We start from the raw sequence: 144,179 nt of genomic DNA, 5'->3' as shown, positions 1-144,179 counted from the left end.
TGCGAGACGATTTGAGTTTAGGAGCAAGATGGTCCTACTGCAGTTGTACAGGGCCCTGGTGAGACCGCACCTGGAGTATTGAGTGCAATTTAGGTCACCTAATTTGAGGAAGGACATTATTGCTATTGAGGGAGCGCAGCACAGGTTCACCAGTTATTTCCTGGGATGGCGGAACTGTCGTATGACGAAAGAATGGGTCAACTGGGCTTGTATTCGCTGGAATTTAGAAAGATGGGACGGGATCTTATAGAAACATATAAAATTCTTGAGGGAGTGGACAGGCTAGATGCAGGAAAAATGTTGGGGAGTCCAGTTTAAGAATAAGGGGTTGGCCATTTAGGACTGAGATGAGGAAAAACTTTTTCACCCAAAGAGTTGCGAATCTGTGGAATTCTCTGCCACAGAAGGCAGTGGCCAATTCACAGGATGTTTTCAAGAGAGAGTTAGATTTAGCTCTTAGGGCTAAGGGAATCAAGGGATACGAGGAAAAAGCCAGAACGGGGTACTGATTTTGGATGATCAGCCTATGATTATATTGAATGGCGGTGCTGACTCGAAGGGTTGAATGGCCTACTCCTGCACCTATTTTCTATGTTATGATAAACATGCAGCTAGAGATCGTGGAGCTGCATAATCTGAGTATGATTGCACATTATTCTGAGTTTGATTGATCTTTATCAAAGGCCAGCTATATTCTTTGGATTCAGTGCGGTTAGAATGCGTGATTGCAGATCCACCTCTGTGCCTGGCACACAGTCGTCGGGGTTGGGCGCCATCTTGGATCTAGTCTGGATAAATACTGGGAGATTAGTTGGCTTTGCCCAAGTTGTCTCTATGATTTCCATTACAAACATTGGAATCCGTAACGCATATTCAGGTTGTAAAATTGCACCAGTAGCATGGTTATTGATGGCAGGGGGTAATTATAGATTGATTTGTGCAACGACCAACAGAATTTAGAATGGAAAAGTTATAGATAGGGGTTAGTTATAGATTTACATATATGTTAAGTTCTAGGGCATAGTTGTGTTCCGTTTAAAAATGTTTAAACAATTCTTGTTGAAGTAACCTGTTGTGCGGTGTTATCATGTTGCTATCTCACACGGAATAAAATTCTGACCTCTTGCGTTCTGTGTTGCTGTAGGAGATGACTCATTCCTGGCCACCACCCCTGACAGCCATTCACACACCATGCAAGGCTGAGCCATCAAAATTTCCATTTCCAACAAAGGTAGGTATCTATTTGCCTCCACGGAAATGGAATATGTGAATCTGGAATCAAATGAAGGTTGTATGATGCAAGAAGAGAGGTTGTATGATGTAGGAGAGGAAAGAAATAATGTAGATGTGGATCTATGCTGTGGAAAAAGAAGAAAAAGGAGAAATATCAAAGGAACCGCATATTGTAGGTGATAAGAAAAGCATTGCAGAGGAATTCACAATGACACTGAACTTGAGTATGTTCGTATCCTTTTTTTAGTGGTTAATTCTTTGCATGCAACCTGTCAAACCGTAAACTTAACGTGAACTTTCAAATCTAATATGTTTAGATTTAACCTTGAGTAATTTTGAACAGCTTTTGACTAAAGATAGTCGTATCCAAGTTGAGTATCAATATATCTACCATTCTGAATATTTCTACTAATTCATGACTGAAGGAAACATCAATTTTTAAATGTTGTGTACATATCCATTTATATTTAAGATGCTAAGAGTACAAAACTATCTCGGTAATCAGCTTGAAGAAATTCTGCTACTTTCCATCTTGGTTGAAAATGACTGCAGCTTAGAATTAACCGGTGTGTGTTTCTTCTCTCCGTTTTCCTTTGTTTCCATGCTGCATCTGATCCTTTTTTTGACCTGTAGCTGCTCTTCCCCGCCCACTGACAAGATTCTAGTCTGCATCCAAAGTTCATTGTAACTCTTTTAGGATTTTAAAGTTTCAGAATTGACAAATTTTGGTGAGTGGAAAGCTCATGTTGCCGAGTTTAGAAATGTTGTTCACCAAAGTTGTGACATTTTAAATGAAACGTTGCCGTGCCTCTAGCGTTCTTTCATGGTCTTTATGAAAAAAATCCCAGCCTTAGGGATGATCTCGACAGTAAAGTGCATTCTGAAAGTCTCCTGAATGACAGTAGATTGCAGGGTATGTATTAAAGTTTGGTCAAAGAGGAGTCTGTTCCGTTTCCGGCCCATTATTGTTGCAGTACATTTCACATTTTATGTTGTCTTTTATTTTTTAGGAACCTCAGCATGTTAACTACAGTGTACAAGGGCAGAGTAAGTATTTCAAGCTATTTTAAATTAAATGCTCTCATTACATGGTGTGACCCACCCATCAGTAGAATATTTTATCTGGCTTGGATCAATGGGATGGGTGAAGCTTTTTTTTCCATACCCAAGTTGACATCAAATACTGAATTCTGATTTCATGTTTTGAGAAGCACGAAAGATAATCAGACATTGTGCTTATTCTTTGTAACAACCGAAAAGTATTAGAGAAACATACTTTTCATAACTGAACTGCATATAGACTCAGCCTCCATCTCTTTAATCATTTTGAAAGAGATGCCCACACGTCAACAAGATAATGGTCAATTTGTGTTCAATAAAGCCACGTTATAGGAGATGCATATCTACGGAGCCAAGCGTGTCGTGATTTAGTGATGAGGGTGATTGATCCTCAATGTGTGGGACGTGATTATAACCATATAACAATTACAGCACGGAAACAGGCCATCTCGACCCTTCTAGTCCGTGCCAAACACATAATCTCCCTAGTCCCATATACCTGCGCTCAGACCATAACCCTCCATTCCCTTCCCATCCATATAACTATCCAATTTATTTTTAAATGATAAAAACGAACCTGCCTCCACCACCTTCACTGGAAGCTCATTCCACACAGCTACCACTCTCTGAGTAAAGAAGTTCCCCCTCATGTTACCCCTAAACTTCAGTCCCTTAATTCTCAAGTCATGTCCCCTTGTTTGAATCTTCCCTACTCTCAGTGGGAAAAGCTTTTCCACGTCAACTCTGTCTATCCCTCTCATCATTTTAAAAACCTCTATCAAGTCCCCCCTTAACCTTCTGTGCTCCAAAGAATAAAGCCCTAACTTGTTCAACCTTTCTCTGTAACTTAGTTGCTGAAACCCAGGCAACATTCTAGTAACTCTTCTCTGTAATCTCTCTATTTTGTTGACAATTTCTCATCATAACTACTAAAGTATCAGTTAGAAGACTGCAGTGGTAAAGGTTGAAAATACAAAATCGTAGACCCCATTCAAAATATTTTCAGCTGGCCCTACTCTTTTAATAGAATTCATCTTTATTTAGTTGCCAAAAATGTTTCTTGAATCGGTGACATTCTGACTCCATAAGCAATACTACTTATTGGCCATTTGGTTTTTGAATGATCTTCATTACCAAGCTGCTCGCTGCTCGTTTGATTATAATTATTGCTAGTCGATAGCCTATTCTACCAAAGATAAATTGGGACTACCAAAGGAACTACCATTCCCCCTCTTATAGTTACCGGCGTCTTCCCTACCTCTGCCATTCCTGATTCCACACATGCTTCTTTCTACCTAAACCAGATTCCACAGCATCTGCATGCTGTTAGATTCTGAGCTGAACAGCTAAAAGCATGTCATCTATATTGAGAACTTTCACCTCCTTAATTTAACTTGAGTGAGCAGCTTTTGAACCACAGAGAACAAGGCTGCACCAGATCACACAGTGGCTGCAAAGCAAAAGTCATTAGATAGTGATAATGAGAACTATGAGGTGAAAAGTACTTTCCAAGTTATTGAGACCAGTTTTATTACCTCTAATATCAATGCAGCTGAGTCAAATTAATTAAATACAGATCATAGAAACATAGAAATTAGGTGCAGAAGTAGGCCATTCGGCCCTTCGAGCCTGCACCGCCATTCAACATGATCATGGCTGATCATCCAACTCAGTATCCTGTACCTGCCTTCTCTCCATACCCCCTGATCCCTTTAGCCACAAACATCTAACTCCCTCTTAAATATAGCCAATGAACAGGCCTTAACTACCTTCTGTGGCAGAGAATTCCAGAGATTCACCACTCTCTGTGAAAAATGTTTTTCTCATCTTGGTAGTAAAAGATTTCCACCTTCTCCTTAAACTGTGACCCCTTGTCCTGAACTTCCCCAACATCGGGAACAATCTTCCTGCATCTAGCCTGTTCAACCCCTTAAGAATTTTGTAAGTTTCTATAAGATCCCCCCTCGGTCTTCTAAATTCTAGTGAGTATAAACCGAGTCTATCCAGTCTTTCTTCAGGCATTGAAACTGGAGCCTGTAGTCTGTGGCTCATCCACTGCCTGGTATATTCACTAAGACTAATGGAGCCACAGTCTGGCATCTTTCAATTGTGTGCAAATTTATTGCGCATAATAGGCTTTGAATTTTATGGTGGTGATTAAACAAATATATATTTTAATCGAGGTTTTAATTGCAGAGAGGTACAATTCAGCACCAAAGTCAACCTCCAGCCATCCTCAAACAAAATGGTAAGTCATTTTCATTTCTCTGCTCATTGGGGGAAACTTTTTGTATGCATTCTGGAAAAAGAAAATGGTGTCCTGTTATAAGCATAAAGGGCTTGTCCCACTTGTGCCATTTTTTTGTCCCGGGGCCTTGCCCGGCACCCGTCATAGTCGCAGCAGGTCAGCGAAAATGGTCAAAATGTTGAAAATCCAGTGGTGACCAGAAAAAGGTACGACTCTTTGGGCGACTACTCACAATCATACAGGCGACGTGCCGCGGGGTGAAGCATGTATGGTCGTGAGTAGTCAAGTCAAGTCCATTTTATTTCTATAGCACATTTAAAAACAACTCTCCTTGACCAAAGTGCTTCACATCAGTGCAGGTACTAACGTGCTACATACAGTGGTACATAGATCAACATTACACACATACATAAATACATACATACAGCGCTCCCTCAGAGGACCTCAAGGAAGGCTTGTGAGGTGAAAAAAGTTTAGAAGAGTTGATGGAGAGGGCAGTTCTGATGGGAAGGGGGATGCTGTTCCATAGTCTAGGTGCTGCATAGTCTGAGTGAGTAGTACCTTTTTCTGGTCGCCGCTGGATTTTGACAATTTTCGGCGACCTGCTGCTGCGACTATGACTGGGTGCCGGCAAGTCGCCGGAAAAAAAATCACGCAAGTGGGACAGGCCCTTTAGGTTTACAAGTTCAACACACACACAGGGGGCAGAGAGGGTAGGGTATTGCTTGTCATTTAGCTTTTGTTACCAGGCGGAAGGATAGAGTTTAACAACGTGCAATTTGCAGAAGGCCTTGATCTGTGAAGCTGTATTTGTTGCAAACTCAACAATACAAATCCAGTTGGTGCTTGCTTGCAGAACTTGACGTTGTGCTAATTGTTTTTAGAGCATGTGGTTAGGGAAGGGGGCAAATAATGACGTGGTATCAGATGGAAATTTTATTTATTCCTACTCTTTCCCCCCCCCCCCTCAAAGTAGTTTTATTTGGTTATTGTCTCAGGATTTAGACAAGTACCATTTTTAAGGAGCAACAAGGAACTGCAGATGTTGGTTTACAGAATATGCACTGTGCTGGAGTTACTCCCCTGTCCCACTTAGGAAACCTGAACGGAAACCTCTGGAGACTTTGAGCCCCACACAAGGTTTTGTGCGGTTCCCGGAGGTTGCAGGTGGTCGCCGGAGGTTGCAGGTAGGGAGACTAACAAACCCCTCCGGGAACCGTACGGAAACCTTGGGTGGGGCGCAAAGTCTCCAGAGGTTTCCGTTCAGGTTTCCCAAGTGGGACAGGGGCATAACTCAGCGGGTCAGGCAGCAACTCTGGAGGACAGGGACGGGGGCAGTTTTCGGACTGATTGCAATCTGTAGGAAGGAACTGCAGATGCTGGTTTAAACCGAAAATAGACGCAAAAAGCTAGAGTAACTCGGAGGGACGGACAGCTTCTCTGGAGAGAAGGAATGGGTGATGTTTCCATTCTTCTTCAGAAAGGTCTCGAGCCGAAACGTCACCCATTCCTACTCTCCAGAGATGCTGCCTGTCTCACTGAGCTACTTCAGCTTTTTGTGTCTCTCTTGACCATTGCAATCCCCCATTTGGAAGGACAGTCAAAGGAGACGCTGATAAAGAAAAGCCTTTGGATTGCTGCAGTAAATAGAAAGTCAAGGAAGATGGGTTCAATGTTTAGGGTAGTGTTTCGTTTTATCTGGCTGGATATAAACAAGACACTTCCTTTCGCAAAGGCCTCATTAACTGGGGACTTTGTTTTTACTTTAACGTGTGGGCAGATTTGACAGGAGTTGCGAAATTAATTTATCAAAATTCAAGATTCAATTTATTTGTCATTCAGTGAATGCCTGAAGGAGTGATTGGAGCAAAAATTGTAGAACCACCTGGGCGAGCTTTTTGAAGATTAATAACTTGCAAAACTAGGGACAATAATCCGAAAGTGGAATTAAACTAAAAGCCATTTTTGGCCAGCATCGACCGAATGCCGTGTGTTTCAACGATGATGAAATGTAGCTTTTGGATGCTTGAATTGCACTCCTCCAGGTTAATCGAGTAATTTGACACCCCTTGTATGGATGGTGTAACGATATGAGGAGTCATGAGATGAGTCATTCATGGCAGACGATTCAGACTTTTAACCTTTTGTAGCCATGGTCTCATGGCTGGTCTTTTATGTTTTGAATCAGTGGTGATTTCCCACCACCCTCTTTCCCCAGAGGAGATGATACTGATAATGTATGGGGGGGGAGGTTACTCGACTGAGTTGAACAAGGGATTTGAATGCAACTCAAATATCCAAATGCAGTGTCTGGGGTTAGTTAAGGGCAATAGCCTAACTTTATACTTAACGATTATAGTTTAATTCCTTTAGACAGGTAAGACCGGTTGTAAACATGTTGCAGCTGGAGTCAATATTAGCTGATGGAAGCCATTGAGATCCCTGGTGACCACATCTACAGTAAGCATCCACAGGCCAAAGAACTTTGGTGTAGGATTCCCAAGAGAGCAATTTGCAAGTTGAATCAATAGTAAGGAAGGCGAATGCAATGTTAGCAATTATTTCGAGAGGACTAGAATATAAAGACAGGAATGTAATGCTAATGCTTTAAGGCACTGGTCTGACTGCATTTAGAGTATTGTGAGCCATTTTGGGCCCCATATCTGAGGAGGAATGTGGAGAAGGTTTACGCGAATAATCCCGGGGATGTTTGGGTCAACGTATGATGAGCGTTTGACGGGAGGACCGCATTCAAACTTACTGAATAGTGAAAGACCTGGATAGAGTGGACGTGGAGAGGACGTTTCCACTGGTGGAAGAGTCTAGAACCAGGCGGCACAGTTTCAGTATAAAAGGGCATTCCTTTAGAAAGGAGATGAGGAGGAATTTCTTTAGTCAGAGGGTGGTGATTCTGTGGAATTAATTGCCACAGACTGTGTAGGCCAGGTCATTGGGTATTTTAAAGCAGAGATGAATAGATTATTGATTAATAAGGGTGTCAAAGGTTATGGGGAGAAGGCAAAAGAATGGGCTTGAGAAGGAATGATAGACCAGCCATGATTGAATGGCAATGTAGACTCGATAGGCCGAATGGCCTGATTCTGCTCCTGTGACTTATGAACATAGGATTTGTCATCATGAAGCCTGGATTTTGACATCATTAAGCTTTGGTGTTATTTCACACACTCTGCAACATGCTGTTCACCAGTCTAGGTTTGTAAATGTCGATAATGCTACTGTTGTTGCTGGGTAAGATCGCTTTTAAAATTTACGAGGCCAAAAATCCTTTGCAGTTTATTCATTTGTTTATACTCTAGATTTTAAATACTCTTAAGCTTTAAAAAATCTATCTCGTAATGTGATTTCTAAGTTGCATAACTTAGTGCCTTCTTTCTTTTTTAAATAGCTCAGAAAGTGACCAGACTCCTTCAAGGTAAGTCGACGACAAATGGAATTGTTACACGAAACGGGCTTTGTATGCCTCGATCCCTGTGTTTTCGTTGCATATTGTGATGTGGCTTGGACCAAACTTGATGTCTTCACTATTCAGTTTTGACCCATTGTTGGTCTGGGAGATCCGTCATCGCTGCCTTAGTGCCTGCTCTGAACTGCTGGTTACTGGAAACTTAATGACGCGTAGGGTAACCAGACTTCCACTGTGATGTCATGGGGCAGTCCCACACCATGTAACTCTTAATAATCCACTACTCAATTCAGAAATTCCAATGGTTCAGCATCTGACTCATAGGGTGGTTGCTCATCATGCTCCTAGTACCTGCACAGCTAAGTTCACTGGAGAATTTATAATAATACTATAACATTTTTAAAAAGCAACACAGAGATAGAATAATGCAGTGTGGAAACGGGCCCTTTGGCCCAACTTGCCCATACTGGCCAACGTGTCCCAAGCTACACTAGCCCCACCTGCCTGTGCTTGGTCCATATCCCTCCAAACTTGTCCTATCCATGTACCTATCTTAACTGTTTCTTAAATGTTGGGATAGTCCCAGCCTCAACTACCTCCTCTGGCAGCTTGTTCCATACACCCACCACCGGTTGTGTGAAAAAGTTACCCCTCAGATTCCTATTAAATCTTTTCCCCTTCACCTTGAATCCATGTCCTCTGGTTCTCGATTCCCCCACTCTGGGCAAGAGACTCTGTGCATCTCCCCGATTAATTCCTCTCATGATTTTATACACGAGTTGGGGTATTAAGAGGGATCGCATCAAATAGCCTGGCCAATCCTGCACACCATTCTTCTCACGTTTCCCTGTCGAGCCGTGACTTTTCCAACTTGGGGTGTGAGTATTCAAATGCTATCTAGAGCAAATGCTGGTTGGATACATAGGTAATGTGGACCGTGCAGTGGTCATAATGCAGATAGACCGATCTGTTTCTTTTTGGAATTAACATTTACATTGGTAACTCTTTGCATGAATTCTGTCGCGAGACAGTGTCATTCCAAAATACTTTGAGGGCCTAAACTGAAGGAAATCAATTGCCTGCTACTTATCTGTCCACTTATCTGTGGTGTTTTCCCGTTCTAACTAAAGTCGATGTTAAAAAAAAGCATCCGAAGTATGAGCTTGCAGAAAGCAGCAGCGTGGACTTTCACATGTTGCAAAGAGCCTTTATACCCAACGAAATACTAAAAATATTATCACCTCTATTGATGACAAAGGTTGGTATTACTGGCAACGCTCATTCTGAGTTGTCCTAGAAGATGGTGGAAAGCCTTGGGTCTTTCCGACATGCCCTGATTGAGAACCAATGAATATGAAAGTACATTGTATTGGAGGGGGATCTGCAGGAAGGGGGATCTTTCTATGGCCTTGTCCTTGACAGTAGAGTTCTAGGTTTGGGAAAGTGTACCGAAAGTGAGTAACTGCAGTCTGATTTGCAGATGTGTACATATTGGTCACAATTGCCAGTGGTAGATACAGTTGGTGCAATGCCAATTGAATAGACAAGTTTGTCTTCAACTGTCCTCAGTCTGAAGAAGGGTTTCAGCCCGAAACGTTGCCTATTTCCATCGCTCCATAGATGCTACTGCACCCGCTGAGTTTCTCCAGCACTTTAGTCTACCATGGATTGTGTTTGTTGAGTGTTGCTGTAGCAGCATCTATCCAGACATGTGGAGGATGTTCCTGTCCAGTCACCCATTCCCCTACCACTTCCAGTTGCTACAAGGCCACAGGAATGCAATAGTAACCATCTTCCATTCAAGATAAAAGGCCACCACCCAAATTATCCCCATTCAAATCAGACCAGGAAATGACGGGAACACAATAAATACGCTGAGCTAGGATTATGCATGTCAGACAACCCCTGTTCAGACTCCTGTCTGAAGAAGGGTTTCGGCCGAAACGTTGCCTAGAACAAGGGGTCACCGTTTAAGGATAAATCTTTTAGGACCGAGATGAGAAAATCGTTTTTCACACAGAGAGTGGTGAATCTGTGGAATTCTCTGCCACAGAAGGTAGTTGAGGCCAGTTCATTGGCTATATTTAAGAGGGAGTTAGATGTGGCCCTTGTGGCTAAAGGGATCAGGGGGTATAGAGAGAAGGCAGGTACGGGATACTGAGTTGGATGATCAGCCATGATCATATTGAATGGCGGTGCAGGCTCGAAGGGCTGAATAGCCTACTCCTGCACCTCATTTCTATGTTTCTATTTCCTTTGTTCCATACATGCTGCTGCACCCACTGAGTTTCTCCAGCAATTTTGTCTACCTGTTCAAATTTTGTCATCTCCTTTGATAGAATAGTCTATATTCTATTTGCGTTCGTTTTGTTACTGTAGTTGCTGTGACTGCCTCTATAAAGCTTATCTTTTTCCATAGGATGTTATTTCTTTCAACAAAATCTACAAATCTGCAGGGGATCACCTAATTTCACAAGAACCCCCTCCTGACAACGACTATCATAGAATATAAACAGAGGCATGGTGTATTTTAGTAAATATTACCATATTTTCTAATTTTTCCCTCATAATGAATTTTAAATGTGTTAATTTTGGTATTAATTGATGATAGTTCAAGGGGAAAAGAACAGATTTCTAAATAGAATCTGATCAATGCAACTGACTAGTTTAATTTAATTAATGGTTTAGTATTCAGTACCATTTAGCTTTTGCTGTGTGGTTATCAGCCGTACAAACATAGTTTAAAATAATCCTGTTTACTCAGTCGAGCCCACTTCTGCCTTTTGTCTTTGAGAATGAAATGCAGCCTTGGGTATTTCATGGATTGTGACTGATCCTTGTCTACCTTCTATCCTCTTTGAATGGATGTTTAATTGGTTTCTGATTTTTTTGATGCCGGACAAAAAGTCAGAACATTAGGTCAACTTATCAACAAATATATTTTTGTGTTCTCTTGTATTCCACTATAGTATACTATATTTCAGGGGGTTGGATCTGAAATCAAACCTGAATGAATGCTATTTTATTGTCACATGTGGCAAGTCACAGTGACATTCTTTGTTTTGCACACCCAAGGTATGGAAAGTGTTACCACATAAAGGGCGCCGACAATGTTACAATGTATTCTATTTTGATGCTATGTTACACTATAATGATGCTATGTTACACTATAATGATGCTATGTTAAACTATAATGATGCTTTGGGAGTAATCCAAGCTAATTGAATCTACATTGCAAGTGCACAAATCTGACTGAATTTAACGATGCCTCGACAGAATTGACTTCCTCCATTTGTGCCCTCCCCTTAGTTCTCAGCGGCCCCCCACACTGGGTCCTCCTTTGTTCTCCCTCACGGCGGTTCCCCTATGTCAGGTCTCCCTTTGTTCGTGGCGACGTGTCCAACCTCAGTCACCTACCGCCGACCCGACTTGCTCTTCTGAGTTTGGAAGTAAAATGAATCTGAAACATTGTCCATAGAGATCAGTTTCAGTCTACACGACTTGCTATATACTCTGGTGCTGATGGGAATTCTGTTTTTATTTTGTGTAGAGTGTTGGAAGAGGACCTCAAACTTAGCAGCAGTGAAGACAGCGATGCAGACCAGGTTTGCCTTCACTCCAGCATTTGTTGTGTGCGAGAACTGACGTTGATATAACATCACATTTTTAGATGAACTTGCCAGAAAATATATAATATAACTTGTGACTGGCTCCTGGAGCACGTTTTGTTTTTCCGTTAAATTTCCCTGAATGGTCTTTTCACTCACCAAAAGCTCGATAGATTTAATGGGTGAAAATGTTGTCATTGTAACAAAAGATATAAAGAGTTAATGGAAGCAAGGGCAACAATGTGTAAAGGATCACTTGCAGCGGACAGCAAAGAAAGGAGGAACAAACTACAGGAAATTGAAAATGTGTACCAATCGTATGTGATTTTATGTTGTTAGGTCCAACCTAGCAGATTATCAAACTAATGATGCTTTGTTACACTATAATGATGCTATGTTACACTATAATGATGCTATGTTATACTATAATGATGCGATGTTAAACTATAATGATGCTTTGGGAGTAATCCAAGCTAATTGAATCTACATTGCAAGTGCACAAATCTGACTGAATTTAACGATGCCTCTAAAGAATTGACTTCCTCTTTTGCAAAAGAGTTTAAGAATGTGTTAAAAGAAATTATAGTATAGATCTATCGTCATTTTATAAGTATCTTTGTACTTTATTTTTAGGACTCGGGGAAACAACCTGCAAGGGTTACTCCAGAAGGGTAAGTAGTGCTTATCTGCATTAATGTCAATCATCACAAGCTTTGGATTAATTGAATCCATGCCACTTTACAATGTGTGATTAAACCATCTGCTAATAGATTTAGTCAAACTATGATAACATCAGAAGCATAAGATAAAGAAGAGCGAGCATTAGCAAATAAATCCACATTTTTGTACTGATACCTAATCACGCCTTCAGTTATGGTTTTCTGACAGTTTCAGGCGATTTTACATAGAAAATATGCGGAACATTGATAAATTTGTCCAGCAAATTGTTGTTTAGGCAGCAGAATGTTTGCACAATCTATTCATTATTGTGATATAAACATGGCTCCTTTGAAGTTTGCTTTCTTTAATGATAATTTTGTAAAATATGTTCAATCATGCATGGCATATTTGCTATTCATTTTTTATATTTTTTGCAGTACGTGGACTTTTATGCAGAGAACATTATATCAACTTTGTGAAGTTTCTGCCTTCCTGAATGGTTTTCTTTTTTTTTTTGTTTTTCCAGTAGTTCTGAACCTGCCCAGCAAAACAATGAGTGTTTGGAGCCTCCGAGGGCTGACTCGAGCAGCCACAGTGGGTCTGAGAGTAGTTCTGGATCTGATTCAGAAAGTGAGAGTAGCTCGAGTGACAGTGAAGCTAATGAGCCAGCACCTAGTTCTCCAGACGTAAGTCGTGAGTTTGATTTTCGACGATCTTTTAAACACGTAAAGAAGAACCCTGTTTGTGTAATGAAAAATGCTGGTTGTAATTTTCATGTACCTTGCAAAGATATTCAAAGGCTTTCCATGAGCATTACTTCACTTAAAACAGAAAATGCTCAAAACATCTAGTGGGCCGGGTAGCGCTTGTGGATGGAGGCACTGAATTAATGTCTCAAACACAGCTTTTAACAGAATGGTCCACTTTCTAAATAAAGGGGGGTAGAAGGGTCCTTGGCGTTAGATCTCCCCTAAAGGATGAAACGTTATTGACCTGAAAAAAATGAGTCTCTGTTTCCAAGGGTGCTGCCTGACTCGGTTTCTTCGCGAGAATTTTGTTGAGCATCGAAAAACGGTTTGCTGTGTCACACTGCCTGTCTAATTTGTATGGATGCACTGTTATGGATGCGGTGAATCCGTATCAATGACTAAGCACATGCAAACTCCACACAGACACAACACCCGAGGTCAGGATCGAACCTGTGCCATCGTGGAATTATAACCATCCAGTGGCACTGTCATGCTTTCCCTTTCCTTCAACCTGGTGCATGGCAGCCGCAAGCTTTCCACAACGTGAGCAGGGTTGTTATTTCCAACTATAAATTAGCTGTGGCTCATTTAAAACCATTTTAGCCTTCATGTAAGGGATTGCAGCCTCCAGTCAAACTTGTGAGATTGTATTGTGTTTAAGAAGGAACTTAAGAAGGGATTGTATTGTGTTTAAGAAGGGTACGGGATACTGAGTTGGATGATCAGCCATGATCATATTGAATGACGGTGCAGGCTCGAAGGGCCGAATGGCCTACTCCTGCACCTAATTTCTATGTTTCTATGAACTGCAGATGCTGGAAAATCGAAGGTACACAAAAATGCTGGAGAAACTCAGCGGGTGCAGCAGCATCTATGCAGCGAAGGAAATAGGCAACGTTTCGGGCCGAAACGGTGCCTATTTCCTTCGCTCCATAGATGCTGCTGCACCTGCTGAGTTTCTCCAGCATTTTTGTGTATCTGTGAGATTGTAATACGGACTGCGGTTAGATATGCAGTCTGTCATATTTTAAACCGAAGACTTAACGGTGTAGGTGATCCTTTTGAAATGTCAATGTTCTGAATTGTAAAATGGTGTCAATTTTCCACCACTGCTGACTGACCTGAGTATTTCCAACATTTGTTGTATCTATCTTGTAGCTAGTGTCTTGGTTTCCCCATAAACTTTTTTTTTTAACTATTTCCAGTTTAGATTAAATTGGCATTGCCCTAGTCAGTTGGCTAACACAATATGTCTGGAAAGAATAGCTTCATTTTGGACAAGGATTGTACAAAGGTAGTGGGTATATGGGGGCCAGCTGCTGTTGGGGGGTACTTGAGGCAGGTACTCTTAAGAACTTTTAAAAGATATTTGGGCAGCTTTCAAGGAACAGAGGCAAAAGCTAGGCAGGCGGATCTAGCGTAAATGGGGATACTTGATCCGCATGAGCAAGTTGGGCCGATAGGTCTCATTCCTTGCTGTGTGATTCTATGGAGCTATGATCATTATGAATACGAGGTCATAGGGAATAGGAATAGAATTAGGCCCTTCGGCCCATCAAGTCTACGCCATTCAATCGTGGTCGATCTATCTCTCCCTCCTAACCCCATTCTCCTGCCTTCTCCCCATAACCTCTGATGCCTGTACTAATCAAGAATCTATCTCTGCCTTAAAAAATATCCACCCTGCAAATAATTCCACAGATTCACCACTCTCCGACTAAAGAAATTTCTCCTCATCTCCTTCCCAAAAGAACGTCCTTTAATTCTGAGCCTATGACCTCTAGTCCTAGACTCTCCCACTAGTGGAAACATCCTCTCCACATCCACTCTATCCAAGTCTTTCACTATTCTGAATGTTTCAATGAGGTGCCCCCCTCGTTCTTCTAAACTCTAGCGAGTACAGGCCCAGTCCGGACAAACGCTCATCATGAATTAACCCACTCATTCCTGGGATCATTCGTGTAAACCTCCTCTGGACCCTCTCCAGAGCCAGCACATCCTTCCTCAGTTACGGTGCCCAAAATTGCTCACAATATTCCAAAAGCGGCCTGTCCAGCCCCTATAGAGCCTTAGCATTACATCCCTGTTTTTGTACACAAGCCCTCTTGAAATAAATGCTGCCATTGAGCTTGCTTTCTTTACTACCGATTCAACTTGCAGATTTACTTTTTGGGATCCTGCACCAGTTCTCCCAAGTCCTTTTGCATCTCTGATTTCTGGATTGCCGACCCATTTAGAAAATAGTCTATGCCTTTATTCCTACTACCAAAATGCACGACTGACTCCACACTTTGCTACACTATATTCCATCTGCCACTTCTCTGCCCACTCTCCCAACCTGTCCAAGTCCTTCTGCAGAGTCCCTGCTTTCTTTCTACACTACCTGCCCCTCCACCTATTTTTGTATCATCCACAAACTTTGCCACAGAACCTTCAATCCCCTCATCCAAATCATATATTGCACTCTTTATTGCTCTCATTCCATTATCTATATAAAAAGGTAACAGCGATACCTTGTGGCCTTGTTAGATAAGGGAAAAAAATGTTTGGCAGTATTTGACAAAAGAATATCATGGTATCTTGAGTTAAAAAAGAATGCTTTAAAGCCCTGTCCCACTGTACGAGTTCATTCCAAGAGTTCTCCCGAGTTTGCCCTGATTTGAACTTGGAGATTTACGGTAATGGCGGCTCGTCGTTACACAGGGCTCTCGTGGACATGTTTCAACATGTTGAAAAAATGTTCCCGAGCTTACCACGTTTCCCAAATACCTGCCGTTAGCGTTACGAGCTGCTAAGAGATGTCCCCGAGCTCCGAAGTACCCGCTACGCTCATTCTCCGTGCTTACCACGAGTTTGATTTTTTTTTTTTTTTTTTGACTCGGTTTGCACAGGCACAGTGGGACAGGGCCTATAGGTGTTCACATGTTTGTGAATCAAAGGCTACAAATGTTTTTTAAGTTTTTTGGTTTTTTTCTGTTCCAGCCCGATCCTCCACCTTCTTCAAGTAAGTGGCAGCTAGACAACTGGCTCAACAAAGTGAGTTCGCACAAAGTTTCACCAGCTTCGTCTGTGGACAGTCACATTCAATCATCACAGGGTCGCAGTTACAAGAAGGAGAGTCGAGATCAGGGCGCCGCGTACGAGGATCCCGGTGGGTCCAAGGACGCGACTGCAGTCACGCCCGGGCGAGATTCGAGGAATACACAGAAAGGGTCGGAGACCAGAGGTCGCCAGAAGTCGCCGGCTCAGAGTGATGGCAGCACGCAGAGGAAAACGGTCGGTAAAAAACAGCCCAAGAAAGCAGAGAGACCAACGGTGACTGAGGAGCCAAGGGGCGGGTTGAAAGTTGAGAGTGAGCCGACTTCCAACCGGACAACCCTTAACCCTGCCAACCATCACAAAGCTGCTACGAAAGGTTCACGAAAGCCCAGCACTAAGCGAGAATCCAAGTTGTCCGCAAGGGCGATGACTGAAAGGAAACACAAGAATGTCACCAAAACAGCCCAGAAATCAAAAGAGCATGTTCAAACAGACTTGTCGTCCTCTGACTCTGAGCAAAGTGAAACACTTCCACCTGTGTCCCAAACTCCAAAGTATTCTGAGAATAACAGGACTCCTGTCCATAAACCCTGCATTGACGGGGAAGATACCATTTTCCAGCAAAGGCTTTTCTCTCCTATGGAAGAGAAAGAACTGCTTTCACCACTGAGTGATGTCGACGACAAGTATCGCAACATTACTTCACTCATTGTCAGAATTGATTTAAGTCTGTTATCTAGGAAACCGGAATCACCTCACAAGGAGACAAAGCAGCCCCAAATGGACAAGGAGATCTCTTCAGACAAACGCATGCATGACACTCCAAAGCAATCCGCTGAGAGAAAGTCCAACAAAGTCAAACGGAAACACAAAGTAAGTTACATTTTTTTGTTTTTCAACCTGACAGAGGGAATAGTAGAGAACCATAGTCGACCATGGTTCTTGCAAAACCAAAATGCTGACATTGAGTCTGAAGGAAGGTCGCTGATCCAATTCCTCCAGAGATGCTCTGTGTTTTTCACACAGAGGCAGTGGTGAATCTCTGGAACTCTCTGCCACAGAGGGTAATTGAGGCCAGTTCATTGGCTATATTTAACAGGGAGTTAGATGTGGCCCTTGTGGCTAAGGGGGGCGTCAGGGGGTATGGAGAGAAGGCAATGGTACGGGATACTGAGTTGGATGATCAGCCATGATCATATATGAATGGCGGTGCAAAATGGCTCGAAGGGCCGAATGGCCTACTCCTGCACCTATTTTTCTATGTTTCTATGTTTCTATGCTGCCTGACCGGCTGAGATCCTCCGGCACTTTGTGGTTTATTTTTTTGGTGATTCCGATGAAACTATTCCGCAAGCCAGGCAGCACTAGTGGTGCGGTGATTATATCACGTTGATAGTCTTTCATCAGAACCAGAAAAATGAGAAACAAAATAGGTGAAAAGGGGGGCGTTTTGTGGCAGGAAGAACGGGAGAGGTTGACTGAAGTAAAGGGCCTGTCCCACTTTCACGACCTGATTCACGACAAGTTTGCCCTTGACTCATACTCGCAGCATGGTCGTCACGAGGTCGTAGCAGGTCGTGATGCTAGTCGTAGGTACTCGTGGCATCAAGTAGGTCGGGGCATTTTTTCTAGCATGATGAAAAATGCCCACGAGTAAAATAGGTCGTGAAAGTGGGACGGGCCCTTTAATGGTACAACTGTTTGAAAGAGGTTGGTGAAAGTCTCTGGAAAAGAGTATACATGGGAGGCGATTAATGAGATCTGAAAATCACTAAGGAGAAACATTAACGCTGGAAGTATGAAGTGCAATGCTGGGTGCAAAATGCTGGAGTACCTCACTCAGCAAGTCGGGCAGCATCTCTGGGGAACATGGATAGTTGACGCTGCTGGTCAGGACCCTTCAGACTGTATTATTCAGATTCAATTTTAATTGTCATTGTCAGTGTACAGTACAGAGACAACGAAATGCATTTAGCATCTCCCTGGAAGAGCGACATAGCAAATTATTTGAATAAATAATAATAAGTGTCCGGGGGGGGTGGTGATTGGCAGTCACCGAGGTACGTTGTTGAGTAGAGTGACAGCCGCCGGGAAGAAGCTGTTCCTCGACCTGCCCCATCATAGACCTTTCCTCGTTTTCTCTCCAGACCTCCTTATATATATTTTTCATTTCTAGCTTCTCTCCAACCTCATCCTCTGTATCCACTGTTCCAGGTGTGGGCTCAAATATATCGGCGAGACCAAGAGCTGGATCAGCGATCGTTTTGCTGAACACCTCCGCTCAGTCCGCCTAGAGCTACCTGATTTCCCTGTTGCTAAACACCTTACCTCCCCCCCATTCCCACACTGACCTTTCTGTCCTGGGCCTCCTCCATTGTCAGAGAGAAGCCCAGCGCAAATTGGAGGAACAGCACCTCATATTCGCTTGGGCAGTTTACACCCCAGCAGTATGAACATTGACTTCTCTAACTTCAAGTAACCCTTGCTTTCCCTCTCGCTCTCAATTCCCCTTCCCAGTTCTCCAACCACTCTGACTTTCTCTGACTACATTTTAGCTTTGTTGTTGACTTATCCCAGCTAACAATGATCTATTCTACATTTTTCCTTGATCTCCATTTGCTTTGTGCAGTTTTCACATCTTACACTACCTTATCTATGTATCTCTCTCCCCTGACATCAATCTGAAGAAGGGTCTCAACCCGAAATGTCACCCATTCCTTCTCTCCGGAGATGTATCCTGTCCCACAGAGTTACTCCAGTATTTTGTGTCTATCTTTGGTTCAAACCAGCATCTGCAGTTCCTACGCATAACTTGTGATTAATCCATTCTTGTCTTTCTCTCTCAATGTTCTTCCTAATTAAAATCGTTAATCTTGCAATCAATAAAGAAAACTAGGTTTTTAAAAAAAATGTTTATAATGACAAGTAGTTGAAGCCGAAGTAAAACTTGATCAAGGTGAGAAAAATATTTTCGCTGAATAGCTTTTTTTTTTTTTTTTTTTAATTTCTTACCTTCAATTTTAGTACAAGTCCACCATTGATTTTCCGGCAACTGGTAGCCCTCCATCTTTAATATCCTTCCCCTCCACCCCGGAAGTCCCCCTGACAATGTGCTGCGTAGGTCGGGTGAGGCAGCTGATCGCAACCTCATCGGACTTTTGTGCCGATCAACGGGTGGAATTTGCCGGCTGCATCCAGGACTGGCAGATCCATTCCCATATCCAACTCTATGGGCCAGTATCTCAGCCCCCTGGCGGACCGCTCCGGCAAAATGGATAATCCAGAAAGGCTCTTCAACCAAGGGTGCTGCTGGACAATTGGTGGTGGGCCTGCACCATTTGAAGGCTCTGGGTTGGTAACCCATAGTTGGCGGACGTCTGCTGTTTTGGGGCCTTGGTGTTTTCCGTTCTAGACTTTCAATTTTCTTTATTTTTCCTTCCCTCTAAATCCATTTCATTTTAGGCCACCGTTCACCCATTGACCTGCCACATAACATTGCTACAAATGGCAGCCATTATAATGTCAGTAAAGCAACTGTAGTGTTTTCCCTTGTGAGTTGCCCGGAAATCATATCTACTGGGTGCTTTCAGTCCCCATGGCATAATTATTCTTAGACACGTCATGGATTATGTACACATTCTGATGGCAGCTGAGGTGTACCATGTAGCACAAATCAGTGACCCCCACCTCACAAGGGGTTGCTTCTGCCCTCGGGGCTGAACTAATTACGCTCACATGCTACCTAAATGAACAATGGATGTGTCTTAACCTGGTGACTCGAGATTTCGAGCTGGAAAGTGAGGCTGCTTTCAAACCTTGTTAACCAGCATGATGTTACGGGTTCATTACTGACCTTATGTGCTGCCCTGTTTCCCTGGTTTATCCTGGTAAGCCAAATCTGAGGAAGGACATTATTGCCATAGAGGGAATGCAGAGACGGTTCACCAGACTGATTCCTGGGATGTCAGGACTGTCTTATGAAGAAAGACTGAATAGACTTGGTTTATACTCTCTAGAATTTAGGAGATTGAGAGGGGATCTTATAGAAACTTACAAAATTCTTAAGGGGTTGGACAGGCTAGATGCAGGAAGATTGTTCCCGATGTTAGGGAAGTCCAGGACAAGAGGTCACAGCTTAAGGATAAGGGGGGAAATCCTTTAAAACCGAGATGAGAAGAACTTTTTTCACACAGAGAGTGGTGAATCTCTGGAACTCTCTGCCACAGAGGGTAGTTGAGGCCAGTTCATTGGCTATATTTAAGAGGGAGTTAGATGTGACCCTTGTGGCTAAGGAGATCAGGGGGTATGGAGAGAAGGCAGGTACGGGATACTGAGTTGGATGATCAGCCATGATCATATTGAATGGCGGTGCAGGCTCGAAGGGCCGAATGGCCTACTACTGCACCTAATTTCTATGTTTCTATCATCTTAAACCATTCTTCCACTGGAAATGTGGTGAAACTGCAATCACCAATTATTTTTAAATGGCTTTTAACCATTAAGCGATTTGCTTGTGAACAGTGACATTTTTGATGAGCCCAGAGATACATCCCCGTACACCAGCAATGTCCTTCACACTGGGGACAATTTACAATCTTTACCGAAGCCAATGAATCTACAAAGCTGTACATCTTTGGAGTGTGAAAGGAAACCGGAGCACCCGGAGAAAACCCACATAGTCACAGGGAGAACGCACAAACTCCGTACAGACAAACACCTGTGGTCAGGATCGAACCCGGGTCTCTGACGCTGTAAGGCTGCAACTCTACCGCTGTGCCGCCGTGCTGCTCCGATATGAATTCTCTTGTGTAACTTTCAGCCATTTCTCTAGTGTAATGGGCCTGTCCCATGAGCATGCGACTGCATGCGGCAAGCGCTTGAGCAGTACGGACTCGCGGGGCCGGTCCCACTCGATCGCCGGTTGTGCAGAGCTGGTCCCGCGGGGCTCTGGAAAACTGACAGTGTTCAAAGTTTCCACCTGGGAGCGGCCTGCCAGGCCCGCAGCCACATTGAGGCTGTACGCACCGCCTCGACAGACATACGCAGCGCCTCAACGCCGTACATCACGCGTGAACTTCCCACGGACTTCGCTCGAACTTCACGTCACTCACTCGACCTCCGCGCGGCCCCCCGCTTCCGGTTTGGTCGCGCTCGTCACATGCTCGTGGGACAGGCCCTTAAGAAATCAGAGTTACAGCACAGTGCTATTTCAGCAGTTTCATTGGCACATTTAGTTCCAGTCTGAATACGTTTGGCAACTTGCCAAAACTATTTTGTAGGTTATTTGGTCTCTATAATTGCCCCGAAAGGAATGCATGACAAAGTGGGGTCGCATGGAACTAGTATTAATGGGTGATCGATAGTCATTGTGGACTCGAAGGGCCTGTTTCCATGCTGTATTTCTAAACTAAAACTAAATTACCAGATACATAGCAAGCTTCGTTTTGAAACGGTAATGTTTTGAATTGAAGAATGTATAAAGTTCCAACCACTGCATTTAGTTATGTGAAGCCTTGACCTGATCATGTTACTGAAATAGAAGTGAAATGCAACAAATGATCTCCAAATTTGGGATGATATTATTATTGGAATTTAAATGTAATTCGTGAAAATATGCCATTTGTGAAAGGTTGAGATTTTGACAACTGTTTTGAATCTTTGTTCAGAACGATGCTGAAAATGAGAGCAGTGACAGCAAGAAATCTAAGATGGAAGAAAGGACAAATTCTAACCACAAACCATCCATTAGCAGAGAGTGAGTATATTTCTGTCCTGAAACTATCAAAGCGATTTAACAGGTGACATTTAAAAAATCTATATGCAGATACATTTTGAGTTGAATTTATTTATTTTTAATTCATCTTTTCCAGTGTTTTATTTTGTTTATTTTGCATTTGTCCTCATCTGAGCACAGCATGCAATGGTGTGGCACCATCCTACAGGTAGTTTAACTCCTCTGATGTCCCTTCCAACTGTGCCTGAGAGTCCACACTGTGTACTTCACCACTACACATGATTGTTAACCTGCTCCCACTCCATCTGATGGAAAGCAGGAACGGGGTACTGATTTTGAACAATCAACCATGATCATATTGCATGGCGGTGCTGGCTCGAAGGGCCGAATGGCCTACTCCTGCACCTATTTTCTATGTTTCTATGAAACTACTTAGGAAAGCTTTTGGAACACCATTGTACAAGCTTAGATGTGACTATTGGTGATTTCATTTCATCAGTTTTATTGCCGTAAGATAAAATGGTAGGAATTTAACATCCTGACACTTTGTTTTGAAGGGGTTCTTCAAAACCAGTTGGCGAAAGAGAAAAGCTGCCTCCGCCATCTCCATCTGCAAGCGTTGGACAAAAAACACCCAAAACCGAGCATAAACACCCAAGTCGTCGAAGAACTGCCAATCCAACCTCCACCTCAAAGAGCAAGAATGGTAACCCAAAGCAGACTAGTAGCAGCAGTAATAGCAGCAAAAGTAACTCCTCGTCTTCCAAGCATAAAAAAACAGATGACAAAACATCCTCGCGTCCAAAGGAAAACCGAGTGAGTCATTGTATTTTCAGCTTCAGAGTTTATGTGCACATCACTGCCGCAAGGTTCTACATTATGGCAATGGTGCTATTCCCAAAAGGCAATGGTGCTATTTTCCACTCCATTCTGTTCATTTTCCACTCCATTTTCCATGTTTCACTGGAGCTCTGGAGCTCTTTTCCACTCCGTGATTGAGGTGTTTTCAGTCTATCCAGTGTTCTGCATTCACAGTAACTCCATGCCATCATTCAACCCGAGTGGTGAAAATAATTGTCTTTATCTTATGTTAACCCCCATTTCCTTACAACTTGCCATAGAGGGAGTACAGAGAAGGTTCACCAGACTGATTCCTGGGATGTCAGGACTTTCATATGAAGAAAGACTGGATAGACTCGGCTTGTACTCGCTAGAATTTAGAAGATTGAGGGGGGATCTTATAGAAACGTACAAAATTCTTAAGGGATTGGACAGGCTAGATGCAGGAAGATTGTTCCCGATGTTGGGGAAGTCCAGAACAAGGGGTCACAGTTTAAGGATAAGGGGGAAATCTTTTAGGACTGAGATGAGAAAAACATTTTTCACAAAGAGTGGTGAATCTCTGGAATTCTCTGCCACAGAAGGTAGTTAAGGCCAGTTCATTGGCTATATTTAAGAGGGAGTTGGATGTGGCCCTTGTGGCTAAAGGTTTCAGGGGGTATGGAGAGAAGGCAGGTACATGATACTGAGTTGGATGATCAGCCATGATCATATTGAATGGCAGTGCAGGCTCAAAGGGCCAAATGGCCTACTCCTGCACCTATTTTCTATGTCTCTGTTTCTAATGAGGTTGCGTACTCAAGTTGACGAAAGCAAAATTTAGATCTATGAAAGGGCAAAAAATAGGTAATTAGGTTCATCAGATCCACTTTTGACTCCAGCAACATGGCACCATACGATTGTACAACTATCAATTTATCAAACATTAATGAATGAATTAATAAGTTTATTGGCCAAGTATTCACATACAAGGAATTTGCCTTGGTGCTCCGCCCTGCAAGTGACAACATGACATACAGTGACAGTTAGGAACGACACATAAAACATTAAACATTAGTAATAAAACATTATTGATTAAACATTAATCAAACTAATTTTGATTTTAATATTTAATCTTAGAAAATAGATGCGGATGGATTTCCTTGGTCAGAGGGTGGTGAATCAGTGGAATTCATTGCCACAGATGACTGAGGAAGCCAAATTTTTAAAGCGGAGAATGATGGGTTCTAGACTGGTAACGGTATCAAAGGATCTGGGGAGATGGCGGCAGGAGAATGGGATTGAGAGGGAAAAATGGATCAGCCATGATCGAATGGCGGAGCAAACTCAATGCACCAAAAAGCCTAATTCTGCTCCTCAGTCTAATTTTGCAAAACTTGTCCCTGCCATTGTTCTCTGTTGAATTCCATTGGTAACATATAGCTGCAGAGTACACAGCAACAGAAAAAAAGTAATTTCAACAGTTCTCGCCTGCAAATAACATTATGAAAGGCAAGAGCAGTTATGTTACAGGAACTTAATCCTTAAGGTTCTCAATGTCAATGGCAAGAAGCCAAAAGTTCCTCTTAAAGCAACAGAGCATCTGACTTGGGACATGTGAAAGAATAAAACAGACCAAATTTTGTAGCAATTGTTCTGGGAATTTTGGTCACCTCTGGCACGGGAATGGTGTGACCTGAAAGAGCAGGCGTTACTGGATCCTTTGCAATCTTTTATTTTGATTTCTAATGCAGAGAAGGCGGCTGAGGTCCTGTGCTGCCACTTGGCTGTAGGACTAGTTATTTCCATAGAAAACATTTATGTAAATCCTTTGAGAGAGAAATTAGTAAATACAAAATCTAGGTTATCTTGATTAAAACCCACCCTGCACAGATCCTTCCACACTGATAATGAATGGCTGTCAAATAACTTGTGTGAAATCATCATCTGGAGTGACAATAAATTAAAGTTAGACACATTAGCAGGTGTAGAAATATAGTTTTCTGCCTAACCTGCTAATGTTACAGAGTCATTGGGTCGTACATCATGGAAACGGGCCCTTTGGCCCAACTAGCCCATGCTACCAACATGCCCCATCGACACTAAGTCCCACCTACCTGCATTTGGCCCATATCCCTCTATCCCATTCCTATCCATGTACCTGTCTAAATGTTTCTTAAGTTGTGATAGTGTCAAAGTTTGTTTCTTAAAAAGCAGATAGCAACAAAAACTGTTAAAGGTAAACCGTGGCAATCTTTAATTGATTCGTCAGACGGGAGTGGCGAGATCTACAATGAGCACAAACGTTGCTCAGTGCTTCTCGGGCTCCCACTCACAGAACAAAGGAAAGTTAGCACAATTATACATTTTTCTTATCAGTAAAACACTCCTACCAAGTCTGAATACGCCATGACTGAAAGACTTCTGTAGCCTTTCAGAATATAAGAAAGCTGTCCAAACCAAGCTCATCCAATAACAAGTTATTACTTTTCAATCTTGGCTTCTTTATGGCCTTGAATGAAGCACGTGTTATTACTGCAGGCTGCCATCTTAATGTCTTTATTGAAAAGACAATCAGTCCACCATATTGTGTTCCATATGATTTACAAAGTTATTAAGACTTGGCACCGGGCCGGTCTTTTGTTTTACTAGATCATGTTTTTGTAGAAGAACGACTGGATTTTAGATTTGACTATTAGCTCTTTCAATAGCACCTGCCTCAACGACCTCCTCCGGCAGCTAGTCCCGTGCATATGTGGTGAAAAGATTCATCAACGCTAAAATTCTTGAAGTCCATCTGTTCAACAAAGTAGAACTTAATCTTCTAATCAGATTTCAAAACATCTCGCAGCAGTAGTGATATTATTGAGATTTAGTGTTCAATTGGTATTGTTTTATCCAGTCACAGGAAAAAATTCAAGTGAGCTCCTCGAGTGCTTTGCAGTCATCTGCACCATCGGGAGATGGTTTGAAGTCAAGGCGGCCCAAGCTGAGCTTTGATGATCGGTAAGTACACTGGTCACCTCCCCTGGTAATCTACAGATTTAAATTGAAATATTATAAAACACTTGCAAAAAGGGCACTTTCATAACATTGAAAACAGATTGGCTTTACTTAAAATGAAAGTACAAACTTAATCCACTCAGTTTATGTTTAAGAAGGAACTGCAGATGCTGGAAAACCTAAGGTAGACAAAAAATGCTGGAGGAACTCAGCGGATGCAGCAGCATCTATGGAGCGAAGGAAATGGGCAACGTTTCCCGAAACGTTGCCTATTTCCTTCGCTCCATAGATGCTGCTGCACCCGCTGAGTTTGTCCAGCATTTTTGTCTACCTTCCATTCAGTTTATGTTTGGTATAGTAACTGCGTTCCAAGCAACGCACCGCATCACCGGTAATAACCATCCCGTCTCCATCCGCAGTGACATTTTTCATGGCTGCTTGTGAGCAAATATTTAAGCAAATTCAAAGCAAATTTCAAATTTGTTCTGCTCGTCCTTGTTTGCATCCCTCCGATCAGAATCCTGGCTTCTCCAGAGTACTGAAATATATGCAGTGATGGTCTCCGACAAGATCCTTTCTGATTGATGGCAAAACCTTTCCTTGTGGGCTAACTTGTAACCCCAATTTTGCTGACCACACCATAGCCTCTTCGGGCTCCAGGGAGCATGATTGCACCTGTATGTATCCAGTCACAATGATAGAATTGCCCCGCCACCAGCTGCCCCTCTCCTGTACCCGTCACCTCAGCTTTCCCCAGTGCATCAAGCCTTGATGCTCTATTTCTCATTCACAAGTTGCTCCGTTAGACTTAGAAAATAGGTGCAGGAAAATAGGCCAGCACCACCATTCAATATGATCACGGCTGATCATCCAAAATCAGTACCCCGTTCCTGCTTTCTCCCCATATCCCTTGATTCCGTTAGCCCTAAAAGCCAAATCTAACTCTCTTGAATACTTCCAGTCAATCGGCCTCCACTGCCTTCTGTGCCAGAGAATTCCACAGATTCTCAACTCTCTGGGTGATTCACAACTCTCCTGGGTGATACACAACTCTCTGGGTAAAAGGGCATTTGTAAACGGTTTTAGTTTCTCCACATACCCTGCCAAATCCCAAGCACTTCCTTAGGCCCCCTTCGGTCGTGGATGACCATGGGTGTCTCCAGGGTGCTGCTCCCTATGTGGAGGACGCCTGTGCGTGACTTTGTTTAACGTGGGGAGACTGGTGGACAGACAGCCACCCCACGGTGCTTGACAGACCCGGGTCGAGATCCAGTGGCATGGAATCCAAGACGACCGGAGACCCTTTTCTGCCGCAGCCTTCATCCGCCTTCCCAGCCGTTGTGACGCTCCACTAAGGTCAGCCATCGTCCTCCGCTTGTTCCACCGTTGAGGTCTTGGTTGGATTGGCTCTTTGTCAGAGACCTCCCACACGACCTTACCGACATGGGTGGCCCTGCAAGTAGCATAGCTCCAGACGGCATCGCTCTCAGGATCTCCGGTCCACACAAGCTTCTCCACCTCTTCGATATTATCATTAACTCTGCTACTGTCCACAGTTGTTTAAACCATTTGTCTGACATTCAGTACCAGACAGGCAGAAATGTTATGCTCCTGAATGATGGAAAAATTACAATGCTGTATATCAAAAAATGCCTTTTTGGCATTTCTGCCTCTTCCTCTCATTTATCTGGCCCCGAGCCAGGTTTATGTTTGGTTTTGCATGTCAAAAACAAAATAGTGGGGAGCTTCAAACCAGGTCTGCAACGTGGCCAATTCAGGCCCTTCCATCGTGCATTTCCTGCTCAGACCTCAACCGTGACTTTTCCCCTGGAACTCAAAAAGAAAACCCCATCATCTTTACGACTTCTACCAATTTGTCACCCTGCTCTCGCTATCCCGTGGTCCATCTCTGACTCTTCTCTGAATGTAGACACAAAGTGCTGGAGTAACTGGGTGGGTCAGGCAGCATCTCTGGAGCAAAAGGATGGGTGACGTTTCGGGTCGGGAGCCTTCTTCTGACTATTCTCTTTCTTGGATTTCTCCATTTCTATCACGAGATAGGCTAACCATAAACGTCCATTACAAGCTCTAGATTGCCACCGTTATCTTGACTATACTTCCTCCGACAAGGAATCCATTCCATTCCCCAAAGTCACCCATCTCTGACATAATTGCTCCAATGATGAGACTTTCCGCACTTGGACCTCTTGAAATGTCTTTACTGAACCATGGTTCCCGTGGCCATAGTGGTCAGATCCTTTGACCGCATCTGATCTACTTGCTGCAGCTCTGCTCTCACCTTCCCATCCTATGGGTTGTATCGTGAGAATTAAGGGCCTGTCCCACTTTCACGACTTAATTCACGACCTCTGCCGAGTTTGCCCTTGACTCGTACTCGTAGCATGGTCGTAGGTAGGTCTTGATGCTAGTCGTAGGTACTCGTGGCATCAAGTAGGTCGGGGCGTTTTTCTAGCCTGATGAAAAATGTCCACGAGTAAAAAAGGTCGTGAAAGTGGGACAGGGCCCTTTACTATTGATTGGGGGGGGGGAAGGTGCATGAGGCCTGACCTGTACTTTTTTTTTCCTTTTTAGATTGGCAATAACAGCAGCAAGATGAGTGTTTTTGCTAAATGATTAACAATAGTCTCAGGCTGTAAAAAGCGTTAATGGTGAATTGCTCTTGGGCAACTGTCTGGTGACCATCTTAATGTAGAACAGAACTCTAACTTGCAATTCCACCCATGAATAGTGGGAGTTGTGGAAATATAATGAAAATGGATAGGAGGATATGTACTCCTTCAAAATTAGCTTGCTTAATTGTATTTGTTTTTACATATATCATTCAAATCTACAATTATTTTCATTTCAATTTTAATTTATTCGCTGAGTATATTGAGTTGGTGTGGTGACGGTAAATGTATCATTTCTAAATCAACTTTTACTGTTAGCATTAACCAACAACAATAAATATGTTCAATGACTTTTGTAAGAATTGAATGATTCTGGATGACCAGCCTGGTTCATAGCCAAAGAATTTGAGTTTACGAGCAAGGTGGTCCTACTGCAGTTGTACAGGCCCCTGCTGAGACCGCGCCTGGAGTATTGTGTGCAGTTTTGGTCCCCTAGTTTGAGGAAGGACGTTCTTGCTATTGGGGGAGTGGAACGTAGGTTCACCAGGTTAATTCCCGGGATGGCGTATGAGGACTGACATATGATGAAAGAATGGATCGACAGGTCTTATATTCACTGGAATTTAGAAGGATGAGAGGGAATCTTATAGAAACATATAAAATTCTTAAGGGATTGGACAGGCAAAATGCAGGAAAAATGTTCCCGATGTTGGGAGTCCAGAAATAAGGGTCACAGTTTAAGAATAAGGGGTAGGCCATTTAGGACTGAGATAGGAAAAAAAAAGTTCACCCAGAGAGTTGTGAATCTGAGCGATTCTCGGCCACAGAGGGCAGTTGAGGCCGATTCACTGTATGTTTTCAGGAGAGAGTTGGATATAGCTCTTAGGGCTAATGGAATCAAGGGATATGGGGAGAAAACAGGAACGGGGTACTGATTTTGGATGATCAGCCTTGATCATATTGATGTCGGTGCTGGCTCGTAGAGCCAAATGGCCTACTCCTGCACTTATTGTCTATGAATGTTCTTCATCAAGCTCCAAGGTGGTGCCATTGCTGCCTCAAAAGGCTGGCAGCATCATCAAGGACCCACACCATCCTGGCCACTCATCTCCCTTAGGTAGAAGGTACAGGATCCTGAAATCTGCAACATCCAGGTTCAGGAATAGCTACTTCCCCACAGCCATCAGGCTATTAAACTCAACATACAAAACTATGAACATTAATAGCCCATTGTATATAAATATATATATTCAATGGTATATGGACACACTGTTCTGTATTTATGCCTACTATATTCTGTTGTGCTGAAGCAAAGCAAGAATTTCATTGTCCTATCTGGGACAGATGACAATAAACTCTCTTGAATCTTGAATCTTGGGAACTGAATATCAAAAAAAATTACTTGTCTTCAACGTTTTCAGGTTACATTCAGCAGATCATTACCTTCAGGAAGCAAAGAAACTTAAGCACAATGCAGATGCACTGGTGAGTACTGCACAATGAGTTTTAAATAAAAATATATTTGTTCTATTTATTGCCTTGCTCTCCCTGCCCACCAACGTTTTAACAAACTGAATTTGGCTGACAGCCAGCTAATCCCTTCCTATCCATATGCCTTGTATCTTCATCTACGCCTTCATCCTTAATGTAACTCCGTTCTTTTTCGTGACTGTTTTCTTCCTAAAGTAAGGTGCACTTTTTTTTTTTTTTTAATGTAGGTGTTGCATTCTCTGTTTTAGTGTGGTATGAATTAAACATTTGCACCTTCCCCGCATCATGGCGGCTTTTTTTGGTTTATTTTTTTGATCCGTTTATTGAACCCCGCTCTGTTTTTGCAGTCTGACAGGTTTGAAAAAGCAGTGTATTATCTTGATGCTGTGGTATCTTTCATTGAGTGCGGCAATGCTTTGGAACGCAATTCTCAGAAAGCCAAATCTCCTTTCCCAATGTATGCTGAGACTGTAGAACTTATCAAGTGAGTAAATGCTGAATAACAGAGTGACACGCACAGTCGTGCAAAACCAAGTAACATCAAGGTTTAATTTTAATTGTCACGTGTACCGATTAAGGTACAGTGACATTTGAGTTGTGGGCGCCTTCAGTGAATTATTTCAACACGTTTTTTATTTTTATTTTTCAGATACACTATGAAGTTAAAGAATCATATGGCACCTGATGCAACAGCTGCAGACAAGAAGCTGGCTGTTTTGTGGTAGGTGTAATCTAGCAGAATTATCATTCTTGCTATCGTGCAAATTTTATCTTGTCACAATCTTGCCCGCAATCAGCAAAAATAAAATGACGTCGTTTGAATTAACAACGCTTATTTTTAAAACCTTCTACCTAGCCATTTTCATCTTTGGTCATTTCCCCGTGCCTTGACTCATTTGGCCTTTTGCCATTTAATGCTATCTCCTCCACTCGCCCCCTAAATAAGATAATGCCAAAGCATTCTGATCACAAGCCAGGAGATTGTGCTGGATGTCCAGCTTACATAAGTTGCAAAATAGGGGATGATGTTCATATTTACAATTGATTGATTATTATTGTAACCGAAATACAGCAAGAAATGTGCGTGTGCTATCCAGTCAAGTCCGATAATACTATGCATGAATTCAATCAAGCCGAACACAGCAACATCAACAACGGGTTGAGAAATGAGAGAAGTACCAGGGTGCAGAATATAGTTTTTTCAGTGTCCGAAAGAACTGGTTTAAATCGAAGGTAGACACAAAATGCTGGAGTAACTCAGCGGGCCAGGCAGCATCTCTGGAGAGAAGGAATGGGTGGCGTTTCGGGTAGAGTCCCTTCTTCTGAAGAAGGGTCTCGACCCGAAACGTCGCCCGTTCCTTCATATAGTTTTTCAGGATTAGAGAAAGGATCTAAAGTCCAGAATGAGTTCAGTTGGAAGATCAGGACTGTATCCTAACATGGAATGGCCGTTCAGGTATCTGATAACAGAGGGGAGAGGCTATCTTTGATTGGAAAAAACACAAGGATAATATCTGTACTGAGACCATACAGTCAGCCATACATGCCCAGGCCATAACACCCCCACAACTGTGTTTCACAGATGAGGTGGTATGCTTTGAATCTTGGGCAGTTTCCATACTTTGCTCTTGCCATCACTTCAATATAAGTTAATATTCGTCTCATCTGACCACAAGACCTTTTTCCAGAACTGTGGTTGCTCTTTTAAGTACTTCTTGGCAAACTGTAACCTCGCCATCCTATTTTTGCAGCTAACCAGTGGTTTGCATCTTGCAGTGCAGCCTCTGTATTTCTGTTCATGAAGTCTTCTGCGGACAGTGGTCATTGACAAATCCTCACCCGACTCCTGAAGAGTGTTTCTGATCTGTCGGACAGGTGTTTGGGGATTTTTCTTTATTGTAGAGATAATTCTTCTGTCATCAGCTGTGGAGGTCTTCCTCGGCCTGCCAGTCCCTTTGCGATTGGTAAGCTCACCAGTGCTCTCTTTCGTCTGAATGATGTTCCAAACCGTTGATTTTGGTAAGCTTAAGGTTTGGCTGATGTCTCTAACAGTTTTATTCTTGTTTCTCAGTCTCATAATGGCTTCTTTGACTTTCATTGCCACAACTTTGGTCCTCATGTTGATAAACAGCAATAAAAGTTTCCAAAGGTGGAGGAAAGACTAGGTGCTGAGAGCTCTCTTATACCTGTATTATGGAGGCATTTAAACACACCTGAACAATTACAAACACCTGTGAAGCCATGTGTCCCAAACATTATGGTGCCCTGAAATGGGGGACTATGTATAAACACAGCTGTAATTTCTACATGGTGAAACCAAAATGTATAAAAATGGCCTTTATTAAAATCTGACAATGTGCACTTTAACCACATGTGATTTTTTTTCTATTACAAATCTCAAATTGTGGAGTACAGAGGCAAATAAATAAATGATGGGTCTTTGTCCCAAACATTATGAATGGCACTGTATTTTGCATGAATACAATCAAGCCATGCACAACAACAGGTTGAGAAATGAGAGAAGGTACCAGAGTGCAGAATATAGTTTTTCAGTGTCGGAAAGAAAGAGTGCAGATGCTGGTTTAAACCGAAGGTAGACACAAAATGCTGGAGTAACTCAGCGGGACAGGCAGCATATCTGGAGAGAAGGAATGGGTGACGTCCTTTCTTCTTCTGAAGAGGGTCTCGACCCGAAACGTCACCCATTCCTTCATATAGTTTTTCATGATTGCTGAGTAACAGTTTTAGAGATAAGATCTTTAAGTCCAGAATGAGTTCAGTTGGAAGATCAGGACTATATCCTAACTTATGGAATGGCTGTTTAGAAATCTGATAACAGAGGGGAGAGGCTATTTTTTGATTGGAAAAAACACATGGATAATATCTGTACTGAGACCACGCACTTATTTGAAAAGGCTAAACTATGTGAGGCAGGAGAGAGGCGATGACTCGATAAGCCTAAATTGGAGGCCACAATATGATCGGCATCACCTCATCTAATAGGAAAATGTGTGTACCCAGGAAGCAGACAGAAGGTCACACACAGGTTGAAGTGAATAACATGGATACATATGAGGAGAAGGATGATAAGCATGAGAATACTTATATATTAAAGAATACTTTATTAAAGAACATTTTAGACGATTGATGCAACCTTAGAATATTCACTCCAGTTTTGGCTGATCAAACTGAAATCAATGTTTACAAAAGTATATTCTCTTATTAATAATGAAATTAAAGTCAATATCACTGTTTTCCAGTCTCCGATGCCAGTCGCTTTTGTACATGAGGTTGTTCAAATTAAAGAAAGATAGTGCACTAAAATATTCCAAAACATTGACTGAACACCTTAAGGTAAGTCGCAATGCTGCCTTTTTTAAAAAGCAAATTTATTTTTATTTTAGACATTTCCATGTGTTGTTATATTATTTTATTTTCTAGAATTCGTACAGCAGCACTCAAGCTCAATCACCTGGTGTTGGAAGGTAATTTACCACTTGCCCTTCGATTGTCGATGTGTTTTGCTGTTTAACCTTGAGTTCACTTCATACTCTGTCTTGGGGTCATTTTCAACATTTTAATGATAAATTTCCAAAGACAACATTGATGCAAAAAAAAAAAAAAAATTAGCTGTTGCGATGAAAATGTAATGCATTTTAAACATATATTCTCCAAATGGAAAGCTTCTATTTCCACAATACTTCTCGGAGTTCCTGAGTTAACCTGGATTAAAACTTGGCTTTACTGAGTGGAAAGGTCAACAAACATGCACATCCTCAACAACAGGACTGGGCATCAAAATGCTCAAGCATTGGCAACCATGTTCACCCACGTGCCAGTGGACGATCCACCTTGGCTTACTCTCGAGATCCCTGCCATAACGAAGCCAGTCTGATTAATTACATGTAGTAAGGCAGTAAAGAAAGCGAATGGTATGTTAGCTTTCATTGCAAAAGGATTTGAGTATAGGAGCAGGGAGGTACTACTGCAGTTGTACAGGGTCTTGGTGAGACCACACCTGGAGTATTGCGTACAGTTTTGGTCTCCAAATCTGAGGAAGGACATTATTGCCATAGAGGGAGTGCAGAGACGGTTCACCAGACTGATTCCTGGGATGGCAGGACTGTCTTATGAAGAAAGACTGGATAGACTTGGTTTATACTCTCTAGAATTTAGAAGATTGAGAGGTGATCTTATAGAAACTTACAAAATTCTTAAGGGGTTGGACAGGCTAGATGCAGGAAGATTGTTCCCGATGTTGGGGAAGTCCAGGACAAGGGGTCACAGCTTAAAGATAAGGGGGAAATTCTTTAAAACCGAGATGAGAAGAACTTTTTTCACAGAGTGGTGAATCTCTGGAACTCTCTGCCACAGAGGGTAGTTGAGGCCACAGTTCATTGGCTATATTTAAGAGGGAGTTAGATGTGGCCCTTGTGGCTAAGGGGATCAGAGGGTATGGAGAGAAGGCAGGTACGGGATACTGAGTTGGATGATCAGCCATGATCATATTGAATGGCGGTGCAGGCTCGAAGGGCCGAATGGCCTACTCCTGCACCTAATTTCTATGTTTCTATGTAAAAGCAATAAGGTGCGGAACAGCGGCACCGTGGCACAACGGTATAGTTGCTGCCTTGCATCACCAGAGATCCGGGTTCGATCCTGACTGTACGGAGATGACTGTACGGAGTTTGTACGTTCTCCCTGTGACCATGTGGGAATTCCTTTCCTCACTGTTTCTCTCCCACATTCCAAAGACGTACAAGTATGTAGGCTTATTGGCTTTGGTAACATTTTAAGTTGTCCCCAGTGTGGAGGACAGTGCGAGTGCGTGCAGTTATCGCTGGTGGGCCGACGGTTTCTTTCCACTCAGTTTCTGCGCTGTATCCCCAAAGTCTAAAGGGTTACGGGGGGGAAGGCTATGGGACTTTGTCCGTCTCTATTGAACAGCAGGATGGGGCTACGTCCAAACCAGCAGCAGTGAGAGGGGACTCGATAGTCAGGAGCACAGAGAAACGTTTCTGTAGCAATAAGCGAGACTAGAGAGTGGAGTGTTACCTCTCTGGTGCTGGTGTCAAGGCTGTCTCTAATCTAGCACAGGACATTCAGAAAGGAGAGGGTGAGCAGCCATAAATCGTAGTCCATATTGGTACCAATGGCAGCGGCAGGGCGTTGAGGTCCAACAAAGGGAATTTACGGAGTCGGAAAGTAGGTTTTAAGCAAAAACAGTACTTGCGGGGTTCTGACTGACTCCATCCTGAAGAAGAATCCACCCGAAACGTCACCTATCCATATTCTCCAGCGATGCTGCCTGACCCGCAGAGTTACTCCAGCACTTTGTGTCCATTTGTGAGTTGCTGAGAAGTTGTTCCCTTTTCAAGTGAGCTGCTGATAATTTCTATCCTTCATGGCCACAAATGACAGCAATTAATTTAATTTTTTTAATTAAATTCAAAATAAAACCTGCGTAGTCAACAGGATCAGGAAGGCGAGTTGAAGCAGAGGAAAATACAATTAGTGTATTTAAAAAAATCCTTGAAGCATTTGAACATGAAAGTATGTTGTGTTTTATGGTGGTGTATAAATCTTTTTTAATCATTATTTTTTTTTCTCTTATTATCATTACGTAGCAAAGCTGCTGGCACGCCATCCCCAGTGTCTCCCAAGCTTTCTCCGGGGAATACCGGGACCTATTCCTCCGGAAGTAGCACTTCTTCCAGCAGTTCCTCTGCCTCCGTCACAATTCCGCAGAGAATCCACCAGATGGCAGCCAGTTACGTTCAAGTTACGTCCAATTTCCTCTTCGCCACCGAAGTGTGGGATCAAGCTGACCAGCTGGGTAAAGAGAACAAAGGTAGAGTCAAAGACAGCGCATTTCTATGCATTAGATCTTCATGCTTTCTCCATGAACTATCCTGAAATAGGCCTGGATAGAGTGAATGCGGAGAGGATGTTTCCACTAGTGGGAGAGTCGAGGACCAAAGGCCATAGCCTCAGAATACAATGTACTTTTAGAAAGGAGATAAGAAGGAATTTCTTTGTGGGGCTGTAGTCCCGCTGTACGAGCTAATTCAAGTTTCCCCTGATTCGAACTCGGAGAATTATGGCAATAGCCGCTCGTGGGTACTCAGGGCTCTCGTGGACATTTTTCAACATGTTGAAAAAACTTTCACGAGTCTTCCCGAGCTTACCGCGTTTCCTGAGTACCTGCCGTTAGCGTTACGAGCCGCTAAGAAACGTCCCGAGCTCCGACGTACCCGCAATGCACATTCTACATGCTTAACACGAGTTTGATTTTTTTTTTTTGAAACTCGAGAGATCTCTTGCATTAGCTCGTACAGTGGGACAGGCCCTTCAGTCAGAGGGTGGTCAGCCTTGATTGAATGGTAGAGTAGACTTGGATGGGCCGAATGGCCTAATTCTGCTCCTATGAAACATACTTTTTTTCAGGTCAAATTTATGCAGATTGAAAAGGTTTAGTTTTGAATGAAACAAACTTTGTTTTAACGCGATGGGCCGAGTAGCCTAATTCTAAGCTCCTGTATCTTAAATCGTATCGCGTTCGACACGGACATTATAGCCGAAGGGCTTGTTACTACGCTGCATTGGTCTGTTCTGTACTACGCCCTGAATATACTTAGAACATAAATGTTGCTTAATGAAGTCAGTGAACAGATTTTTGTTTGTTTGTCCGCAGACTTTTTTGTGGAGCTGGACAAAGCGATGCACCCGCTGGTGTTCAACAGCAGCAGTATGACTGACCTTGTTCGCTACAGTCGCCAGGGGTTACACTGGCTCCGCCTAGATGCTAATCTATTACCGTGAGCTCGGGGAGGGGGAAAAAAAGTTGGACAGAAGACCGGAAAAATCTGCCTTTTTCTTACTGTCACAGAATTACGTCATGTCACTCTTTCCACGTTTTTTCTAATTGTAAATAGGCTCCTGACCTTTTACAGAACAAAAAAAATTATGATATATTACCAATGAAACTATTTTTGAACCTAGTAACATAACTTTCTGATTTAAAAAAAAAAAAAGCAAATAGCATTTTTTTAACATTACTGTTACATTTCCTCACAGATACCTTAGAACTTTGGGAATTTTGTTCCTATTATGCAGGATCATTTAATTTTTGTTAGAGTCGAGAGTCTCGTAATCATGCATACCGTGACTTGCGCCTTTTACATTTCACTAATCAAGCAATCACTGCTTTGAAAGAAAAACCCAGGTTAACTTGCATGGATTCTACAATGGGTGCATTATATTTTATATTGATTCTCTATTCTGTTTGATGTTACCAAATAAGTTCATAGCTATTCTAAGGAGTTTCACCAACCTTTAAATACTGTTCAGTTCCTTGGCTGAATCAGGAATTATCACAGGGTATATTAAAAAAGAAATATTAATTGTGAGACTGTTTGCATGTTTAAAGCCAGATCTTGTTTCTGGATCAAATAGTATGACCTTATTGGGACATGTACTACTTTCGATGAAGAGGAGAATCATGCTGCTGTATCTATGGTACACAGTTCTACGAACAGCATCAATTTTCCAGCACAGTTAATATAGCGTAACGATGAATGGATCTTTTGTCAGACAAACATTTTAAGATATTAGGTGGGATTTTTTTTTTTTTTTTTTTACTGCATTCATTTTTGAATGTTGAGTGTTGGCTGACTGAATTGTCCAAAATGATCAAGTGTAACATTTGTATAGAAGGCATGCTGTCGTGTACAGAGGTTGTACAGCGTTCGCAAGGTTCACAGTCACCAGTCTGACAAATGAATAGCAGCTCCTGGCCTCACCAACGTAAACTTCTGCTCATCACCCTCACTGGGAAGGCATCTGATTCCACCTTGTGTACATAGTACGAGAGTGCACGAAAAACGTGCATTGTCCCAAAAGAAAATGAATTGACACCTTTTCACAGCGAGATTTGTATTTGCTTTGCATTTAACTGGATTAGTTTCACGACCTGCCACGGAGTGGAAAACTACTTTTTAAAAATGTCATTGAATTCCTATGTGTTAGGTTCAAGAGATGGAAAAACCGCAAGCTACCAGTATGCCGAATGTGCTTCAGAGCAGCACGATTTCTGTTCAAATCTAATTGATTAACATTGCATTTCTTTCAAACTGAAACCGTATATAGCAATCTCCATTTTGTGTATGGTTTTTGTCCTGATCTCTTTTGGGAGATTTGAATCTGCCGCTTCAAACACACTGAGTGTGCCTGATACATTTCTTGTCTTTTCCCCCCCTGATTTTAAGCATACATTTTCAGTTAGATTACAAGGTGCTGCATCAGACACTAAATCCGTGTAAAATGTGTAATTTTGAAGAGTTGTGTTGTTTTTCCAGCTTGGCTCTTGCTGTGTTGTTGTATGTTGCTACAATTAGTGACCACGTCTGCCCCGGAATCCATGCCTCCTTCCGTCTTTCAAAATGACTACACTGCTTTGTGAACCAGAGGTGGGATCTCTTTCTGTGAGAGTAAACACAAAACAAAACCAACATTTGGGAAAAGGTGCAAGCATTTTTAAGTAGACTTAAGGTGCAGCCAGGTGACCTAAGGAAATATAGTGTCCTGTATTTCTTTGTCCTAAATAGAGAATCTATTTTAATGCAATAATTATTTAAAATCCAATGTCGGCCTGCATGTCTTTATTTTAAAACTATTCCCATCCTGCCAATTTAAAAAAAAACAAAACCTCACACTTGCCGTATTCTTAACATTATGTTGGCTAGATTAGTCAATAAATGTATAAGTAACTTAAACAGGCAAAAATGGATTTATTTGGGGAGGGGGTTATTTTGGGGATATTTGTTTTTTGCTAAATTGGGCCATTTTATTTATGTATTTATTTTATTTTGAGGACACATTCTGTAAATGTGTCCCGTCTGCTGCTTTGTAATGTTCTGCAATGGATTCCCTGCTGCAAATCCACATGACGTACTTGAAGTGGCTTCAGTATTGAGAGCGCATGGATGCGACAGAGTGTGGGGTGGGACAGCATGAACAAGGGCTTTAGTTTTTTCCCTTCTCCCAGGAAGACTTTAATTGTTCTGTAATACCCCCATCTCCGTGGAAAGGTGGGCTGGATTGTGAGGTCACGCCTAATTAACAGTATCCCTTTCAACACTATTGACTTAATCTTGCGTATAGGGCTTGTCAGAAGTATATTTTTAAAAGAAATGGCAACTTTTAAGATTCGTAGAGGTTCCAATCAAATGGAGCGACGAGGAACGGCTCTGCAATCTGCTTTTCCTCGCATCTGTTACTGCCGAAATGCCTTTGTGTTTTCTGGCACACATCGGAGAAGTCAAACAAATGATATTTTGTGTATTTAACAAAAAAAAAAAATGAGTGCCACTTGTTATAGCCTAATACTTGCAAAGTGAATCTGTTTTTTGTAATGTGTTCTCCTTTTGTGCGTTCTGTGGAAACCGCTAATATATTGCCCCACAGTGCGAAACATCCTTTAAAACGGGGACGAGCAGCGTCTTCCGGAACAGTGGTATATGGAGAGATCGTCAAACACACACGCACGCACGCACACACACACACACACACACACACACACACACACACACACGCTCAGCCAAACTCCCTAATGGTCGCAACCGTTTGCCGTTGTCTCGAACTGCGTATTTGATGTTAATACTGAAGGTGTGTAATAGGCTTGTGTCTGTTATGATGTCTGCCATGGAATATCAAGTTTTTAAATGTATGTGTATTTCTAATTATAAATGTTTATTTGATAGAAATAACTGACCTTATAATATTTTATAGTATTTATTACTGTAGATATCCGGGTCATCTCGACCTTTTTTAGCACATCGTTCCCATTCTAATGCTTCCCTATCACTTGTTTTTGATTTTTTTTTTTTTTTTTTTTTTTTTTCGGACAAACAGATTTCAATTGCTCATTCGTCACCTGATTTGTTTTAATTTCAGACTTGAGCTACAAATGAATTGCTGGCTTATACGTTGAGCATTTGGGTTTTTAAAGTATGATAGCAAACAGTAGTATCAGTAAATAAAAAGGGAAATGAGATAACTATGACCATGCGAGTATGCACCTGACTTTTCTATCTTCCTGTAAAGACGTTGTGGAAATCAGTCCCGATCAGTGTTTTTAATCTCACCAAATCATTGTTCTCGATTTGCCTGTGGGCTTTTTTTTTTTTTGCTTTTAAATTCAAAGTCATTTCACACCAAGTTAAATTGATTCATGTTTGTACCTAGTCACCACCCCCAACTTACCTCCAATCATCATGTTAGCCCCACCCTCATTAAACTTACCTGTCATGGACAGGTTACTTGGGAGGGGGGAGGGGGAGGGGGGGGGGGGAGGAATAATGTAGTCACACAATTACTAACATATTGTTTTTGAGGCCCTGCTTTATGTGAATGATACATGTTCATGGAGTGTTAATCCTATCAAATAAATGTATTATGAAATAAAGGTAGTGTAATTTAGGGTATATATCTTGCAAAAACATGCCTTTGAATTAATGGGAAATTGTCTATTTTTCATTCTAATGTTCTTTTTAAGCTCCAAATTGCCGTGTTTACATATGATTTATAACACTTGAAAATGTTGGATACGGTAGTTAAATCAGTAAGTGAGAGCTCTTTTATAGCTGCGGACAATGTTCTCTAACATGGTGCCATCTTTAGCAGTATGCAGTACCTTGTCCCTTTAGAAAGTGCTGCAGAGATTGCCTCGGTCGTGGGTGAGGCATTTGCATTGGGAAGTATTTGTAAGATAATGTTTAAGGCAAGTAAAGCATTGTATAACCTGAACTTTTGGCTTCTGTAAAAATTATATATTTTCCATCATAATGGAAAAGGGTTTTTAGTAAATCTAGATTGTTGCAGCTCAGCTCTGTATTTTTCAACCTTAGTCACAAGTTGCATATTTTTAAGTAAAATGGAATTCGCATATTTACAATGTATAAAGAAAACCTCAGATTCTTATTATTCTGTCAGGAAAAGTAGATTTGCTTTGTATAATGCAGACTGTTAACTTTAGTGAATTTCCGGTGAGATTTTTCTTTAATAAATTTTTCAAATGCTGACCAGCTTGTGTGTTTGTTGTAACAGGGGCACCCAGCTTGCAGGGACCTTCTGGTAAATAAAGGGGGAAATCTTAGAAGTGCTGTTTAAATGGATCACTGTTCTCCACAATGTATTTAAGTAAAGTAAAGTAAGCTTTGTTGTCATTCAGACCTTTCAGTCTGAACGAAATTTCGTGCCTTGCAGACGTAACATATAATAAAAATGACAAAAACACACAAAAAACACAAATTTAACATCCACCACAGTGAGTTCACCAGGCACCTCCTCACTGTGATGGAGGCAAAAGTCTTTGTCTCTTCCCTCCTTGTTCTCCCTCTGCGCCGAGGCGATCCAGGATTCGGATGTTGGGACCCCGTTGGGTGATGGTAGGTAAGTCAGTCCCGCGGCTGAATTCGAGCTCCGCGGGCCGGTTCAAACTCCGCGGCTCGGGGTGGTCGAAGCTGCTGAAGCAGCCGCCCTCCAGTCCAGTGGACGAAACTGTTGTTGCGGGAGCTCCGGAAAAACAGGTCACCAACCTGTGACCTGCGAGCTCCCGACGATGTCGTCCACTGGACCCGCGGCCGAGCCCCCAAAGTAGGGTCCGCTGCCGTCGCAACACCGCCACAGCTCCGGGGTCGGGTCGCTGCTTATTTAATCACGATGTCTATCTTCGCCCGAACATCCTACGATCATGTTTGCATAATGTAGAACCCACTGGCTCGAAGGGCCGAATGGCCTACTCCTGCACCTATTGTATCTTGTCTATTGTCATTGTGTCGAAATTAAGGGCGGCACGGTGGCACAGCAATAGGGTTGCTGCTTTACAACGCTAGAGTCCCGGGTTCGATCCTGACTACGGGTGCTTGTCCCTACGGAGTTTGTACGTTCTCCCCGTGAACCAGGGTGGGTTTTCTCTGAGATCTTCGGTTTCCTCCCACACTCCACAGACGTACAGGTTTGTAGGTTAGTTTGCTTGGTATACATGTATAAATGTCTTGTGTGTGTAGGATAGTGTTAGTGTGCGGGGATCCCTGGTGGACCGAATGGCCTGTTTCCATGCTGTATCTCTAAACTAAACTAAAGCAACTTGTTATTCCATCGTTTTGGCTTAAACTGTACCTTCTGGCACTCCAGAATGTTTGTTACCTGTCATCTTTAATATCTAAAAATATTGTCTTTGTAAGTTCATTGAGTCAAGTCAAGTCAAGTTTATTTGTCACATACACATACGTCCAGCAGGAAGGGGAGTGCAGCGAAGGTTCACAAGGTTAATTCCCGGGATGGCGGGACTGTCATATCGAACAACTGGGTTTGTATTCACTGGAATTTAGATGAGAGGCGTACGAACGGCACCAACTGGACAGGATTGTGAAGACCACAAGCAGGATTATTGGTGCTCCACTCCCCTTCCTGCTGGACATATACAGGAAGAGATGTATCAACAGAGCCATCTCCATCATCAAAGACCCTTACCACCCATCGCATGACATTTTCTCCATCCTCCCATCTGGGAAGAGGTACAGGAGCATTAGCTGCAAAACCAGCAGGATGCTCCTCAGCTTCTTCCCACAGGCTATAAGACTGTTAAATGGACTTTGCCCCCTGCCAAGTATCGCGCACAAACCCCCACACTGCAGCAGAGCCACTGTTGTGCCGCTGCCGGTCGGAACGGCTGTTGAATGTTTAGTAGAGTGTTAAATTTGTTCATGACATGTATTTTTTATTTTCATTTCTATTTATTTTTTAATGCAAACTGAATGGACACTGGTTGAGCAACGTTTTTTTGTTTCCTCTGGGTATGCGAATACTCAGGAAATGACAATAAAGATATACAATACAATACAATACAATCTTATAGAAACATATACAGGTAATATTATTAAGGGATTGGACACGCTAGATGCAGGAAACATGTTCCCGATGTTGGGGGGAGTCCAGAACCAGGGGCCACAGTTTAAGAATAAGGGGTAGGCCATTTAGAACTGAGATGAGGGGGGGGGGGGGGAATTCTCCAAGAGTTGTGAATTTGTGGAATTCTCTGGTAAAATTCGAAGACTTCTTGGCACTTGGCTCTTTTTAACCCACAAACTGATGCCGTTGCCGGTACAAGTCTCCAAATGGTGCAATTACCAACTGTGGCAAAGTATGAGTTCATGCTTCCTCACCTTTTTCACAAAAACCAAGGGAGGAACATTCAAGTTCTGCTCTTCAGGTACAGAATAACATTGTCTTATTGAGGTGTATAAAGGGGAATGGATAAGGTTCATGCCCCCAGAGTCTTTTACCCATGGAAGGGGAATCAAGAACCAGAGGACATAAGTTCAAAGTGAGTGAGGAAAGATTTAATAGGAACCTGAGGGTCGACTTTGTCACACAGGATGGTGGGTAAACGCAATAAGCCAGTTGAGGTAGGCACTAAACATGTACATAGATATGACAGGTTTAGAGGGATATGGGCCAAACTCACGCACTTGGTACCAGTGTAGATGGGGCACCTTGCTCAGCATGGACAGGTTGAGGTGAAGGGCCTGTTTCCATTCTGTACGACTGTTTATGGGGGCAGGGTGTCGGGAAGCCAGAGGTGAGGCATGTTGAGGTAGGTGGTGGTGGGGATGGGCAAGTGGCATTTCAAGTCTGAAAGGTGGTCCCAACACAAAATGCCACCTGTCCATTCCCTCTACAGACGCTACACAGAAAAGCTGGAGAAACTCAGCGGGTGCAGCAGCATCTATGGAGCGAAGGAAATAGGCAACGTTTCGGGCCGAAACCCTTCTTCAGACGAAGTCTGAAGAAGGGTTTCGGCCCGAAACGTTGCCTATTTCCTTCGCTCCATAGATGCTGCTGCACCCGCTGAGTGTCTCCAGCTTTTCTGTGTAACCTTCGATTCTCCAGCATCTGCAGTTCCCTCTTAAACACCCTCTACAGACGCTGCTTGACTCACTATAAGTTCCTCCAGCACTGTTTTGTAGAGAGAAGAGCATGTGTTCACTAATGTAGGTCCCGTTGAGTCAAAAACAGGAACATTTGTCCGCAGTTATGAATAAAATTCCAGAGTACAGTATATCAACAAATACTCTAGTCCTGCCTCGGAAGAAATGCAAGAGGAGACTGGAGAGATGGGGTTAGAGGAGGTCAGTATTTGTTAGGGGTGGTGGGGAAGAGTGCTGGAGACAATACTGGCCTTGAAAGCGATATATTCCCAGGCCCTGATCTCTTGCTCCCCCAATTGCAACCTATCAAGTTCAAATGAGAGCACTTGCATTGATTTTGTTGCCTGTTGACCAATCTTTTTCTTGCTAAATTTCCTTTGGTGCTTTTTTCCAAGAACATTCCTAATAATTTATCAAATTACTTCTTTAAAAGCATCGAGGGGATCTATCGCAGTCGCTGCCTCAAAAAGGCTGGCAGTATCATCAAAGACCCACACCATCCTGGCCACACACTCATCTCCCCGCTACCTTCAGGTAGAAGGTACAGGAGCCTGAAGACTGCAACAACCAGGTTCAGGAATAGCTACTTCCCCACAGCCATCAGGCTATTAAACCTGGCTCGGCCAAAACTTTGATTATTAATAACCAATTATCTGTTATATGCACTTTATCAGTATATTTATTCATGTGTGTATATATATTAAAGTATATGGACACAATGATCTGTTTTGTAGTAAATGTCTATTATGTTCTGTGTGCTGAAGCAAAAAAATCATTGTTCTATCAGGGACACATGACAATAAACTCACTTGAACTTAAAAAAATCCACTTAATTTCCTTTCTGCTGTAACTTAAAGGATACTATATTTTACCAATCTATGTCTTTGGATACATCATTCACTTATAACGGCTCACAAATGTTACAGAAACATAGACAATAGGTGCAGGAGTAGGGCCATTCACCCCTTAGAGACAGCACCGCCATTCAATGTGATCATGGCTGATCATCCAGAATCAGTACCCCGTTCCTGCCTTCTCCCCATATCCCCTGATTCCCTTCGCCCTAACAGCTCAATCTAACTCTTGAAGTGGCAAAGTATGAGTTGATGAGTTAAAACTCCATTGAGTCAAAATGTTATTGTGAATTATCTTGTATTGTTTCTCAATTCACATTCAATTGACCAACTTTGGAAACACAACATGGAAATAAGCCCCTCGGCCCACTGACCAGCCCTCGCACTGTATACTAACACAATCCTAAACGCTAGGGATATTTTTTTAACGAGGCCAATTAACCTGCAAATCTACGCCTCTGGAGTGTGTGGGGGGAAGCCAGGGCACCTGGAGAAAACCCACGTGGTCGCAGGAAGAACGTACAAACTCTGTACAGACAGCACCCGTAGTTAGGATCACTTGTACAACCACATTCCTGTGCCATATGAGTAGCTGATACTAAAACCGAACCCGGGTCTCTGGCGCTGTGAGGTAACAACTCTCGTACAGCTTGCTAGTGAGAATTGAACTGGAAACTTGCCAGGAGAGAAGAGATGAATTGCCACTGGCAATCTGTTATAATGAGTGCACAATACCAAGTACCCGATCTACAGCCTTAATTTAGGGGGCATGAATGCAGATGCTGGTTTATGCCGAAGATAGACAAAATGCTGAAGTAACTCAGCAGGTCAGGCAGCATCTCTGGGGGGAAAAGGAATAGGTGACGGTTCAGGTTGAGACCCGTTTAGTTTGGAGAGATACAGCGTGGAAACAGTCCCTTCGGCCCACTGAGTCCGTGCCGACCAACGATCCCCGCATACTATCACAGTCCTACAATTACACCAAGGCAATTAGCCTGCAGCCTGTATGTATTTGGAGCGGGGGGTGGGGGGGGGGGGGGGGGGGGGGGGGGGGGGGGAGGGAGAGGAGAACAGGAGATCCCAGAGAAAACCCTTGCAGGTCAGGGGGGAGAACGTGCAAACTCCATACAGACATCGCCCATAGTCAGGATCGAACCCGGCTCTCCGGGGATGGAAGGCAGCAACTCGACTGCTGCACCACTGTTCCGCACCTTATTGCTTTTACATGTAATTAATCAAACTGGCTGAAGGCCGACTTATGTGATGCCAGGGATCTCGAGAGGAAGCTAAGGTGGATCACTAGACAATAGGTCATTCGGTGGATCAGGAGTAGGTCATTCGGCCCTTCGAGCCAGCACCGCCATTCAATGTGATCATGGCTGATCATCCCCAATCAGTAACCCATTCCTGCCTTCTCCCCATATCATAGAAACATAGAAAATTGGTGCAGGAGTAGGCCATTCGGCCCTTCGAGCCTGCACCGCCATTCAACATGACCATGGCTGATCATCCAACTCAGTATCCTGTACCTGCCTTCTCTCCATACCCCCTGATCCCTTTAGCCACAAGGGCCACATCTAACTCCCTCTTAAATATAGCCAATGAACTGGCCTCAACTACCTTCTGCGGCAGAGTATTCCAGCGATTCACCACTCTCTGTGTGAAAAAGGTTTTCCTCATCTCGGTCCTAAAAGATTTCCGCCTTATCCTTCAACTGTGACCCCTTGTTCTGGACTTCCCCAACATCGGGAACAATCTCCCCTGACTCCGCTATCTTTAAGAGCTATATCTAGCTCTCTTTTGAAAGTATCCAGGGAACCGACCTCCACGGCCCTCTGACGCAAAGAATTCCACAGATTCACAACTCTCTGCATGAAATTTTTTTTCCTCATCTCTGTTCTAAATGGCTTACTCCTTATTCTTAAACTGTGGCCCCTGGTTCTGGACTCCCCCGACATCGGGAACATGTTTCCTGCCTCTAGCGTGTCCAAGCCCTTAACAATCCCATAAACCCATAATAATCTTACATGTTTCAATAAGATCCCCTCTCATCCTAAATTCTAGAGCACACAAGCCCAGCCGTTCCATTCTCTCAGCATATGACAGTCCCACCATCCCGGGAATTGTCCTTGTGAACCTACACTGCACTCCCTCAATAGCAAGAATGTCCTTCCTCAAATTTGAAGGCCAAATCTGCACACAATACTCCAGGTGTGGTCTCACTAGGGCTCTGTACAAATGCAGAAGGACCTCTTTGCTTCTATATTCAACTACTCTTGTTATGAAGGCCAACATGCCATTCACTTTCTTCACTGCCTGTTGTACCTGCATGCTTACTTTCTTTGACTAATGAAGAAGTACACCCCAGATCCCGTTGTACATCCTCTTTTCCCAACTTGTCGTCCACTGGCACGTGGGTGAACATGGTTGCCAATGCACGAGCCGCGCCTTTGGCATTTTGATGCCCAGTCCTGTTGTTGAGGATGTGCATGTTTGTTGAGCTTTCCTCTCAGTAAAGCCAAGTTTTAATACAGGTTAACTCAGGAACTCTGAGAAGTATTGTGGAAATAGAAGCTTTCCATTTGGAGAATATATGTTTAAAATGCATTACATTTTCATCGCAACAGTTAATTTTTTTTTTTTTTTTGCATCAATGTTGTCTGGAAATTTATCATTAAAATTTTAAAATGACCCCAAGACAGAGTATGAAGTGAACTCAAGGTTAAACAGCAAAACACATCGACAATCAAAGGGCAAGTGGTAAATTACCTTCTGAGGAAGGACATTATTGCCATAGAGGGAGTGCAGAGAAGGTTCACCAGACTGATTCCTGGGATGTCAGGACTGTCTTATGAAGAAAGACTGGATAGACTTGGTTTATACTCTCTAGAATTTTAGGAGATTGAGAGGGGATCTTATAGAAACTTACAAAATTCTTAAGGGATTGGACAGGCTAGATGCAAGTAGATTGTTTCCGATGTTGGGGAAGTCCAGGACAAGGGGTCACAGCTTAAGGATAAGGGGGAAATCCTTTAAAACCGAGATGAGAAGAACTTTTTTCACACAGAGAGTGGTGAATCTCTGGAACTCTCTGCCACAGAGGGTAGTCGAGGCCAGTTCATTGGCTATATTTAAGAGGGAGTTAGATGTGGCCCTTGTGGCTAAGGGGATCAGAGGGTATGGAGAGAAGGCAGGTACGGGATACTAGGTTGGATGATCAGCCATGATCATATTGAATGGCGGTGCAGGCTAGAAGGGCCGAATGGCCTACTCCTGCACCTAATTTCTATGTTTCTATGTTTCTAGAAGGGCCGAATGGCCTACTCCTGCACCTAATTTCTATGTTTTCAACACCAGGTGATTGAGCTTGAGTGCTGCTGTACGAATTCTAGAAAATAAAATAATATAACAACACATGGAAATGTCTAAAATAAAAATAAATTTGCTTTTTAAAAAAGGCAGCATTGCAACTTACCTTAAGGTGTTCAGTCAATGTTTTGGAATATTTTAGTGCACTATCTTTCTTTAATTTGAACAACCTCATGTACAAAAGCGACTGGCATCGGAGACTGGAAAACAGTGATATTGACTTTAATTTCATTATTCATAAGAGAATATACTTTTGTAAACATTGATTTCAGTTTGATCAGCCAAAACTGGAGTGAAGATTCTAAGGTTGCATCAATCGTCTAAAATGTTCTTTAATAAAGTATTCTTTAATATATAAGTATTCTCATGCTTATCATCCTTCTCCTCATATGTATCCATGTTATTCACTTCAACCTGTGTGTGACCTGCTGTCTGCTTCCTGGGTACACACATTTTCCTATTAGATGAGGTGATGCCGATCATATTGTGGCCTCCAATTTAGGCTTATCGAGTCATCGCCTCTCTCCTGCCTCACATAGTTTAGCCTTTTCAAATAAGTGCGTGGTCTCAGTACAGATATTATCCATGTGTTCTTTCCAATCAAAAAATAACCTCTCCCCTCTGTTATCAGATTTCTAAACAGCCATTCCATAAGTTAGGATATAGTTCTGATCTTCCAACTGAACTCATTCTGGACTTTAAATCTTTTCTCAAAATCTGTTACTCAGCAATCATGAAAAACTATATGAAGGCACGGGTGATAGAAACATAGAAACATAGAAATTAGGTGCAAGAGTAGGCCATTCGGCCCTTCGAGCCTGCACCGCCATTCAATATGATCATGGCTGATCATCCAACTCAGTAATCCTGTACCTGCCTTCTCTCCATACCCCCTGATCCCCTTAGCCACAAGGGCCACATCTAATTCCCTCTTAAATATAGCCAATGAACTGGCCTCGACTACCCTCTGTGGCAGAGAGTTCCAGAGGTTCACCACTCTCTGTGTGAAAAAAGTTCTTCTCATCTCGGTTTTAAAGGATTTCCCCCTTATCCTTAAGCTGTGACCCCTTGTCCTGGACTTCCCCAACATCGGGAACAATCTTCCTGCATCTAGCCTGTCCAACCCCTTAAGAATTCTCCTAAATTCTAGAGAGTGTAAACCAAGTCTATCCAGTCTTTCTTCATAAGACAGTCCTGACATCCCAGGAATCAGTCTGGTGAACCTTCTCTGCACTCCCTCTATGGCAATAATGTCCTTCCTCAGATTTGGAGACCAAAACTGTACGCAATACTCCAGGTGTGGTCTCACCAAGACCCTGTACAACTGCAGTAGAACTTCCCTGCTCCTATACTCAAATCCTTGTGCTACAAAAGCCAACATACCATTTGCTTTCTTTACTGCCTGCTGCACCTGCATGCCTACCTTCAATGACTGGTGTACCTTGACACCCAGGTCTCGCTGCATCTTCCCCTTTCCCAATCGGCCACCATTTAGATAATAGTCTGCTTTCCTGTTTTTGCCACCAAAATGGATAACCTCACATTTATCCACATTATACTGCATCTGCCAAACATTTGCCCACTCACCCAGCCTATCCAAGTCACCTTGCAGTCTCCTAGCATCCTCCTCACAGCTAGCACTGCCCCCCAGCTTAGTGTCATCTGCCTACTTGGAGATATTGCCTTCAATTCCCTCATCCAGATCATTAATATATATTGTAAATAGCTGGGGTCCCAGTACTGAGCCTTGGGGTACCCCACTAGTCACTGCCTGCCATTGTGAAAAGGACCCGTTTATTCCTACTCTTTGCTTCCTGTTTGCCAGCCAGTTCTCTAGCCACATCAATATGTACCCCCAATACCGTGTGCTTTAAGTTTGTATACTAATCTCTTATGTGGGACCATGTCGAAAGCCTCTGGAAGTCCAGATACACCACATCCACTGATTCTCCCCTATCCACGCTACTAGTTACATCCTCGAAAAATTCTATAAGATTCGTCAGACATGATTTACGTTCTGTAAATCCATGCTGACTTTGTCCAATGATTTCACCACTTTCCAAATGTGCTGCTATCCCATCTTTAATAACTGACTCTAGCAGTTTCCCCACTACCGATGTTAGACTAACTGGTCTGTAATTCCCCGTTTTCTCTCTCTCCTTCCCTTCTTAAAAAGTGGGGTTACGTTTGCTACCCGCCAATCCTCTGGAACTACTCCAGAATCTAAAGAATTTTGAAAGATTATTACTAATGCATCCATTATTTCTGGAGCTACTTCCTTAAGTACTCTGGGATGCAGCCTATCTGGCCCTGGGGATTTATCGGCCTTTAATCCATTCAATTTACCCAACACCACTTCCCGACTAACCTGGATTTCACTCAATTCCTCCAACTCCTTTGACCCGCGGTCCCCTGCTATTTCCGGCAGATTATTTATGTCTTCCTTTGTGAAGACGGAACCAAAGTAGTTATTCAATTGGTCCGCCATATCCTTGTTCCCCATGATCAACTCACCTGTTTCTGACTGCAAGGGACCTACATTTGTTTTAACTAATCTCTTTCTTTTCACATATCTATAAAAGCTTTTGCAGTCAGTTTTTATGTTCCCTGCCATAAACATGTTGTGATGTTTCGGGTCTTCAGAAGAAGAAGGGACTCTACCCGAAACGTCACCCATTCCTTCTCTCCAGAGATGCTGCCTGTCCCGCTGAGTTACTCCAGCATTTTGTGTCTACCTTCGGTTTAAACCGGCATCTGCACTCTTTCTTTCCGACACTGAAAAACTATATTCTGCACTCTGGTACTTCTCTCATTTCTCAACCTGTTGTTGTGCAGGGCTTGATTGTATTCATGCATAATACAGTGCCATTCATAATGTTTGGGACACATGGCTTCACAGGTGTTTGTAATTGTTCAGGTGTGTTTAATTGCCTCCATAATACAGGTACAAGAGAGCTCTCAGCACCTAGTCTTTCCTCCAGTCTTTCCATCACCTTTTATTGCTGTTTATCAACATGAGGACCAAAGTTGTGCCAATGAAAGTCAAATAAGTCATAATGAGACTGAGAAACAAGAATAAAACTGTTAGAGACATCAGCCAAACCTTAAGCTTACCAAAATCAACGGTTTGGAACATCATTCAGAAGAAAGAGAGCACTGGTGAGCTTACCAATCGCAAAGGGACTGGCAGGCCGAGGAAGACCTCCACAGCTGATGACAGAAGAATTATCTCTATAGTTAACAAAATCCCCAAACGCAGCCTGTCCGACAGATCAGAAACACTCTTCAGGAGTCGGGTGAGGATTTGTCAATGACCACTGTCCGCAGAAGACTTCATGAACGGAAATACAGAGGCTGCACTGCAAGATGCAAACCACTGGTTAGCTGCAAAAATAGGATGGCTAGGTTACAGTTTGCCAAGAAGTACTTAAAAGAGCAACCACAGTTCTGGAAAAAGGTCTTGTGGTCAGATGAGACGAATATTAACTTATATCAGAGTGATGGCAAGAGCAAAATATGGAGGAGAGAAGGAACTGCCCAAGATTCAAAGCATACCACCTCATCTGTGAAACACGGTGGTGGGGGTGTTATGACCTGGGCATGGATGGCTGCTGAAAGTATTGGCTCGCTTATCTTCATTGATGATATAAGTGCTGATGGTAGTGGCATAATGAATTCTGAAGTGTATAGACACATCCTATCTGCTCAAATTCCAACAAATTCCTCAAAACTCATTGGCCGGCGGTTCATTGAGTAGAAGCACTGGAGGATCCTCGGAGACATTCTGAATTTCCTCAATTGCCTGAGGTGGTAAAGACGCTGCCTTGCCTTACTCACGAGTGCTGCAGCGTGTGATGCCCATGTCATATCCTCAGAGATGTGGACTCCCAGGTATTTAAAACAGCTCACCCTATCCACAGGATCCCCATTTATCCTCAATGGTGGAGTAAAGAGGCAAATAAATAAATGATGGGTCTTTGTTCGAAACATTAAGGAGGGCACTGTACATATAAATATGAATCTTCAACAATATGCCATCCATTTAAGTGAGTGTTTCAAAAAATTATTTACAGAGGCTCTAATCTTATTTACAGTACTTTACACAGCATTTATTTATAAACTCATCGGTTACATCAGTCTGAAGAAGGGTTTCGGCCCGAACTGTTGCTTATTTCCTTTGCTCCATAGATGCTGCCTCACCCGCTGAGTTTCTCCAGCCATTTTTGTCTACCTTCGATTTTCCAGCATCTGCAGTTCCTTCTTAAGCGGTTACATTTGATGATGCATTACAAAAGGAACAACGACTGCTGCTGTGAAAACAGAACATGGAATGAGAATACTGGCCTCACGATCTTGGTGGCCTTAAGTTTCCAACATAAAAACATCTTTGGGATGTGGGAGGAAACCAGAGCACCTGGAGGAAACCCACGCGGTCACAGGGAGAATGTGCAAACTCCACACAGACAGCACCCGAGGTCAGGATTGACCCTGGGGCTGTGATGCAGCAAATCTACCAGCCGTACCTGATAACTATGGCCTTGGAATGTTGTGTAAAAATCGCTTGTATCAACCTGTGCCTGAATATTATCAGGGACTTTCTTTGCTGAGACGTTGTGATGGGAATGGAGCATTTCTCCATGAACCCGAAGAGAGGGGTCTCGACCTGAAATGTCACTGATCCATGTTCCCCAAAGATGCTGCCTGACCAGCTGAGTACTCCAGCACTTTGTGTCCTTTTGTGTACTAACCGGCACCTGCAGTTGTTTGTTTTTGCTAATACGATGATAATCCCTTACTCGGTCAATGCAGACAAACAGCAAGACCGCTCCGCCCAGCGACCCAGGAGCTTCCAGGAGCTCATTGTAGACTTCAGGAAGTCCAGAGGTGGCACGCACACCCCCATCCACATTAACGGGACGGAGGTGGAACGTGTTTCTAGCTTCAGGTTCCTGGGAGTCAACATCTCCGATGACCTCTCTTGGACCCACAATACCTCTACTCTGATCAAGAAGGCTCATCAGCGTCTCTTCTTCCTGAGGAGACTGAAGAAGGTCCATCTGTCTCCTCAGATCCTGGTGAACTTCTACCGCTGCACCATCGAGAGCATCCTTACCAACTGCATCACAGTATGGTATGGCAACTGCTCTGTCTCCGACCGGAAGGCATTGCAGAGGGTGGTGAAAATTGCCCAACGCATCACCGGTTCCACGCTCCCCTCCATTGAGTCTGTCCAAAGCAAGCGCTGTCTGCGGAGGGCGCTCAGCATCGCCAAGGACTGCTCTCACCCCAACCATGGACTGTTTACCCTCCTACCATCCGGGAGGCGCTACAGGTCTCTCCGTTGCCGAACCAGCAGGTCGAGGAACAGCTTCTTTCCGGCGGCTGTCACTCTACTCAACAACGTACCTCGGTGACCGCCATTCGCCACCGCCCCCGGACACTGTTCCCACGGGAAAAACATTATGTCTGTATATACACTTATTAAATTTTTTATTCAAATCATTTGCTATGTCGCTCTTCAAGGGAGATGCTAAATGCATTTCGTTGTCTCTGTACTGTACACTGACAATGGCAATTTTACTTCGGAGTCACGTGAGTGACTACGTGAAGAACCCACCCAGCGCGCAGGCGCGGCATTACGTCAGCAGTGCAACAGCGGCAGCAGCTGGAGCCAGGCTCTCCAGCTGCAGCATAAAGACGAGACCTCAGGTAAGTGCCTTTTTTGTTTCAGAGTCGCGCTAGAGAGAATAATGGCCTCTCGCAAGCGACCAGCCAGGAGGACTGCCTGCCCTACTCCACCCGAGGACGGGTCCATAGCGGGACGGCAGCCTCTCGCAGCGGAGGAGCTTTTTCAACGCTCCCGCTCACCCGACACCGAGCCGCCCCCAGTGCTGCAAATCTCGACGCCCCGCACAGGGAGGAAGGCGACACAGAAAACCGACCGGCCGGTGTCCTCCGATGATTCGGAGGAACGGGTACACTCTCCCCCACCGAAAAGGGGAGACGTTCGGATGAGCTGCATGAGGCAGCTCCTCGAACGTATGATTAATGAGGAGATGCGGCATCTCCCAGGAGGACGGGCTTTGGCCTCCTCCTCTCCACACCCTTCTGTACCCTCTATATTCGAGGGCAGTAAGGGAGGCCAGGACTGGGCTGGCCTATCCCAAGGGCAGGCGGAGGATATCGTCAGCATGCCGGGCGTGCCGGAAGAAGAGCTACTGGGTGTAGTGGGCCGATATGCGGCACCACCAACAACTGGGATGGTGTTGCCACCCAGAATGGCGGCAACTATAAACAGGCTGTCCAACAACCCGCTGCAGGACAAGGCTGTCCAGCAGGCCCTTGACAACTACATCGCGCCCGAAAATTGCGAGGCGCTGAAGGTCAAGACGGTAAATGGGCAGATCTGGAACCAGCTGGGGCAGCACATAAGGGCTCAGGAGGTAAAAATGCAGCGAGTCCTGAAGCTACACTCAGCAGCCGTCACCGCCTTTGCTCGGTCAGTTGGGGAGGAAGACCTGACCATACCCCAGCAAGATGCCCTCGCACTGATGTGCGGCACCACGTACGAGCTAAACAACCTACGGCGGGACAACATCAGGCCTGCCCTCAACCCAACATATGCGGGCCTCTGTAAAGCTCCAGCGCCCGAACGACAGGCGCTGCTATTTGGTGCGGATCTGGCCAAAAGGCTCAAGGAGTTGGAAGAGGCGGCAAAACCAGTAGGCCTCATGAGGGCAGGGCCAGGACCGAGCAGGGCGAAGACACCCAGTTGGCCGCACGCCTCGGCAGCCACCAGCAGATACCGAGCTGGTGAAAGCCTGGTGACCGCCTCCCACTACCCCCAGTGCTCTTTTTTAGAGCGGGGCCCAGGGCGGAGCCGTGGGAAGATGCGTCGCCCCACCGCAGCACCAACACGGACAACCTTGGGCCAGACCCACCGGAAACGACCCCACAAGTGAACATGGAGGTAGGTGGGTCTGGTTCCTGTCAACATACACAGACAAAGGGTGTAGTATTAACAGGGGGACGTTTGAGGTTCTTCAAGCATGTTTGGTGCTCCCTTACTAACAATCAGTTTATACTCAACAGTATTAGTGGATACAAGATTGAATTCAAACCAGGCGTAGAACCGCCAGTTCAGCACATGCCCCAAAGGGTGTTTCCTTCCCTCGGCAGTTGAGAAGGTAGAAGGACAAGCTGAACTTGATCGGCTCGTGGCTAAAGGCATCATAGAAATGACCACACACGAGCCGCAAGAATTTGTATCAAATATTTTTCTCAAAACTAAAAAAGATGGTGGATGTCGCATTATTATTGACCTGACATCACTTAATCAGTCTGTTGAGTATCAACATTTCAAAATGGAGACATTTGTCACTGCCAGACAACTGATCTCCAAGGGATACTACATGGCAAGCATAGATATCAAAGATGCTTACTATTTGGTACCCATTCATAAAGATTACTTTAAATATCTGAAATTTATCTGGAGGGGCCAGCTATGGCAGTACCGAGCTTTGCCCAATGGTTTAACGACAGCTCCCAGACTATTTACGAAAATTCTTAAAGTGGCCATGAAGAAATTGAGAGAATTAAAACATTTAGTAGTGGCCTATCTGGACGATGTTCTCATATTAGGAAGAACACGGGATCAAGCTGTCGCAGGAGTGTTAGCCACTAAACAACTCCTTGAAACTTTGGGTTTTATCCTCCACCCAGATAAATCAATATTGGAGCCTACTACTAACATGGATTACTTAGGCTTCACTATTGACACGATTCACATGACTGTCACTCTGCCCAGAAACAAAACAGTTTCACTCATTGAAGCTTGTAGCCATTTAATTGCTACACCGCAACCTAGAATACGGCATGTAGCCAGAGTTATTGGCTCTATAGTAGCAGCATTTCCGGCTGCCCAACATGGGCCCTTGCATTATCAAAATCTCCAAAGAGCAAGGACTCATGCATTACGCCTTCATAGGGGGCATTATGATCGCAAAATGGATTTACCCGCTGAAGCCAAATTAGAACTTCAGTGGTGGGTTGACAATATTTGGCACAGTCACAGTCCTATCACCGTAACCAATCCTAACATAACCATTGCAACGGATGCCAGTGCTTTAGGCTGGGGAGCTACTAACTCCAAAGACAGCACAGGTGGCAGATGGACTAATTCAGAGGCATCGCTACTACACTCACTGGGCATTAACTTTTTGGAAATGCTCGCCGCCTTTTATGGGCTAAAAGCATATGCATCTGGTATGCGACACGTGCATGTTAGAATTATGATCGACAACACTACGGCAGTATCTTATATCCAGCACATGGGTGGCATTAAATCAGTATCATGCGACAAATTAACTGCTATAATCTGGCAATGGTGTGTCGAGAGACATATTTGGCTATCAGCTGCCTATTTACCAGGCAAGCTAAATTTAGTGGCGGACACCAGGTCACGAAAATTCAACGACAACATCGAATGGATGTTGGACCCAAAATCATTTGCTAAAATTATCAAGCAATATGGTACGCCAGATATAGATTTGTTTGCGTCTAGGTTAAATCACCAACTACCCATGTATGTGGCTTGGGAACCAGACCCAGAGGCAGCAGCGGTAGATGCCTTCACGCTGGACTGGGGAAATTTCTTTTTCTATGCTTTCCCTCCCTTCTGCCTCATCAGTCGGGTACTCCAGAAAATTCAGGCAGACTCAGCCTCTGGCATTCTGGTCGTGCCCGACTGGCCTACCCAACCATGGTTCCCAATGTTCCACGACATGGTGGTAGAGACACCAATGGTCCTTCAACACCACCCCCAATTATTGACTCACCCGGTAACTGGCATTAGCCATCCATGCCACCAAAAATTGAAACTCCTGGTTTCCAGATTTTGAACAGGCCTTACCGGGGATTGGGGTTATCAGACAGAACAATCACCACCATGTCGGCATCCCTGCGAGTTTCCACCAAGAAACAGTACCTGACCTTCATCAGGAAATGGGAACAGTACTGTCTGGACGCAGGGACATCCTACACGACGACTTCGATCTCGGATGTGCTGGAGTTCCTGGCCCACCTGCACCATGATCTCAAGATGAGCTACAGTGCCATCAACACGGCTCGGAGCGCACTGTCCGCATATCTAATGCCGATAGAACAGCATAGTGTGGGATCCCACCCTCTAGTCATCAGACTCCTCAAGGGGATCTTTAATACCAAACCCCCTACGCCTAGATACACTCACATGTGGGATGTGAGTGTAGTTCTCACACACCTTCGAGGTTGGCCTCCGGTGGGATCCCTGAGCCTGGAACAGGCCACTTACAAAACCCTCATGCTCATGGCGCTTGTCTCAGCTCAAAGGGTCCAGTCGCTCCATCAGCTTAATCTAAACTACATGGTGACCACCCCAGATACCATTACTTTCACTATGCCGGGGTTGGTAAAACAAAGTAGACCAGGTACATCAAACTCCCCGATGATCTTCCGGGCTTACACTCCAGAACCTAGGCTGTGTGTGTTTACCCACCTTCAACATTATCTAGACACTACCCAAACGCGAAGAGGGAGATAGAAAGCCTTATGGGTTAGCCACAGGAAGCCTTTTTGACGGGTAACCAGCCAAACATTATCCAGATGGTTGAAACAGGTCCTCAGCATGGCAGGGATTAACACTAATGTTTTTAAAAATCCCATTCAACCAGGGCAGCGTCCACCTCAGCGGCGGATAGGATGCAGGTTCCCCTCGACCACATCCTCAGGGCAGCGGGATGGTCAAGGGAATCGACATTCCAACGATTTTACAACAAACCGCTGATGGAACAGGACGTCTTTGCGGATACTGTTTTACAAACCGCAAAGTTATGATTTAAAGCCCATGGGAGCTATTTTGTTTTTTGTTATAGTTAATAAATATTTCTTTTATAACTAAACAAACTTGTTGGTCTCTAGCTACCACTTCCTCCCTCGATGACCTTTCGGCAGTGAGTGATATAACTGTTACACGGTTTGAAATCACAGACCTTTGAAGTCTTCACGTAGTCACTCACGTGACTCCGAAGTAAAATAGTAAGATTAAACGAGTACTTACCAGTACGAAGTTTGATCTGTATTTTATGAGGAGTTACGATGAGGGATTACGTGCCCTCCGCTCCCACCCTCATTATATAGATCAAATTCGGACTAATGTCTCGTTGGTCTTCACTATCTTTACTTCAACTAGTGTCTATCTGTGATTCCACACCGCTGCTTGGAAGTATGCCGCGCCTGCGCGCTGGGTGGGTTCTTCACGTAATCCCTCATCGTAACTCCTCATAAAATACAGATCAAACTTCGTACTGGTAAGTACTCGTTTAATCTTACTATTAAAATTGAATCTGAATCTGAATCTGAATCTGACCCCTGCACACTAGCACTGCCCTACACACACTAGGGATCATTTACAATGATACTGAAGACAATTAACCTACAAACCTGTACGTCTTTGGAGTGTGGGATGAAACCGGAAATCTCGGCGAAAACCCACGCAGGTCACGGGGAGAAACGTACAAACTCCGTACAGACGGCACCCGTAGTCGGGATGGAACCCGGGTCTCTGGCGCTGTGAGGCAGCAACTCTACCGCTGCGCCACCGTGCTGCCCTATTGATCAATTTGATCGGTTATAACGAGGGTTGAATATGAATTACAAAAGCTGCAGTGGTTTTTTTTTTTAAATATTAGTACACAAAGTGAGAGAATATGACAGCATTTTCCGGAGCTCATCTGAATGCAATTTCAAACATCAAAATAACGCACGTGATTGAGCAAAGGTGAAGGAACATATTAAAGTCCATGTTTCCGACTATCCTGGACCCAGCACACTGACGCAATTTTTGTGACGGGTCGGGCGACCAATTCTGTCGACATGTTGGACGACGACAGAAGCAACAGCGAGCTACACGTCGTCTGATGCACGAGAGAGCGGATGGGTGAAAAAAAAAGTTCAATCTGTGTGTATACACACATGCACGCATACTCAATAAATAAACAAATATAGTGCAATAATAGTAATAGTCTGGTGCAGTTCAGAGCTTATTTGATGTTGTGTTTAATAGCCTGATGGCTGTGGGGTAGAAGCTGTTCCTGAACCTGGACGTTACATTTTTCAGGCTCCTGTACCTTCTTCCTGATGGCAGTGGTGAGATGAGTGTGCGGTCGGGATGGTGTGGGTCCTTGATGATGCTGGCAGCCTTTTTGAGGCAGCGACTACGATAGATCCCCTCGATGGTGGGGAGGTCAGAGCCGGTGATGGACTGGGCAGTGGTCACAACTTTTTCTAGTCTTTTCGGCTCCTGGACTCTCAAGTTGCCGAACCAGGCCACGATGCAACCAGTCGGTATGCTCTCTACCATGCACCTGTTCACTACTATAGCCCAAGAAGGAACTGCAGATGCTGGAAAACTGAAGGTAGAAAAAATTGCTGGAGAAACTCAGCAATTTTGTCTACCCACTACTGTAGCCCTATTATTCTGCGATCTATCCAAATATTTCTTCTAATCCCTGCTGTCTACTGGGGGTCCTCATAAGTGAGAGGAACAGAATTAGGCCATTTGGCCCATCAAGTTTACCCTGCCATTCAATCATGGCTGATCTATCTCACCCTCCTAACCCCATTCTCCTGCCTTCCCCCCCCCCCCCCCCCCCCAATAACTCCTGAGACCCGTACTAATCAAGAATCTATGTCAAGAATCGTCAGTCTGGAGAAGGGTTTCTGCCCGAAACGTTGCCCATTTCCTTCGCTCCATAGATGCTGCTGCACCCGCTGAGTTTCTCCAGCATTTTTGTCTACCTAAGAATCTATCTATCTTTGCTTTAAAAATACCCATTGACTTGGCCTCCACAGCCATGAATTCCACAGATTCACCACCCCTTGATTAAAAATAAAGGTACAGTTGTCAGTACAGTACAATGCCATCAAACTGATCATTCCCATCTAATTATATTTCAAATATATATATATATCCAAGAATATGCGGGTGCCATTATTAACCACCAAGGATCAATACTGTACACTTCCTTCCAGTTTGCAAACATCCCTTCGACAAGTTTTATCTTTGTTTGTCAGTTTTCCATCCTCTGTCCCTTGAATCTCACCCATTTAATTTTGAGAAACATCCATCTCTTGATGCTCCAGAACAGTGTCCTTACATCAGTGATGTAACCTGGGGTGTTTCGTGTCTTTCAACATCAGACGCCCTTGCCCAGGCGACCCAGCCGTGGTTGATCAGGCCACGACTTGTGATCAGGTGGCATTCGCTCCACCCCATAGACCTCCTCTCCTGATCCAGAGCCATCTCGAGGCCTTCTCTCTCCGCTGCCTCTGACCTATCTTTCCTCCTCAACCTCATTCTCCCGCCTTCTCCCCATAACATTTGAGTATAGGAGCAGGGAGGTTCTACTGCAGTTGTACAGGGTCTTGGTGAGACCACACCTGGAGTATTGCGTACAGTTTTGGTCGCCAAATCTGAGGAAGGATATTATTGCCATAGAGGGAGTGCAGAGAAGGTTCACCAGACTGATTCCTGGGATGTCAGGACTGTCTTATGAAGAAAGACTGCATAGACTTGGTTTATACTCTCTAGAATTTAGGAGATTGAGAGGGGATCTTATAGAAACTTACAAAATTCTTAAGGGGTTGGACAGGCTAGATGCAGGAAGATTGCTCCCGATGTTGGGGAAGTCCAGGACAAGGGGTCACAGCTTAAGGATAAGGGGGGAAATCCTTTAAAAACCGAGATGAGAAGAACGTTTTTCACACAGAGAGTGGTGAATCTCTGGAACTCTCTGCCACAGAGGGTAGTCGAGGTCAGTTCATTGGCTATATTTAAGAGGGAGTTAGATGTGGCCCTTGTGGCTAAGGGGATCAGAGGGTATGGAGAGAAGGCAGGTAGGGGATACTGAGTTGGATGATCAGCCATGATCATATTGAATGGCGGTGCAGGCTCGAAGGGCCGATTGGCCTACTCCTGCACCTAATTTCTATGTTTCTAACCCCTGAAGCACGTACTAATCAACATTCACACTAATTACACATGGAATAATATTTTGCACATGGAACAGCGTATAATAAATACTTTATTTCAATAGACTGGACAGTTTCCCGCACAAGTGAGCAGGTGAGATTGTTGGGTGAAAATACTCTGTGTAGATCTGTAGGGAAGATTGCCGCGACATCTCAATCTAGTTGTCGTTGGCGTAGTCGGCAGGATTCTTTTTCATAGACAATTCGTGTTGGCGGTTGCCCCAGGTGTAAATCATGTACGATATCACAAATGCTGAGGGGAAAAAAACAAATCTGATTCAGATCAATGAAAATATTCATTTCTATCAAGGTAATAAAGAACGCAACACAGTCACGGTGAACCCTGGGATTATCCTTGATCGGACTTTACAGGCTTTACCTGCCCACTAAACGTTATTCACATCATTCCCTTATCATGTATCTGTACACTGTGGACGGCTCGATTGTGATCATGTATTGTCCTTCCACCGCCTGGTTAGCAGGCAACAAAAGCTTCTCGCTGTACTTCAGTACACGTGACAATAAACTAGACTGAACAGTCTCTTCCAACATGAAACCTATTTAAGACGCAAACTGCTGGAGTAACTCAGCAGGGTCAGGCAGCATCTCTGGAGGACATGGAAAAGCAACATTTCAGGTCGGGACCTTTCTTCAGTCTGAAGGATTCTAATCTGAAACCTCACCTACCGATGTCCTTTAACATAGAAACATAGAAATTAGGTGCAGGAGTAGGCCATTCGGCCCTTCGAGCCTGCACCATGGCTGATCATCCAACTCAGTATCCCGTACCTGCCTTCTCTCCATACCCTCTGATCCCCTTGGCCACAAGGGCCACATCTAACTCCCTCTTAAATATAGCCAATGAACTGGCCTCAACTACCCTCTGTGGCAGAGAGTTCCAGAGATTCACCACTCTCTGTGTGAAAAAAGTTCTCCTCACATTCCCCCACATTACTCCAGCACTTTGTGTCTTCTCTTGGTAAACCATCACCTGCATTTCCTTGTGACTACAGGAAACGCATCTTATTCAGGTCAAGAGCCCCTAGAGCTCTATCTAACTCTTTTAAATCCATCCAGTGACTTGGCCTCCACTGCCCTTTGTGGCAGAGAATTCCACAAACTCACAACTCTGTGGGTGAAAAAGTTTTTTCTCATCTCAGTTTTAAATGACCTCCCCTTTATTCTTAGACTGTGACCCCTGGTTCTGGACTCGCCCAACATTGGGAACATTTTTCCTGCATCTAACTTGTCCAGTCCTTTTATAATGTTTATATGTTTCGATAAGAACCGCCCCCTCATCCTTCTAAAATCCAGTGAATACAAGCCTAGTCTTTTCAATCTTTCCTCATATGACAGTCCCGCCATCCTGGGGATTAACCTGGTGAACCTACGCTGCTCTGCCTCAATAGCAAGGATGTCCTTCCTCAAATTAGGAGACCAAAACTGTACGCAATACTCCAGGTGTGGTCTCACCACGACCCAGTACAACTGGAGGTTGTTTTGTGAAAAGCCATGTTTCTATGAAATGCATATATTTACTGGCTATGTGAAGTACATTTACTTAAATTATGCAGGGAATGTTGGCTAATTGGATAAAATTAATGTGCAGATAATACTGGTAAATTAGATAAATCAGCAGCTACACTAGAGGATGTTAGCTACAAGGAGAGATTGGACAAACTTGGCTTGTTTTCCCTGGAGGCTGAGGGAAAGCCTGATTGAAGTTGGTAAACATGCATAAGTAGGATAGACAGTCAGAATGCTCCACCCCACCCCCCAGGTGGAAAAACCAAGGAGTGGAGAGCATGGCTTTGAGGTGAGAGGAGCACAGATTAAAGGCGATATGAGGGGTACATATTTTTATTTTTACACAGTGGGTGGTGGGGGCCTGCCATGTACTGGTGGAGGTGGAGGTGGAGGCAGACATGATAGCAGTGTGTGAGGCTTTTCAAGTTCAAGAGAGTTTATTGTCATGTGTCCCTGATAGGACAATGAAATTCTTGCTTTGCTTTAGCACACCAGAACATAGTAGGCATGAATACAGAACAGATCAGTGTGTCAATATACCATTATATAAATAAATACACACATGAATAAATAGACTGATAAAGTGCAAATAAACAGATTATGGACTAATCCTATATGTTTCTATAAGAGGGTTATGGTCTGAGTGCGGGTAGATGGGACTAGGACTCTTATATGTTTCTAATTCAGTTTTGTCCGAGCCGAGTTTAATAGCCTGATGGCTGTGGGGAAGGAGCTATTCCTGAACCTTATCGTCGCAGTCTTAGGCACGTATAGGCACATGGATGTGCAGGATATGGGGGCACGTGGATCACGTGCAGAGGAGATTCTTTTAACTGGGTATCATGTTGGAGCTGAAAGTTGGCGTGCAGGTACAGCAGGCAGTGAAGAAAGCTGATGGAATGTTGGCCTTCATAACAAGAGGATTTCAGTATAGGAGTAAAGAGGTTCTTCTGCAGTTGTATAGGGCTCTGGTGAGACCACATCTGGAGTATTGTGTCCAGTTTTGGTCTCCTAATTTGAGGAAGGACATCCTTGTGATTGAGGCAGTGCAGCGTAGGTTCACGAGATTGATCCCTGGGATGGCGGGACTGTCATATGAGGAAAGATTGAAAAGACTAGGCTTGTATTCACTGGAGTTTAGAAGGATGAGGGGGCGATCTTATAGAAACATATAAAATTATAAAAGGACTGGACAAGCTAGATGCAGGACAAATGTTCCCAATGTGGGGCGAGTCCAGAACCAGGGGCCACAGTCTTAGAATAAAGGGGAGGTCATTTAAGGCTGAGGTGAGAAAAAAACTTTTCACCCAGAGAGTTGTGAATTTATGGAATTCCCTGCCACAGAGGGCAGTGGAGGCCAAGTCACTGGGTGGATTTAAGAGAGAGTTAGATAGAGCTCTAGGGGCTAGTGGGGTCAAGGGATATGGGGAGAAGGCAGGCACGGGTTATTGATAGGGGACGATCAGCCATGATCACAATGAATGGCGGTGCTGGCTCGAAGGGCTGAATGGCCTCCTCCTGCACCTATTTTCTATGTTTCTATGTTAGTGTTTCAGTTCATAAGTGATACTTGTTCATTGTGGGCCGAAGAGCCTGTTCTTGTGCTGTGGTGTTCTATGTAATGATCTTTGGTGGCACCTCTGGGGCCCCCCCTGTTGATCTCGGCTCTTTGTCTGCATATCTCAAACCTAACATCACGAACCTGGGGATTAAAGTGGACCCTGAGCTTAGATTTAACTGTCAGGTAAGGGCTGTTGTTAAATTTGGTTTTTCCCATCTGAGGCAGCTGGCAAAGATAAAGCCGATTTTGTCGAGGGAGAACTTTGAGACGGTAATCCATGCCTTTGTTACCACTCGGCTGGATTACTGCAATGCACTGTATCTGGGGGTTAGTCGGTCCTCCATCGCCCGTCTCCAGATGGTACAGAATGCAGCTGTTCATCTCCTGACTGGCACACGAAAGCATGATCATGTTTCACACCTTTTGGCCTCTCTCCACTGGCTGCCTGTTCAGTATAGGATTCGTTTTAAAATTATTTTATTTACTTTTAAATCCCTAAATGGTCTTGCACCGTCCTACCTATCTGAGCTTCTTCACCCTTATACACCCTCCCGCTCTCTCAGGTCAGATGGTCAGCTGCTCCTGATTGAGCCAAAGACTAAGCGGAAGCTCAGAGGGGACCGTGCCTTTGCTGTGTCGGCTCCGAGATTGTGGAATGAATTGCCTCTGCACGTTAGGCAGGCCCCTTCTCTAGCTGATTTTAAGTCACTCCTGAAGACATATCTATTCTCCGTGGCCTTTGTAGACCAGTGAGGTGTTGAATTGTTTATTGACTTTATTTGCTTGGTTTTGCTGCGTGGTTTGTACTCGTGTTTTATGTCTTTTAATCTATTGTTTGGATTTTCGTATGTAATTTTTGCGCCTCGTGTTAGCTGTATGTTCTGTTGTTCTGCCTGTTTTATGATGTCTTGCTTATTTTTTTTTCTGTACAGCACTTTGGTCAGCTTTGGTTGTTTTTTTTAAGGTAACAAATAAAGTTGTTATTATTATTATTATTATGTTTGTTAATTGTCCAGGTGTCAGGGGTTATGGGGAGAAGGCAGGAAAATGGGGTTGAGAGGGAAAGACATCAGCCATGACTGAATGGCGGAGCAGACTCGACTACTATGACCTCAGAACTTATCAACACTGTATATTGACCCTTTGTGAACTTCTATTCAAATGGAGCACAATATAACTATATACATGGCAGGCGGCAGCTTACGCAGACAGCAACATGGAACGTGCACCACCTACGTGTGAAACTGTGTCGGGATGTTTTTAATCCGGGCGGCATGGTGGCACCGGAGACCACATCGGGAACGCCGGATGCGGTAGATGAGGTTTCAGGCTGCACAGCAGCACAGCGGTAGAGTTGCTGCCTTACGGCGCCAGAGACCCAGGTTCGATCCTGACTATGGGTGCTGTTTGTACAGAGTTTGCACTTTCTCCCTGTGACCGCGTGGGTTTTCTCCGGGTGCTCCGGTTTCCTCCCACACTCCAAAGACGTACAGGCTTGTAGGTTAATTGTCTTTGGTAACATTTTACAATTGTCCCCAGTGTGTGTAGGATAGTGTTAAGGGCCTGTCCCACTTACGCGACCTTTACAGGCGACTGCCGGCACCCGCCATAGGTCGCCGAAAATTTCAACATGTTGAAAATTCAAAGGTTGTACGGTCCTGAGAGGTCTCCTGTGTTCGTGAGAGGTCTCCCGCACCATGTCGCTAGGGGTCGCCTGTATGGTCTTGAGCGGTCTCCAAACAGTCGTAGCGTCTTTCTGGTCGCCGCTGAATTTTCAACACGTTGAAAATTTTGTCGACCTATGACGACGGGTGCCGGCAGTCGCCTGTAACGGTCGCGTAAGTGGGACAGGCCCTTTAGTGTGCGGGGATCGCTGGTGTCGGCGCGGACTCGGTGGGGAAAGGCACTGTTTCCGCGCCGTATCTCTGAAGTAAAACCAAACTAAGTTCACTTTTGCTGCAGAAACGGGTGGGGCGGCACGGACCCGGTACTTACGGGGCACAACGCGGAAAACATGCTCACGGAAACGCCTCCATGAATTGGGGATGCCTTTGGAGAAGTAATTTGCAAAGGCCCTCTGTTCAAACGGGGAGAGGGTGTAGGTGATGATGTGCCGCACCCTGGCCAAGTCTCCAAACCCGTGACCCATCCTGCAGTCCAAAGCAAGTCCAAAGGCTCTGTATAAAACAGACAGAACGAAACAAAACCATTGTTACAATTCTGTGTGGACTGGGCGTACAGGCCCGTTGAGCTGCTGTAAGTTAGAACCTTAATGGGAAGGGAATTAAAGTGTTTGGCAACCGGGAAATCCCCCGGTGACTGAGTGTTGGGGTCTCTCCCCCTCCAGCCCTCGGTAACCAGCTCCTCCCCCCCCCCCACCCCCTTCCCTCTCTCCCTCTACCTCCCCCCTCCCTCCCTCCCTCCCTCTTCCCCTCCCTCCCTCCCTCTCTCCCTCCCTCTCCCTCCTTCCCTCCCTCTCTCCCTCCCTCTCTCTCTCCCTCTCTCTCCCTCCCTCCCTCCCTCCCCCTCCCTCTCCCTCCTCTCTCCCTCTCCCCTTCCCTCCCTCCCCCCCCCTCTCTCTCCCTCTCTCTCCCTCCCTCTCCCTCTCCCTCCCTCCCTCCCTCCCTCTCTCTCTCCCTCCCTCTCTCTCTCTCTCTCTCTCTCTCTCTCTCTCTCTCTCTCCCTCTCCCTCTCTCTCTCTCTCCCTCCCTCCCCCTCTCCCCCTCCCTCCCTCTCCCCCTCCCTCCCTCTCCCCCCCCCCTCCCCCCCCCCTCCCTCCCTCTCTCTCTCCCCCCCCCCCCCCTCCCTCTCTCTCCCTCTCTCCTCCCTCCCTCTCCCTCCCTCTCCCTCCTCTCCCTCTCTCCTCTCTCCCTCCCTCCCTCTCTCCCTCCCTCCCTCCCTCCCCTCTCTCTCCCTCCCTCTCCTGCTCCCTCCCTCCCCCCCCCCCTCCCTCCCTCCCTCCCTCCCTCTCCCTCCCTCTCCCTCCTTCCTCTCCCTCCCTCCCCCCCCCTCCCCTCTCCCCTCCCCTCTCCCTCCCTCCCTCCCTCCCTCCCTCCCTCCCTCCCTCCTCCCTCTCCCCCCCCCTCCCCCCCCCCCCCTCCCTCTCCCTCCCTCCCCCCCTCCCTCCCCTCCCCTCCCTCCCTCTCCCTCTCTCTCTCCCTCTCCTCTCTCTCTCTCTCTCCCTCTCCTCCCTCTCTCTCCCTCCCTCCCTCCCTCCCCCTCTCTCCCTCTCTCTCTCCCTCCCTCTCCCTCTCCCTCCCTCCCTCCCTCTCCCTCCCTCTCTCTCCCCTCCCTCTCCCCCCCCTCTCCCCTCTCCCCTCTCTCTCCCTCCTCCACCCATTCACCTTCCCTTCCCCCACCCGCTACCACTGTCCCCGCTCTACCCCCGTGGCCCCAGTGAGCTGCCCGGCCTCTTCCTCCCCTCCCCCCCCACTCTCACCTTCCCGTCTCCTTGGTCCCGACCAACAATGGCGGCTTACGCCTTCGCCCTGCGTCACCGCGCACGTTGCGTCACACGTCACCGCGGCGGGGGGCGGGGCAGGCAGGTGATGGGCTCCAGGTGAGTCCTTGCCCAGGTGTGTGGGGGTCATCAGGTGATTGGATCAGAATTAGTGATGGGAGCAGAATTAGGCCGTTCGGCCCATCAAGTCTACTCTACCCCGCCGGTAGACAAAAATGCTGGAGAAACTGGGTGCAGCAGCATCTATGGAGCAAAGGAAGGAGTAGGAGGGGGAACCACAGTCCCGTTTATATCAACGGGTCGATGGTTGAAGAGTCAAGAGTCAATTTAATTGTCATTTGGACCCCTGGAGGTCCAAACGAAATGCCGTTTCTGCAGCCATACATTACACACAAATAGACCCCAGACACAACATAATTACATTTACATAAACATCCATCACATAGCTGAAAGGGTCAAGAACTTCAAATTCCTGGGCGTGCACATCCCTGAAGATCTTTCCTGGTCCCAGCACACTGATGCAATTATCAAGAAAGCTCATCAGCGCCTCTACTTCCTGAGAAGATTACGGAGAGTCGGTTTGTCAAGGAGGACTCTCTCTAACTTCAATTTCATTGCAAAAGGATTTGAGTATAGGAGCAGGGAGGTTCTACTGCAGTTGTACAGGGTCTTGGTGAGACCACACCTGAAGTATTGCGTACAGTTTTGGTCTCCTACTCTGAGGAAGGACATTATTGCCATAGAGGGAGTGCAGAGAAGGTTCACCAGACTGATTCCTGGGATGTCAGGACTGTCTTATCAAGAAAGACTGGATAGACTTGGTTTATACTCTCTAGAATTTAGGAGATTGAGAGGGGATCTTATAGAAACTTACAAAATTCTTAAGGGTTGGACAGGCTAGATGCAGGAAGATTGCTCCCGATGTTGGGGAAGTCCAGGACAAGGGGTCACAGCTTAAGGATAAGGGGGAAATCCTTTAAAACTGAGATGAGAAGAACTTTTTTCACACAGAGAGTGGTGAATCTCTGGAACTCTCTGCCACAGAGGGTAGTTGAGGCCAGTTCATTGGCTATATTTAAGAGGGAGTTAGATGTGGCCCTTGTGGCTAAGGGGATCAGGGGGTATGGAGAGAAGGCAGGTACGGGATACTGAGTTGGATGATCAGCCATGATCATATTGAATGGCGGTGCAGGCTCGAAGGGCCGAATGGCCTACTCCTGCACCTAATTTCTATGTTTCTATGTTTCTACAGGAGCACAGTCGAGAGCATGCTGACCGGTTGCATCGTGGCTTGGTTCAGCAATTTGAGCGCCCTGGAAAGGAAGAGACTACAAAAAGTAGTAAACACTGCCCAGTCCATCATCGGCTCTGACCTTCCTTCCATCGAGGGGATTTATCGCAGTCACTGCCTGAAAAAGGCTGGCAGTATCATCAAAGACCCACACCATCCTGGCCACACACGCATCTCCCTGCTACCTTCAGGTAGAAGGTACAGGAGCCTGAAGACTGCAACAACCTGGTTCAGGAACAGCTACTTCCCCACAGCCATCAGGCTATTAAACCTGGCTCGGCCAAACTCTGAACATTAATAACCCATTATTTGTTATTTACACTTTATCAGTTTATTTATTCATGTGTTTTGTAGTAAATGCCTACTATGTTCTGTGTGCTGAAGCAAAGCAAGAATTTCATTGTCCTATCAGGGACACATGACAATAAACTTGAACTTGAACTTGAAATAGGCAACCTTTTGGGCCGAAACCCAGAAGGAAGGCAACGTTTCGGGCCGAAACCCTCCTTCAGACCATTCTTCATACCTCCCATTGGATCATGTGATGGGAGCAGAATTAAGCCATTCAGCCCATCAAGCCTACCCCGCCTGTAGACAAAAATGCTGGAGAAACTCAGCGGGTGCAGCAGCATCTATGGAGCGAAGGAAATAGGCAACCTTTCGGGCCGAAACCCAGAAGGAAATAGGCAACGTTTCGGACCGAAACCCAGAAGGGTTTCGGCCCGAAACGTTGCCTATTTCCTTCGCTCCATAGGTGCTGCTGCCCCCGCTTAGTTTCTCCAGCACTTTTGTCTACCTTCGATTTTCATGCATCTGCAGTTCCTTCTTAAACACAAGTCTACTCTGCTATTCAATCATTGCTGGTCTATCTCTCTCCCTCCTAACCCCATTCTCCTGCCTTCTCCCCATAACCCCTGACACCCATTCTAATTAAATATCTCAAAGTCAAGGTCTCAATGTCAGTTTATTGTCGCATGGGCCAATTAAGGCGCAGTGAAATTCGATTTATCTATCTGTGCCTTAAAATATCCACTGACTTGGCCTCCACGGCCTCCTGTGGCAAAGAATTCCACAGATTATAGGCAATAGACAACAGACAATAGGTGCAGTAGTAGGCCATTCGGCACTTCGAGCCAGCACTGCCATTCAATGTGATCAAGGCTGATCATCCCCAATCAGTACCGCGATCCTGCCTTCTCCCCATATCCCCCGACTCTGCTATTTTTAAGAGCCCTATCTAGCTCGCTCTTGAAAGTATCCAGAGAACCTGCCTCCACTGCGATAGAGGCAGAGAATTCCACAGACTCACCACTCTCTGTGAGAAAAAGTGTTTTATCGTCTCCGTCCTAAATGGCTTACTCCTTATTCTTAAACAGTGTGGCCCCTGGTTCTGGACTCCCCCAACATCGGGAACATGTTTCCTGCCTCTATCGTGTCCAAACCCTTAACAATCTTATATGTTTCAATGAGATTCCCTCTCATCCTTCTAAACTCCAGAGTGTACAAGCCCAGCTGCTCCATTCTCTCAGCATATGACAGTCCCGCCATCCCGGGAATTAAACTTGTAAACCTACGCTGCACTCCCTCAATAGCAAGAATGTCCTTCCTCAAATTAGGGGACCAAAACTGTACGCAATACTCCAGGTGTGGTCTCACTGGGGCTCTATACAACTGCAGAAGGATTCACCACCCTCTGACTAAATAAATTTCTCCTCATCTCCTTCTTAAAAGAACATCCTTTAATTCTGAGGCTATGACCTCTAGTCCTAAACTGTCCCACTAGTGGAAACATCCTCTCCACATCCACTCTATCCAAGCCTTTCACAAGGTCAAATGGGCCCTTGGGCAACTTGGTCTTCACTCAATCAAGTGTATCTTTGGTCAAATGTATAGGAAATGGCAAATGTATTGGAAGGAAGGAAAGAACCTTGTAGAGCTGAGGCTCTATAAGGTGTTGGTCAGGTCACATTTGGAGTGCCGTAAGCAAATTTGTGCCCCATATCCGAGGAAGGACATGCTGGCTCTGGAGAGGGTCTGGAGGAGGTTTACAAGAATGATTCCAGGAAAGAGTGGGTTAGCAGATGAGCACTTGACAGTAGTGGGTCTCTACGTGCTGGAGTTTGGAAGGTTGAGTGGGGACCTCATTGAAACTTACAGAATAATGAAAGGCTTGGATAGAGTGGATGTGGAAAGGATGTGGGAGAGTCTAGGACCAGCGGTCATAGCCTCAGAATTAAAGGGCCTCTTTTAGAAAGGCGAGGAGGACTTTTTTAATCAGAGGGAATCTGTGGAACTCTGTTGCCACAGAGGGCTGCTCAGGCCATCTGTGGATATTTTTAAGGAAGAAATAGACAAATTCTTGATTAGAAACGGTCAAGGGTTATTGGGGAAAAGGCAGAGATCAGCCAAGATTGAATGGTAGAGTAGACTCGATGGGTCGAATGGTCTAATTCTACTATAATTTGTGAACTGCAGATGCTGGTTTACACTGAAGCCACCTGTCCCGCTGAGCTACTGAGTTGAGATAGACATTTTGTGCCCATCTTGATCAAGTGGGTCATTCATCAATCAAGTGTATGCTTGGCCATTTGGATTTTTAATCAAATATATCCTTGATCAAGTGGACCTTGAACTATTGAGGGAGTGCAGCGTAGGTGCACCAGGTTAATTCCGGGATGGCAGGACTGACAAATGAGGAAAGAATGGGTCGACTGGGCTTGTATTCAATGGAATTTAGAACGATGAGAGGGTATCTTATAGAAACGTATCACATTAAGGGATTGGATGGGGTAGATACATTAAAAATGTTCCCCATGTTGGGAGAGTCCAGAACCAGGAGTCAGAGTTTAAGAATAAAGGGCAGGCCATTTAGACTGAGATGTGGAAAAACTGCTTCACCCAGAGAGTTGTGAATCTGTGGAATTCTCTGCCACAGAAGGCAATGGAGGCCAATTCACTGGATGTTTTCAAGAGAGTTAGATTTAATGTTAGGGCTAAAGGAATCAAGGGCTATCAGGAAAAGGGAATAGGTTTACATATTCTATTGTGCTGCAGCAAGTAAAAATTTCATTGTTCTAACTGGGACATATGACAATAAAACACTCTTGGCTGTGTTGAATGGGGTACTGATTTTGGAGGATCAGCCATGATCATATTGAATGGCATTGCTGGCTCGAAGGGCCCAATGGCCTACTCCTGCACCTATTTTCTATGTATCTATCAATCTACCCTTGGTCAAGTGGATCTTCAATCAAGTGTAGACATAATGTAACTCAGCAGGACAGCAGCATCTCTGAGGTGAGAGGATGGGTGACATTTTGGGTTGAGGCCATTCCTCAGACAATCAAGTGTATCCTTGATCCAGCTGGTCCAAGTAGGTCTTTACTCAATCAATTGTGTCCTTCATCAAATGCATCTTTAATCAAGTGTAGACTATTGGAGTAACTCTGCGGGTCAAGCAGCATCTCTGGAGAAAAGGAATAGGTGATGTTTCAGTTCAAGACCCTCAGACTGAGCCGGGAAAGTGAAACTAGAGATATTCACGGTGATTTAGAGCGACTATGAAAGATATGCAAAAATATTATGCTGAAAACGTGATGATAGATGGAGAGCGGGTGGGGCGGGGCAACGAGGGTTTTGCAGAATTCTTGTCAAAGATGAGGAGAACTTCTTCCAGGTAGGCACGTCTTGAGGAGATCCAGAACCAGGGACCACAGTTTAAGAATAAGGATTAAGCTATTTAGAACGGAGATGAGGAAACATTTTTTCCTCAGAGTCTGTGGAATTCTCTGCCTCAGAGGGCAGTGGATGTGGGTTCTCTAGATGCCTTCGAGAGCTAGATAGGGCTCTTAAAAATAGTGGAGTCAGGGGATATGGGGAAAAGGCAGGAGCGGGGTACTGATTGGGGATGATCAGCCATGATCACATTGAATGGCGGTGCTGGCTCGAAGGGCCGAATGGCCTACTCCTGCACCTATTGTCTAGTGTGCAGTGGAGTAGACAAAATGTGTAAGAAGGAACTGCAGATGCTGGTTTACACCAAAGATAGACAAAAAATGCTGGAGTAACTCAGCAGGACAGGCAGCATCTACAACTGCAGTAGAACCTCCCTGCTCCTATACACAGATCCAGTTCCTTGTACCTCCTCTAGGATCTTTGGGCAGCATCTCTGGAGAAGGAATAGGCAACATTTCTGGTTCAGACCCTTCTTCAGAGAGCATCTTTGATTACGTTTATCATTAATCAATCAAGTATCTCCTCGATCAATTAGATCTTTAATCAAGTGTACCCTTGATACTTTTTCACCCAGAGAGCTGTGAATCTGTGGAATTTTCTGCCACAGAAGGCAAATTCACTGGATGTTTAAGAGAGTTAGATTTAGCCCTTGGGGATAAAGGAATCAAGGGATATGGGGGGAAAGCAGGAACGGGGTACTGATTTTACATGATCAGCCATGATCATATTGAATGGCAGTGCTGGCTCAAAGGGGCAAATGGCCTACTCCTAGTTTTCTATGATCAAGTGATCTTCCTCTGAAGCTCTTTGGCACATTACATTTGGCAATGCAGAGTCTTCATTGTTGAACCAAAGAAACCCAACTTTAATGGGATTAATTTGAGGCAGTTCTAATAAGCCAGTAACAAATGTTGGAGGTGAAGGGGAGACAAAAGGGAGGAGGTGGAATCTGATAAGAAAGGTGTCAGGAGTGGGAAGAGAGAGAGAGAGAAATGTAAAAGTAGAGGGATAGTGGGAGAAAGGGAAAGAAAGCAGTTGTGGAGTGGTGGAAGTTGGGTGGTTGGAGGAGGTACAAGGAACTGGATTTGTGTATAGGAGCAGGGAGGTTCTACTGCAGTTGTACAGGGTCTTGGTGAGACCACCCCTGGAGTATTGCGTACAGTTTTGGTCTCCTAACCCGAGGAAATACATTCTTGCCATAGAGGGAGTACAGAGAAGGTTCACCAGACTGATTCCTGGGATGTCAGGACTTTCATATGAAGAAAGACTGAATAGACTTGGCTTGTACTCACCAGAATTTAGAAGATTGGGAGGGGATCTTATAGAAACTTACAAAATTCTTAAGGGGTTGGACAGGCTAGATGCAGGAAGATTGTTCCCGATGTTGGGGAAGTCCAGAACAAGGGGTCACAGTTTAAGGATAAGGGGGAAATCTTTTAGGACCAAGATGAGAAAAACATTTTTCACACAGAGAGTGGTGAATCTCAGGAATTCTCTGCCACAGAAGGTAGTTGAGGCCAGTTCATTGGCTATATTTAAGAGAGAGTTAGATGTGGCCCTTGTGGATAAAGGGGTCAGGGGGTATGGGGAGAAGGCAGGTACAGGATACCGAGTTGGATGATCAGCCATGATCATATTGGACGGCGGTGCCGGCTCAAAGGGCTGAATGGCCTACTCCTGCACCTATTTTCTACGTTTCTAATATCTCAAATGTCGCGATGGTATGTTCCTCAACTTCCTCCAGCAGCTCGTTCATTACACCCACCACCTTTTGTGTGAAAAAGCTACCCCTCAGATTCCTGTTAAATGTTTTCCCCCAATCACCTAAAACCCCATGTCTGCTTCTGGATCCCCCAACTCTGGGCAAAAGACCCCGCACATCCACCCAATCTAATGCTCGCATGATTTTGTACACCTCGTGAAGACCACCCCTCATCCTCTCCCTATAGCTCAGGCCCTCGTGTCCTGGCAGCATCCTCTTAAAAAGACGAGCTACCCCTCAGATTCCTGTACAACGACCAAAGTTGGGGGTGGGGGAGGAAGAATTTCTGCAGGAGGCTGGAGACAATTGAAGGCATGCATTTTCAGATATTTACCTCTCCCAATCCCCTCACAGAACGAGGCAAAGCCAAGATCATTTGCTATTGTTATTTATTTATTTTTCCCTCCAAGCAAGGTCAGTCTTAGTTCAACAAAGTCCATACACTAAAACAACATCACCGCATACCGCCAGGGCTTGAAGCAGACAGACGCTACACCCGTGCAAAAAAAAAAAAAGAAAGTCACTTACTCGATGCATCTTTAAAAACACGGTTTTAAAAAGTTCTCTCGTCGCTATGCGAGAACCTCCCCACTAGTGGAGCATTATCCCCAAATCATTCCATATTTTCAGGTGAATGGACTTTCAGTCCAAGTGTGAACTATTTGCCCCCTTCCAATGTAGTCTATAGTGCGCTCATGATGCAGTTTACTTATCGTTGAAGCTCAGTACTAGCGGGGTTTTCGTTAATTGAATTATATTCTTGAATTATTACATCGGCAGCTCACCCGAATAAAAAAATTAATTGCTATCATATGTGATTTTCCTTTCCTTTTTTTTAAAAAAACGTTACAGAATTTGGGAAGTGGGTGCTCTGTGTTCAAAACCTCGTATTCTACCAAGAAAGAAAAAAAAACAACAGTCACTTGGGTCTCTGCATTCGACACAGCGAATACAAACATTTAAAAAAACAGCTTCATTGCGCCCAGACAAGAAAAAAACTAGGATACTTTAGGATACAAAAAATCAAATAAATACACTTAACTGGGAATTTGACATTACACTTTCATTAAACAAGACTTTTTTTTTAAAAGAAAGAAAAATAGTTCAATAGGTCACGCAATAGTTCACTTTGCAAGGAAAAATGGGTTGTTTTTTTTCTTGACAGCCCCAAACTTCAGATGCAAAGAGCCATTGAAGACGCGTAGCCCTAGCGGCAAGTGCATGTGGTGGCGATCATGTCCTCGTACTCCTTGTAAACGATGGAGCCATCGCTCTCCAGCGTGAGGACGCTGAGCGGGTTGTACTTGGACGGGACGCAGGAGGGGCGAGGGACCGTGGAGTCCACCTTCTCGTAGAGGATGTTCTGGACCAGGGTGTGGACTGGGGAGCCGTAGCGGTGGCCCAGCGCCCTGGGGCAGCCGCCCTTGCAGTAGTGAGGGTTGTAGTTGTGGGGGGCGATGATCCAGCGGTCCCACCTGAGCTGGCTGAAGGACAGTCGGAAGTCGTGGAGCTGACACTCCTGGTCGTGGTACTGGAGACGGCGAGGGGCAGCCAGGGTGTTGTCCGCCTCTTCTTCCCCATCGCCCTTGGGTCCTCGGCGGCGGCGGCGGGGACGAGTCGACAGACCTCCCCCGCCGGGGACGCCCTTCCTCGGCTGGCCGGCTAGGTGGAGAGGGAGCCAGGAGTGGCGAGGGCGGACACGGGTGTCGTTGAGGAAGAGGAGCAGGGAGGGTGGAACAAGGTTGGGTTTCAGAGTCGCCGCTGCCGGGCCAGCCCCGGTGCACAGGTAGCTGAAGACCATGTGGAGGTCACCCCGCTGGGGCACCAGATAGGGCTGGAGAAAGGAGGACAAGTCAACCTCCACCCAGGCGTGCCTCTTCCTGCGCTCGAATTGGACGTGGAAGGTGTGAGTGCGGAGAGCGTCGGGGCACATCTGGTCCGAGGTGGGGTCGAGGTCCCGCACGGTGACATTGCAGGAACACAAGATGGGGAAGGATGCAGAATGGGTGTCCGAATACAGGAGCACCGAGCGTAGAAGCTGCTCCCTCGACGTGACCGGACTCAGTCCGTACAGCACATCTTGCTCCAATGCTTCTGTGTGTGTGAGAGAGATGGATACAGGAAACACGAATCAATAGACAATAGATGCAGGAGTAGGCCATTCGGCCCTTCGAGCCAGCATCGCCATTCAATGTGATCATAGCTGATCATCCCCAATCAGTACCCCGTTCCTGCCTTCTCCCCATATCCCCCCACTCCGCTATAGACATTGTACGTAGATACACAGAAAATCTGTGCACAAGTAGGCCATTCGGCCCTTCGAGCAAGCACCACCATCCATAATCAGTACCCCGTTCCTGCCTTCAAATTTATGGAATTCCCTGCCACAGAGGGCAGTGGAGGCCAAGTCACTGGATGGATTTAAGAGGGAGTTTGACAGAGCTCTAGGGGCTAGTGGAGTCAAGGGATATGGGGAGAAGGCAGGCATGGGTTATTGATTGGGGACGATCAGCCATGGTCACAATGAATGACGATGCTGGCTCGAAGGACCGAATGGTCTCCTCCTGCACCCATTTTCTATGTTTCTCCCCGTACCCGTCGATTCTGCTAACCCCGAGAGCTCCATCCAACTCTCTATTGAATGCATCCATTGCATTCGGCCCTTCAAGTAGTGAATCTGTGGAATTCTACATCCGTGGAGAACTCCACAGATTCACAACATGAAGGGCCGCATGGCCTACTCCTGCACCCGTTGTCTCTGGGTGAAAACGTTTTTAAAGTGTGGGAGGAAACCGGAGCACCCGGAGAAAATCCACGTAGATCACGGGGAGAACGTACAAACTCTGTAAAGGCAGCAGCCGTAGTCGGGATCGAACCCGGGTCTCTGGCGCTGCAAGGCGCTTGAAGGGTCTCGGTCCGAAAAGTCACACATTCCTTCTCTCCAGAGATGTTGCCCGTCCCGCTGAGTTACTCCAGCTTTTTGTGTCTATCTTATTTGTAAAATACTCCCATTGGGAAATGTAAATGTTACTCCCTTACCTCGCTTCAACCTCCGTCCTCTCCCCTGCCCCCTCTACCCCAACCCTCCTACCCTTGTGTTTTCGCCACCCTCTCCCCAGGACCTCTAGGATGTGGGAGGAAACCAGAGCACCGGCGTAAACCCACGCGGGCACAATGCAAACTTGCCCCAAGCAAGTGCTCCCAGATGCTTCAACTAATCAAAATCACCTTCCCTCTCTCCAGAAAATCCAGAACCCAAATTTCCATCCGTTTACAGAATTTCACTGCGACTGGTCACACGTGATAATAAAGTATTCATTCATGCATTCAAAGACTTTAAAACTTAACATCTTAGTCAGAATCTTCAGGCAGAAGGACCCGAAATATTACCCATTCCTTCTCTCCAGAGACTTGTCCTGTCCCGCCGAGTCACCCCAACATTGTGTGTTAACCTTTGAAGTATAGATTGACTGGTGAAAGATTTAAAAAAAATAAAATTTTTGAAAGCTAAAATCCAAGTGCCATCTCACCTTGTGTGGAGCGGGCCAGAGCCCGCGGCGCGAGTAACCGAACCGTGTTATACGGGTGTTCTGTGAGTCGCTTCGGTATCCCATCTTGCGTCGCCGAGACCGTGTACAGCCTCTTCATATACTTCAGGTACCTGATGTCCGGCTTGGAGGGGCCCTGGTAGTCCTTCTTGTTGGTCAGGGAATTCAGTAGAGGAAGCAAAACATGATTCTCATAGTTCTGAGTTACCTCTTGTTCAGAAAAGCTGATGAGAGTGGCGAGGGCGATAGAAGTGGTCAAAGACACTAGCCAGAGATAACGGCGGAGCTGTGCGAAATAACACATATCTAACACCGACCAAACCACCGCCACTCACGAAGATGGACATTCAGCTCACTAGACCTAACGTCAACTACTCGCAACGACCCTTTTGTAGAGAACATCGACGAGTAAGGTCCAACCATCTCATTAAGCCAATTAATAACGATAATTTAATCATCAGTAAGAGCTGGTGCACGTAAGAATGTGCCGAGGGAGTTAACAAACTGATGGGGAAAAAGAGCACCCGGGTTAATTTGGAAGTTAGAATTCTTTGCAGTACCAGCTGCCGTGGGTATTCGCGCAGCATTGGCGTTTCTAAGTGGCATCTTGTGACACAATTGCAATTAGTTAGCGACCATGACTAATTTCACTTACAAAATTCTTAAGGGGTTAGACAGGCTAGATGCAGGAAGATTGTTCCCGATGTTAGGGAAGTCCAGGACAAGGGGTCACAGCTTAAGGATAAGGGGGAAATCCTTTAAAACCGAGATGAGAAGAACTTTTTTCACAGAGAGTGGTGAATCTCTGGAACTCTCTGCCACAGAGGGTAGTTGAGGCCAGTTCATTGGCTATATTTAAGAGGGAGTTAGATGTGGCCCTTGTGGCTAAGGGGATCAGGGGGTATGGAGAGAAGGCAGGTACAGGATACTGAGTTGGATGATCAGCCATGATCATATTGAATGGCGGTGCAGGCTCGAAGGGCCGAATGGCCTACTCCTGCACCTAATTTCTATGTTTCTATGACATTGGACGCAAATTCACCCAGCAGGTTGTAATTTTCAAATGCGTTTCAAAAAGCAGTGGGCCAAAGCCCTTGCGGAATTTCATAGGTGTCTGGAATATGGACACAAAATAACTCAGCGGGACAGGCAGCATCTCTGGAGAGAAGGAACAGGTGCCGTTAGGAATCGAGACCCATCCTGGTTAGTGTTGACAGCCACTTTATATGGCAAGTATAGACATGGTGGGCCGAAGGGCTGGGTTCTGTGCTGTATGACTGTGACTGTATGATGTGACGGATATAATAGACTTTGGCTTTGTGAAGGGATTTTTATTTTGTTTTTCAAGCCTATATTTGATTAATTTGAGTTACTCCCTTAATAATTAATCTTGTGTATATTGTATGTTTAAAATCTAATTTAAATGATTTATTTGTTTCCTGTGAGTAATAATTCTTTAAGGCAGCTTTAAGACTGTAGGGCTGTCCTACATGTGTGGAAAATGCAAAGCCTGTTCACCGAGTCTTTTTCTCTCTGTTTCCAATATTCCCAGTTAAGTTTTCCCTCTTTCACCAGCTGCCCACATCAGCTTTAAATGGTCAGCACCTGATACTGATCTGTGGTTTAACACTGTCACAGGAGGCCATCTCTCCAACAATCAACGTGAGCCTTTGTTACACCCCCCCTCTCACCATTTAGGAGATTGAGGGGGGATCTTATAGAAACTTACAAAATTATTAAGGGGTTGGACAGGCTAGATGCGGGAAGATTATTCCCGATGTTGGGGAAGTTCAGAACAAGGGGTCACAGTTTAAGGATAAGAGGGAAGTCTTTTAGGACCGAGATGAGGAAAACATTTTTCACACAGAGAGTGGTGAATCTCTGGAATTCTCTGCCACAGAAGGTAGTTGAGGCCAGTTCATTGGCTATGTTTAAGAGGGAGTTAGATGTGGCCCTTGTGGCTAAAGGGATCGGGGGGGTATGGAGAGAAGGCAGGTATGGGATACTGAGTTGGATGATCATATTGAATGGCGGTGCAGGCTCGAAGGGCAGAATGGCCTACTCCTGTACCTATTTTCTATGTTTCTATTTTTCTATGCTCTAGTTGGATGTCCAGGTACAGTCTGACTAGGATTATTTAATGATTTCAGTGAAGTGTCTTTCATCTTGAATTCAAATCCCCATCACTATTGCAATGATTAAGACTAGTTTAGACAGGTATGTGGGTAGGACAGATTTGGAGTGATGTGGACTGAATGCAACCAGGTGGGACTAGTGTGGATAGGGTGTGTTGGTTGGCGTGGGCAAGTTGGGCTGAAGGGCCTGTTTCCATGCTGTATGATACACAAAAAGATGTGTACCTCCTCCTACAGTTCGTTCCAAATGCCCACCACATTTTGTGTGAAAGAGTTACCCCTCTGATTCCTATTAAATCTTCTCCCCCACCCCCACTCATCCAAATTTGAGGAACAGTGTCTCGTATTTTGTTTGGGCAGCTAACACCCCCCTTTCTACCCTCTCTTTCTCTCTCTTTCTATAAAAAAATAAAAATACTAGAAGCAGACGTAATTGATAATTGAAAATTTTAACCAATGTATGATTGATGTATATGAAAAGTCTTTTTACTATAATATGTAACTATACTTTATAATATGTCTACTTCTAATAAAAATATATATTTTTTTAAATAAAAAAAAATAATTTCCTTTTAAATTTCCTTTTTTGAGGAACCAAATTCACGCAGGAAAAAAAGGTCGGGTAGGATATCTGATTATTCCATTTGAAGCTTATTAAGCTTCCTTGCATGACAACTCGATTAGTTTTGTAATGGGGAACAGTTACCAGAGCAATACAGAAGTGGACTTTTATTCCTAAACCCATTCTGGTAATTATTTCCTTACCAATGGTTAAAAAATCAAAATCTGGCAGATTTGAGTCTCTGCACCTCAATGGCATTCTGCCCCCCCCCCCCCCCCAATTTCTCATCTGATTTTCTAAAAATACAACTCTATTTACATGATGGACAATTAGATTCTCCAGAAATAATTGACAATGCTCCATTATTGAGTTACTCTTGAAAGAAGTGGAGGTGTTCATTACCCCGGACTCTGACTGTGTTGATGGAACACAGTATCATTTCAGTTGAATGAGACACCTGCAACAGCTTGAATTCTGATCAGCTCCACCGACTCCATTCAAACACTACCCTGCTGCCACCTCAGAGTGGCCCCAACAGGGGGATTTAATTCTGCAATCAAATATTCAACACACTAAACCTTAAAGCTCTACTTAGAGAAAAAAAATTACTCCGACTCTTGGCATTTAAAAATAAAGAACCAAACCCAAAGTAATGATACCAGTTGTGTATATCTGTTCCTGTTGGAATTGCATTAGCTGTTAGTACCGGGTACTGAGGTTGAGCAGGCTTGGTCTATATTCCCTGGAGCGCAGGAGGATGAGGGGTGATCTTATAGAGGTGTATACAATCATGAGAGGAATAGATCGGGTTGATGCACAGAGTCTCTTGCCCAGAGTAGGGGAATCGAGGACCAGAGGACATAGGTTTAAGGTGGGGAAGGGGGGAGATTTAATAGGAATCTGATAGGTAACATTTTCACACGGAGAGTGGTAGAGGAGGTAGTTGAGGCAGGAACTATCCCAATGTTTTAAGAAGCATTTAGGAACATGGATAGGAAGGTTTGAGGGGTATGGGCCAAATGCAGGTGGGTGGGATTGGTGTAACTGGGACCTGTTGGCTGGCATGGGAAGTTGGGCCGAAGGGCCTGTTTCCACACTGTATGGGGTACTGTGCTTGCATACCTGCTGTGTGTCATCACCAGCCATTACTCATTTGCACTAGTTCTATTTCTATGTTATTCTACATTCTCACCGACTTGGCAAGACCAGCAGCATAATCAAGGACCAGTCTCACCCCAGTCACCCTCCCCTTCTCCCCTCGCCCCTCGGGCAAGAGGTACAGAAGTTTTTTTTTTTTAAACGCACACCTCTAGGCTCGGGGACGGTGTCTTCCCAGCTGTTATCGGGTGACTGAACCATCTTTCTCCAGGGCAGCTTCCAGGCTCTGGAACTCCCTCCCGCAACTGATCCGCAATTCCGTGTCCCTCACCATCTTCCAGTCCCGCCTCAAGACCCATCTCTTCACCTCTGCCTATCCTTAGCCCCACGTCCCCCTCCCTTTTCATCTGTGCTTGAATTGCCTCGTATTGTGTTTTGAATTGAATTCTGTCTTTAATTTGTGTACTAGTCATGTCTCTACTATTTATTTCATTCCGCTTACATGTTTTTCCTCTACTTGCTAAATTTTTGTAAGGTGTCCTTGAGACTCTTGAAAGGCGCCCATAAATAAATTTTATTATTATTATTCTCCTATCACCAACTAGAGAGCGGTCCTGAGCTGCTAGCTACCTCATTGGAGACCTTCAAACTACCTTTAATTGGACTTTACTGGACATTATCTTGCACTAAACTTTATTCCCTATATTAATAAATCTGTACACTGTGGACGGCTCGATTGTAATCATGTATTGTCTTACCGCTGACTGGTTAGCACGCAACAAAAAGCTTTTCACTGTACCTCGGTACACATGACAATAATCTAAACTTGCAACCAAGCGCTATGAATATTGATTTCTCTAACTTCATGTAACCCTTGCATCCCCTCTCTCTCTCAATCCCACGTCATACCTGCTTCAAAGTTGTCTTGTTGAGTCTCTTTGTTTGTAACTAGTTTTCACCTAGCTCACAGTTAACTGGTCGGTGGGGGCGCTGCGAGTCGGCTGCCCTGCCAGCAGCATGTTCGTTATTTATACTTTCTTGTTATTTTTGGTGTGTCCACTGTTGGTTTGGGTGTCTCTCGGTGTGTCGGGGGTGGGGGGAAAAGGGGGGAAACTGTTTTCGATGTCGCCTCCCTAGCGGCATGGATTGGAGCGGCCTCTCCCGGAGTCGGGCCCGGAGCATCGGCAGCGGGCGCAGAGTGGACTTTTCCATCACGGAGCGGGCGAACCCTTGCCGGGGGTCGCCAGCGAGGAGCTCAGACCGACGGCGTGCGGCCTATAACAAGCCGCGGTCTCCGGTAGGAAAGTGCCGTTCGGGACCTCTAAGCCGCGGAGTGTGTTTGACCGTCCCAGTGTCGGAGTTTGGATCATCCCGACGAGAGGGCCTGTACATCGGGCTGTCCGTAGCGGCGACTACGGAGGGTTCATGGCCCCGACCACGGGTGAACAAGGAGGAGGACTGGCTGAACCTTGCTGTCTTCCAACCACAGTGAAGAATGCTGTGGTGGATGTTTGTGTTAAATTTTATTGTGTGTTGTTTTTAAGTGTTTCGCTGCTGGCAAATTCATTTCACTGCACATTCGGGTGCATGTGACAAATAAAATTGACTTTGACTTTTTAACAATGCCTGTTTCCTTTATCATTGTTACTTTTTTGTATATCTTTCATTCACCTGTTCTATATCTCTCTATTTCGCCATCTATATCTCTCGTTTCCCTCTCCCCGACTCTCAGTCTGAAGAAAGGTCTCGACCCGAAATGCCACAAATTCCATCTCTCTTGTGATGCTGCCTGTCCCGCTGAGTTACTCCAGAATTTGGTGTCAATCTTTGTCCTAGCAACAACCAGAGAGCGGTCCTGAACTACTATCCATCTCATCGGAGACCCTCTAACGATCTTTAATTGGACTTTAAGAATGGCGGGAGAGAGAAAACAGGGAATTATAAAACCAGTTATAATTGGGTTTGGGAATTGCTCTGCCAAACCACTATGGGAACTTCACTTGCCACTCCAGAGCAAAAAAAAATCATGGGAGACCCCCTTCCACCCCTGCAACGGTTAGCCTGACATCGGTGGTGGGGAAGATACTGGAGTCAATTATAAAAGATGAGATAGCCACACATTTGGATAGCAGTAGCAGGATCAGTCCAAGTCAGCATGGATTTACGAAGGGGAAATCATGCTTGACTAATCTTCTGGAATTTTTTGAGGATGTAACTAGGAAAATGGACAAGGGAGAGCCAGTGGATGTAGTGTACCTGGACTTTCAGAAAGCATTTGATAAGGTCCCACATAGGAGATTAGCAAAAACAGGAAGGCATATTACTATCTACATGGTGTCAAATTGGGAAAAGAGCAACGGGGTCTGGGGGTCCTTGTTTATTAGTCAATGAAAGTAAGCATGCAGGTACAGCAGGCAGTGAAGAAAGTGAATGGCATGTTGGCCTTTATAATAAGAGGAGTTGAGTATAGGAGCAAAGAGGTCCTCCTGCAGTTGTATAGGCCCCTATTAAGACCACACCTGAAGAAGGACATTCTTGCTATTGAGGCACTGCAGCGTATGTTTACAAGGTTAATTCCCGGGATGGCGGGACTGTCCTATGTTGATAGAATGGAGGGGCTGGGCTTGTATTCACTGGAATATTGAAGGATGAGAGGGGATCTCATTGAAACATATAAGATTATTAAGGGTTTGGACACGCTAGAGGCAGGAAACATGTTCCCGATGTTGGGGGAGTCCAGAATCAGGGGCCACAGTTTAAGAATAAGGAGTAAGCCATTTAGAGCGGAGATGAGGAAACACTTTCTCACCGAGAGTTGTGAGTCTGTGGAATTCTCTGCCTCGGAGGGCAGTGGTGGCCGGTTCTCTGGATACTCTCAAGAGAGAGCTAGATAGGGCTCTTAACGATAGCGGAGTCGGGGGAGAAGGGAGGAACGGGGTACTGATTGGGGATGATCAGCCATGATCACATTGAATGGCGGTGCTGGCTCGAATGGCCTACTCCTGCACCTATTGCCTATTGTCTATTTATTCCCTTTGTTGTGTATCTGTGGGCAGCTTGGTGGTGATCATGTATTGTCTTTCTGCTGACTGGTTAGCATGCAGCAAAGAGCTTTTCACTGTACCTCGTTACACGTGACAATCTAAACCTTTGCAAAGAGAATGCGTGGGAAGGAACTGCAGGTGCTGGTTTAAATCGAAGATAGACACAAAATGCTGGAGTTAACTCAGCGGGACAGGCGGCATCTCTGGAGAGAAGGGAGGAATAGGAATCTGGAGAGGTGGAATGGGAAAAGGTCGCCCATTCCTTCCTTCTCTCCAGAGATGCCGCCTGTCCCGCTGAGTTACTGCAGCATTTTGTGTCCATCGTTATAAAGAGAAGACAGGCATGAAATACGTAGGTAGACAAAAGTGCTGGAGAAACTCAGCGGGTGAGGCAGCATCTATGGAGCGAAGGAAATAGGCAACGTTTCGTGCCGAAACGTTGCCTATTTCCTTCGCTCCATAGATGCTGCCTCGCCCGCTGAGTTTCTCCAGCATTTTTGTCTACCTTCGATTTTCCAGCCTCTGCAGTTCTTTCTTAAACATGTCACCTATCCATGTTCTCCATAGATGCTGCTATAGATTTAGCACTCTGTGTCACTCTCACTCTCTCTCTCTCACACACTCACACGCACTCACACGCACTCACACGCTCTCACACTCGCGCTCGCACGCACTCACACGCACTCGCACACAGTGAAGGAGGAACTCTGCGGGTCGGGTCAGGCAGCATCTCCGGAGGGAACGAACAGGCGACTTTCGGTTCCTTTTCAATCCTACTCCAGTTTTTGCCCACCCACCTGCTGAGTTTCGGGCCGAAACCCTCCTTCAGACTGAAAACCCTTCAGTCATCGAAGACGTATCGAGTTACCTGTGCACCAGGTACGACTGTAGCGGTGATATTGATACAGCCAGTCCACCTTAATGTCACCTGTGTGAAATTTTCGGCCGTTCTCCCGAGAAGGGGTGGGTGTGGGTGTGTCTGTGTTTCGTTGATGTTAGGAGACGCGCGTTGCCTGTGAATGGCGTTGAATGCATTGTAGAGACCTCTGCCAACTTTCTTGCGGCCGGCCGGCATGGCTTGTATCCAGAGCTCTGTCCGCGGTCCCGGTGAATCATTAACCTGAACCCGGTTCAGGTCGGTACACGGACCATCTCCGTCCCGTTGTGGAATAACCAGGCGCCGGGGTTGTTGCGAGCGGAGGCAAGGTGAGTAAACACCTGGTTATTACCTGTCCACCTCTCCCTGCCTCTGATGGTCTGTCCGCGCTTCTACGGTGCCCTCTCTCCCCCCCTCTCTCATCCCTCTTCATTAGTTCAGACAGACAGACAGACAGACAGCCGCTGAAATCCCCGCATTTTAATTGCCGAATAATCCGCTTCAAGATCAGCCCAAGTCGGTCTGAAGAAACATAGAAAATAGATGCAGGAGGAGGCCATTCGGCCCTTCGAGCCAGCACCGCCATTCGTTGTGATCGTGGCTGATCATCCCCTATCAATAACCCGTGCCTGCCTTCTCCCCATATCCCTCGACTCCACTAGTCCCTGCAGCTCTATCTAACTCTCTCTTAAATCCATCCAGCGATTTGGCCTCCACTGCCCTCTGTGGCAGGGAATTCCACAAATTCACAACTCTCTGGGTGAAAAAGGTTTTTCTCACCTCAGTCTTAAATGACTTCCCTGATATTCTAAAACTGTGTGGCCCCTGGTTCTGGACTCGCCCAACACTTTTCCTGCATCTAGCTTGTCCAGTCCTTTTATAATTTTATATGTTTCTATAAGATTTTATCCCCCTCATCCTTCTAAACGCCAGTGAATACAAGCCTAGTCTTTTCAATCTTTCCTCATATGACAGTCCCGCCATCCCAGGGATCAATCTCGCGAACCTACGCTGCCACCAAGAAGGGTGACAAAATTGCTGGAGAAATTCAGCGGGTGAGGCAGCATCTATGGAGCGAAGGAAATGGGCAACGTTTCGGGCCGAAACCCTTCTTCAGTATTTAGTACATGACCTCTCGGCCCACAAACGTCACCTGTTCCTTCACCCCAAGATTCAAGACTCAAGAGTTTTATTGTCATGTGTCCCAGATAGGACAATGAAATCCTTGCTTTGCTTCAGCACGACAGAATATAGTAGGCATGAGTACAGAACGGATCAGTGTGTCCATATACCATTGTATAAATATATACACACACATGAATAAATAAACTGATACTGCCTGTCCCGCTGAGTCACTCCAGCGTTTTTGTCTCTCTCTCTCTCTGTACAAAAGATGGACACAGAGTGCTGGAGTAACTCTGTGGGACAGGCAGCATCTCTGGAGAAGATGGACTCCCCAGTCACCCGCTCTTTCCCCCACACCCCCCCCCCCCCCCCCCCCCACCCCCTTCTCCATCAGGCAAGAGGTACAGAAGTGTGAATACGCACCCCTCCAGATTCAGGGAGAGTTTCTTCCCAGCTGTTATCAGGTTATTGACAACCAGAGAGCAGTCCTGAGCTACTATCTACCTGGTTGGAGTGGAGACCCTCAGACTAGCTTTGATCGGACTTTATCTTGTACTAAACGTAATCATGTTATTTCATTTATCCTGTATCTGTACACTGTGGATGGTTCCATTGTAATCATGTATTTGTCTTCCCGCTGACTGGATAGCACACAGCAAAAGCTTTTCACTGTACCTCGGTACATGTGACAATAAACAAATCTAACTCCATTAGCATGAATATTGGTTTCTCTAACTTCAAGTAACTCTTGCTCCCCTCTCTCTCCATCCCCATTCTAGTTGTCGTACCAGCTTCACTGTCATCCGGTTGAGTTTCGAGGAGTAGGCCATTCGGCCCTTCGAGCCAGCACCGCCATTCAACGTGATCATAGCTGATCATCCACAAGCAGTACCCGTTCCTGCCTTCTCCCCATATCCCCCGACTCCCCTATTTTTAAGAGCCCTATCTAGCTCTCTCTTGATAGCAGCCAGAGAACCGGCCTCCACCGCCCTCTGAGGCAGAGAATTCCACAGATTTTGTGTCTTTTTTTTCTGGCGAAGGTGAACTGAGTTTGTGGCCTGACCAGCTGAGTGTTTACAGCAGCAAGTGCTGCGTTTATTTCCTTCCAGACACTAGGCAAGACACAGATCAATAGTTTAGTTTAGAGCTACAGCGTGAAAATAGGCCCTTCGGCCCATCGGGACAGCACCGACCAGCGAAACCAGCACATTAATGCTATCCTACAAACACACACTGGGGCCAAGTTTTACACTTACACTACAGCCAATGAACCTACAACCCTGTACGTCTTTGGAGTGTGGGAGGAAACCAAAGCTGTTTGTTTAACTTGTTATCACCCAGCACACAGCCAACAATGGGCCATTGTGGGCTCCACCTTTCCTTGATCATCGTTACTTTTTGCGTATCTTCATTTGTTCTATCTCTCTCTCTGTCACTGTCCATATATATCTCTCGTTTCCCTCTCCCCTGAATCGCAGTCTGATGAAGGGTCTCGACCTGAAACGTCACCCATCATTTTCTCCAGAGATGTTGCCTGACCCGCTGAGTTACTCCAGCTTTTTTGTGTCTACCTTAAACTAAACTAAACATGGATATGTGATGGACACAAAAAGCTGGAGTGACTCAGCGGGACAGGCAGCATCTCTGGATAGAAGGAATAGGTGACTATTCGGGCCGAGAACCTTCTTCACGTGGATATGTGATGTTTTGGGTTGGGTTCCACCATACTGATCTCTGTGTTCCTGCCTGGGTTCTGGCAATATTGTTACAACACTAGCGGCACGGTGGCGCAGTGGTAGAGTTGCTGCCTTATGCCCCTGTCCCACTTAGGAAACCTGAACGGAAACCACTGGAGACTTTGCGCCCCACCCAAGGTTTCCGTGCGGTTCCCGGAGGTTTTTGTCAGTCTCCCTACCTGCTTCCACTACCTGCAACCTCCGGCAACCACCTGCAACCTCCGGGAACTGCATGGAAACCTTGGGTGGGGCACAAAGTCTCCAGAGGTTTCCATTCAGGTTTTTTAAGTGGGACAGGGGCATAACAGCCCTTGCAGCGCCAGAGACCTGGGTCCGATCCCGACTATGGGTGCTGTCTGTACGGAGTTTGCACGTTCTCCCCGTGACTTGCGTGGGTTTTCGCCGAGATCTTTGGTTTCCTCCCACACTACAAAGACGTACAGGGTTGTAGGTTTATTGGCTGTAGTGTAAGTGTAAAACTTGGCCCCAGTATGTGTTTGTAGGATAGCGTTAATGTGCTGGTTTCGCTGGTCGGTGCTGTCCCGGTGGGCCGAAGGGCCTATTTTCATGCTGTAGCTCTAAACTAAACTATTGATCTGAGTCTTGCCTTGCGACATAGTCTGGAAGGAAATAAACGCAGCACTTGCTGCTGTAAACACTCAGCTGGTCAGGCAGCTCCAGTGGAGCCACAAACTCAGTTCACCTTCGCCAGAAAAAAAAGACACAAAATCTGTGGAATTCTCTGCCTCAGAGGGCGGCGGAGGCCGGTTCTCTGGCTGCTATCAAGAGAGAGCTAGATAGGGCTCTTAAAAATAGCGGAGTCGGGGGATATGGGGAGAAGGCAGGAACGGGGTACTGATTGTGGATGATCACCTATGATCACGTTGAATGGCGGTGCTGGCTCGAAGGGCCGAATGCCCTACTCCTGCGTCTATGGTCTATGGTCTTGCTAGATAAAGTCAACTATGCCAACATTTAAGGACATTTGGACAGGTCCATGGATAGGAAAGGTTTAGAGGGATACGGGTATTTTTCAATGCAGAGATTGGCAGGTTCTTAGATTAGTACGGGTGTCAAAGGTTGCGTGGAGAAGGCAGGAGAATGGTCACAGGGAGAGCACGCAAACTCCACACAGACGGCACCCGATGTCGACGTGAGTCTCTGGTGCTGTCAGGCAGCAGCTCTAACTCTGCGCCACCGTGCCGTTCCTCATGTGCAGGGTAGTGGATGCTAACGGCCTGAGAGGAGGATGGAAGGCAGGAGTTGCCAACAGTTGGTACTTTGCACTGTGTGACAGGGATGGGCCGTTTGTTGTCTGGAGACCTGCGATTAGATCAGTATCTTACCTCCGTTTACACGCCTTGCACCCATAAAACATAACCTCCCTGCCTCATAAAACTGTCTCTCAGCCAAAAGCTTAAAGATCATTTCTGCGGGGAAACTTGCAGATTCCATCTCCGTTGTGAAAGGCCTGGATAGAGTGGGTGTGCGGAGGATGGTTCCAATAGTGCGCGAGGCAAGGACCAGAGGGCATGGCCTCCGAATAAAAGGACACACCAGCAGAAAGGAAATGAGGAGGCATTTCTTTGGCCAGAGGGTGGTGGTTCTGTGGAATTATTTGCCACAGAAGGTGGTGGAAGCCAAATCAATGGGTGTTTTTAAGGTGTGGATTGACATATTCTTGATTAGTGCGGGTGTCGGGGGTTATGGGGAGAAGGCAGGGGAATGGGGTTGAGAGGGAAAAATAGATCAGCCCTGATTGAGTGGCGGAGTAGACTTGATGGGCCGAATGGCCTCATTGTGCTTCTATGGATATATGCTTTGGGTGCAGGTGTGTTTTTCTGACGTAATGGTTAAAAACAGACAATGGTAACAATTCTCCTGGGCAGGAAGTGAGATACCATGGAATGAGTGTGAACGGGTGATCGATGGTTGGCATGGTTTCATTTGATGGGCAGAAGGGCCTGCTTCCATGCTGGTATCTCTAAACTAAACTAAAGGACTCCAGCCTGAAGTGTTGACACTGTTTCTCGCCCCACAGATGTGATCTGAATAGAGTATTTCCAGCGTAGGCAAAAGTGCTCAGTGGGTGCGGCAGCATCTCTGAAGCGAAGGAAATGGGCAACGTTTCGGGCCAAACCCTTCTTCAGACTGATGTGACGGGATGGCGGGAAGAAGAAAGGAAGAGGTGGAGCCAGTGGGCTGAGGAAGAGCTGGGAAGGGGAGGAGAAAGCAGGGACTACCTGAAATTGGAGGTCAATGTTCACACCGCTGGGGTGTAAACTACCCAAGCGGAATATGAGGTGCTGCTCTTCCAATTTGCGGTGGGACTCACTCTGGCCATGGAGGAGGCCCAGGACAGAAAGGTCAGATTCGGAATGGGAGGGGGAATTGAAGTGCTGAGCCACCGGGAGATCAGGTTGGTTATTGCGGACCGAGCGGAGGTGTTGGGCGAAGCGATCGCCAAGCCTGCGCTTGGTCTCACCGATGTAGAGCAGCTGACACCTAGAGCAGCGGATGCAGTAGATGAGGTTGGAGGAGGTGCAGGTGAACCTCTGCCGCACCTGGAACGACTGCTTGGGTCCTTGAATATTTCCTGCACTTTGTTTACATGTTTAGACTTCCAGCATCTGCAGTCTCCTTGAACATTCTAACGATAGTTTGTCCTTAGATAGACACAAAATGCTGGAGTAACTTAAGCCCGCTGAGTTACAGTACTCCAGCATCTATAGACAATAGGTGCAGGAGTACGCCATTCAGCCCTTTGAGCCAGCACCGCCATTCAATGGCTGATCATCCCCAATTGGTACCCCAATTTCGAATTTCCGAAGGTAGACTCAAATATTGTGTCTACCTTTGTAAACCAGTGTCTGCAATTCCTTCCTCCACAATAGTTTCTCCTTCCCTGGGGAAATGGTTTCTCATTAGCTTATTGGATCCTTTAATCAACTTAAAACTGATTCATTAGACCATAGCTGATAAACTTTTGTATTTGAGGAAATATAAATCTAGTCTATGTAACCTGACTGTATAATTTAACCCTTTAGTACCAACATCAGTTTGGGCCAGTTCTGCGTCCGTTCAGTCCATTCATTAGGGATCTGACCAAATAAGTTACTTTTAAAATAACGTAACGTGTTCCTGATTTGCTGATAAGTTTAACTTATTGGCACGTGTACCAACTGAGGTACAGTGAAAAGCTTTTTTTGTTGCCTGCTATCCAATTAGTGTGAAGGCTGTACATGATTTCAATCGAGCCCACATACTGATGGACGAGTGTATCAAACATACTTTCACAGCCTTACCTGTCCCAGCTATCACCAGGTAACTCAGACAGTCTGTGGAATTCTCTGCCTCGGAGGGCAGTTGAGGCAGGTTCTCTGGATGCTTTCATGAGAGAGCTAGTAGATAGGGCTCTTAAAAATAGCAGAGTCGGGGGGGTATGGGGAGAAGGCAGGAACGGGGTACTGATTGGGGATGATCAGCCGTGATCACATTGAATGGCGGTGCTGGCTCGAAGGGCCGAATGGCCGACTCCTGTGTCTATTGTCTATTGTAACTGAACCGTCCACCCACCAACTAGAAAATGGTCCCGACCCTCCCATCTACCTCATTGGAGACCGTTGAACTTTCTTTAATCTAAGTTTACTGAACTTTATCTTGCACTAAAACAATATCCCCTTCATCCTGTATCTGTGCACTGTGATGTGGCAATCATAAACAAAACTCTCTATTTGTGTCTCCACTTTCGGGGAACTGCGTACCTGTCACCTCTTGGTCTCTCTCTGCTAACACACTCTCCAGGACCTTGCCATTCACTGTGCAAGTCCTCCCCTGGTTTAAGTCTCCTCACTTCCGTCAGGATTGATCACTTTCATTGCAACCTGTAAAGGCTGGGTAGTTGAAATTGTTTCATTCAATATTAAGTCCCAACATAATCTCCAGGAGTTAGTTATTCCCCCTTCACCTGTGCACCACCTGGATTTCATCCCTTCCCCCTCCTTCTATCCCCTTCCACCTATATTCCTTCCTCTGGCTTCATAATTCAAACCTCTTCTATTCTTATACTGTCTCTTCATCTGCGGCCTTTGTCCACCCATCCACCTGCCTTTAAAAAAATATCTTCTGCTGTATCCACCTATGGGTGGTACGGTGGCGCAGCGGTAGAGTTGCTGCCTCACAGCGCCAGAGGCCCGGGGTTCGATCCTGACTACGGGTGCTGCCTGTACGGAGTTTGTACGTTCTTCCCCCGTGACCTTTCTCCAGGATCTCCGGTTTTGTCGCACAGCCGTGGGTAAATTGGCTTGGTTTAAATGTAAATTGTCCCTAGTGTGTGCTGTCGGGGGGGTACGGTTAGTGTGCGGGGATCGCTGGACGGTGCAGACTCGGTGGGCCGAAGGGCCTGTTTCCGCGCTGTATCTCTAAACTAAACTTGCTGGGCTTTGCCCTACTCCCACCTCTCTTCCAGCCATCTCCCCACCCCCTGCCCCCACCCCAATCAGTCTGAAGAAGGGTCCCAACCTGAAACATCACCTGTGCATGTTCTCCAGAGATGCTGCCTAACCTGCTGAGTTACTCCAGCACTTTGTGCCTTTTTTTAGTAAACGGGCATTTGCCATTCCTTGTTTTACTACCCCAGGAAATGATTGATGTGGATGGAAGACCTCTGGCTCTATACTTGATGCATGACAATCTCAAGTGATGTGTCCACAACTTGCAGCTTTTCAAATGTTAATAATTAAAATGTTGCACTAGGTCATTTAAAGAGTTGGCAATCTTCTCAAAGCCTGTGGTTCGACTCCACCCCGATGCCAGAATTGTTAGTCAGCAAAATAACAGCTGTGAGACTGGGTGGAGCAGGTACCATACCTCGATCACTGCAGCAAACACGCACTCAATACTTGGTAAACAGCGTTGGCATTGTGGCATTCCCTGATGTAACCCTTGAACAGAAGCATTGTTCCCTTTAATGTTTGCAGGATATTTCCGTGCACTTGTCCATAATCTAAACAAACACTGGCTAGACTAGGTCATATAGGATAGACACAAAATGCTGGAGTAACTCAGTGGAACAGGCAGCATCTGTGGAGAGAAGGAATGGGTGACGTTTCGGGTCAAGACCCTTCACACAGGGAATCATTTCACAATGTCTTTGATATTTATTCACTTTTTGGGATGTGTATGTTGTTGGAAAAGCCGACTTATTTTATTGGCCTGTGTGTAGACTGACTGCTTGGTTCGTTCAGTTTATTCTTGCGTGCTAACCAGTCAGCGGAAAGATAACATATGATTACAATTTACATTTAAAGCCCTGTCCCACGGTGCAGGTGTAGGCCATTCGCCCCTTTGAGCCAGCACCGCCTTTCAATGTGATCATGGCTGATCATCCACAATCAGTACCCCGTTCCTGCCTTCTCCCCATATCCCCATAACTCCGCTACCTTTAAGAGCCCCATCTAGCTCTCTCTTGAAAGTATCCAGAGAACCAACCTCCACCGCCCTCTGAGGCAGAGAATTCCACACTCACCACTCTCTGTGTGAAAAAGTTTTTCCTCGTCTCCGTTCTAAATCTAAATCTTACCCCTTATTCTTAAACAGTGGCCCCTGGTTCTGGATTCCCCCAACATCTGGAACATGTTTCCTGCCTCTAGCGTGTCCAAACCCTTAATCTTGTATGTTTCAATGAGATACCCTCTCATCCTAAATTTCGGGGGTTTAGGCAAATGTTGGGGGTTTAGGCACATGTTGGGGTTTGATGATCAATTACACCTGTCTCTATCGAGGAAAGTTAGGGGGTTGTTTGAGCAGGAGCACATTAAGGATGGGCAAAGCTCGCACCACTTTGGTAAAGCATTAGCTTTTATTGAAAGCCAAGTAGCTGCAAATAGATTCAAGTCGTGCAAAGATGACCATATTCAATTCTGTGTGCGTCTCTTTTCACATGGAGATCTTTCCAAATCCATGCCACTCTTTAATTTATTTCCTGGTTGCAACAAAAAGGATTTCAATGACAACAAGGCATGCACGGTTGGAATGTTCGATCTGTCCCAGCCGCCATGTGTTAGTGAATTGCCAAGTCATTTATTACACACCAGAGACGGCATTCCATCTCACTACTTAGTCGCTAGCAGCTTTAGAGAAACAATGGCATCATTTTTCTGAGATTGGTTTCTAACAGGCTGGGTTCAGATCCTTGCCACATATGGTGCTGAGTTCATCCGGTGTTAAAAAGCATTTTGCAGTGTTAAATTACCGAGCAAATTAGGATAACAAAGAGCAGGTCCTCGATTAACTCTTGCTGGTCTTGCATCTCAGAGGGTAGCACTTGTCCTGACAGTTCAACTGTGCATTTGTGGATTGGAATTTTGTTTTCTGTAACTCTTGCTCATAGAAACATAGTAAATAGGTGCAGGAGTAGGCCATTCGGCCCTTCGAGCCTGCACTGCCATTCGATATGATCATGGCTGATCATCCACCTCGGTATCCCATCCCTGCCTTCTCTCCATACCCCTTGATCCCTTTAGCCACAAGGGCCACATCTAACTCCCTCTTAAATATAGCCAATGAACTGGCCTCAACTACCTTCTGTGGCAGAGAATTCCACAGGTTCACTTTCTGTGTAAAAAATGATTTTCTCATCTCCGTCCTAAAAGATTTCCCTCTTATCCTTAAACTGTGACCCCTAGTTCTGGACCTCCCCAACATCGGGAACAATCTTCCTGCATCTAGCCTGTCCAACTTCTTAAGAATTTTGTAAGTTTCTATAAGATCTCCCCTCAATCTTCTAAATTCCAGAACAAGGGGTCTCAGTTTAAGGATAAGGGGGAAATCTTTTAGGACCGAGATAAGGAAAACATTTTTCACACGGAGTGGTGAATCTCTGGAATTCTCTGCCACAGAAGGTAGTTAAGGCCAGTTCATTGGCTATATTTAAGAGGGAGTTAGATGTGGCCCTTGTGGCTAAAGGGATAAGGGGGAGTATGGAGAGAAGGCAGGTACAGGATACTGAGTTGGATGATCAGCCATGATCATATTGAATGGCGGTGCAGGCTCGAAGGGCCGAATGGCCTACTCCTGCAACTATTTTTTATGTTTCTATTCTAGCGAGTACAAGCCGAGTCTATCCAGTCTTTCTTCATATGAAAGTCCTGCCATCCCAGGAATCAGTCTGGTGAACCTTCTCTGTACTCCCTCTATGACAAGAATGTCTTTCCTCGGGTTAGGAATGTCTTTCCTCATAGACTATTCGGCCCATCTTCCTTGCTCCTTCACCTCTGGGGATACGATACAATTTTATTTATCCCAGGAGGTGAAATTGTTCTGCCAAGAGTCATAAAACACAACGAGATACATGAACATGTGAAATGAAAGTGACGAGTGGGAAGTCCAGGATTGGGGATGTGCAAAGATTGGGGAGGAAGGAAGGTGGGGGAGGGGAGGAAGGTGGGGAAGGTGGGGGGAGGGGAGGAAAGGAAAGAGTCAGTCTGCCCCATGACGGAAGGGGGAGGAGTTGTACAATTCTGAGTTTATTTGCACCTGGACAGAATTGAGGCACCATGTTGGCCGCAGATACTGTGGGCCGCAGGGCGTGTATGGAACAGCACAGCGCATGGACATTCTATGAATCGGCTTAAGGGCGTGTCCCACTTTGCGATTTTATGGGCGATGACGGCCGTCAGTGACTGACGCACGATGTCGCCTGAAAACCGTCAAGTAGTACGACAGGTACACAAAATTGCTGGAGAAACTCAGCGGGTGCAGCAGCATCTATGGAGCGAAGGAAATAGGCGACGTTTCGGGCTGAAACCCTTCTTCAGACTGATGGGGGGTGGGAGGGGGGAGAAGGAAGGAAGAAGGGGAGGAGGAGGAGCCCGAGGGCGGGGGGATGGGGGAGGAGACAGCTCGAGGGTTAAGGAAGGGGATTAGATGGCAAGGGCTAGCAAAATTGGGAGTATTCAACATTCATGCCATCAGGATGCAAGCAACCCAGGCGGAATATGAGGTGCTGTTCCTCCAATTTCCGGTGTTGCTCACTCTGGTAATGGAGGAGACCCAGGACAGAGAGGTCGGATTGGGAATGGGAGGGGGAGTTGAAGTGCTGAGCCACCAGGAGTTCAGGTAGGTTGTTGCGGACTGAGCAGAGGTGTTCGGCGAAACGATCGCCCAACCGCCGCTTAGTTCCCCGATGTAAAGTAGTACGACAGGATGTGTCGAGGTACGTCGCTCCACGCGTCACCGTGCATCACCATAGGACAGCATACGGCAGCATGGGACAGCGCCTGTGATGTCACAGCCGTCAAGCGGTGTCAATGTACGTCCACCCGCGACACGATGCGGGAAGATACGACCGGTTGCGTTATCTGGGGTGGGTGGCGTCATTTGATTGACCAGCTTCCCTATAAAAAGGGACGCGCCGCGACGCATCATGAAGCGCGACAATGTACGGGCAACGCGTGATGATGCACGGTGACGTGAAATATATTAGTCATCGTGCGAAAGGGTGCACGACGTGATAAGATGCGCAGGTGTCGCGCGAGGATTTTGAACATTCCAAAATCCTGGGGCGGCAGAGAGTCACCGCGCGTTAGCGCACGTCACTACACGCGTCCCGATCCGATCACGACACGACGCTGTCGCCTAAAATGTCGTCCAAGTGGGACAAGCCCTTTAAGGTGAAGGAAGGAACTGCAGGTGCTGGTTTACACCAAGGATGGGTCAGAGGAGAGGGAGATACATAGATAAGGAAGTGTAAGGTGTGAAAACAGCTCAAAGTGGATGCAGATCAAGGACAATGTGGAATAGAGACCCTTCTTCGGGTCAAGATCCTTCTCCAGTCTGAAGAAGAGTCTCGCCTCTCGACCCAAAACATCAATTTCCTTTCCTTTCCAGATTATGCCTGACCAGCTATGTTACTCCAGCATTTTGTGTCCAGCTTCTGTTTAAGGTGAGGGGGGGGAAGATTTAATGGGAACTGGAGGGGTACCTTTTTTCCACGGAGGGCGGTGGGTCTATGGAATGAGCTGCCGGAGGAGGCAGTTGAGGCAGGAACTATCACAATGTTTAAGAAATATACGTGGATCGGATAGGTTTCACCCTATGTATCCCCCTCGTGATTTTATACACCTCTGTAAGATCACTCATCAGCCTCCTGCTGTCTGCTGAGATGGTTATAGGAGCCAAATGCAGGCTGGTGGGACTAGTACAGATGAGGCATGTTGGCCAGCGTGGGCAAGTTGGGCTGAAGGGCCTTTATCAACTCTATGACTCCAGATTTACCTTCACACAGTTTAAGACGTAAACTTTTTGGATATTCAATTTGGGCGGCACGGTGGTGCAGCGGTAGAGTTGCTGCCTCCCAGCACCAGACCCAGGGTCGACCTTGACTACAGGTGCTGTCTGTACGTAATTTGTGCGTTCTTCCCGTGACCTCGTGGGTTTTCTCCGGGTGCTCCGCTTTCCTCCCACGCTCCAAAGACGTGCAGGTTTGTAGGTTAATTGGCTTGGGATAAAAAAAATTGTAAATTGGCCCTATTGTGTAGGATAGTGTTAGTGTAATAAGGTGATTGATGGTGGGCAAGGATTTGGTGGGATAAAGGAACTGGTTCATAGAAACATAGAAACATAGAAATTAGGTGCAGGAGTAGGCCATTCGGCCCTTCGAGCCTGCACCGCCATTTAATATGATCATGGCTGATCATCCAACTCAGTATCCCGTACCTGCCTTCTCTCCATACCCTCTGATCCCCTTGGCCACAAAGGCCACATCTAACTCCCTCTTAAATATAGCCAATGAACTGGCCTCAACTACCCTCTGTGGCAGAGAGTTCCAGAGATTCACCACTCTATATCTCTATTCCATTCTATATCTCTAAACTAAATTGTTATCTCTAAACTAAACTATCTGTAAACTAAAGATTGTTAAGGGTTTGGACACGCTGGGGGCAGGAAACGTGTTCCCGATGTTGGGGGAGTCCAGAACCAGGGGCCACAGTTTAATGAGGAGTATGCCATTTAGAACGGAGACGAGGAAACACTTTTTTTCACAGAGAGTGGAGAGTCTGTGGAATTCTCTGCCTCAGAGGGCGGTGGAGGCCGGTTCTCTGGATGCTTTCAAGAGAGAGCTAGATAGGGCTCTTAAAAATAGCGGAGTCGGGGGATATGGGGAGAAGCAGGTACGGGGTACTGATTGCGGATGATCAGCCATGATCACTTTGAATGGCAGTGCTGGCTCGAAGGGCCGAATGGCCTACTCCTGCATCTATTGTCTATTGTCTATTGACTATAAACTCTGAACTAGACTAATTAAACGAGGAAAGTTGGGAAGAGACTCTTGCTGCCGTGCGTTAGGCAGGGGATCTCACTTTTCTCACCACGCTTCCTGCTGGAAGCCAGACTCTGTACTGTAGCGAGCGGGAGGAACTGCAGATGCTGTTTTAAACTGAAGATAGACCCAAAAAGCTGGGGTAACTCAGCGGGTCAGGCAGCATCTCTGGAGAGAAGGAATAGATGACGTTTCGGGGGATCACTGACTCGAAGCATCACCTTTTCTTTCTCTCTAGAGATGCTGCCTGACCCGCTGAGTTACTCCAGCATTCTGTGCCTGCCTTCTGTCCTGTTGTGGGTCAATGCTGGATTAGGGTGGATGTGGAGAGGATGTTTCCACTTGTGGAAGAGTTTAGGACCGGGGGCCATAACCTCAGAAAGAAAGGACGTTCCTTTAGGAGGAGGAATTTCTTTAGTCCGAGGGTGGTGAATCTGTGGAATTCATTGCTACAGAAGGCTGTGGAGGCCAAGTCGATGGATATTTTTAAGGCGAAGATAGATTGATAGATTCTGGTGTAGCAAGGAGGTGCAGATGCTGGTTTAAACCGAAGGTAGACACACAAATGCTGGAGTAGCTCAGCGGATCAGGAGAGAAGGAATGGGTGGCGATTTGGGTCGAGACCCTTCTTCAGATTCTTGATTAGTACAGAACGCAACAAAAGCTTTTCACTGTACCTCGTAACATGTGACAATAAACTAAACTAAACAAACTAAAATATCCTACCACAATTTAAGCTCATGGTTTGTATTGGGACAGTGAGACTTGGATGGAGTGGATGTGGAGAGGATGTTCCCACTAGTGAGAGAGCCTAGGACCAGAGGTCATGGCCTCAGAATTATAGGATGTTCTTTTAGGAAGCAGGTGAGGAGGAATTTCTTCAGTCAGGGGGTGGTGAATCTGTGGAATTCATTGCCACTGAAGCTTGTGGAGGTCAAGTCAGTGGATATTTTTTTAATGCAGAGATAGATTCTTGATTAGTACGGGTGTCAGGGTTTATGGGGAGAAAGCTGGAGAATGCAAGAAGATTGTTCCCGATGTTGGGGAAGTCCAGAACAAGGGTTCACAGTTTAAGGATAAGGGGGAAGTCTTTTAGGACCGAGATGAGATTTTTTTTTTTCACACACAGAGTGGTGAATCTGTGGAATTAAGTAGTTGAGGCCAGTTCATTGGCTATATTTAAGAGGGAGTTAGATGTGGTTAAAGGGATCAGGTGGTATGGAGAGAAGGCAGGTATAGGATACCGAGTTGGATGATCAGCCATGATCGTATTGAATGGCAAATGGTGCAGGCTGGAAGGGCCGAATGGCCTACTACTGCACCTCTTTTTCTATGTTTCTATGAATGGGGTTGGGAGGGAGAGACGGATCAGCCACGATTGAATGACGGAGTGGACTCGATGGGCCGAATGGCCCGATTCTGCTCCCACCCCTCATGAAGGTATCGCTGGTGGAATCGTGTGTATAATCTGACGAGCTGCTGCTCCTTGGCTCGGCTCCATCTTCACCCAAGTAGCAGCTGAACAGTAACAGAACTATCGTACTCTGCAGTCGGGCAGCAATGTGGGTTTCTATTTCTTTCTGTTGGTTGTTAAATAAGCCTTGTCGGTGATTAAATGTGCTATTCCAGCCCTCTGTGGACATTGAAAGTCATTGAAGCTTCCTGTAAACCATTCCGACCTAGCATCAGCCCTTTAGCTGTGTATTCTGGTGAGTTGTTTTTGAAGTCTCTCCTTAAATGTGCACTTGTTAAAACATCCATGACCTGAAGTTGGTACAATTTGCAATGAATGCAGCTTTGCTAGTTTGAAATCTGTTCCATTTTATCTGCGATGCGGTGCCTTAGATTCTCAAGCAGCAAGTATGTAATTCTCAAGCATCTTGGACTGGCCTTTAATGTGCGAATGTCGTTTTTACTGATAAGAGTAAATAATATTCTCTGCAGAAACTTGTAGGTAACTTTGTGGAATGACAGTGTGTGTGTGTGTGTACGGGGATCGTTCGAAGCTGCTTTCCTGCGCAATGTGACCTTTCGTTTGGAAATGTTTCTTCAAATGAGAAGGCAAACCGATTCTGAAAGTCCTAACCAGGACCCACTTGCTACGGCTAATTTATCTTTGAAAGGTCACTGTTGTCATGGTAAAAGCTCAAGAGGAATTTTGCCTCTATTCTTCAAGAAGGGCTCAACCACATGACCAGTGGAGAGACTTTGATGCTGCTGATCTGAACCCTTCATATATTCTTAATTTAAAACTTTAAAATGAATATTGAAAATAGTAGAACATTTTCATTCCTCCTGCCTTAGACTGCTCCTTATTTTTGAAGGTAGTCAAAAATGCTGGAGAAACTCAGCGGGTGCCGCAGCATCTCTGGAGCGAAGGAAATAGGCAACGTTTTGGACCGAAACCCCCCCCCCCTTCAGACTCCTTATTTTTGAGTTGGTTCCACAGTGTTTTTGTGGGTCATAGAATCAGCCAGCATGGACTCTTTGGCCCAACTTGCCCAAGCCGACCAACATGCCCCATCTACACAAGTCCCACCAATCTGTCTTTGGCACTCATCCCTGCCCAAATGTCTCTTAAAGGTAATCTGCAGTTGTACAGGGCCCTAGTGAGACCACACCTGGAGTAATGTGTGCAGTTTGGGTCCCCTAATTTGAGGAAGGACATTCTTGCTATTGAGGGAGTGCAGCGAAGGTTCACAAGGTTAATTCCCGGGATGGCGGGGCTGTCATATGCTGAGAAAATGGAGTGGCTGGACTTGTATACTCTGGAGTTTAGAAGGATAAGAGGGAATCTCATTGAAACGTATAAGATTGTTACGGGTTTGGACATGCTAGAGGCAGGAAACATGTTCCCGATGTTGGGGGAGTCCAGAACCAGGGGCCACAGTTTAAGAATAAGGAGTAAGCCATTTAGAACGGAGACGAGGAAACACTTTTTCACACAGAGCTGTGGAATTCTCTGCCTCAGAGGGCGGTGGAGGCTGGTTCTCTGGATGCTTTCAAGGGAGAGCTAGATAGGGCTCTTAAAGATAGCGGAGTCAGGGGATATGAGGAGAAGGCAGGAACGGGGGACTGATTGGGGATGATCAGCCATGATCTAATTGAATGGTGGTGCTGTTCTCAAAGGGCTGAATGGCCTACTCCTGCACCTATTGTCTAAATCTTATGATAGTACCTGCCTCAACTACCTCCTCCGGCTGCTCATTCCATACACCCACCACCCTTTGTGTAAAAAGAAAAGTTGCCCCTCTGGTTCCTATTAAACCTTTCCCCCTTCGCCTTAAATCTATGTCTTCTGGTTCTTGATTCCCCTTCTCCAGGTAAAAGATCCTGGGTCCTGAGGTGACTGAGGCCAATATTGGAAACATAGAAAAGGCCATTTGGCATTTTGAGCCAGCACCGCCACTCAGTATGATCACGGCTGATCATCCAAAATCAGTACCCCGTTCCTGCTTTATCCCCCCAATATCTTTGATTCCATTAGCTCAAAAAGCTATATCTCCCTCTTGAAAACATCCAGTGAATCAGCCTCCACTGCCTTCTGTTGCGGAGAATTCAACAGATTCACAACTCTCTAGATGAAAAAGTTTTTCCTCATCTCAGTCATAAATGGCCGACCCCTTATTCTTAAACTGTGATTTCCCCTGGTTCTGGACTCCCCCCGATATCGGGAACAATTTTTCCTGCATCTAGCCTGTCCAATCCCTTTAGAATTGTATATGTTTCTACTGTAAGTAACTGCGGGCTTCATCAGGTGCTGCCTGGCAAAAAAAGACCCAAAGTGCTGGAGTAACTCGGCTGGGTCGGGCAGCATCCCTGGAGAATGTGGATAGGTGACGTTTCAGGTTGGGATCCGTCTTCAGACTGGTTGTAGTGGAGGAGGGCAGGACAAAGACTGGCGAGTGATGGGTGGATACTGGTGAGGGGGGGTTTTGATGAGCAAATGGTTTGTCGAAATCCAGAGATGAAAAGGCAAAAGGTGAGATTAGGGGAGAGGAGTTGAAAATTGTGAAGTCGGAGGAACTAATGTAGGTGGTGTGGGGGAGGGGGAAGGGAGAATTGGGCGAGAGCTCGGGTGGGGTACAGGTAATAGAGGGGGGGGGGGGAGTTTTGAAAGTCGGCACAGTGGCACAGCGGTAGAGTTGCTCCCTTACGCGCATGCGCCAGAGACCTCGGGTTGATCCTGACTACTGGTGCTGTCTGTACGGAGTTTGCACGTTCTCCCTGTGACCGTATGGGTTTCTCCAGGTGCTCCGGTCTCCTCCTGCATTCCAAAGAGGTGCAGGTTTGTAGCTTAATTGGCTTCTGTAAATTGTCCCTAGTGTGTATTTATGGGCCCACACTCAAGACTTACAGGTTCGTAGGTTAATTGGCATCGGTAAAATTGTAAATTGTCCGGTGTGGACCGGTGGGCCGAGTGTGTAGGATAGTGTTAGTGCATGGGGTGATTGCTGGTCGGTGGGCCGAAGGGCCTGTTTCTACACTGTATCTCTAAACTAAACTGAGGGTGCACGATGGTGCAGCGGTAGAGTTGCCGCCTCACAGCGCCGGAGACCCGGGTTCGATCCTGACTGCGGATGCTGTCCGTTAGGAGTTTGTCCGTTCTCCCCGTGACTGCGTGGGTTTTCTCCGAGATCTTCGGTTTCCTCCCACACTCCAAAGACGTGCAGGTATGTCAGCTAAATTGGCTTGGTGTATGTGTAAATTGTCCCTAGTGTGTGTAGGATGGTGTTAATGTGCGGGGATCGCTGGTCGGTGCGGACCCGGTGGGCTGAAGGGCCTGTTTCCACACTGTATCTCCAAACTAAACTAAACCATAAACGAGAGTCTGACATCACTGTTTATTGTACAAGAAGCAACTGGGGAAAGCATTGCATTTCGCACCTTACCCAGAAATAGGTGAAAGAAAAGGTATAACATCTGGAGCTGTGGTTTTGTTTGTGTTCACGGGTCAAACTCAGATGAGGGAATGAGGTTGATGATGAACGATGATTGGAATCTATAAATCAGTTGCCAAGGGGAACTGGCCGCAAGGAATTTGTAAATAAATGACACCGCTAACTGGAATGTCAGACTGACTTGAGGAACGGTTGTTCCACCACACGGCACCGGCTGAACTCTTCCTGGTATTGACAAGACGTCAACAGTTGGAGCAGTGGTTACAATTGCGAACAATGGAATGAGTGAATTACACCTTTCTGGTGAATATCAAAAATGGATTTGAGAGAAGGATGAGATTTGCTCTATTGTCCCCAGAGGCACAACTTGTAAACTTGTTCACCCTGCTACAGGGGATGGACTGGGGAAAGACCTCCCCTTCTGGCCCCTCTGTCCTGGAGGGCAAAGATCCGATAACAAGCAAGATAGCCCACTCGGCGAAAAAGACGCAGTCGGGTCACGGGCAGATTCACGGGTGACCTTCGGCCCCTTTTCCGTAACCGGCTTCCGTCTCCGCACTCCTATCTTTGCTTTGGCCATGGCAATAGACAATAGGTGCAGGAGCAGGCCAATCGGCCCTTCGAGCCAGCACCGCCATTCAATGTGATCATGGCTGATCATCCACAATCAGTACCCCGTTCCTGCCTTCTCCCCATATCCCGTGACTCCACTATTTTTAAGAGCCCTATCTAACTCTCTGTTGAAAGCATCCAGAGAACCTGCCTCCACCGCCCCCTGAGGCAGAGAATTCCACAGACTCACCACTCTCTGTTTGAAAAAGTGTTTCATCATCTCCGTTCTAAATGCCTTTATTCTTAAACTGTGACCCCTGGTTCTGGACTCCCCCAACATCCCTCTACTGCTGCGCCACCGTGCTGCACCTATTGTCTATAATGGCCAACCATCAAACCCACTGCGTCACTTCATCTGCAAACTGTACACAGAGAGAGCCACAGCAGAGCAATGGTGGAGTTGCTGCCTCACAGCGCCAGAGACCCGGGTTCGATCCTGACTACGGACGCTGTCTGTATGGAGTTTGTACCTTCTCCCCGTGACCGCGTGGGATTCATCCAGGTGCTCCGGTTTGCTCCCACACTCTACCCACACACGCTAGGGACAATTTATACTTATACCGAGCCTATCAACCTCCAAACCTGTGCGCCTTCGGAGAGCGGGAGGAAACCCTAACGCTAGCCCTAACCGGGCGCCACTCGCAGGACAGCATACGTTAGCGTGTGATGGGGCGCACAAACTGATGAGACACCCAGATGTTGCCTGAAGATTTTGAACATTCCAAAATCCAGGGGCGGCAGGGAGTCACCGAGCGTCACTACATCCGTCAACCCCGCGTCTCGTTGCGCCACGCCCGTGACAACCTGCAAATGTCGCCCAAGTGGGACAGGCCCTTAAAGATGTACAGGTTTGTAGGATAATAACCTTCGGTAAAATCGTAAATTATCCCTTGCGTGTGTGTGTGTGTGTGTAGGATAGAGCTGTGGTTGCTGGTGCGGGCGCGGACTAGGTGGGCTGAAGAGTCAAGTCAAGTCAAGTTTATTTGTCACATACACATACGAGATGTGCAGTGAAATGAAAGTGGCAATGCTCGCGGAACAACAAAACAACCAAACAAATTATAAACACAATCATAACACACATATTATTTTACATAATAAATAATAGAAGGAAAAACGTTCTGTACAGTTAGTCCCTGGTGAGAAAGGCGTTTACAGTCCGAATTGCCTCTGGGAAGAAACTCCTTCTCAACCTCTCCGTTCTCGCTGCATGGCAACGGAGGCGTTTGCCTGACCGTAGCGGCTGGAACAGTCTGTTGCAGGGGTGGAAGAGGTCTCTCATGATTTTGTTTGCTCTGGAGTTGCACCTCCTGTTGTATAGTTCCTGCAGGGGGGTGAGTGAAGTTCCCATAGTGCGTTCAGCCGAACGCACTACTCTCTGCAGAGCCTTCTTGTCCTTGGCAGAGCAATTCCCGAACCAGATGGTAATGTTCCCGGACAAGATGCTTTCCACCGCCGCTGCGTAGAAGCACTGGAGGATCCTCGGAGACACTCTGAATTTCCTCAATTGCCTGAGGTGGTAAAGGCGCTGCCTTGCCTTACTCACCAGTGCTGAGGCGTGTTATGACCATGTCATATCCTCAGAGATGTGGACTCCCAGATATTTAAAACAGTTCACCCTATCCACAGGATCCCCATTTATACTCAATGGAGTGTACGTCCTCGGATGATGTGCCCTCCTAAAGTCCATGATCAGCTCCTTCGTTTTTTTGATGTTCAAGAGGAGGCTGTTCTCCTGGCACCAGAGTGCTAGATCAGCCACCTCCTCCCGGTAGGCCTTCTCATCATTGTCTGAGATCAGGCCCACCACCACAGTGTCATCAGCAAACTTAATTATTGAGTTGGAGCTGAACCTAGCCACACAGTCATGTGTGTACAGGGAGTACAATAGGGGGCTGAGGACGCAACCCTGGGGCGATCCTGTGCTCAGGGTGAGGGACTTTGATGTATTCCCTCCCATCTTGACTACCTGGGGCCTGGCGGTGAGAAAGTCCAGGACCCAGGCACACAGGGAGGTGTTGAGCCCCAATTCCCGTAGCTTCCCGGCCAGTCTGGTGGGGACTATCGTGTTGAAGGCTGAACTGTAGTCTATGAACAGCATCCTCACGTAGCCCCCCTTCTGGCTGTCCAGATGGGAGAGAGCGGTGTGCAAGGCCTGGGAGACCGCATCGTCCGTGGATCTGTTCGGACGGTATGCGAACTGCAAGGGGTCCATGTTCCGAGGGAGGAAGGCGCAGATGTGATTCTTCACCAGCCTCTCAAAGCATTTCATGACTACCGAGGTAAGGGCCACCGGACGGTAGTCATTCAGGCAGGCTGGGGAGGCATTTTTTGGTACCGGTACAATGATGGATTTTTTGAAGCAGGCAGGGACCACGGACTTGTCCAGGGAGAGGTTGAATATTGTAGTGAGCACCGGAGCTAGCTGCGTAGCACAGGACTTGAGTACTCGCCCCGAGATGCCATCGGGGCCTGCAGCTTTTCTTGTGTTCACCCGTGTCAGTGCCCTCCTCACGTCGTGCTCGGACAGCGAGAATGTGTGCATATTCCTCCCTTCAGCTTCGGTAGCCAGCCCGCTGGCGGTATTGTCGATAGTCGGCAGACCTGGAGTGGTGTTGCCCCTCTCGAAACGAGCGTAGAAGGAGTTCAGGTCATCAGCTAGGGAGGTGCTGGCACTTGCGGGTGAGGGAGGGGTGCTTCGGTAGTTGGTTACAATCTGTAACCCCTGCCACAGGCGTCTGGTGACCTGCTGCTCCATCTGTAACTCCATCTTGTCCCTGTACCTTCTCTTTGCATCCTTCACCGCCCTTCGCATTCGGTAGGACTCTGCCTTGTAGACGTCCATGTTTCCTGATGCCAAGCCCAAGTTGTAGGCAGCGGTACGAGCATTCAAGGCCGCACGAACAGATCTGTCTACCCAGGGTTTTTGAAGAGCCTCTTTCCGTGCCGTATCTCTAAAGCCTCAACCTTGGTCAATTTTCCAACCCCTCCTCCGACCACCTCAGTGTTAAATATCCCTCCCGGAGCACTGACCTATTCCCCTTGGGTCAAAGTGCCAGCTCCCTTGTCACTTCCTCCAGCAACTAGCAGCGGTTGTGAAACATGCAGGTTAGTTTCTAACATTCATTAAAAGGGGGTGTTACTGCAATAACAGTTTCTTAAGGCAGCCATGTCCCGAATTGCTGACTTTTTAAAAAACATCTGATCAGCCATTGGCTCTAAATGTGACACCCACGATTATTGAAGTCCGATTTAACTGCGTGACGTTGCTGCTGTTGGCAAAGCAAGTGGAGAAAATGTACAGTGAGGAAACTAGACATCTACAAAATGATGTGGACGGGATGTGTTAGTGGGCAGGGGGTGGCGTGGAACGTTGTGTGGGCGGGTGCGGGTTGGGCAGCATCTGTGGAGGGAATGGACAGATGACATTTTACATCAGGACCCTTGCTCAGACTGATCCCGACCTGAAACGTCATCTGATTGATTGATACAGGTACTACATTGCCATGTGCCTGTGGTACAGTCAGATTCTTTGTTTGCGTACAGTATGGGTAAAGGGCGAAGCATTCAATATACTTTTATAATGCAATCTGGGGTTGAATGACTTTTAATCCCCCCCCCCCCCCCCCCCCCCCCCCCCCCCCCCTCCCCAATCCTTTCCACCTGTCACTTTACTTTCATGCTGCATGACTTGAATTGAATAAATTTTATTAGCCAAGTATGTATACATACAAGGAATTTGCCCTGGTGCTTTGCTCGCAAGGATAACAACACGATAGACAATAGGTGCAGGAGGAGGCCATTCGGCCCTTCGAGCCAGCACCGCCATTCAATGTGATCAAGGCTGATCATCCCCAATCAGTACCCCGTTCCTGCCTTCTCTCCACATCCCCTGACTCTGCTATCTTTAAGAGCCCTATCTAGCTCTCACTTGAAAGTATCCAGAGAACCGGCCTCCACCGCTATCTGATTCTTTGGTTTCTCGTTTGCTTTCACTATGAAGCATTGAAACAGCCCCTTCGGCCCAACTGAGTCCATGCTGACCATCAATCACCTGTTCGAGCCCGTGTGTCTCTGACGATGTGAGACGGGGGCTTTACCAGCTGAACCATTCGTCCAGCACTTGGTGTTTTAAGGGCCTGTTCCACTTGGGCGTCATTTGCACGTCATGCAAAGTCTTTGCACATCCCAAAATCCTGGTGTACGCTGCGCGCGACTGTGGGTCACTGCCTACGTCACCACGCACCATGTGCGCGTCACGTGCGTGTCACGACACGCGATTCGTGCTTCGTGACGCCTAAATGATGTCACGTAAATTACGTGCAAATTACGCCCAAGTGGGACAAGCCCTTGACTAACAGTTCCGGCTTCTGCAGTTCCTTGTGTCTCCACGAGGTGGACAAATGTGGAACAATTGTCCTTGTGCCCTTATCCTAAAGCCACTTCAATCCCATTATCGTATCTGCTTCCACCACCACCTCCACCTCTGGCAACATATTACAGGCACTCGTCACTGTTTATATAACAAAAAAAACATGCCCCACCCATCTCTTCAGACTTTGGACTGTAGAGATACAGCGTGGAAACAACAGGCCTACAACAGCCTACAGATCTGTACTTCTTTGGAGTGTGGGAGGAAACCGGAGCGCGTGGTCACAGGGAGAACATACAAACTCCGTACAGACAGCACCCGTGGTCAGGATCGAACCCGGGTCTCTGGTGCTGTGAGGCAGCAGCTCCACCGCTGGGGTCCTGCAACATTTGTCATAGAAACATAGAAAATAAGTGCAGGAGTAGGCCATTCAGCCCTTCGAGCCAGCACCGCCATTCAATGTGTTCATGACTGATCATCCCCAATCATAGAAACATAGAAAATAGGTGCAGGAGTAGGCCATTCGGCCATTCGAGCCTGCACCGCCATTCAATATGATCATGGCTGATCATCCAACTCGGTATCCCGTACCTGCCTTCTCTCCGTACCCCCTGATCCCTTTAGCCACAAGGGCCACATGTAACTCCCTCTTAAATATAGCCAATGAACTGTGGCCTCAACTACCTTCTGTGGCAGGGAGTTCCAGAGATTCACCACTCTCTGTGTGAAAAATGTTTTTCTCATCTCGGTCCCAAAAGATTTCCCCTTTATCCTTAAACTGTGTGACCCCTTGTTCTGGACTTCCCCAACATCGGGAACAATCTTCCTGCATCTAGCCTGTCCAACCCCTTAAGAATTTTGTAAGTTTCTATAAGATCCCCCCTCAATCTTCTAAATTCTAGCGAGTACAAGCCCTAGTCTTTCTTCATATGAAAGCCCTGACCATCCCAGGAATCAGTCTGGTGAACCTTCTCTGTACTCCCTCTATGGCAAGAATGTCTTTCCTCAGATTTCCAGCACTTTTGTCTACCATTAATTTAAATTTACCGTCTTTAGATTTGTGCAAGATTAATTGCGATGTATTTAGGATGTCCTTGCCCAGTAAGTCGTGGTGTTTGGGTCCGATGGCCATTGCATTTACTCTGATAAATCTGTTTTCAGAATCTTACGGCCTGAAGCAAGGCATTGCCCCAGCTGACCGAGATGAAGACCAAATCATGGGATCACAGCTTTGAGATGGCCGAAACGTGCAGCAAGGAAGGAACTGCAGATGCCGGTTTACACAAAATGCTGGAGTAACTCAGCGGGACAGACAGGCAGCATCTCTGGAGAGAAGGGATGGGTGACGTTTCGGGCCGAGACCCTTCTTCAGCAGGGTTGGATGAGACGGGAGCTGCCGGTTCTGTCGGGGGCTCTCCTCCTAACAGACGCATGGACCAATTCAGTGGCCACCACCACCACCACCATCATGGCAATGGCTCGGTCGCCACCACCTCCAATGCCTCGCCGGCTCCCTGTAGTGATGGGGGCTGGCAGACGGGGGAGATGTTCTACCAGGGGCCGGGTTCTGATGCCCCGCCATGGGCTGGCACGCCGGCATGGCACGCTGGAGCAATGGGCCAGGAAGAGCGGCCACGGTCCCAATCCATGGGCGGCTGGCCGGAGCCACCCCCACCCCCACCCCCACCCACACGCAGTGATAGCCTCCTGGCCATCCGGCAACGCGATGGGTTTGCCTGCTGCTACATCCACCACGACTCGGACCTGTCCCCGAGATCAGCAGACGAGGGCAAGACCCCAGGGAGGTCTCTGCGGAATGGTCACCAATCCACAGAGAGGCCAAGCCTGCCTTTGGATGGACTGCTCCTTCATCTCGCCCCGTCCGGTGTCCACGCTCCCGAGAGACACCATCCAGCGGCGGGAGATGCGGGGAATGTCACTCCTGAACGGGTTGAGAAGATGCCTCAGAACCAGTGTACCATCCTCACCCCCTCGTTGGCCGCCGCCCATCACAACCACGGCGTGGTGTTTGACCGAGCCGACCCTCGGGCACGGGTCCAGTGCCTTCCCGGGGCATGCGGGGACAAGGCAGCTGTCGGTCGGCGCCGTCACCAGCCACCGCTCGGCCAAACCACCGCCATACGTTCTGCATCCTGCACCCATTCACAGCCACCCGCGGGGGATTGCAGCCCTCTCCACGGGCCATGTCCTGGGGTTACAGCAAGCAGGCAAGACCCAGAGCTGGGGCATAAAGTTGGCGTGGGCGGAGGCAGACAAAGATCTTTGAGTGAAACCAGCGCCAGACATCTACATCAGCCACAGGGGCTGGTGAATGACACAGGCAGCAGCTGTGGACCCAACCTGTATCCTTGTAAAACACCTCTAACCACCAAGACAGAATCTGTTCTGCAATGTAGTCAGAGGCAAATGAAGCCTAGTGGAGGCGGTGTGGGCCGTCTATCAGTCCCACGTCCAGCAGCAAGACATGGCCACCATGCTCTTCTAGAGACTCTCTTCAAGCCGACAAACGAGTCGAGCGCGATTGGGGAAATCACCGCTGAGCGAACTCCAATGTTGCATCGTCTTGCCTTCGAAGCCACACGAGTCGTGAATGGGAATGGTCGGCCGATCAGACCCAAGGAGAAGTGGGACTTCCCTGGGAGTCCGCCCGGGGCGAGAGAAGGACAGAGAGGAGGGGACCAGGGTCCAAGCAGATCCCCCGGGAACAAGGCGACGCAGCTTCGCAAATGCAAGAGTACTTCTCAGCTCGTCCTCGATGAACGCGCAGAGCTCGACCCACTGCCCCTGGGGTCTCCGGACACGTCGGGCAGGTCGTCCCACTCTTCCAAAGCTGCCTACAGGGACCAGGTGAAGCACGCCCAGTGCAAGGTTCTGGAGGAGACCTCGTTCAAACGTCGAGACCTCCAGCTCAGCTGGCCGAGCCGGGCCAAGCTAAAGCCCGCTTGGGCGACCAGCGACAGCCACTTCCGCATTGCTGACCCTCGGTCAGCAGAGCCAAGACACACTCCCACACCCCCTCCTCCACCCACCACCACCGCCCGTTCTGCAGGACCAAAGGGTGAACCCAACAGACTCCCACCAGCAACCCACCCGAGTGAGGAGCAGGAAAAGGTCCACCTTCTTGCAGAAGAACATCTGCTACTCGGAGCCTGAGAGACTGCACCAGCTGGGCAGAGGGATCGGTACAAGGTGCATGGAACAGGCTGAGACCTTCACGTTCCCAAATACGCAGGTCAGAAGCAGTCTGGTGTCTTCCAGTGGCAATGTTACAAAATGTTGAGATTTTAAAAATCAAGTCTGCAATTTATCCCATCAGATAAAGCATAAAAATAAGTTTAATTTGACACCTAATTCACTTTCATATCTTCAGTATTAAAAAAAGTTATGGCCATTTTCATACTCTGAAATTAGCATCTTGTTCCCTATTGCTTTTCCATTGACTTAACTCAAAAGCTGTGATCGAGGACAGTCAAAAGCCCATAACTTTCTTAAAAATTAAGAGAACTGAATGAAATTTTCAGTTATTATAGATTGAAGCATTCTGAAACAATTATGAAACTATCTTACTTGGATGACCTGAAATTAAAGCATATAATTAGTTAGTTGCCCAATTGTAGCTAATTACAAAATTCAATTACTAGATCTAAACATCTATCCATTTCTTCAGAAAAAGTTAACATTTTTAAATAGCCTAAGTGTCCAAATAACATTCCGTATTCAGTATTTATTTAATATCATTTTCACTGAGTACTTGCATACACAGAGGAAACAAAACAACGTTACCCGATTCGCACAATAATTCATAATATAACATGATTTTAAAATCTCATTGTCATTAATTTATAGGCCAAATGAAAGGAGTTTAGTGTATAATTCCTGTAAATTAATGGCCATTTTAATCATCTTGCGAGTGGGTTTTTGTGGAACGCGCTGGTTTGGGACGTTGCGGTTTGCGGTGAATTTAAACCCCATATCGGCAGGAAAAATACTGCCGGTTCGTATATTTACAGAATGACATTTTCGCAACGTGAAATTTTGATTAAAGGCATCCTTAGAAGCAAGTTTATATATATAAAATAAATGGCTTTCCTTTACCTGTCCCGTACATGAAATCCGTCAGCGTTGACGGCTTTAGAAGATTATTTTAAATTTACTCCTGTTTGTAAAATATTCAGTGCAGTTTAAAAGAAACTTTATAAAACGGCAGTCGAAGCGATTTTTCTTTAGCAGCCTGACAGAAATCGATTTGACCAGGCTGGAGAAACAAGGCATTTTAAACCCGCCCCCTCTCAAAGGCGCCAAAGTCGCGCACACGGGCAGCGACAGATCTGCAGCGCCGCTGAAGGTAAGTTTTGTAACATACCTACTTCAAGGAGACGACTCTTTGAAGAAGTGTGTTGATCACAGGTGAGGTTGAAGCAGATGCAGCAAGAAGCTCTGCTCCAGTACTTTGGCTACGGAAGATGTCAGAGACTCTGTACCTCCAAATTATTGTATTGTATTGTATTCAAATTTATTGTCATTGTCTCAATTAGAGACAACGAAATGAATTTCCCTTTACAGTCAGTATCATAAAAATAAATAAATAATAAATATTAAAACATATTAAAAAATGAAATGGAAATTTTTTAAAAAGCACAAACACAGAAAGTCCACGACACAAGATAACACAGTTGCACCAAGGTGAGGAAGGCACCATTGACCAGCCAGCCTCCCTCCGATCTTCCCAGATGTTCATCCGTGGTCGGGGCCTTCCGAGCACCCGCAGTCGCCGCCCCGGGTGGCCCGATGTTCAGGCCCTCGCGCCGGGCTGGTGGAACGCCGACGCCGATCCCCGACGGTGAACATCCTCCTCCTCAGCGGCCCGGACCTCGTGATCAGCCGCCTCCCGCAGCCGGAGTCCGCAGCTCCCGAGTCCGCAGGCCGAGCCGGGCAGAGTCGCAGGACCCCGCGTTGTTAGTCAGCGCCGCCCGCGTGGGTGGTGAATTGCCACAGCCGGCTCTGCACAGGTGGCTACTGACGAGCAGCCATGGTCAATATTCCAGTAACAGCCCCTTGTTCCGAGGGTGGTGACACACTTCCCAACACACGCCGGCCTGGATCTCTTGGGATCATTCCTGGGAATTATCCGATCAATTTTTAAGCCAAAGGTACACAAAAATGCTGGAGAAACTCAGCGGGTGCAGCAGCATCTATGGAGCGAAGGAAATAGGCAACGTTTCGGCACGAAACGTTGCCTATTTCCTTTGTTCCATAGATGCTGCTGCACCCGCTGAGTTTCTCCAGGATTTTTGTCTACCTTCGATTTTCCAGCATCTGCAGTTCCTTCTTAAACAATTTTTAAGCCAGTCGTGGGAGCGGCGACGCTCTCCGAAGTGGACATAAGTCTTCGGCGTCTCCTTCACGGGACAACTATCGGACCGGGCAGATGTTGGTCGTTTTGGGAGGAGTGCGCGGTCGAAGTCATCCCCATTCATTGCCTCAGCAGGTGGGTGGGTTGCCCCCAATGTAGGCACGCAATAACTGGAGTAGGACTGACGTGGATAAGCTTTTTCCATTGAGTGTAGGTAAGATTCAAACAAGAGAACATGATTTGAGAATTTAACTCCCCGCCAACTTGCCGCCCATGTCAGCTATGAGTGAGTACTGTGTTTACGGACCTGCTATATTAGATGGGCAGAAGGGCCAGTTTCCGTGCTGTGTGTGGCTCTATGAGTAACGAGCCTATGCATGGGTGCCGCAAGCCGACACAACACAAAGCAAGAAGGTGTTTGCTGCAAGAAAGTGCTTGCTGTGATTGAACTGAAGGTTAGCCTGGTTGGAATGTTGTATGTGGGAGGGGAGAGAGACTTTCTCCTCTGAGAAGCAGACAGTTGGTGCAGCAGGAATGTTTTGTCTGTTTGATCCAGATTCACGCTGGCATTGGTTGGGAGGGAATGAAGTGTTCTTCCCAGATAAATATCTCCCAACGTCAAACAACCCAGCAACCACTGAGTTTCCCCAGCACTTTGTACTATAGAGTCATACAGCGTTGAAACAGGCCCTTCAGCCCAACTTGCCCACGCCGGCCAACATGCCCCATCGATGCTAATCCCACCTGCCTGCATTTGGCCCATATCCCTCTGAACCTGAACCTCTAAACAGGCCTATCTATGGTGAAGATAGACAAAATTGCTGGAGAAACTCAGCGGGTGCAGCAGCATCTATCGAGTGAAGGAAATAGGCAACGTTTCGGGCCGAAACCCATCTATGGTGCATTGGTTAAATATAAAATTCCTTTCAATAAGGCCTGGGTTTCAGCAACTAAGTTACAGAGAAAGGTTGAACAAGTTAGGTCTTTATTCTTTGGAGCGCAGAAGGTTAAGGGGGGACTTGATAGAGGTCTTTAAAATGATGAGAGGGATAGACAGAGTTGACGTGGATAAGCTTTTCCCATTGAGAGTAGGGAAGATTCAAACAAGAGGACGTGACTTGAGAATTAAGGGACAGAAGTTTAGGGGTAACATGAGGGGGAACTTCTGGGGATACTGAGTTGGATGATCAGCCATGATCATATTGAATGGCGGTGCAGGCTCGAAGGGCCGAATGGCCTACTCCTGCACCTAATTTCTATGTTTCTATGTTTCTTTACTCAGAGAGTGGTGGCTGTGTGGAATGAGCTTCCAGTGGAAGTGGTGGAGGCAGGTTCGATTTTATCATTTAAAAATAGATTGGATAGTTATATGGACGGGAAAGGAATGGAGGGTTATGGTCTGAGTGCAAGTAGATGGGACTAGGTGAGAGTAATTGTTCGGCACGGACTAGAAGGGCCGAGATGGCCTGTTTCCATGCTGTAATTGTTATATGGCTATATGAGCAGCAACTGAATGTGGCCTGTTCATTCTCTCCAGAGATGCTGCCTGACCTGCAGAGTTCCTCCCGCACTGTGTGTATGTGTGTGTGTCTGAGACACAGGCGTGCTAAATCTATGGCAGCGTCTATGGAGAACATGGATAGGTGACATGTTTAAGAAGGAACTGCAGATGCTGGAAGGTAGACAAAAATGCTGGTGAAACTCAGCAGGTGCAGCAGCATCTATGGAACGAAGGAAATAGGCAACGTTTCGTGTCGATTTCGAGACCCGAAACGCTACTGGTGCCGACAAGTTCAGAACATTTCAGAAAGAACTGCAGATGCTGGACAAATGGAAGGTAGACAAAAATGCTGGAGAAACTCAGCGGGCGAGGCAGCATCTATGGAGCGAAGGAAATAGGTGACGTTTCGGGTCGATTTTTCGAGACCTGAAACCTCACCTATTTCCTTCGCTCCATTGATGCTGCCTCACCCGCTGAGTTTCACCAGCATTTTTGTCCACCTTTAAAGTTGACTGAATTCTATGGTGCATGTTGGTGAGAGTTGTTGTAGCCACTGCACTGCACACAGCGCCCGAGTCATGGCTCAATCAGGATCCTGTACATACGTAAAATGTAAATTGTAGAATTTGGTACTTATGGCAGGATTTTTTGTTTCTGTTGCAGAATGAGCCGGCTCTTGTGGACTCTGACTCACTGGGGCAACTTAATATCAGCAGCAGCCCTGCCAGGTATGTGGGAAACGCAGCTCTTTGGAGACGTTAATTGTCACCCTGTTTAGTTCTTGATTTTGAAGGGCAGCTCAGCGCTGTGGCGCAGCGGTAGAGTTGCTGCCTTGCAGCGCAAGAGATCCGGGTTCGAGCCCGACTACGGGCGCTGTCTGTACGTTTGTGTTTGTGCGTTCTTCCCGTGACCGTGTGGGTTTTCTCCGGGTGCTCTGGTTTCCGCCCGCACTTCAAAGACGTACAGGTTTGTGTGTCTGAAGAAGGGTTTCGACCAGAAACGTCGCCTAATTCCTCCGCTCCATAGATGCTGCCTCACCCGCTGTGTTTCTCCGGCATTTTTGTCTACCTTTGATTTTCCAGCATCTGCAGTTCCTTCTTAAACAGGTTTGTAAGTTAATTGGCTCTAGTAAAAAAACGTAAATTTGTCCCCAGTGTGTGTGTGTGTGTGTGTAGGATCGTGCGAGTGTACGGGGTGATGGCTGGTCGGCGTGGACTCAGTGGGCGGACGTGCCTATTTCTGTACAATCTAAAGGGCCTGTCCCACTTGGGCGTCAGTTGCGTGTCATTTACGTGACATCATTGATGCATCACAACGCACGTGGTGACATAGCAGTGACGCGCCCAGCGCCCCGGATTTTAGGATGTACAAAATGACGCCCAAGTGGGACAGGCCCTTAAGTTCTTCAGATGTAGATTCTACATGCGGGTGTGGACGGGTAATTCTAATCTCTTCTAATAAAGTCTTGTCAGTTTTACTATTTGCGTGGGGGGCGGGGGTAAGATTCTGACGGTCAACCCGATCTATGCTGCTCATAATGCAGGCATCAGTCTGGTAAACCTCCTCTGCACCCTCTCCAAACTTTCCACATCCATCCTTTAATCGGGCGACTAGAACTGCATGGAAAACTCCAAATGCGGCCCAAACAAACTCTTGTTCAGAGTTTTACCACGACTTCCTGACACTGATAGTCTGTGCCCTGACTAATGAGGGCAAGCATACCATGTGTAGGAAGGAACTGCAGATGCTGGTTTACACTGAAGATAAGACGCAAAATGCCGGGGTAACTCAGCGGGACGGGCAGCATCTCTGGAGAGGAAGAATGGGTGACGCTTCAGGTTGGGACCCCTTTTTCATACTGAGACCGTGTGGTGACATTAACACCCCATCTTATTGCCATCCCATTGAAACATATAAGGTTGTTAAGGGTTTGGACACGCTAGAGGAAGGAAACATGTTCCCCATGTTGGGGGAGTCCAGAACCAGGGGCCACAGTTTAAGAATAAGGAATAAGCCATTTAGAACGGAGATGAGGAAACACTTTTTCTCACAGAGAGTGGTGAGTCTGTGGAATTCTCTGCCTCAGAGGGCGGTGGAGGCCGGTTCTCTGGATACTTTCAAGAGAGAGCTAGATAGGCCTCTTAAAGATACCGGAGTCACTGGATTTGGGGAGAAGGCAGGAACAGGGATGGCGGTGCAGGCTCGAAGGGCCGAATGGCCTACTGCACCTATTTTCTATGTTTCTATGATATGGGGAGGAGGCAGGAATGGGGTACTGATTTGGGATGATCAGCCTTGATCATATTGAATGGCGGTGCTGGCTCGAAGGGCCAAATGGCCTACTCCTGCACCTATTGTCTATTGTCTATTGCCACTTGCAAGGGAGTTATGAACTTGGACCCCAAAATCCCTCTGTCCATCACGTTTCTGTATTCACGTTTCAATTTGGAATGTCCTTTTTCAGGCCCAGAGTTGCCAAACTGGAGACTTCGCTCGAGGTGGATGTCGACTGGAAGTATCGCAACCGCAGAGCCGTTAATGTGGCAGTGGGCAAGAGCAGGTATGAAAGACCACGAGGAATGTCGCTGGACTATACCGCGTCATCATTCTTTGGCAAATGGACCTCACGGATGAGCAGAAGTACCGACCAGCTCCACGGCCCAGTCGGTGGTGGTCAGCCGACAGGACAGGACGATGCTGTGCTGGTCCCACCACCACTGGAGATGCCTTCACCTGAACGAAACTGGGGCAAACTGAGCAGGGGCGTGAAATGGCAAGCCAGCCAGGGCGCTGCCGGGTTTCAGAGAGGTCGTGGCATCTGCAAGTCACGTCCCACGTCATCCAGTGGTGAGGAGCCTCTCGCCCCGACGTCTCCACCGCCATCTCCACGTTCGCCCATGGAGAGGGCAAGAGCTCGGGCTCGGTCCCTCTCCTCCCTGCCTGCCCGGGGTCATGAGGTGCCCCTTGAGAGATCCTTGGCCGTCTCAGGGAACTGCGGCATGGACCACGGCCCTGCCTCTGACAACATTCCCGTTCAACCCAAGCCCTCACCGCTGCGCCCAGAAAATGTCTTCCATTCTTCGCCATCCCTGGAAAAAACAGCAAACTATGAAACTGGAGCGACTGGATGGCCAATGAGGTAAGGCAACGATTCTCGTAGTCCAAGAAATCCTTACGGTTATGGTTTTGGAATTATCTTAAATGGTCTGTTTTTTTATTAGACATACTGGTTTACACTTTACAAGGTTAATTCCCGGGATGGCGGGACTGTCATATGCTGAGAGAATGGAGCGGCTGGACTTGTACACTCTGGAGTTTAGAAGGATGAGAGGGAATCTTATTGACACATATAAGATTGTTAAGGGTTTGGACACGCTAGAGGCAGGAAACGTGTTCCCGATGTTGGGGGAGTCCAGAACCAGGGGCCACAGTTTAGGAATAAGGGGTAAGCCATTTAGAACGGAGATGAGGAAACTCTTTTTCACTCGGAGAGTTGTGAGTCTGTGGAATTCTCTTCCTCAGTAGGCCGATTCTCTGCATATTTTCTAGAGAGCTGGATAGGGTTTTTAAAGATAGCGGAGTCGGGGGATATGGGGAGAAGGCGGGAACGGGGTACTGATTGGGGATGATCACATTGAATGGCGGTGCTGGCTCGAAGGGCCGAATGGCCTACTCCTGCACCTATTGTCTATTGACCAACCTAGTCCTCACCGACCAGCCATCACCCCATACACTAGGACCATCCTACACACTAGGTACCATTTACAATCTTTACCAAAGCCAAAACATTGTCTACCTTCGATTTAAACCAGCATCTGCAGTTCCTTCTTCCACATGCCTTGTGTCTTCATGAGGTTTAACAGTGTGCCCTGTGTGATTTAATTAATGCTGCACTCTACTGGTTATAGTTCAAACTGCACCTTGCTGGGCTTTGATTTACAGATCACCCGACCAGCTTTATTTTATTGAAAGAGTTGATAGTAACTCAGCGGGTCAGGCAACATTAATGGAGAGAAGGAATGGATGATGTTTCAGGTCAGAACCCTTCTTTCAGACTACAAAGATAAGAAATTTAATGTCCTGCCAGCAGTTGGAAAAAAGGTTGAGAAACATAGACAACAGGTGCAGGAGGTGGCCATTCGGCCCTTCGAGCCAGCACCGCCATTCAATATAATCATCCAAAATCAGTACCCCGTTTCTGCTTTTTCCCCCATATCCCTTGCTTCCTTTAGCCCGACGAGCTAAATCTAACTCTCTCTTGAAAACAGCGTCTAGAGAGGGTAGGAGGCCGTACGGGGAAGTCCAAGAGGAGGAGAACCATTGTAGATGAGAGAAGGGGTCATCGCTGGGTGGTGAAGACTCCTCCCCTTAGAAAATGTCTGATGAAGGATCTCAAAACACCACCTCATTCAATTTCTCCAGAGATGTTGAGTCACTGCAGCATTTTGTGTCTATCTTTGGTGTAAACTAGCATCTGCATTTCCTCCCGACACAGTATTAAACTGTATCCTGCCTGCTCACTAGCAACCCATAGCCTGCAGATTTTATAATTTATTCGGAGCTAGAGACACAACGTGGAAACGAGCCCTTTGTCCCACCGAGTCTGTGCCGACCAACAAGCTCCTGTTCACACTAGTTACATAGAAACATAGAAAATATGTGCAGGAGGTGGCCATTCAGCCCTTCAAGCCAGCACCGCCATTCATTGTGTTCATGGCTGATCGTCCCCAATCAATAACCCGTGCCTGCCTTCTCTCCATATCTCTTGACTCCACCAGCCCCTAGAGCTCTATCTAACTCTCTCTTAAATCCATCCAGTGACTTGGCCTCCACTGTTCTATCTTGTCCCACTTTCCCCTCCACTCCCTGCACACTAACGGCAATTTACAGAAGCCAATTAGCCTACAAACCCGCACGTCTTTGGAACGTGGGAGGAACAGAAGCGTGGAGAGAACTTGCGAACTCCATACAGACAGCACCAGCATTCAGGATCGAACCGGGATCTCTGGCCCTGTGAGGCAGCAACAGTGTCTGTGCCAATGGTACGCTCTGTCATGTCTGCTGGCTTCATTGACCACTGACAGGTCTCTGACGCAGCGGGTAGAGCTGCTGCCTCACAGCGGCAGAGACCCGGGTTCAATCTTCACCACGGTTGCTGCCTGTTCGGAGTTTGCACGTTCTCCCCGTGACCTGCGTGGGTTTCCTCCGGTTGCTCCAAAGATGTGCGGGTTTGTAGGTTAATTGGCTTTTGGTAAAATTGTAAATTGGCCCTAGTGTATGTAGGATAGTGCTGGTGAAACCGGGGTGATCGCTGGTCAGCACGGACTCGGTGGACCGAAGGGCCTGTTTCTGCGCCATATCTCTCGTCTAAAGACTTGTGGTTTGATTTACGAGCTAAATGTTCTTGTTTTGGTTTTCTCTCTTCCAGCGGAGAGAATTTGCTGTCAACGGTGGACTTTGTTCCGATGAAGCCCGCGGGATATGACACCGAAGATGACATAAAGGTTAGACTTGCGGACTTGGCGTACTCACCTGTTTGTCCAGACAGCATCGTTGAGATGACCCTACCAGTCTCAATGGCCAAGTCTGAGATCAAAGGTGGGAACAGCCACCCATCGCCCATTAAAGACCCACTAAATAGACACGAGACGTCTCGGAAACGTCCAACGGATTGGACCAACTCCTGTGTCCATCCGAGGATGAGAACCAAGTCTCCCGAAGAGCTGAGGACGGAGAAACTCATCAAGGAAATAATTGACCAGGATCGCTCGTTGGCCGAGATCCTGGATCCCAACCCCACCACCAAAACCATAATGGACCTTGTGGAGGACATGTTTCAGGAGGATACGCTGGTCCTCGAGGCTTGTCAGAGGAGAGGCCAATTGTACAGCCAGACAACGGAGGCAGAGACCAAGAGATCGTGAGTAGACATTGTTTCCAACCTACATCTCACAATCGATCAAACACATATAGAATATTGTGTACATCGGCATAAACTAGATGGGCTGAAACATAGAAATTAGGTGCAGGAGTAGGCCATTCGGCCCTTCGAGCCTGCACCGCCATTCAATATGATCATGGCTGATCATCCAACTCAGTATCCCGTACCTGCCTTCTCTCCATACCCCCTGATCCCCTTAGCCACAAGGGCCACATCTAACTCCCTCTTAAATATAGCCAATGAAATGGCCTCAACTACCCTCTGTGGCAGAGAGTTCCAGAGATTCACCACTCTCTGTGTGAAAAAAGTTCTTCTCATCTCGGTTTTAAAGGATTTCCCCCTTTATCCTTAAGCTGTGACCCCTTGTCCTGGACTTCCCCAACATCGGGAACAATCTTCCTGCATCTAGCCTGTCCAACCCCTTAAGAATTTTGTAAGTTTCTATAAGATCCCCCCTCAATCTCCTAAATTCTAGAGAGTATAAACCCAAGTCTATCCAGTCTTTCTTCATAAGACAGTCCCATGACATCCCAGGAATCAGTCTGGTGAACCGTCTCTGCACTCCCTCTATGGCAATAATGTCCTTCCTCAGATTTGGAGACCAAAACTGTACGCAATACTCCAGGTGTGGTCTCACCAAGACCCTGTACAACTGCAGTAGAACCTCCCTGCTCCTATACTCAAATCCTTTTGCAATGAAAGCTAACATACCATTCGCTTTCTTTACTGCCTGCTGCACCTGCATGCCTACCTTCAATGACTGGTGTACCATGACACCCAGGTCTCGCTGCATCTCCCCCCATTCCCAATCGGCCACCATTTAGATAATAGTCTGCTTTCCCGTTTTTGCCGTTGAAGGGCCTGTTTCTATGATGTCTCTATATTTAAAAAATAGTACAATTTTTAGAAGCTTCTCCCATCTAAGACTAACACAATATCTCTCATTTATCTTCCCCAAGCATTGTATCAGATCATATTGCTCACTCTGTACCTTGAAATGGAAATCGGCCCAAAGCAGTTTGAGACAACAGGAGAGAGGGCTGTAGGCCATTCTGGCTTCACCCCGAAGGAAATATCCACCTATTTTATCCCAGTGCTCAGTCAGAGAGTGGAAATTTTGGCTGATTCACCATTAGATTGATGTTCGGAGATCACCCTTTGTTAAACAAAGGATTGGGACCAACCCGTGTACATTTCACCATGAGCGTGAGTCCCCTTTGTTGAGAGTGATTGTCACAACGGCTGGAGGAAGGTTGGAGGAAACAAGAGACACTGCAGATGCTGGCTTGCAAGAGAAGACGCCAGGTGCTGGGCCAGGCAGCAAGCTGGTAGAACATGGACAAGTGCAATGTTCTCCAGAGATGCTACCTGACCTGCTGGATTACTCCAGCACTTTGACCATAGACAATAGACAATAGGTGCAGGAGTAAGCCATTCAGCCCTTCGAGCCAGCACCGCCATTCAATATGATCATGGCTGATCATCCAACTCAGTATCCTGTACCTGCCTTCTCTCCATACCCCCTGATCCCTTTAGCCACAAGGGCCACATCTAACTCCCTCGTAAATATAGCCAATGAACTGTGGCCTCAACTACCTTCTGTGGCAGAGAGTTTCACAGATTCACCACTCTGTGAGAAAAATGTTTTCCTCATCTCGGTCCTAAAAGATTTCCCCCTTATCCTTAAACTGTGACCCCTTGTCCTGGACTTCCCCAACATCGGGAACAATGTTCAGGCAACTGAACCATCCCACCACAACCAGAGAGCAGTGCTGAACTACTATCTACCTCATTGGTGACCCTCGGACTATAGTTGAACCTACTTTACTGGCTTTACCTTGCACTAAACGTTATTCCCTTATCATGTACCTGTACACAGTGGATGGATCAATAGCAATCATGTGTAGTCTTTCCGCTGACTGGTTAGCACGCAACAAAAGCTTTTCACTGTACCTCGGTACGTGTGACAATAACAATAAACTAAACTACACTGGTAGACAAAAGTGCTGGAGAAACTCAGCGGGTGCAGCATCGTCTATGGAGCGAAGGAAATGGGCAACGTTTCAGGCCGAAATCCTCCTTCAGACAGACCTTCTCCATAGATGCTGCTGCACCCACTGAGTTTCTCCAGCACTTTTCTCTACCTTCGATTTTAACAGCATCTGCAGTTCCTTCTTAAAAACTAAATGACACAATTAGGCTTTGCGCTTTCTTTGATCAGTTTTCCAAAATGAAAGGAATACAAGTCGCCTCAAAGATAATAAAACGGAAACACGACAAAAGCTTTTCACTGTGCCTCGGTACACGTGACAATAAACTCATCTGAAACCGATGTCAATGGAACCAACTCGCAACATTCCCCGCTTCTGTTTCCCCCGTTTCTTTTCATTAGAAACACGAAAGAGATTCAGTTGCCGTCCTTGTTGGGGTCAGACACTGGGTGTAAAGCAGCAGCAGCCACGATGACTCTGATGCAAGACATCAACAGAGAGAGGGGAGACTGGCCAACTGATGTCACGGACAAAAAGGTGAGTGTTGAATCACAGAAACTCAAGGGCCTGTTCCACTTGCTGATTTATTTATTTATTTTTTTTAAAAAAAATGTCGCGAAGCTTGAAATAACATGTCGACACGCCTGAAACGTCAGTGAATGATGCCGGCAGTTGCCGATTTTTTCCGGCGACTGGGACAGGCCCTTCAGTTTCTTTCAAGAGTGCTCTGGTGGTGAGCTAAAGGCACAATGCGGCACGTCTGAAACAACGCAGCGCATGCTGGAAATATTCAACGGGTCGGGCAGCATCTGGAGTGGGAAGCAGCTAATCATTCTGTTCAATGACCTTTCATCAGAAGTTGGTTGATTTGCAACACTGGGGTCCCCCGTAATCCCAGACACTGGCCTCTCTCCCACGGTACATTCAGGTTGTATAAGATGCGGTACTAGGGTTGACAACGTTCTCACTCCCAAATAAGGGACAAAAGGTCAAAATACGGGACAAATTCCCGAGGGCAATTCGTTGACCGACTCGGCCGTGGCTGGGTGAATGATGAGTTGGCCCCGGGTGCTGGACAGCACGCAAAGCCCAGCCGGCGGGCCAGCTGAGGAGTTTTGGCCCGGGCCGCACGACGTCGCGTGCAAAGTCCGGCGCCCCGTCCAACTCGTGAACCGATGATTGGCCACGAGAAGGAGGGGTGGTGGTGGTATCGGCGGTAAGCGAAGGACGACAGAGCCCACGCGCGAGGCGCTGCTGCTGCACTCCATGGGCTGCACTACGTCGGGACGGGGTGAGGCGGGGCTGGACGCGGCGCTCCGACCCGACAGCTCTCTCGACCCGAGTAGTAGCGGTCAAATACGGGACAAGGGCGGTCCCGTACGGGACAAACCAATTTAGCCCAATATACAGGATGTCCCGGCTAATACGGGGCAGTTGGCGACCCTATGCGTAACATCAGATGCCACGGTGGTGCAGTGGTAGAGTTGCAGCCTCACAGCGCCAGAAACCTGGGTTCGATCCCGACTATGGGTGCTGTCTGTATGGAATTTGTACTTTCTTTCCGTGACCTCGTGGGTTTTCTCCGGGTGCTCCGGTTACCTCCCATGCTCCAGTCGTACAGGTTTGTAGGCTAATTGGCTTCAGTAAAAAATTATAAATAGTCCGTAGTGTGTAGGATAGTGTTAGTGTACAGACTGATTGCTGGCTAAATGAATGACATTATTTTCGCATGTGACAAGTCACAGTGATATTCTTTGCTTGCATTCCCGAGGTGTGCAATAGTAGCCACATAGATTTGACATTGACTCATTCGGCCGAAGGGCATATTTCCGTGCTATATCTCTAAAGGATAAAGTAAAGAACCATCGTAGACAACAATCACCAACTGCCTGGGGTCAGAACTAGTTAAAATCCCATGATTACAGGCAATTGAGTTCTGAATCGGGCAGTCAGATATATTCACTTGGGCAGCTTACAGCCCAGTGGTATGAATATTGATTTCGCTAACTTCAAGTAACCCCGGCATTCCCTCTCTCTCTCTCCATCCCTCCCCCACCCGAGTCGCACCAGCTTCTCGTTCTCACCTAGCAAACGGCTAACAACGGCCTGTTTCATTTATTATTTTTGCATATCTTTAATTAATTTGCTCTCTATCTCTCTACATCACCATCTATATCTCTCGTTTCCCTTTCTCCTGACTAGTCTGAAGAAGGGTCTCGACCGGAAATGTCACCCATTCCTTCCATCCAGAGATGCTGCCTGACCCGCTGAGTCACTCCAGCGTTTTGTGTCTATCTTTGGCTGCCAGATTACCTGGTACTACTCATGCAGGGAAATAGGACTAGCCTGGACGGGGCATCTTGGCCAGCATGGATGAGTTGGGCTGAAGGGCCTGATTGTATTTTCTTGTTGAAGGAAGTTACTTCACAATGCTTTGTGTATGCTTCTAATGCAAGAATAAATAATAAGCACAGTCCGAATAAAATTCTGATTTGCAGATTGCACAAACAATTTATCCATTTGACCACCAACCCAAAACACTAACACGTGGGTTTTCTCCGAAATCTTTGGTTTCCTCCCACACCTCCAAAGATGTACAGATTTGTAGATTAATTGCCTTGGTATAAATGTAAATTGTCCCTAGTGTGTGTAGGATAGTGTTGGTCTGCGGGGGTCGCTGGTTGGAGTGGACTCGCTGGGCCGAAAAGCCTGTTCTGTGCTGTATCTCTAAAAACTAAAAAACTAAAGCTAACAATTTCTTATGGATTTCTGAACAAGGGTCTCGACCCGAAACGTCGCCAATTCCTTCTCTCCATGGATGCTGCCTCACCCACTGAGTTTCTCCAGCATTTTTTGTCTACTTTCGATTTTTTTCCAGCAACTGCAGTTCTTTCAAGCTAGATGCAGGAAGATTGTTCCCGATGTTGGGGAAGTCCAGGGCAAGGGGTCACAGCTTAAGGATAAGGGGGAAATCCTTTAAAACCGAGATGAGGAGAACTTTTTTCACACAGAGAGTGGTGAATCTCTGGAACTCTCTGCCACAGAGGGTAGTTGAGGCCAGTTCATTGGCTATATTTAAGAGGGAGTTAGATGTGGCCCTTGTGGCTAAGGGGATCAGGGGGTATGGAGAGAAGGCAGGTACGGGATACTGAGTTGGATGATCAGCCATGATCATATTGAATGGCGGTGCAGGCTCGAAGGGTCGAATGGCCTACTCCTGCAGAAACTATGTTTCTATGTTTCTTAAAATTTTCCGATGCATGTCTGTTGTGGCTTGCGATTCCTAAGGCAGCACTTTCACACCAGTGCTAGGATTATACCAAAATAGTCCCTCGATTAGCTTGTACTGCAGAGCAGATGTCAACTCTCCAGAGACTTAATCCACTTTGGCTGGCTGTTTTTGTTTCTTAAACCCTAGCTTCCCCACAGAGCACAGCCTCCATGCTGCTCTAGTTACCCTCCTCGCTGTAAACAACAAGGAACTCGGCACTGGTATCTCTCATCTGCTTGACACAGTAAAGTGGAATTCAAAACTGGAACAGAACATGACCAACCTGATCTCCCAGCTGCCAAGCACTTTAACTCCCCCTCCCATTCCCACACTGACCTTTCTGTCCTGGGCCTCCTCCATTGTCAGAGTGAAGCCCAGCGCAAATTGGAGGAACAGCATCTCATATTTCACTTGGGCAGCTTACACCCCAGTGGTATGTATATTGACTTCTCTAACTTCAAGTCACCCTTGCTTTCCCTCTCTCTCCATCCCTCCCCCATCCTCATTCTTCGACCAGTCTGACTGTCCTCCTGATTACATTTTATCTTTATGTGCCTCGTGGTCACCTTCTCCCAGCTAATAATGATCCAGTCTACATTTTCCTTGATCTTTGTCCCCTTTATTCTCTCATTTCCACACTTTACCCGTGCATATGTGTCTCCCTCTCCCCTGACTCTATCTGAAGAAGGGTCTCGACCAGAAACGTCACCCATTCATTCTATCCAGCGATGCTGCCTGTCCCGCTGAGATTGTGTCTATAAACAGTTCCTCCATATTAATTCGTAAACCTTGAGTACTTTTTCCAAAAAAGAAACATGCATTTGATTGTGACAACAAAATCATTCAGTATTGATTGCACCAATCCCATTAATTCACAGTCTTTTTAGTTTTCAGTTTTATAGATACATCTTGGACACAGGCCCTTCGGCCCAACAAGTCCATGCCGACCAGTTCACTAGCACTATCATTCCTACACCAGGGGCAATGTCTAGAAGCCAATTAGCCTACAAACCTGCGCATCTTTGGGATGTGGGAGGAAACGGGAGCAGCCAAGGAAAACCCACGCGGTCACAGGGAGAACGTGCAAACTCCGTACAGACAGCACCCGTATTCAGGATCGTACCTGGGTCTCTAGCGCTGTGAGGCAGCAACTCTACCGCTGCGCCACCCTTCGCTAGTTGGTCAGATGGCCCTACAGATCCTTTCATAGAACAGGGCAGCACAAGGACAGGCCCTTGGCCCACAATGTATGTGCTGAACTTTAATCTCTATCTCCCCGTGATTCATATAACTCTATTCTCTGCATATCCAAAAGCCACTTAAACATCATTACTTTTCCACTTGTGGGAGAGTCCAGGGCCTCAGAATAACAGGACATACTTCAGAAAAGAGATGAGGAGACATTTCTTTAGTCAGAGGGTGGTGAATCTGTGGAATTCATTGCCACAGACGGCTGTGGAGGCCAAGTCACTGGATATTTTTAAGATGAAGATTGACAGATTCTTGATTAGTACAGGTGTCATACTGAATGGCTGTGCTGGCTCGAAGGGCCGAATGGCCTGTTCCTGCACCCAGTTTCCATGTCCGGGGTTATGGGGACAAGGCAGGAGGATGGGATTGAGAGGGAATGTTTGGGCCGAATGGCCTAATTCTGCTACTAGAACTTACGAATCTATCTGCCTCCACCATCACCTTGGCAACACGTTCCAGGCACCTGCCATCTTGCCCCGTTCATCTCAGTTAAATGTTCCCTCTCTCACTGCCCCCTATTCTTTGACATTTCCAACCTGGGGGGGGGGGGGAGGGGGTCGGTTTGCCGCAGGAGATGTGGACCTTGCGGCTGGGTGAGTGGGCGGCTCGCCTCTCCGCGGAACCTTCCGGGCGCCCGCGCGGGTCGGGGCTGTCGACCATTCCCGTGCTTTGCTTTGCAGAGGGAGTTGATCGTCGCCATCAGGTGGAAGCTGCGGAGTCTTCACGAGGCTCAAGCTGGCCTGCAGGAGGACATCAAAGTGAACGACTCTCTGGGAGACGACATCGAGGCCTGCGTCGGCCAAATCTGCAACCCAAACGATCTGCAGAAGTACAAGAGCTTCGTCGCCGACTTGGACAAGGTGATGGGCTTGCTGCTGTGTCTCTCCAGCCGCCTGGTGCGTGTGGAGAGTGCCCTGAGCAAGGTCAACGAGTCTACCGGTGTGGAGGAGAAGGTGGGTCCCAATAAATGAGGGTTGAGTTCTTGCCGGGACTACAAGGCCTGAGCTGTGGGCAGAGGTTGAGCAGGCTGGGACTCTATTCCTTGGAGCGCAGGAGGACGAGGGGTGATCTTATCATGAGAGGCATAGGTCGGGTAACTGCGCAGAGTCTCGTGCCCAGAGAAGGTGAATCGAGGGCCAGAGGACATCGGTTTAATAAGATCATATGTGGAAGGAGTAGGTCACGGTGGCGCAGCGGTAGAGTTGCTGCCTGACAGCGAATGCAGCGCAGGAGACCCAGGTTCGATCCCGACTACGGGTGCTGTCTGTACGGAGTTTGTACGTTCTCCCCGTGACCTGCATGGGTTTTCTCCGAGATCTTCGGTTTCCTCCCACACTCCAAAGACGTGCAGGTTTGTAGGTTAATTTGCTTGGTAAATGTAAAGATGGGTGTAGGACAGTGTTAATGTGCGGGGATCGCTGGTCAGCGCAGGCCTGGTGGGCCGAAGGGCCTGTTTCCCGCGCCGTAGCTCGAAACTAAACTAAACTACTCCGCCATTAAAACATGGCCGATCTACCTCTCCCTCATAACCCCATTCTCCTGCCTTCTCCCCATGACCCCTTGGCACTCGTTTATCATTAGTTCTCTGTGTTGAATTTTGTTCTCGTTGAGACATACGGCACAGAAACAGTTCAAGGTGAAAGGGAAAAGATTTAGAAACATAGAAAATAGGTGCAGCAGGAGGCCATTCGGCCCTTCGAGCCAGCACTGCCATTCATTGCGATCATGGCTGATCGTCCCCAATCAATAACCCGTGCCTGCCTTCTCCCCATTTCCCTTGAATCCACTAGCCCCTAGAGCTCTATCTAACTCTCTCTTAAATCCATCCAGTGACTTGGCCTCCACTGCCCTCTGTGGAAATAGGAAACTGGGGGGTAACCTTTTCTCACAAAGGGTGGTGGGTGTATGGAACGGGCTGCCAGAGGAGATAGTTTGGCCAGGGACCACCCCAACATTTAAGGAACAATTAGACAGGTACATTGGATAGGACGGGTTTGGAGGGATATGGGCCAAACGCAGTCAGGTGGGAGTAGTGTGGATGGGATATCTTGGCCAGTGTGGACAAGTTGGGCCAAAGGGCCTGTTTCTACGCTGTATGACTCTGGCTATGAATAACCTGGTTCATGTACATTAAACGTACAACACAGGGAAAGGCCCTTCGGCCCACAATGTCCATGCTGAACTTGATGACAAGATAAACTCATCTGCTCTGCCTGCATGTGATCCATAGCCATTCGCTGCATATCCATGTTCCTATCTAAAAGCTTCTTAAATGCCTGTCACTACTGCCTCCACCACCACTCCTGGCAGCGTGTTCCAGGCACCCACCACCCCTTGTGTGTGAATGGATAAATAAATACACAACAACTTACCTTGCACATCTCCTTTAGGTGTTGCCCCTCTTACCTGAGAGCTATGCCCGACAGTCTTTGATATATTGAGTATTGTGTGCAGATTTGGTCAGCAAATTTGAGGAAGGACATTCTTGCTATTGAGGGAGTGCAGTGTAGGTTCACAAGGTTAATTCCCGGGATGGCGGGACTGTCGTATGTGGATAGAATGGAGAGGCTTGGCTTGTATACTCTGGAATTTAGGATGAGTGGAGATCTTATTGAAACATATAAGATTATTAAGAGCTTCGACACGTTAGAGGCAGGAAACATGTTTTCCAATGTTGGGGGAGTCCAGAACCAGGGGCCACAGTTTAAGAATAACGGGTAGGCCATTTAGGACTGAGTTGAGGAAAAACCTCTTCACCCAGAGAGTTGTGAATAGAAACATAGAAACATAGAAATTAGGTGCAGGAGTAGGCCATTCGGCCCTTTGAGCCTGCACCGCCATTCAATATGATCATGGCTGATCATCCAACTCGGTATCCCGTACCTGCCTTCTCTCCATGCCCCCTGATCCCCTTAGCCACAAGGGCCACATCTAACTCTCTCTTAAATATAGCCAATGAACTGGCCTCAACTACCCTCTGTGGCAGAGAGTTCCAGAGATTCACCACTCTCTGTGTGAAAAAAGTTCTTCTCCTCATGGTTTTAAAGGATTTCCCCCCCTTATCCTTAAGCTGTGACCCCTTGTCCTGGACTTCCCTAACATCGGGAACAATCTTCCTGCATCTAGCCTGTCCAACCCCTTAAGAATTTTGTAAGTTTCTATAAGATCCCCTCTCAATCTTCTAAATTCTAGAGAGTATAAACCAAGTCTATCCAGTCTTTCTTCATAAGACAGTCCTGACATCCCAGGAATCAGTCTGGTGAACCGTCTCTGCACTCCCTCTATGGCAGTAATGTCCTTCCTCAGATTTGGAGACCAAAACTGTACGCAATACTCCAGGTGTGGTCTCACCAAGACCCTGTACAACTGCAGTAGAACCTCCCTGCTCCTATACTCAAATCCTTTTGCAATGAAAGCTAACATACCATTCGCTTTCTTTACTGCCTGCTGCACCTGCATGCCTACCTTCAATGACTGGTGTACCATGACACCCAGGTCTCGCTGCATCTCCCCCCTTTTCCCAATCGACCACCACTTTAGATAATAGTCTGCTTTCCCGTTTTTTTGCCACCAAAATGGATAACCTCACATTTATCCACATTATACTGCATCTGCCAAACATTTGCCCACTCACCCAGCCTATCCAAGTCACCTTGCAGTCTCCTAGCATCCTCCTCACAGCTAACACTGCCCCCCAGCTTAGTGTCATCCGCAAACTTGGAGATATTGCCTTCAATTCCCTCATCCAGATCATTAATATATATTGTGAATAGCTGGGGTCCCAGTACTGAGCCTTGTGGTACCCCACTAGTCACTGCCTGCCATTGTGAAAAGGACCCGTTTACTCCTACTCTTTGCTTCCTGTTTGCCAGCCAGTTCTCTATCCACATCAATACTGAACCCCCAATGCCTTGTGCTTTAATCTGTGAAATTCTCTGCCACAGAAGGCAGTGGAGGCCTATTCACAGGATGTTTTCAAGAGAGAGTTAGATTGTGCTCTCGGGGTTAACAGAATCAAGGGATATGGGGGGAAAAAACAAGAACGGGGTACTGATTTTAGATGATCAGCCATGATCGTATTGAATGGCGGTGCTAGCTCGAAGGGCCGAATGGCCTTCTCCTGTTCCTATTTCTATGTTTCAAATATATTTCGACCAGGTCTCCCCTCGAACTCTGGCATTCTAGAGAAAATAATCAAAGTTTGTTCAATCTCTCATTATAGTTAATGTCCACTAATCCAGGCTTCAGTCTGGCAAAAATGACACAGAAGGGTCTCGACCCACAGCGTCCCCTATCCACGTTCTCCAGAGATACTTCCCGATCCACCGAGCTACTCCAGCACTCTGTGTCTCTTCTTGTAAACCAGCATCTGTAGTTCCTTGTTTCTCTCATTGGGGTAAAGCTCTTCTGCCCCCTCTCCAAAGCCCCCCCCCCCCCCCCCCCCCTCCAGATGGCAGTTTACACCGAAGATCGACACAAAAGGGCCTGTCCCACTTGCGTGACTTTTTCCGCGATTGCCGGCACCCGTCATAGGTCGGCCAAAATTTTGAACGTGTTGAAAATCCAGCGGCGACCAGAAAGAAGCTACGACTCTTTGGGCGACTGAGGAGACGACTCACGGCCGTACGGGCGACATGTCGCGGGGGTGAAGCCTGTACGGTTGTGAGCAGTCGCCCAAAGAGTCGTGCTTGTTCTGGTCGCTGCTGGATTTCAACATGTTGAAAATTTTTTCGCCGACCCATGACGGGTGCTGGCAGTCGCCAAAAAAGTCTGTGAAACGTCACCTATCCATGTTCTCCACAGATGCTGCCTGACCTGCTGAGTTACTCCAGCACTCTGTGAAACGTCACCTATCCATGTTCTCCACAGATGCTGCCTGACCCGCTGAGTTACTCCAGCACTCTGTGAAACGTCACCTATCCATGTTCTCCACAGATGCTGCCTGACCTGCAGAGTTACTCCAGCACTGTGTGAAACGCACCTATCCATGTTCTCCACAGATGCTGCCTGACCCGCTGAGTTACTCCAGCACTCTGTGAAACGTCACCTATCCATGTTCTCCACAGATGCTGCCTGACCCGCTGAGTTACTCCAGCACTCTGTGAAACGTCACCTATCCATGTTCTCCACAGATGCTGCCTGACCTGCTGAGTTACTCCAGCACTCTGTGAAACGTCACCTATCCATGTTCTCCACAGATGCTGCCTGACCCGCTGAGTTACTCCAGCACTCTGTGAAACGTCACCTATCCATGTTCTCCACAGATGCTGCCTGACCCGCTGAGTTACTCCAGCACTCTGTGAAACGTCACCTATCCATGTTCTCCACAGATGCTGCCTGACCCGCTGAGTTACTCCAGCACTCTGTGAAACGTCACCTATCCACGTTCTCCACAGATGCTGCCTGACCCGCTGAGTTATGGTGCAGAAGCATCTATGGAGCTAAGGAAATAGGCAACTTTTCAGGCCGAAATCCTTCTGGAAATAGGCAACGTTTCGGGAAACGTTGCCTATTTCCTTAGCTCCATAGATGCTGCCTGACCCGCTGAGTTACTCCAGCACTCTGTGAAACGTCACCTATCCATGTTCTCCACAGATGCTGCCTGACCCGCTGAGTTACTCCAGCACTGTGTTCCTTTGGGCTTTAATAAACTTACATTTTATTTTTTATTTTTTTAAAGGACTATTCAGGAATTTTGTTCCAAAATGGATACGCAGTTCAAATGCAGGAACGCCGTTGTGGAGGGCAAAGTGTAGTTTGACAAAGAATGCTTTATTTACCAGCTGGAATTCCTGAACGCTGTCAATAGATAAATGTGTGCCAAGTGTAGCTGATAACATGGACATCTGAATCACAAACCTGCAGCCTTAGATATCACTGTAGCCTTGAACAGCTAATCTGAGCTGCCAAGGCCATTATTTCATTAACAATTGGAACATCAAAACTAAACCCCAGCTGCTGATGTAAAAGTCACTGAGACCGAATTCATAAGTTCATAGGTAATAGGAGCAGAATTAGGCCATTCGGCCCATCAAGTCTACTCCGCCATTCAATCATGGCTGATCTATCTCTCCCTCCTAACTCCATTCTCCTGCCTTCTCCCCATAACCCATGACACCCGTACTAATCAAGAATCTAGCGGTCTCTGCCTTCGAAATATCCATTGAATTGGGCTCCACAGTCCACTGTGGCAAAGAATTCCACAGACTCGCTGCTCTCTGACCGAAGAAATTCCTCCGCATCTCCTTCCCAAAGGAACATCCTTTAATTCAATCTGAAGAAAGGTTGCCTATTTCCTTCGCTCCATAGATGCTGCTGCACCCGCTGAGTTTCTCCAGCATTTTTGTCTACCTTTGATTTTCCAGCATCTGCAGTTCCTTCTTAAACAAAATCCTTTAATTCTGAAGCTATGATCTCTGGTCCTAGACTCTCCCACTAGTGGAAACATCCCCTCCACATCCACTCTATCCAGGCCTTTCACTATTTACAAGAAGAGTTTCTTTAAATAAGAGTGCCAAAATAAAAATAATCAATTAATTAGTGTGGGTGTCGGGGGTTAGGGGGCGAAGGCAGGTGTTGAGAGAGAATGATAGATCAGCCATGATTGAATGGTGGAGTAGACTTGATGGGCCAAAGTGCCTAATTATGCAGCTAGAACATATGAGCTTACTTCCATGTAAATTGGCTGCAGCATCTAGAATCGGAAGTATACAATCTGGAAAAAGGCCCTTTGGCCCATTATGTCCATGCTAACCATAACATGCCCATGTAGATTGATTATACACTCATCCCAGAGAGTGCATACGAAAGTGGGAAAACATAGAACTGGTGTGAATGGGAGATTTATAGTCGCATGGACCTGGTGGGCTGAAGGGCTTGGATCCATACTGTACCTTCCAATCAATTACTCAATCATTCAATGTTCTACTATACAGAAGATAGACATGAATTGCTGGAGTAACTCAGCAGATCAGGCAGCATCATTTTGATAAAAACACGTCTCTTGATGCTCCTGAACACATCATCAGTGATGTAACCTGGGGAGTTTCGGGTCTTTCAACATCAGACGCCCTTGCCCAGGTGACCCAGCCGTGGTTGATCAGACCACGACTTGTGTTCAGGTGGCATTCGCTCCTCCCCATGGATCTCCTCTCCTGATCCAGAGCCATCTCGAGGCCTTCTCCGCTGCCTCTGTGGTGTTCTTGATGGCCCTTCTCCTCTCCACTCCCTTGATGCCCAGTGCACTCGAGGCTTTGTAGAGCGATTGCCCTGCAAAACCTCTGCAGCCAACCCCGATGGGCATACACCTTGCCTTCCAGCCCTGTTTGCGGCAGTCTACGACCAGTTCTTCATACTTGGTCAATGTACAATAAGTACATTTTAAAATGAAAATGAAAATTTGGTCTCCTAATCTGGGGAAAGACATTCTTGCCATAGAGGCAGTACAGAGAAGGTTCACCAGACTGATTCCTGGGATGTCAGGACTTTCATATGAAGAAAGACTGGACAGACTCGGCTTGTACTCGCTAGAATTTAGAAGATTGAGGGGGAGATCTTATAGAATCTTACAAAATTCTTAAGGGGTTGGACAGGCTAGATGCAGAAAGATTGTTCCCGATGTTGGGGAAGTCATGGACAAGGGGTCACAGTTTAAGGATAAGGGGGAAATCATTTAGGACCGAGATGAGGAAAACATTTTTCACACAGAGAGTGGTGAATCTGTGGAATTCTCCGCCACAGAAGGTAGTTGAGGCCAGTTCATTGGCTATATTTAAGAGGGAGTTAGATGTGGCCCTTGTGGCTAAAGGGATCAGGGGGCATGGAGAAAAGGCAGGGATGGGATACTGAGTTGGATGATCAGCCATGATCGTATCAAATGGCGGTGCAGGCTCGAAGGGCCGAATGGCCTACTCCTGCACCTATTTTCTATGTTTCTATGTGTCGGAGAAGTGTGTTTATCATGTTTTAATGATTCGCATCACCACTTGGACACGGCCGAGGGTGATTTTAAAGATGAATAAACCAATGATCAGACGTTTCTCCATCCGATGGGATAAATGCACCGACAATGCGTAAACAGGGGATGCGGAAAGAAAGTGGAAGAATTAGAATTAGTTCCATCGGTTGTGCAGAGAAAAGATTAACATTCCACAGTATTAATGACCAAAAAGGATCATCTTATTTAGTGTATACCCTGGCTGCCTAATTCCCATCAGCTGACTTGGTTTATGAGTGATTGGAAAACCAGGCCAAGTAAAATCTGGTGACTTTATTCCACGTCTCACGATGAATGTGTTCAAAGTGAAAATCTAATGACAAGTAAAACTGAAGGGCCTGTCCCACTTTCACGACCTAATTCTGCCGAGTTTGCCCTTGACTCATCCTCGCAGCATAGAAACATAGACACGTAGAATATACGTGCAGGAGTAGGCCATTCTCCACTTCGAGCCTGCACCGCCATTCAATATGATCATGGCTGACCATCCAACTCAGTATCCCATCCCTGCCTTCTCTCCATACCCCCCTGATCCCTTTAGCCACAAGGGCCACATCTAACTCCCTCTTCAAATATAGCCAATGAACTGTGGCCTCAACTACCTTCTGTGGTAGAGAGTTCCACAGATTCTCCACTCTCTGTGCGAAAAATGTTCTTCTCATCTCGGTCCTAAAGGATTTCCCCCTTATCCTTAAGCTGTGACCCTTAGTTCTGGACTTCCCCAACATCGGGAATAATCTGGCATTTAGCCTGTCCAACCCCTTAAGAATTTTGTAAGTTTCTGTAAGATCCCCCCTCAGTCTTCTGAATTCCAACGTGTACAAGCCGAGTCTATCCAGTCTTTCTTCATATGAAAGTCCTGACATCCTAGGAATCAGTCTGATGAACCTTCCCTGTACTCCCTCTATGGCAAGAATGTCCTTCCTCAGATTTGGAGACCAAAACTGTACGCAATACTCCAGGTGTGGTCTCACCAAGACCCTGTACAACTGCAGTAGAACCTCCCTGCTCCTGTACGCAAATCCTTTGGGTTAGGATTAGCGATTTATTGATTAATTGAATGATACAGTATGGAGACCACTCATCGATCACCCATTCACGCTAGTTCTATGTTATCCCATTCTCTCCCACACACTGGGGACAAGTCAGACAACAAACTCACACGTCTTTTGAATGTAGGATTTAGTTGAACGATCAGGTTTATTAATATTCTGTATGTAATTTGCTATTGGTCAGGTAAAGCTGTTTAATGTATTATTGTCATGTGTACAGTGGTGCAGTGAAAAGCTCGCAAGTTGACAAGTTATTGGAGTAGAATTAGGCCATTCGGCCCATCGAGTCTACTCCACCATTCAATCATAACTGATCTCTGTCTCATTTTCCTTTCTTCTCCCCATAATCCCTGACACCTGTTATAATCAATAATCTATCCATCTCTGCCTTAAAAATATCCACTGCCTTGGCCCCCACAGCCCTCTGTGGCAATGAGTTGCACAGATTAACTACCCTCTGACTCAAGAAGTTCTTCCTCAACTCCTTTCAAAAAGGGCGTCCTTTAATTCTGAGGCTGTGACCTTTGGTCCGAGACTCTCCCACCAGTGGAAACATCCTTTGCATGTCCACTCTATTCATTATTCTGTAAGTTTCAATGTGGTCCCCCCCCCTCAACCTTCTAAACTCCAGCGAGTACAGGCCCAGTGCTGCCAAATGCTCATCATATGCTGACCCACTCATTCCTGGAATTATTCTTGTAAATCTCCTCTGGTCCCTCTCCAGAGCCAGCACATCCTTCCTCGGATATGGGGCCCACATTTGCTCACGGTGCTCCAAATGTGGCCTGACCAGCGTCTTGTAGAGCCTCAGCGTTAACATCTCTGTGTTTGTATTCTTGATATAAATGCTAGCATTGAATTGGCCTTCCTTGCAACTGATTCAACTTGCAAATTAACTGTTTGGATGTCCTGCACCAGCACTCCCAAGTCCTGCTGCATGTTGTTGCTTGTTAGCCAGACAGCCAATAGACAATACCTAATTACAATCCATCCACAGGATACAGGATAAAATGAATAATCTTTAATGCCAGGTAAATTCCGGTGAAATTTGGGTCAAGGTAAAGAGCAGCGGGTGTACGGTCACTGATATATAGTGTTGCCAACTGCCCCGTATTAGCCGGGACATGGTGGCCGATTGGGAAAGGGGGAGATGCAGCGAGACCTGGGTGTCATGGTACACCAGTCATTGAAGGTAGGCATGCAGGTGCAGCAGGCAGTGAAGAAAACAAATGGTATGTTAGCTTTCATTGCAAAAGGATTTGAGTATAGGAGCAGGGAGGTTCTACTGCAGTTGTACAGGGTCTTGGTGAGACCACACCTGGAGTATTGCGTACAGTTTTGGTCTCCAAATCTGAGGAAGGACATTATTGCCATAGAGGGAGTGCAGAGACGGTTCACCAGACTGTTTCCTGGGATGTCAGGACTGTCTTATGAAGAAAGACTGGATAGACTTGGTTTATACTCTCTAGAATTTAGGAGATTGAGAGGGGATCTTATAGAAACTTACAAAATTCTTAAGGAGTTGGACAGGCTAGATGCAGGAAGATTGTTCCCGATGTTAGGGAAGTCCAGGACAAGGGGTCACAGCTTAAGGATAAGGGGGAAATCCTTTAAAACCGAGATGAGAAGAACTTTTTTCACACAGAGAGTGGTGAATTGCTGGAACTCTCTGCCACAGAGGGTAGTTGAGGCCAGTTCATTGGCTATATTTAAGAGGGAGTTAGATGTGGCCCTTGTGGCTAAGGGGATCAGGGGGTATGGCGAGAAGGCAGGTACGGGATACTGAGTTGGATGATCAGCCATGATCATATTGAATGGCGGTGCAGGCTCGAAGGGCCGAATGGCCTACTCCTGCACCTAATTTCTATGTTTCTATGTTTCTATGACATCCCGTATATTGGGCTAAATTGGTTTGTCCCATTGGGACCGCCCTTGTCCCGTATTTGACCGCTACTACACGGGTCGAGGGGACTGTCGGGTCGGAGCGCCGTGCCCGGCCCCGCCTCACCCGCCCGACGTAGTGCAGCCCATGGAGTGCAGCAGCAGCAGCAGCGCCTCGCCCGTGGCCCCGTCGGTCGGTCGGCAGCCCGGCCAGCTGTCCGACCTTCGCTTACCGCCGACACCACCCCTCCTTCTCACGGCCGATCACCGGTTCATGAGTTGGACGGGGCGCCGGACTTTGCGCGCGACATCGCGCGGCCCGGGCCAAAACTCCTCAGCTGGCCCGCCGGCTGGGCTTTGTGTGCTGTCCAGCACCCGGGGCCAACTCATCATTCACCCACCCACGGCCGAATTGCCGTCGGGAATTTGTCCCGTATTTTGACCTTTTGTCCCTTATTTGGGAGTGAGAAAGTTGGCGACCCTACTGATATGGTTGGTAAATTTTCAACCTTCACTGTGTAAAGGGCCTGTCCCACTGTACGAGCTAATTCAAGAGTTCTCCCGAGTTTCCCCTGATTCGAACTCGGAGAATTACGGTAATAGCCGCTCGTAGGTACTCTGGGCTCTGGTGAACATTTTTCAACATGCCGCTAAGAGACGTCCCGTGCTCCGACGTACCCGCTACGTACATTCTACGTACTTACCACGAGTTTGATTTTTTTTTTTAACTCGGGAGAGCTCTTGAATTACCTTACCTATTGAGGGAGTGCAGTGTAGGTTCACAAGGTTAATTCCCAGGATGGCAGGACTGTCATATGTTGATAGAATGGAGCAGCTGGGCTTGTATACTTAAAGGACAGGCCCTTTAAGGTGGTTCCATTGTCAGATGTTATTTTTTTGGATGACGTGTGATAAAGACCCACAGTTTAAGTGTGTGTAAAAAAAATGTTCCATGAAAGTAAAAGCAAGGAGTTATAAACATTTGAAGTTCCCCAGAGAGACACAAAAAAGCTGGAGTAACTTAGCGGGACAGGCAGCATCTCTGGAGAGAAGGAATGGGTGACGTTTCGGGTCGAGAACCATCTTCGGACTGAAGTACTCAGTCTTGCAGACTCAGAGAACCCAGACTGAGCATCTTTCCAAATGGTCAAAAAATGGGGGCTATCTTTATTTTAACTCCATAGCGACACCCCCCTGAGGTCAGGATTAAACCCGAGCCTCTGACACTCTGCCGTGCTACCCTTTGCCCCTCCGACACCAAAGACCAACGTTGAAGAGGAAGGGTCCCGACCTGAAACGTCACCCATCCTTACACCCCAGAGACGCTACCTGACCTGCTGAGTTACTCCAGCATTTTGTGTCTATCTAAAATTTCAATTGCTCTGCCATTCTAATTCTGCTCCAGTTCTTTCTCCGCTACACTCTTCTAACCTAATTTCCCCCACACCCCCCACTCTTGCCCCATTTTGACTTTCCCTTCCCATCGATGCCTCTCTGATTCTGAATGATCGGTACCCAGCAGGTTTAGTCTAGTTAACTTTAGAGAAACAGGCCCTTCGTCACACCAGGTCCGCACCGGCCAGCGATCCCCGCACATTAACACTATCCTACACACAAGCGACAATTTTACATTTCTACCACACCAATGAACCTACAAACCTTTACGTCTTTGGAGTGTGGGGGGAAAACTAAGATCTTGGTAAAAAAAACCCACGCAGATCACAGGGAGGACGTACAAACTCCGTACAGACAACACTCGTAGTCTGTACGGGGCAGACGGGTCCTTCTGCAGTTGTGCAGAGCCCTAGTGAGACCACACCTGGAGTATTGTGTGCAGTTTTGGTCTCCAAATTTGAGGAAGGACATGCTTGCTTTTGAGGGAGTGCAGAGTAGGTTCACCAGGTTAATTCCCGGGATGGCGGGACTGTCATATGCTGAGAGAATGGAGAGTCTGGGCTTGTACACTCTGGAGTTTAGAAGGATGAGCGGGTATCTTATTAAAACATAATATTATTAAGTGATTGGACATCCATGAGGCAGGAAACATGTTTCCGATGTTGGGGGAGTCCAGAACCAGGGGCCACAGTTTAAGAATAAGGGGTAGGCCATTTAGAATGGAGATGAGGAAAATCTTTTTCACCCAGAGAGTTGTGAATCTGTGGAATTCTCTGCCTCAGAGAATTCCACAGCCGGTTCTCTGGATGCTTTCAAGAGAGACTTAGATGGAGCTCTTAAAGATAGCGGAGTCAGGGGATATGGTGAAAAGGGAGGAATGGGGTAATGATTGGGGATGATCAGCCATGATCACATTGAATGGCGGTGCTGGCTCGAAGGGCCGAATGGCCTACTCCTGTACCTATTGCCTTTTGTCTATTGTTGATTGTCTATAGTTTGGATCAAACCCAGGTCTCTACCGCTGTGCCACCATGTTGCCCTATACCACTTTCTCATCCACTCCCTACACACTTAAAGCCCTGTCCCACGGTACGAGTTCATTCCAAGAGTTCTCTCCCGAGTTTCCCCTGATTCGAACTCGGAGATTTACGGTAATGGCCACTCGTCGGTACTCGGGGCTCTCGTGGACATTTTCCAACATGTTGAAAAATCTTCACGAGTCTTCCCGTGCTTACCTGCCGTTAGCGAGTCTTCCCGAGTACCCGCCGTTAGCGCTGAGAGACGTCCCTGAGCTCCGACGTACCCGCTACGTTAATTCTCCGCGCTTACCACGAGTTTGATTTTTTTTTTTTTTTTTTAAACTCGGGAGAGCTCTTGGAATGAACTCGTGCCGTGGGACAGGGCTATAAGGGCAATTCATGGAGGCCAATTACAGCCACGTTCTATTCCTTGACCTACGTGGACTGATGCTGGTTCACAATACTGGTTTGCTGGTTATAATACTTGTTCCGTTCCTCCAGCAATCGCTGAACGAGAGGCACCAGACGCTCTCCCATCGACACGAAGGAGCCAGAGGGCTGAAGGTGCATCAAGATCACCGGGAGAGAATGACCTTCAGAATCCTCAGCAACTACCTCAACCAGATACAACTCCAACACTGCCACCACTTTGTACAGATGAGAAAAGCTTTAATTATCAAGCAAAAAGAAATCGAAGAAAATCTCCGCCTGACCGAAGAACAACTGGGATTTCTCGAGAACAGTCTTTGATCATTTCTTTCCAGCCAACTTTCCGGCAAAAATCCAAGATGCATTTCTCCCATCTGGTGATTTTAAATGTTCATTCCAAGATCAGCAGATGTTAACTCTTCATGGGCCTGGGCCACTTAGGCCATTATTTAGGTGACATGGTCGCCAGGGTGTCGCCTGTACGGGCGTGAGTCGTCTCCTCAGTCGCCCAAATAGTCGTAACGTCTTTCTGGTCATCGCTGGAATTTCAACATGGTGAAAAATCTTCGGAGACAGTCGGCGATCGTAGATTTGACGCCAATGAGCGTAGCTTGACGTAGGTGCTGCCGTGGGATGTCGCCAGGTGACCTAGCTTGTCGCCGGGGCTGACTGCGGTGAATTCCATTGTCATAGTCGCCGACTGCCGCCTAAACATTCGCCTAAGTGGGACAGGCCCATTATTCCCGTCGCCATTTTTTCGGCGACCTGCTACGACTATGACGGTCTCCGACAGTCGCCTAAAAATCATCGCAAGTGGGACAGACCCATTAGTTTCTCACTATTTGCACATTAGAGTCAAGAGTGTTTTATTATCATATGTCCCGGAATGGAACAATGGAATTCTTACTTGCAGCAGTTCAACAGATATGTAAACATAGTACTTTGTAAAACCCATTAAAAAATGAGTTAGGTACAAGATGTTGGTGAGACTGCACTTGGATTCTCGTGTCCAAGTCTCTGGACTGAAAAAAGGTCCCAACCCTGAAACGTTACCCATCCTTTTACTCCAGAGATGTTGCCTGACCTGCTGAGTTACTCCAGAGCTTTGTGTCCTATCTTCAGTATATACCAGCATCTGCAGTTCCTTTCCACACACTTGGGTTCTTGTGCTTTAATCCCCCTGCTCCGGGAAGGATGCCATTAGACAATAGACGATAGGTGCAGGAGTAGGCCATTCGGCCCTTCGAGCCAGCACCGCCATTCACTGTGATCATGGCGTAAGTTGGAAAGGGAGCAGAGAAGGTTTACGAGAATGTTGCCAGGACTTGAGATCCTGAACTATCAGCAGAGGTTGGGCAGGCTAGGACTTTACCCCTTGGAGCAGAGGGATGATCTTATGGTGGTGGATAAAAACACAAGGAGAACAGATAGGGTGCATGCTCAAGTCTTTAAAGTAGGTTAGAGGAATTAAAAACTAGAGATAGAAACTGAGAAGGAAAGATTTCATAACCCCCCTAATCTTGAGGGGCAACCTTTTCCACTCAGAGGCTGGGGGGGAATATGGAACAAGCTGCCAGAGGAGGTAGTTGAGGCAGGTACTATCTATCTATCAATACTATTAATTACTAAAACTCTCAGCTTGTTTGTATGTCTGCGTGTGTGCATATGCACGATATTCGCGAACCCCGCCAAAACAGTACACGATAGCGCTACAGTTTTTGGCCCACCTTACTCACCATTGTCCCGGGATGTCAAAGAAACAAGTTTTGTTCAGATTAATGTTATATTTTACAAGTTATTGACATTTAACAAAATTTACTTTTCAAACCACTTTTCCACTTTCCCTGCCCATCAGCAGCGTTCAACGTCACAGTAACGTCACAATGGGATCCCGAATCTCATTCACATTTAAAAATTCACGATTTTCAAACAAAACGTTTCAAAAAGAGGGCTGGTGAGGCGCAGTTGAGAGAGGGTTGCAGTGACTTGCGTCACACCGGGGATCTCTGGCGTCGCAACGGGAACCCCTCAGCCGTGCCTGCGCAGTTGGGGACTATGGGTCAGTGGTGGAATATTTAGTTGGGGGACGGAGCCCAACGGGTCCGCACTTGGTCGAGTTACATTTGAAGAGGTTTGGACAGGTACATTGATGGGAACATTTCAGAGGAGAGAGGGGTAAAATGCAGGCAAATGGGACTAGCTCAGATAGGGCGGCATGGTTGAACTGGGCAGAAGGGCCTGCTGTTTCCATGCTGTGTGATGCCGTGACTCGATATAGGTAGATCATTTCCACATGGAGTTGCGCACTTATAGAACCTAACTCTTTAGGAATAACACAGTGCCGCCCCACGATATCAAACTAACAGCTGCATTGTTTAAAATTGATAAGTATGAAACATAACATCATGTATAAATTATGAGATACTGTTTTC

General features: G+C 46.4%; 4 protein-coding genes across 7 annotated transcripts in view; 2 read left to right on the top strand and 2 right to left on the bottom strand.

Moving 5' to 3' along the window:
* aff4 (AF4/FMR2 family, member 4) overlaps window positions 1-40,778 on the top strand; it is an 84,402-nt gene extending 43,624 nt beyond the window's left edge. The window contains exons 5-22 of one of the 4 annotated variants that reach the window (XM_055643322.1): window positions 1,145-1,231; window positions 2,244-2,280; window positions 4,489-4,540; window positions 7,947-7,973; window positions 11,515-11,569; window positions 12,206-12,243; window positions 12,762-12,918; window positions 15,964-16,893; window positions 21,687-21,775; window positions 22,312-22,570; window positions 25,476-25,579; window positions 29,628-29,691; window positions 30,045-30,181; window positions 30,347-30,418; window positions 32,958-33,051; window positions 33,139-33,182; window positions 35,325-35,548; window positions 36,392-40,778. In XM_055643322.1, the coding sequence (XP_055499297.1) occupies window positions 1,145-1,231; window positions 2,244-2,280; window positions 4,489-4,540; window positions 7,947-7,973; window positions 11,515-11,569; window positions 12,206-12,243; window positions 12,762-12,918; window positions 15,964-16,893; window positions 21,687-21,775; window positions 22,312-22,570; window positions 25,476-25,579; window positions 29,628-29,691; window positions 30,045-30,181; window positions 30,347-30,418; window positions 32,958-33,051; window positions 33,139-33,182; window positions 35,325-35,548; window positions 36,392-36,519 (2,598 nt within the window). In that variant the 3' untranslated portion in view covers window positions 36,520-40,778. Of the gene's footprint in view, window positions 1-1,144; window positions 1,232-2,243; window positions 2,281-4,488; window positions 4,541-7,946; window positions 7,974-11,514; window positions 11,570-12,205; window positions 12,244-12,758; window positions 12,919-15,963; window positions 16,894-21,686; window positions 21,776-22,311; window positions 22,571-25,475; window positions 25,580-29,627; window positions 29,692-30,044; window positions 30,182-30,346; window positions 30,419-32,957; window positions 33,052-33,138; window positions 33,183-35,324; window positions 35,549-36,391 lie in introns of all 4 variants that reach the window. The other 3 variants (XM_055643321.1, XM_055643325.1, XM_055643324.1) reach the window with 3 other exon arrangements.
* Window positions 40,779-61,012: 20,234 nt separating this feature from the next.
* On the bottom strand, window positions 61,013-67,585 carry LOC129701845 (cytochrome b-c1 complex subunit 8-like). The gene is made up of 3 exons (XM_055643320.1): window positions 67,507-67,585; window positions 66,063-66,244; window positions 61,013-61,232 (listed from the first exon to the last, which is right to left on the bottom strand). The coding sequence occupies exons 2-3, from the start codon at window positions 66,214-66,216 to the stop codon at window positions 61,138-61,140; spliced, it is 249 nt and encodes an 82-aa protein (XP_055499295.1). The 5' UTR covers window positions 66,217-66,244; window positions 67,507-67,585; the 3' UTR covers window positions 61,013-61,137.
* A 6,679-nt stretch (window positions 67,586-74,264) lies between these two features.
* LOC129701383 (growth/differentiation factor 9-like) lies at window positions 74,265-78,236 on the bottom strand. The gene is made up of 2 exons (XM_055642520.1): window positions 77,846-78,236; window positions 74,265-76,409 (listed from the first exon to the last, which is right to left on the bottom strand). Exons 1-2 carry the CDS (start codon window positions 78,165-78,167, stop codon window positions 75,523-75,525), a joined length of 1,209 nt encoding a protein of 402 aa, XP_055498495.1. The 5' UTR covers window positions 78,168-78,236; the 3' UTR covers window positions 74,265-75,522.
* Window positions 78,237-82,799: 4,563 nt separating this feature from the next.
* Window positions 82,800-142,433, top strand: LOC129701382 (protein Shroom2-like). Its single transcript, XM_055642519.1, has 10 exons — window positions 82,800-82,955; window positions 85,838-85,908; window positions 110,074-111,613; window positions 111,717-111,899; window positions 116,185-116,249; window positions 117,986-118,660; window positions 120,950-121,441; window positions 123,855-123,990; window positions 128,656-128,928; window positions 141,820-142,433. The coding sequence occupies exons 1-10, from the start codon at window positions 82,800-82,802 to the stop codon at window positions 142,066-142,068; spliced, it is 3,840 nt and encodes a 1,279-aa protein (XP_055498494.1). The 3' UTR covers window positions 142,069-142,433.
* The last annotated feature ends 1,746 nt before the right edge of the window (window positions 142,434-144,179 follow it).

This window comes from Leucoraja erinacea, chromosome 11 (assembly GCF_028641065.1).
Source record: "Leucoraja erinacea ecotype New England chromosome 11, Leri_hhj_1, whole genome shotgun sequence".
Classification (NCBI taxonomy): domain Eukaryota; kingdom Metazoa; phylum Chordata; class Chondrichthyes; order Rajiformes; family Rajidae; genus Leucoraja; species Leucoraja erinaceus.
Note: the sequence above shows the minus strand (reverse complement) of the source record. Positions and strands in the feature narration are given on the sequence as shown.

Excerpts from the sequence above, each read along its gene's own strand:
- LOC129701845 (XM_055643320.1), bottom strand. The coding sequence starts at position 66,216 with ATGGGTCACGGGTTTGGAGACTTGGCCAGGGTGCGGCACATCATCACC. Across the intron at positions 61,233-66,062 it reads TGTTTTCCGCGTTGTGCCCC|CATTTGTGATATCGTACATG; the intron begins GTAAGTACCGGG and ends TTTTCCCCTCAG.
- LOC129701383 (XM_055642520.1), bottom strand. The coding sequence starts at position 78,167 with ATGTGTTATTTCGCACAGCTCCGCCGTTATCTCTGGCTAGTGTCTTTG. Across the intron at positions 76,410-77,845 it reads TCTGGCCCGCTCCACACAAG|AAGCATTGGAGCAAGATGTG; the intron begins GTGAGATGGCAC and ends TCACACACACAG.
- LOC129701382 (XM_055642519.1), top strand. The coding sequence starts at position 82,800 with ATGGATTGGAGCGGCCTCTCCCGGAGTCGGGCCCGGAGCATCGGCAGC. Across the intron at positions 82,956-85,837 it reads ATAACAAGCCGCGGTCTCCG|GTCGGTACACGGACCATCTC; the intron begins GTAGGAAAGTGC and ends AACCCGGTTCAG. Across the intron at positions 116,250-117,985 it reads ATCAGCAGCAGCCCTGCCAG|GCCCAGAGTTGCCAAACTGG; the intron begins GTATGTGGGAAA and ends GTCCTTTTTCAG.